We start from the raw sequence: 143,753 nt of genomic DNA on the forward strand, positions 1-143,753 counted from the left end.
AGTTGGTTTTAAAGGGAATTTTAGCGCTGATCGGCACACTTCAAAGTCAGCCTTTAAGTCTTGTCTTCAAAAGATCTTTTGACAGAGCCTGACACACATTATACTCCAGGGGGTTTACAGCTTATTGATAAAGAAGTCCAAATCCCCTGTTCCAGTGGCCCATCCCTGCTCTGCCCCGCAGCAGATAACCGGGGGATTTCTGCTGCACCTCTGCAGCTGCACAGACGAAGCCCCTGGGCTCTCTGCAGCCAGCAGGGATTAAGATAACAGTTTGTAATAATGCAGGAGAAATCCAGGCTGTCCCAGGGCTCCCAACCCAACCATCTCAGCAATGTGGGAGATTTTCAGCTGCAGCGCGACATAAACGAGGATTGCATGAGTAATTGTCATTACCCAGGAAAAAAGGGACCATTTACTGTGGAAACAGCAGAGATGCACAGAGCAGGGGGAGGGACTTCATGGGATTTAAACAGGCCAGGGGTGCCCCAAGCCCAGTTCTGTTCCTTTGTAACACAAAAAGTCAGGATTAAATATTGACAGCACTGGGGCATTTCTGGGGGAAGATAAACACTCTTAAGAGCAAGGATGTGAGCCAAAGATACTACTGACGAGCAGCAGGGTGTAATAAAAACGTTGGCATCGATGCAGGTATGCTGAAAGAAAGCTTCCTTTTCCAGAGAGCTCTGCCTAGAGAGGGTCACCTCTAACCCCAGAAATTCACATTTCTATCAACACTGCACTGGGAAGGACAGCCTGGGACAGGGATCAAGTGTTGAGGCCACCAGGGACCATTTTACAGGCTGGGGATCTGCCCTGACACCCCTGCACCGAGCCCAGTAATTGGTGTTTACTGAGAGCCTGTTTAGCAACACCAGGGTAAGGAAAACTCACTGCTTCACAAAACACTCCTCTATTAACCTTCATAAACAAGGGCATTTAAAGCCAAATTCAAGCTAAATATAGCTCCATCTTCCAAGAGTCCAGAAATTGCAACAGTCTGCCTGTTCCCTGCCCAGAGACGCTGCAGCATGAATAGAAATTACATTATAAAACTCAGCTTGCACTGCCCAAGGGTTGGAATGATCTTGCTAATCAATCCATTTTTCAACACTTAATCCTCAAACAGCCCAAAGAGATGATTTATTACTGGTCTCAACCTGAAACAAAAGCACCCAAAGGGTACATAATACGTCTTAGATGTGGGTTGAAGAGCTATAATTAAAGATTGATGCTTAAGTAGGCAAAAGAGAACAGAGCTTTTCAAGTTTGGCACTGCTGTACAAATAAAAGTGCCATTCCAACGACTGGCTGCAGTTAAGTAAATAAATAGACCTCAGATTATGTTTTCCAGTTGTGAAAAAGACCAGCCTTAGCACATGGCTGCAGTAATTGGTGACAGATGAACTATTTTTGTCAGATCAGAAGGGACATGCACCTTTTCCCAGAGCCTGAAGTAGCCCCAGGGTGTCACTGGAGCCAGGCTGAGTTTCAGATACAAGGGGAAACCGAGGGGCCTGAAGGAACACAGAGTGTCCAGCCACACCTGATCTGAAACACAGATGGCATGTAAACATGTTCACAAGCTTTACACCATTAGAAAGGTTCCTCTGTTGTGTCCAGATGGAAGTTACTGAAGAAAAACACCTCCAACCACAGTGTTCAGAGAGAAACCATGGAAAGATTTAATTACATTAAAATCTAACAGGGAAGTTAAAATTCTAAATTCCAGTGTAATTTTACAGAATGACAGAATGGGTCAGGCTGGATGAGACCATAGTGGGGTCATCTGGTCCAACATTCCCGCTCAAGCATCATCCCAGAGCACATTGCACAGGATTGTGTCCAGATGGTTCTGGAATATCTCCAGTGTGGGAGACTCCACACGCTCTCTGAACACTCAGTTCATTGCTCACTCACTGCACAGCAAAGTTCTTCCTCGAGTTCAGCTGGAATTTCCTGTGTACCAGTATCAATTTGATATTGATTGTGCCCTGTTTGAGAGAATGAAAATAAAAATAATCTGCTTTATAATACAGAATATGTTAGAAACTGTGCACTACATAATCATCATTGCCCTGCCTGCAGGGTACAAATGGGACATCTGACCTGGTAGGGGCAGGGAAAGGGAATTCTGGTGAGTTTAGAATTTTGACCCGATGGCATTCACAGATGTCTGTGCTAAAAATATATTCCCATCATGCTGCTGGCCTAAACAAAACCACTGAAATGAGCCAGAGAAGGAGGCAGTGCTCCCCAAGGGGCCCTTTCCGGGGAGCACATCCACCAGGGAGTTGAGGAGCATCCTCACTGTGGGGCAGGAGGTGAAATAGTGCTGCATGTCCCAAACTGTGCTTTCCCCCTGAAATGAGACTTAACTGTGGAAGGACACGGCCCTGCAGACCCTGTTTGTGTAGCCATGTGCTTGGAAAGCAGTGGGATGTGCAAGGGATTGTGACACCTTGGCAAGGAGGGCACCGGGGTTTGCAGGTCTCACCGCTTTGGCAGCCAGGGTGGAACAGCTCCAATCAAGCTCCTGCACATCGAGTTGTCCAACTGTCCCACACAACACTGACGTTATTAAGCTGTTGCTACACAGATAATTTGTGAAACTGGCAGAATTCCAGCTCTGGTGATTCCCTCTCCTCAGCTGCAATTACAGCTGGGCTGTCAGCCCATGGCATTCAGAGAAATACCAGTTTACAGTCCACGAAGGACAGCTACAGCTTTCACCCCTCAAATACATTTATTCATGAAATTCTCCTGCACAGTTTAAGTTTGGGATGTTAAAAATACAAGTTGAGTCCTCCTCCTCATCCTGGACCATGAAGTGGCTCTCTGTAAAGCTCTCCCACCCCTGCTATTTTTAAATACCTAAATGACCATAAAACACAGGGGAAAACACTGATATGTGCCAGGTGCCAAAAATAAGCACCATGCTTCAAACATCCTTTGTAAAACAGCAGATGAAACAGATTCCTTTCATGATGCTTTTGCTGGGGCAAGACTCCTGCTGAATTTCCTGGGATTCTGGAAGGGTTGTGTGTAACAAAGGAAGCCTGATCTGAGACCATCTATAAATTCCACTGTTTAACAGACTGGTTTAACATGCACACATGTGAGAGGAGGGTGAGAGCTGGGTTGTGGCAAGTTTTCTTAAATTTTCAGGTGCTATAAATATTCCAATCATTTCATTAATAAAATGACACCAAGAAGCAGACCTTGAGGCAATGGTCTTTTAAAATTTGTTAGAGCAGCACACAGACGCAGTTTGAATAAAGCTCTCCAAAGTGCAGATGGGCTGTGTGAAAGGAGCAGGGATGGACTCCTGTAACAAGACCAGAGTCTACAGGGAAAGAAGAGAGGAAGCAACAGAGTCCTGAGGACAAGAAATGCCCCATAACTCAGGCACAGCTCTGCCCTCCAAACCCTCCTCAGCTTCTCCCACCAGAACATCTGGCTGTGGGTTTTTCCATGCCAGGGCATTTTTCTCCTTCATCAGTAAAGGCTTGTTGATGACATTAAACTGAGCTATTTTACTTAAGTCTTCTATATTTCAAATGTACGTGAAGCCACATGGGTTTAAGTGATTTCTGACTTGAGGGCATTTATTTACATTTTTGGTAGAGAAGGATAAGTACCACTTGTTAGAAACAATGACAAAATTTCAACTTTATTTTCATTTGAAATTTCAATTTATCCTTACAAGAGTCATTAATGCTTCTATCAAACTCTTCATTAGAAAGGGTTTCTCAGAACAAGGACAGATTTTCTAATTAAACCAAATACCCAAACTCACATAGAGAAATAATCTCCTTTGTTAGGGCATTATGTCCATCCACTTGATTCAGCTCGGCTTGCTTTCCCACATCTAAAGTGGGAAACTGATTATTTGCAGCATCCTCTTTCTTGTTTATCTCTGTCATTGTCTTGCAGGACAGGGAAAAGAATGAAAATTCTGTCCTGACACATCAGAAAAGGGCTTTGTACAATTCCTCTGACACAAGAACTGAGATGGAGACAACAAATATTGGGAGGGAGAGAACAGCTGCAATGCAGAAACAGAGCTGTCCATCAGTCTGGGAGGACAAATGGAAATGATGAATACAGTAGCAACCAACAGAATCGGTTTTGTTCAAAAGACAGCCAAAATCAGCTATATAGTGCTCAACATTTGTACATCACATGAAAAATTAAATAATTTTGGAACAGCTCCATATACTGTACAGCTCCTTATCGCACTGCCAGAAAAAAAACAAGCAAAGAATAAAAGAAGAAAGAAATTGAAGCACTGAAATGGCAAACAAGGACAAACTCTCCTCACAGCAGTTTTCACAAAGGTGAGAAACAAGCTTTATGTTTCAGCATGTTTGTGTTTCAGCACTGGCTGCATGGCCAAGGGCTGCAGCAGCACTGATGGTTTCCTGCTCCTGACAGTAGGTTCAGGGCCTTTTCTCTTCTGGTTTTCATGATGCTTCCTGTGGTTGTGCCCCAGACAGTGCTGTCCATGCTCTGAGCTGGTCAGGCTCTTCAGCTCCCCTCAAACCAGCATCTCTCTGCAAGAAGTGCTCCTTTTCCTCTTGCTGGTCAGATCCACTGAAGACAACAGTCCACTGCTAGGACTAGGAGGGAAAACAATCAGGTCAGATTACAGGAATCATCTGTGGAGGTGGAGGGTCCATTTCAAACAGGAGGTGCCTCAGCATCCTGTGAGAACCATCACAAGCTCGTCACCTTAAAATGCGACCCACAGGAAAGGTTCCTGAAGGTCTGGGGAAACTCAGAGACCTGAAGCAAGAATCTGCATAACCCTTCCAGTGTTTGACATTGGCCATTAAACCCCCAGATACAGAGTTCCATGCTGGGCCCCTCAGGTCAGGGAGAGCATTGAGGGGCTGGAGGAGGTCAAGAGAAGGGAACGAAGCTGGGGAAGGCTCTGGAGCACAAGTCTGAGGAGGAGCAGCTGAGGGAGCTGGGAAAGGGGCTCATCCTGGAGAAAAGGAGGCTCAGGGGAAACCTTCTGGCTCTGCACAACTCCCTGACAGGAGGGGACAGCCAGATGGGGGTCAGGCTCTTTTCTCAAGTAACAAGAAACAGGACAAAAGGAAATGGTCTCAACTTGTGCCAGGGGAATTTAGATTGGATATTAGGAACAATTCCTTCACCAAAAGAGTTGTCAACCATTGGAACAGGCTGCCCAGGGCAGTGGTGGAGTCACCATCCCCGGAGGAAATCAAAAGTCACGTAGGTGTGACCCTTGGGGACATGGTTTAGTGGTGGGTTTGGCAGTGCTGGGTTCATGGTTGGACTCAACCTCAGCGGTCTTTTCCAGCCTAAACAATCCAATGATTCTGAAGCTCTCTGAAACAAGACTTTTTTTTTTTTTTTTTTTTCCTTTTTAGCAATCATCTCAGGTGTGGACCAACTTCTCCAGCTCTAATGAGTCAAACCCAAGTTTACAAAAGTGGATGACTCACATCTTTCCCCTCTGTTATGCCACAGTAAACACCTACACGTGGTTTCTTCCACCCAACTGAGTGACAACATCAACCCAAATTCCTAGGCACACACAGCCATGGTTTCCACATCAAGTTTTACCCAGTGAGATCACTCAATATTTTTATCAAATGTTGCTGAGTCATGGGGATTTGTGATATTTCCAAAGCTGTTGTTTCCAAACTATTATGCTGGTGGTATCTTGAGCAAATTTTAACTTTCAAATTTTCAATCCTGACCTAATGTGAAACATCTTTATTGGAACTTCCTGGATCTATAAAAGAATTGTAATCTCAAAGTTTCACAGTCTCTCCTGCCCCAAATGACCCCAATGCTGGTTTCAGAGAGGAGGAATAGTTGCCTTAACCCCTCTATTTTCCCCTCATAAACCACGTACATTTGAACACACAGTCACTGGAAGACCCTCTGCAGCTTTCTATACAAGGATCAGAACTGAGTAGTAGACTGGAAAAAAAGCAAAGAAATTATATTTCCCATGTCCAAACTGGGCTGACAGAGTTTCTTTTGACAGACAGAAAAACACTGCAGGTAGTTCTTGAGACACCTAAAGGGCACTCCCTTTTATAAATATTGTGTGAAACCGCTAAATCTTTGGTACCAAAAAGAAATCTAAAGACAACAACAAAAGGTTTCCAGCAGAGATAGGAAGTACCACCTCAGTGATGTCAACACTTAAATTCTGCCAAAGTCTTTGAAAAAAGTTTCTAAAACACAGTTTGTTTCCTTAAGGTTGAAACACTGCTTTTAATAAATTGTTCTGATATTTAAAAGAACCTCAAGCTCTCATGAGTGCACATCAATTAGCACCAAACACACTGGCTGGGCTCTGAGTGGTTTCCATCCCTCAGATAAAAGCAGAACAAACCTCTGACACCCCAAAGGAGCTCTGCTGGCATACAGATCCATATTTTTGTGAAGGCAGCGAACAGGTCATTTTACTGGGAATTCTGATTCCTAATTCTGTTCCTTCCTTTTTCAGCGACCTTAAAGTAAATTTAATTCACATATGGGGAAAAAAGGTTACTGGCACTGTTTACCGAAAGGGCTGTGACATCTGCAGGTGAAGAGATTAGATTAAAATACCACTTTTAAATTTGTAACCACAGCCGTAGTTTATGTAGCAGTCACAAAATATATTGATTGCCACTTCTGATATTTAGAAGCTTAATATCCTGGGCAGACTTTTGAGATACCTGTATGTCCTTCAGCAAGAATTTATATTTGAGCAATGTTACATGGTGTAAGATGTAGTGGATGGTTCCATTCTTCTGATATACAAATAAGGTTTGTACATTGGTAAATTAGCCATTAACGGGAAAATAATTAAATTTTACCTTTTCTAGACCCCACTTTCGCCTTGATGAAAGGCAGTTCATCCTTAAGGCTTCTCTTGTCTGCAGATTTAAATAAAAAACATTAAAGGGACCAGTTTCTCAAGGTATAGAAAATGTCCATATAATTCAGAAAAAGTACCTTTCTGTCCAGAAGTGTCCCAAACAACAGGATGAAGAATCCCTAAGAAATTGCAAAACCAGTTAACAAAACCAGCATAACCACATGATAATTCTTAAGTGTTTCTAGTTGTCTTTTCATTAAGGAGAGATCTCATCACCTGTGATTCAGGGAACAGCAATGCACAAAATGGGTTTATCCACCCAGGTCACGCGGGCTCTCTGGGAACATCAGGAATGGATATAACCTGTGTTAATCCTGACGATGAACTGGACTGATGGGTAACAAACCAGGACTTTCTCAGCCCACTCAGTGCAGCCTGAGCCAAGAAGAGCTAAGGCAGACTGGCTGTGCAGCAGTGCATCTCTGGGTGTTTATGATGATGAGTTAATCAAAACCATGGAAGTAGTTACGGAATGAAACAGTTTGGGTTGGAATTGACCTTAAAGGACATCCAGTTCCAACACCCTGCCATGGGCAGAGACACCTTCCACTATACCAGGCTGCCCAGAGCCCCATCCAGCCTGGTCTTGAACCTCCCCAGGGATGGGGCATCCACCTGTGCCAGCATCATCTTTACTGGAAGGGAGAATCTTTTATTGACAAGGATCAGACATCTTTGCAGTTATGGACATTAACTGTATATTTTACATATAACAGAAATTAATCATGGGATTGATTCTTCATTCCACTTCAAACCAGACCAGCTTGCTCCATTACCCATCTGCACCTAAAACAACAACCCTTGTAGGTGTACCGTGGGAAAGCACCATGTGGAAGGAAAAGGTGAGATCCTGCTTTTCACACACAACACCTGCTGCCAGCCCTCTTAGAGCAGATACCTTTATGCCAGGCTCAAGTTCTGAGCACACACACTACTCCCAGTGTCCCAGAGCTTACCTGGAAGCCATTCAGCAGTGCAAACATGATGTGGAAGGCCAGAGAGCGGCTGTCGATAATTGTCGCTAATCCAAACCCCCAGGTGAGGCCCAGCAGAGGTGTCAGAAGGGCAACGTTTTTGCTGACTCGGATCATGCTGCTCAAATCTTGGGACTTGCAGCCATCTCCAATGGAGGATCTCCCAGTCTTCACCACAACCACGAGCACCACAATGAGATTCATAACAATGATGCTCAGGGCAGGTACAACAAAGGCCAAAAGGGCTTTTGTCTCATACCAATTGAGCCAGCAGGCTCCACTCCTTAAATACCCATTTTTTGGTTCAGTAATAGCAACAGTGAGGATAGATATGACCAAGGGACATCCATATCCAATAGAGAATGCTGCAGCTAGGAAAACAGATCTTGTTATCTTAAAAAAAATAAATAATAATCCATAGAGAATCAAGAGGCCCAGGGTAAACATCCAAAAAAACAGGGCAAGATAGAAAAAGTGAAGGAAAAAAGTGGCTGCCACACACAGCTGGTAGTTTAGGGCTGTATTGTGCACAATGGCTGCCAGGATGAACAGGACATCAGCGACGAGAAGCGAGGCAGCGATGTTGACCAAGCAGAAGTGGCGCATGTAGGTTATTTCAGTTTTCGTGACGTGGTGCCAGACCACAGCCTCGACGACAAGGCAGAGGACCAGGCTGAAAATGGACAGGCCCAGGCCCACCCGCGTGATGTAATCCAGCGCCGCGCTCCGCGGCGCGGCCGGGGCCATCAGGATGGAGAAGGATCTGTAGGTGCGGCGCCGGTGGGCGCAGACGCAAACCACGGCGGTGACGTTGTGGGCGCGCACCTGGCACGCCCCGGGATCCCAGCGCCGCTCGGCCGAGTGCCACGCCACGCACTGAGCCCCCGCCTGCTCCAGCTTGTTCAGCTTCTCAAAGGTGAGCAAAACGTTCTGGAGCTCCTCCGGCAGTGACACCGACAGCACCATCCCGTTCACAAAAGCGGGGTCCAGCTGTTTGGTCTCTAGGACGGCTCCGAGCGTTGGAAGTGCAACGCTGATGGCTTTGGAAGCCTCGGGTAACCTCAGAAGCTCTTCTTCTGGAATCACCACATGCCCGGTGACATTGCCTGTGCTATTGAACTCCATGGAAAAGTCAAAGCTCTTTCCTGAAGTGTTTCTGTGTATGCTGTAGCCTTTGGTAGCGATGAAGGGCTCCTGGATACTTTCTGATCCATTTCTTAGAAGAAGTTTCCCAGCAAATAAATTCACCGAGTCCAGTAATATTGAACCAGCATTTCTGTCCTTCACAAAAGCCCAGTTGGAAATGACGGAGCTGTTCAGAATATGGTTTGCTATCCTGCTGTAGCTCTGAAACAAACAAGCAAAATAGAATTTGCTTGATGTTAGAAGAAACTAAATATTATTCTCCTGGCAGTGCCTCAGAAAAAGCTCATTTAATTCATGAGTGATTTCTATGAAAAGGTATAATCCTTTTAACAATGAATATGTTCCCATGATCCATCCCAGTCAAACCCAAACATCTCATTACTAGAATTGTCCTATCCTCTTCATATCCTACATCAAAAGGTGATCGGAGAAGTAAATTTAAAGCAAAAAGGACACCCTAATTCAATTCCAGATGCTGACCCACAATGCAGGTCTGATTTTTACCACCCTCTCTGTATTTCTTCCCCCACTCTCTGATTTCTGAGTTCATCAGGGAAAGATCTCAGCTGTTATTGTACAACACGTGACAATACTGCTGCATGTCAGCACCTCCAGGGCTGCCTTCCCTACAGTGTCATACTCTAGAAATTAATTGTTCCTTGTACTGTTATCACATGCCTATAACAGCAGTTCCTGAAAACCTTTGCTTTTAAAGAAATTTAATTCCACAGTCAACTTCCATCACACATGAATAAGTCAAAAAGCTCATCTCACAACAAAATATCCCACTCTGGAAACTCTTTTCAGGTGATCTATGTGTGACTTGCAGCCACCATTGGTCAGTGGTCATAAGGACAAAATACTTTTGGATGCTCTGTAAAGCTCAGAAGCACCTCCCAAAGCAAATAAAAGTAAATACCTGCATTTTTCCTCTAGTGACATTCTCTGATAGCAGCAGGGAAATTTTCTTTAGCAATTCCACTATATCAGCAATGTTTCCTGGGATGGCTGGTGAAGACAGGATATCTGGGATGATGCATGAAAAATCAGCTTGGCAGCTCTGATTCCCAGCACCAAAATGTTTTGCTCCATCTCCAGGCTTCCCATGCCCTAGCTTTCCTCCTCCTACAAAAGGAAGATGTGCTCCAGCACCATCACCGTGTCCTCCAGAGCAAGGGAGGAGTTCACTTCGGGAGATCCTCTGGAGGGAGGAAACAGATTTGAGACAATCAATGAAAATAATGAAAATGAAGCCACAGTGAGAACTAGGCAAGAGATGCAGAGCTGGGTGTGCAGAGAAGGTGCCAGATGGACTGAAACCCAGGACCAAAGCTCACCTGAGAATATCATGGTTGTACTACACACATGAAAGAAGGAGCAAGAACTAAATGCAGTGTTTTATTCTTGAAGTGATTTGATTAAGGATCTTGCAGCAGAGGAGAATTTGTCATAAATCATCAGATTATTACATGCATTGATGTTGTTCTTGCCTCAGTTTCATCCTACTGTGTTCTTATCTTGGTTTAGATCCATGTGAGGAACACCAGCCAAGTGAACAAAGCAACTTCATTTCTGAATTATGTTTCCACACAAGAATCTCCTAATTTCCTATCACCTCATTTAAGATTATTGTGAAAGAACCAGAGCAAAGTCTGATGAGGAGTGGTTGAGGGAACATTCAGCCTGAAAGAAAGGAGGCTCAAGGGGGGACCTTATCACTATTACATGAGGTAATAGTGAGGTGGGGGTCACAGTCTTCTCACAGGTAAGAAGTGACGGGACAAGAGGACATGGTCTCAAGACACATCAAGGGAGATTTAGATTGGAAATTAGGAAAAGTTTTTGAAAGAGTGGTCAGGCATTTGAACAGGCTGCCCAGGAAAGTGATGGAATCACAGCTTCTGGACATGCTCAAAACAGGTGCGGAGGTGGCACTTGAGGATGTGGTTCAGCAGTGGAATGGAGGTGCTGAGCTAATGGTTTCACTCAACGGTCTTAGAGGCCTTTTCACACCTAAACAATTGATTGCACAAAGTCAGAGCCTGTTATCAAAATATTCTGTGACTTAGGATCCCATCTCCCTTTGCTCAAGACTGAAAGCACATGGAAGGAGGGTCTGTTTTTGCAAGAAGTTACAAGCACAGGCCAAAGTAGGTGCACAACAGCATCCTCACCTGAAAAAGAGACTGAACATCCAGGCTTGCGCAGGCATCTGACAACATGCGCCACTTTCTGTCTTCACAGACAAAACTTGTCTCCCCATGGAAGGAGGGAGAGCAAGGCTGAATACAAATTGCTCCGTTATCTTGGCAGGGAATGAGATTTATACAGGCATCTGGAAAATAAACCAAGCAGACACTGTTACAAGGTGGAAGACAGCTTACCATGGTCTGTGATTGAGTATCAGGGGTGTAAAGCATTGATAAGTGATAACATCTCACAAAGCATTAACCAAGGCACTGTACCTTGCTCATCACCAGGCTTTGATTCATTACTGAGAACCTGAAAAATAAGAAGTGGAGCGTTGAGTGAATGCTTACATAAATAAGTAAAAGATGACTTCTTGGTACAAACCAGAAAGGGTTTCAAGAGGAAAATAGTCCTTTTGAGGTCCAGAATGCAGAGCTTGTGGCCCTTTGCTCATACAGACCAACTGAGAACTCTCAAAGTCTGCCTCTATATATGAAGCCTTCAGTTGGACCCTGATACTGAAGTGACACTCTGAGCTCGTGCACAGGATCTCAGATGAGGGAGTTGTTTATGATGAGGGTGGTGAGACACAGGCACAGGCTCTCCAGAGAGGCTGTGGCTGCCCCATCCCTGGAAGTGGTCACTTGATGGGGATTTGAGCAGCCTGGTCTAGTGAAACTTACCCTGGGAGTGGTGTGTGGCACAGCCAGGAAGAAGTGTGCAGCCCAAAGGAGCAGGCAGTGGATCACCCTCACATCCATCACCACTCATTTGCTGATTTCCTCCTGGAAGAAAGATGTTAAAGAAGTTTAGACATCTCTGCTTCCACTTTTTGAACACTGTCTGATTACTTACTAGTAAAATAGCAGCTAAACCTATGCCAGAGACTGTCCTTACTGGGCTTGCAAGGTGATTTTCAGGCATTGATAATTCATTACCTTTACTGAGAATGACAAAAAAAAAAAAAAACCAACAACGAAGTGTTCAACACTGTAAGTGACTGCATTAATAATTTACAGGCTGGAGAGCTTATTAAATCAGTTTAACCTGTGGGTCCCTTTTGAAGTGATTTAAGACAGTCTCATCTCCACTGGGTCCAATGCTCTGCTCTCCCTGGGCAGTTCCTGCCATGTGAGTAAGAAACATGGGCAGTCAGGGCCCAGAAATCAAAATATGATAAACAAGAGCCAGAGTGATTTCCTTCACAGAGAGAATGAGACCTCTACTCTCTCCATGATGTTTCCCACAGTCCTTAATAAAAGCTAAACATCCTGGGATGCAACTCGTTACAGGCATATTTGTTGGAGAAAAATAATCCAGCGAAGGGAATGAAGGACAAACAACGTGATACATGAAATCTGATTATTAGATGATAGACATATCCAAGGCAAAAGCAACAGCTGCTGTGGGTTCAGAAGAATTGAGACACTGATCTTCTATCACCACAAATATAAGTAGATTAATTTAATTAAAAAAAAAATCAAAAAATATTCATAAAAGTCAGTGAGCTAAACCACTAAAGCAAGAAGCAAATGCACAGTGGCAAAACAGGACGATCTCAAGAGAAGGCAACATGAAAAACCTCATCAAATTATCAAGCCTTGAGAGGAGCCCCTCAATTTTCCCCCTGAAACGTACTCATCAGCACAGATGATGCTGATTAGAAGCAGAAGGGGTCCTGCACTGGGAGAGCAGAGATGAGTTTTCCCATGCAGAGGCTCCAGGCTCTCCCATCTGACAGCATCAAAGGCCCAGGCACACAGCTGCCCCTTTCATCTGTGATGTTTGTCCACTGTGCTATGTTTTTAGACCTGTAGGTTTATTACTTAATAATGAAATTACCATAAAAGTAAGAGTTCAACTAATGCACTGAATTTCTAAGGTAGGTCTTAAGGAGAAACTCATGCTAGCCTCTGAATTCAGCTGTTAATATGAAAAGCATTTTCTGGGTTAAAAGCTAGCAGCTACTAGCTCTTCTAAGGAAATAAAATGGATCAGGAGAAGCGAAGCAAAGCAGAGTATTTGGATCAGTATCGCCAAAGAACAGGAGATGGCTGGGGAACACCTACAGGTTTGGGGTGAAAGGCTGTACCAAATTCTTTTCTGATTTCTGCAGTCATTAAATGCTTTTTGTGCGCTCGTAGCCCTAATTCTGTTCCACAGCTCGGAATCCTTGAGCTCATCGTGTCTCCCCATTAATTAATTCACATTAACTTTGTATTTAACCACGGGTGCAACTCCACCTAGGGCTGTTACCTCTGAGTGAGACAGAAATCTGGGACATCTCCAGGTATCTCAGGCTCACCGAGACACCGGCCCCTGCCAGCAGTGAAACACTGAGCTCGCTCAGCTGCATTGTTTGACTCATCCTGGAAACCACCCAGTCCCAGCACTGCAACAACCTGCCAAGGCAACCACTGTGCAGCTGGAGAAACTCAGGGCAAAACAAGCAAGCAGCAAGTCACTGTTGCTTTAGGAAAAACCATGGGTGTAGTGACACTGAGCCACGTGAAAGCATAAACAGAGAGAGGATGATTTATCTCTTATCATAAACTATCTACTGCCAATAATCCCTGCCTTTGTAAGAAGCTGTAAGCATGATACTCCTCTTTTCCAGAGGTTTCTGCTCCATCAGGACAGAGGTACATGAGCAGCTGAGGTGTAAATACCATTTCATGTGAAAAGGACTTTCTAGTAAAGGGACACATCCACACCCAGCTCAAGATATTGCCATCAGCTGATGATCCTCCTTCTCCAGTTCTTTTCAAAGCCCTCAACAGAGGGGAAAGAGCAAGGAGAGAGTGGATGGGCAGGGGTTACAAGAGAAGAAAGAGTCTCTTAAAACAGCAAAAAATTTAAAAAATTGATATTGAATTCTAAAAGTAATCCGTATGTTGGTTATTGTTCACAACCTTACATTCAAATCCCTTACTCTGTCTCTCCTCTTGGTGTAAAATGGAAGTATTTTGTAAAACTCTACAGAACTATCCTCCTTTCCTCCACCCCAAGCATATTCTTGATTTTAACTACTGGCAGGATGCACTGCATAGCAATTTGGCCCCTCATGGCACAGGAAACAGAGGGATCTGTCCAAACGATGACAACTATGGGAATTATACCCCCCTCCAATGCCGGACCCAAAGTCTCTGACCAAAGGGTCCTTCATGACCTGGAGTCACCTCTCTCCTCCCTCCACTACTCCAAGAAAAAAAACTACAGTTAAGTTCTTAGGGAAAAGTATCTTGCATTAAAAAAAATTACAAGCACAGCTTTTACATTTATACTGACCTTGCAGTAATTTGCTTGAGAAATATATTTCCCCAAACACTACAAACTCGCAACTTTAACATTTATTTGAAGTATTAAACCCATTATTACAGAACCTTATCTATTGGTTTTAGGGCTTGAATGGTCACATAGTTTACTTAAAACTCAATAAACCACCATAACATGATAACCTGCCATTGCTACCAAGCAAGTTAAGACTGCAGCAGGAGGCTTTAGTGTTATCCAAGGATAAAAAGTAAAGCTCTTAATTCTTCAGGACAGTGTTAGTTGTATTTTTAAAGGAATCATAGTTGGAAAGTGTAGCTTTAAGTGAAGCAAGTTCTAAGAGGAGAGTAATCCTTATATATAGCTGTAAGAAAACCTCAAATTTTCTTAAAATTGACAACACTGATTAGAGACCAATTACAAAACCACAAGGAAAAAAACAACCGAGGTTAATTAAAATATCTAATTATTTTCACAGATGTAAAGAGAATATAAAACTGAGGAAAGAAGTGCCGAGCAAAGACAGCCTTAGCAATTAAATGCTTTTTAGATTATAAATTAACCAATTTCACAGCACAATGATAATTCTCCAGAAGCTCTGGAATAATCATGTTATGCAGAAGTACTCACCGTTTTCAGAAGTCTGGGAAAAAATGTGAGCAAAGCAAAATTAACCCAGCCAGGGATCCCCAAGGTCTCAGACGTGACTGTCTAACCACTCATCTGCTGCCATCCTGCCCCAGGCTCACTCTCAGTCTTACCCAGCCCTGCCTGGGTGCTCCGATTCATTTGGAGTTTTCCCATGAAGAAATAATGTTGGGCAGCAGCTGCTTCTTGTCTTGTCTGACTGGATTAAGGCTGAGGAACCTGCAGATGAAGGTGTTACTGCAAAATGACAAAACACGTTACTAACACGCCCACAAATCTGCCAGATTGCCACCTCTGCCAGGAGTCCACAGGGCTGAGTCACACCTGTGGGGTTGGTGCCCCTCCTCCAGGTGCAGGCAGCAGCTTCTGCTCTCCTGTATTTCACAGAATTATGGAATGGTTTGGGTTGCAAGAGACCTTAAAGACCAACCAGTTCCAACTGCCTGCCATTGGCAGGGACACCTTCCATTGTCCCAGGTTCCTTTAAGCCCCTTCCAACCTGTTCTTGAACACTTCCAGGGATGGGGCATCCACAACTTCTCTGAACAGCAATCTCTTAAAGACCTCAAAACATTTAATGATCAAAATCTGGTCAAGTTAATGCATTATCCTTCATAAATGCAAGAGCAGACTACTGACAGCACCTTGTGCAGCTAAAAAGTTCAATGGGCAAATAATAACCTTTTCTTCAGGACTACCCCATCATAAAGGGTCACACGGTCACTGTTGGCTCTCTAAATATCACCTCACCTCCAAGAGCCAGATTTCCAATAGCCAGAAATTTACAGCAAGTTGTTTATCACGACAGAAGAGCAATTCTTAACACTCCTTCAGATAGTACTGATATGGAAGAGCTCAGGTCACTTTTTTATTTTTGTGTCCTATGTTCCTGCAGTGTGTTAGTCAGGAGCTTACAGGGTTTCCAGTCATTTTGTCTTTTCTAACACCTCCAGCCAGTCCTGTCACAGGCACATCTCCAGTTCTAACCTAAAGATAAGTACTATTTACTGTTCTGTTTGATACAGCCAGCCTCACATCAGCATCAAGTAGGAATTCAGCCAGGCACAATCAGGCACAGCAACACAACCCATGCAGGAAGGTTAAACTACGTGTACTTGATACAATAAGGTATCAAGATCAATTGATCTCAGGTAGAGATCAATTTTAAAAAATAATTTAAAGCAACGAAGGCTAAAAACTGTATCATGTCAAGGTATGGACAGGTTTCAAAAGGCTTCTTGCCCATGTCACCTGCACCTGTGCTTCTACTCATTCCCTGAACCTCTACTGTGATGGCAAAACTGAATGGCCCCTGATTCTCAACACCTTCTCAACATCAAGAGTTCTCTGAAGGACACAAAGTCCTGCAGCCCTCAGACACCCACAGGCTTCTCCCAGAAGGAAGCTGTGTGAATCTGGGCTCCCTGGGGGCTTGGAAAGAGATTGAAACCATGACTGCCAACAAAGGGCACTCCAAACCCTGACCCCAGCAGCATCAGTCTCGTGCTTTACAAGCTGGTTGGGGTTATTAGCATTCCTCAGGAACATACAGGGAGGGGTTTGTCTTCTCAGCACTTGCAAAATCCAATTACCCAAGATCTGCAACCAGCTGCTTCGACGCTGTGTTCACCACCTGCTTCTCAGAGATCAGAAACATCTCAGGTAACTTTTACAGAAGCCAAAAGGCAGCTGTGTAAACCTGGGTTTACCATTTCCTTTAGAAAGCATTAATAACAGACTTGTGCTAACTTAATGAATACAAGGTGTTTATTTAAAAGGTATCAACTGATACTTTGCTATACAATTCAAACCTTGCAATGATCACAGGTTTCCATCAGAAATTCACATCCGTGAATATTAATGAAAAAATTCATCTTTGTGGAAAAAGTTAAAAGTAGGCCTGTAATTTTGCCTTTTTTTTTAAACCATACCTTGTGTGCTACCAAAAGATTTTGAGAATCATAAGACTGAATTTAAAAATATAAAATGCACTCAGTAACATGGATAAATGCATGTGTGGCAATAGGGATCTTAAATAAAGCCTCTGAAGATGCACAGTAAGGTCAAGGAAAAAAAAAGGGGTTATGAATAGATCATGAGAAGTTAAAAATTCCCAGTTATGTTTGCAAAGAAAAACTGAGCTTTCCAATTAAGCTACCCTGATAGTCAGGAGCCAGAGCATGCCAGTGAGTAAATGGAAATATGAAAACTTTAAAAAGGGAAGTATTATAAATATTTTGCTTCCACCCCCCATACTCCTCCTTGCAAAGAATTTAATGGCATACAAAACACTCCTGAACAGAACTGAGTAGACACCTGAAGAGGCTTTTATACTCATTTTATTTGCTGAGTTTGGATAGCATGCATCATTTTACAGCACCGATAGACAAGTCAGTGAAGCACACTGTTCTTAGAGACTTGTACTGTGGAATGTCTCCAAAACCATCACCCTCTCCCCCTCCACTCCAGTACATAACACTAGCTGAAGACAAGACAGACACACATCAGGGCAACTTCCTTATGGCTACAAATACTCATAGCAGCGACTTTTAAAAGAGGGTTTATTAAATCAAGTCATTGCACTTGGGTCATTTATTGCTATAGCGAACAAAGGCCATTAAATAACAAACACCTTTCACTTGTGGCTTTTACTGATTGTCTTGTTCTTTTCATCCTCTGCAAGCTCACACACAGGTTGATTTCTGCAGAGCAACCCCTTCCAAGATTTGTTTCGTGCTCCAATCACAGTGAAGATCTTGTCTAACAAAATTGGGTCCCCAGTTAGGCTCAATTCTTGTTTTTCATCACCTGCTTTACAGGTATGAATTCCAGGCAAGAGTTTAGTGTCTGACAAGAAGCACATGGTTCCTCAATTCATTTGTGATGCACTTGGACAATTCAAGGTTAAAAGCATTAAGAGTGAATCAGCTTACCAGCAATTTGACTAGCAAATATTGCTCAATACCTGCATAGTATATTGATCAGATTTCAATGAGATTTCATGAACTATCTGAATCGGTAATGGACAAACATTCCCCAACTGACTTTTTGACGCTGGCATTTTATGACACATCAACTGTGGAAAAATCCCACAGTGGTATTACTCTCAAGAAGTAACACTTCCATGTCACTTGAACAAGTGACATACTGAATAATTACTATATTTATTACTACTCCTATGAAGAGAAGCTTAATTACTTTCTTTTATTGGTGAAGTTGCCAAACTATGCAGCATATTTTTGTCTCTTAAGTTATAGCATATCTAAAGGAGATGAGCTGATTAATAGAAATAATGAATTTGACTGGCTTTCTAAAGCTGTATGCTTTTTCATTCTTTAGTCACACAAAGACAGCAATAAATACCATTGTCTCCCATCACTTTGCAAGTTTTGAGCCCAGGGGTAAAGATAATGGTAATCCACAAGATCTTAACTTCTTTTCCATAAAGTAAAGACACCATGTTGGACATCAGGACAATGATGTCAAAGCAATTGCTCTAATCACTCATTAAAATACAAAGATGTTACTAAGTTTAGAGGTACACAATATACTGAAAAAGTTTATGGCATAAATATATAAATATTGAGAGCTTTTGAGAGTATCAAAGTTCCAAAGGGATTTATTTGGAGATATATTACAAACAAAACCTGACTACTGTAAAAACAGATCAGGATGCATACTTGAACCACTAGAAAGACTGATGACTTCAGAAACACAGAAGTACAGATGCTGTGACTTAAGGTTTACTCTTTCATGCTGTATACTGTAATATTTTAGGCACAACAGGTTAAGACTGGACTCTCGCTTTGTGTCTGTATTCCTTGCATTTTGTAGTTGAACCGTTAATTTTGTCATGATTTCACGATTCAGTCTTAAATCCCTTTTTAATCCAATAGTGCAAGTGACAAGCCGTTCTGCTGAACTACTCGGATTAGATCATTCAATCATGCTACAATGCATAGGAGTCTCACCTGCTTCATTGCACTAACAAATTCCTATCTCATTACTCAACTTATGAACAGCATAGTATTAATATTCTCACTGCAGACAGGCACAACAGCATAACCCTGGGCAAGACTGCCAAAATTATACAAATATCATATATTCCCTTTTGCATGTAGGGGGAAAGTGACTACAATTACGATACAGTTATTCCATCCCTTCCAACAGACTATTTTACAGATTAGTTGCAAAGACAGATCACCCTATTTATAGTATAGATCTCTTTAAAAATTAAGCTACAGGTATTCAATAAAAATCTATTACGAATTCCCTCTCCTTTCTATACAGATTCAGTAGTATTTTCAAGCAAACCAAAAAAATAAGGTCTGCAATTCCAGCACAGTAAGAAATAAGGCCTCTTTTATATTGGCAAAAAAAATTACACCATTATTCTTTTTTGTTTTCTTATCTCTCTGAATATAAGACTATATTCCTTTTTTTTACTATATTTTTTCTTTAAGACTGTAGAATACCAGCATCCATTATAACGAAGTAAAAGTCAGTTCTCCTTGTGTTCAGCTTTGAATTCCTGGTGAGTTAAAAACATTGAGTCCATAGCTGTCTCATGTAGACATCACTGCTTTCTTCAATTTTTCTATTTCAAGCTGAAAAAATTGAAAAGAAAGTCAGTATTAAAGTAGCTATAAAGTCTTCAGAGCTTTCACCAAAGTTATAACTTTTACATTTCAAAGACACCTAAGTATTGCATCATAAAAGCATTTGACAGCTCAGTATTTACAGTTGCTTTTGTATCACTATGTTGCTAAATAAACAGGAATTTTAAATAATTAAAATTTGACTACATTTCTGGTATAATCTTTTTAAAATTTAAAAAAATAAAACTCTGTTCTATAATCAGTTTACCTGGATAAACTGTCTCTGAAAAAAGAAGTCAAAGCTGGGTTATGGAATCACCTGACATGTCCCCATATAATGCTACACCATCACCTGAGAGTAACTTCCTAAAACAGCCTTTCATGCAAAACACTGCCTGGATTAATTTCTACTTCTTGAAACGGACTTGGAGGACACCTGGAGTTACACCCTCTTCATCTCTTCTGCATATGTACGGCTTCTTCACTGATTGCATTAGAGTCACATCAAAGAGAGACTCACCAGAAGTTTCTCTCGTGTCTCAAGTAGCTTTGTAGCCAGCAAGATGAACTTTTGCACAAATAAAATGCCCTTTTGTACCAGACTGAAATAATTTCCTACAACGAGCTCATCCTATTAACTACTTAATGGCATCATATTGCACTGCAGGTAGTGTTCTTCATCAGTAAATTGAGGAGCAGCGTTCATTCATAAGGAAATTTTTCAGATGCATTCTGTTCTTCTGGCAAATCATCCACACTTAATACTTAAACAATTCATCAAAAATTTAGAGAAGTTTACTTTTGCCCTGTTTTTCTTTTGATTACCTAAGTTAAATAAGTCTTTCAATCTTATAAATGCAAAGTATTAACTGTCTTTCTTGGAACTTGTCCAGTCGGACATATTTCTAGCAAAGAGCAGAATCCAGCAACACTAAACTGAACTCCCATCCCAACATCCACATTGTTTGTTACAAATAATATTCTAGAAAAAAAAAAGCTGAACTTGGATCCTCTCTATACATCCAAATGCCTCATGAGGCATTCATTCAACCACAAAAGAAAACAGCAACACAGAAAGAGACTGAACGGGTTTGTTAAGACTTTCCTGTGACATCAAATCCCAGAACAAAGCCTCCACAGCCCTACGCTCCCCATGCCCTCCCAAAGTGCCAACATTACCTCCAGATTGCTTCGCAACAGCTTCTCTTCTTCCAAATCCTTCTTCAGTTTTTCCAGTTCTCTCCTAATAGCATTTAAGACAGAAAGAGAAGTGAGAAGGGGGAAAAAGAAACATCACATTACTGAGGATGGGATGCACAGGCCTTGTTTAAATTTTTCCAAGTGGGATTCACAAAACAAGGCGCATGCCCACCACTGAATTGTTACTCACACCAGCTGGACCACAAGTTTTCACAATCTCTCAACACTTCTTACCTACAGCTATTCACCTGTCCCTAATTTTTAATCCCAGTTTTAAGGAGGCTACTTAAAAGTTTGTGCTGTTATTTAAAATTTAAAGTTGAATTCAAGCTAAAATAACATAAAATAACCTGGCTACTTCTACACAGGGAATAAATTACTTGGAATTTAAAGTTCCTACCAGTCATGTCAACACTGCAATTACTTGTGCCCAGTGTTACACAAGGCCTGCACATGAATTTATGTCATTACCACAAAAAATTAATTACTTTTCCTTACAATGAAAGCACAAACTGTTTAAGAAATACTTTCAAAAAGATGTAATGGATGCAGGAGTGCAAAGTGGGAAGGAAAAAATGCATACAAATTCCAAAAAGAGTCTGACATCAAATTTGTCCATATTTAGGGCATTTAGTAGGATCAATTTCAATAGAAAATATCTGAATACATCTATTTAAGTATTAATATGTTATTAACATAGAATAGCTTTCTTATTTTAAAGTCTGGCATTGAAGACATTTATAAGATGTCTATATAACCCTTTGCATATTGACAAAGGAAATATTTACCCGTGCTCTTTCTTCAGTGCGTCTACTAAACCCATTAAATCATTAATCTGAGTCCTGAGCTCTTCCACAGAAACTTTTTCATCATCTTTTTCTTCTTTAAGTTGGAGGTCTCCAGGTAAAAAGTCGAGTATGACAGAACTTGGTCTCTGAGATGAAGGTGGAATCAGTGGGCTGAATGCAGATGGCTAAAAAATCAAATTGGTAGAAAGGTAAGAAGTGAAATCTTTATGAACTGAACACTTACAGCAAACAGGTTGTACCAGGATGGGAGCTAAACATGCATAGGTTCCCTAAATTTTCTATCTAAGAGGTAAAAAACGATGTCCAGTTTGAATGGATTACTGGAGTATATGAAACAGCTACTTTATACAGCTCTTAATTAAGGATTTACCTGAGGTTCCTGTATTTAGTAAAAAAAAGTACTTACACTGCAGTCCTCTACACTTAAAAAAAAATAGGTGATCTAATGGATCCCACTGGATCATTATAAACAAACTTTTGTGCACTTTGCTAATCAGCTCAGTTGTTCTGTCAGGACACTGATGGCTGAGCAGATATGGAACTTACTTGGGAAATAACTCCTGATACAGCAGTTCTCATCAGAAATCATGCACTAAGTATAAATGAACTTCAATAATAAATTTCTTACTATGAACTTCATAGTAAATGACTCAGCTCTCTTGTACTTAAATACAAGCACTGGCATTCAGATGGCTGCATGAACTGGAAATGCAAACAGGATGACCACCAGACACCAAGCAGCCTGGTACTCCTCTGGCTCCTTGGTAGCATCATACCTTCTTTGTCTCAACTGGCTTTGGTTTGGCACTTTCTTCTTCTTTCTGCACCTTCAAAATTTTTTCAGGACCCACATTTTGACTTGCCTGGTAAACCATTCATAAGTAATGAAAAGGTTTTCAGTATTAGAAAAAAACAAACAAACAAAAAACCCAATAAAACTTAAAAGTCAATTAAAAAAACCTTCCACATGCTTCTAAAAATGCAATAGTAAAGGGGGAAACCAAGTGACTAAACTTAATTGCTACACTAGCAGGCTTTTCTGTCCCTGACAGTCAGAACTTTCCTTCCTTCAACTTTCAGCTGAACTTAAACACAGGAATATTGGGCAGGATTTCCAAGCATATTTAAAATACTTAAGTCTTGTGACACTTTTGGGAACCTATAGGCGTTTCCTCAAAACACAAATGGGCAGTAACTGTAGATGGTAACTGGCATGACTAGCTATGGAACATCCAGTGACAAAAACTGATTTCAATGACTCTGCACCACCTGCTTCTCATTGTCTGCCAACCTCACATTAGCGCTAAGATCACAAGCCCCAGGTTACAGCAGCATTACATTACAAATTTATAATGGCCAATTGTCAAAGCCACTAAAGACACTTTCAGACCTGTGTGTATGTACAACACCTATTTCACCACCAGTGAGGCCAGGAGGGCTGAGCATTTCCTGCAGCAACACCCCATGGAACAGAAACACTCCTTCAGCTGCAACACAGCTCCAGTTATTCCTCCTACATTCAGTACTCTGCTGGGAACGGATCTCCCTGCACACAAAACCTACAGGAACTGAACCCCTACAGCATTTTGCTCTCAGATAAATGGCTCACAAGACTGTTCCCCAGTGCAGTCCTGTTTCCTGGGAAGCCAGGTTTTAGTTCCCTGCTAGGAGAACACCCCCAAAATACTCACAGGACTACTGCTATTGAAACGGGAAGGCAGCCTCCTACCAGGCATCTTGGGCCGGTTGGCAGTCGGGTGTGACAGATTATCTGAGGTAGATATTACGTCATCAAAGCTTAACAGATCTACAAAAAGATGAAAACAGAGACCACCATCAAGACCAGAAGGTTTTGCTGTGTTCTTTTTATAATTTCTTTTTAGCTTGAGACACAAAAAAGGAATTATCAGAATTCTTATTGTTTTGAGGATTTTTAGCATATACAACACATGAGGTATCTGAAACAACTGCATGACTTTGACATATCTGGGAAACGGTATTTTCCGCCTTGGAAAAAAAAGTAAGAGTTAATTCAATTAGGACTTAAATTCAAGTTAATTTGTGTCAACAGAAGAAATACTCTAGCAACATGGCAGAATCTGCAGAAAATATATTCATTACTTTTTTTAAGAGTACTTTTTCTGCCATATTCAACTACATGAGAGCATATTTTCCTGTCATTGAACTTACATGAAAAGCTTGAAAACACAAGTTTAGCGACCAAGATAAAAATAAAAGCAAAATGATAAAGTAGATATTGGTGTACTCCACATGCTGGTGAAAGCTAACAAGACATTAACTACACCTATGTCTGTGCAGGGTAGTTTTTTCATGCTCAGTATCTAAAGACAATACACAACTTCATAAAGTCTTTAATAAAACACTTCAAAACTCCACTCTTGTACTTGACTCAATCACACAGGTCTCTTTGCTCATTAGTGCCTTTATGCTCACACCTCTAGGTAAACTCTCTCTCAGACCAGCACAAATGCTTTACATCCTCTGGGAACAGGCAACTTCAGGAAAGAAGTTGATAATAGGAAGAACTGACCAAAACTAGTCTTAGTAATGTAAGTATTTCACCTAAGTAACAACAGGACTTAGCCTTTTCTCCACAAAAATAAACATACTTACCTGGCAAGAGATGTCTAGTGAGACTGAGTGGTGTTTTGTATTTAAGCACTGACATAAGATTACAGTGATTATATATAATTTACAACCCAAATTCATCACTTATTCTATAGACTGTAACTAAAATGCAACACAGTATTGACTACAGGCACCAGCATTCAAGATTCTAGGTTTAATTTTTTTTCATGACCTCTGATTCTTACTTGACACTATGATTTAGGAAACAGAACCTACAATGTCTTTTTTCCTATGTCCCCATTAAAGGTCAGATAAGAAAAAGCCTTGGATACACTAAGCCAGACCATTCATACCCCATCATCAATGTCTGGATGTCTTAAATATCTGAGTAATGCAAGTTTTACTCACACTTTGTCAAACTAATACCTGTAGGTACTATGTTTTCTACAGAATGCTTTAATTGACTTTAATGTGTTCTCTGCATTAATATCCTTGGAGGCCTTAGAACATTCAGTTCCTCTGGACAGCCCTGATAAGCCCTACTTCATCACCCACTCCTTATAGCACTGTTACCAATCAGTTTTGCCGCTTTTTAGTTCTACTCGAGAGAATGTCAAGACAGTCTTTTGCAAACATGCAATCACACCTGCAATTAAACAAGCGGGGGAGAAAAAAAAAGAAGGAAGAAACAGAAGTGATGAATGGCAAGCAGCTGACGGAAAAGAGGATGAGGGAGAAATAAATGAGAAGGGATTTCTGTTCTAGTCTGTGCTAATAAAATACTTCATCTAATACACTGCAAGCAACAGTGACCACGGGGTCATCTACATGGTCTTCACTCAAGTATCAGTAACCCCAGAGCACGAAGCTGTCAGAGTCACAGAGTGGTTCGGGTTGGAAGGACCTTAAAGGTCACCCTGTTCAAGCCCCTGCCACGGGCAGGGACGCCTTCCACTAGACCAGGTTGCCAAAGGGAAAATTAGAATTTATGGTTAGTTAGGTATCATTAAAAAGGTAACAAAAAAACCCTTTTGTGTCTTTTTCCATCATCTCACTGATTTCTGACTTTAAATGATCCTTCTTTCACCATTCCAAAGAAATGACAAATCATTTTGCAAAAAATTTAAGTAAGAATTATACATTTAGCTGCTATTATGACTGCATTGTGAGTCCTGTCTGCATGAACAGTAAACATCAGGCATATTAAAAATATTAAGAAAAATGTAATGTTTGGACAAAAAAAAATATTCACAATATTTGACAAGGCCTGAAGACTACTACAGTCCTGAATTGTGTACTATTTAAATACAGATGGTGGGATGATACAAAAGACAGGGATTTTTTCCATATTTCTAAGAGCTTCTAAAGGAATTTGTTACACCTGAGAAACAAATTGCTCAACATTAAGATTTTGCCAGCATATTCCAGTCAGGGGGAATTCTGACTGTACTTGCATTTTTGTTTTTACTTTTCAAATTTATTGCCTTGGTATAGGGAAGAAATTAAAACACAGGTTGGTGGAGTTTGGGGTTTGGGTTTTTTGGTGGTGTTGGTAGGTTGATTGGTTATACTGCAGGCTTAGGGGGATTATTTGATTGCTTTTCTTTTTAAACAGCATTTTTAGTTATTTTAGAGAAAAAATAACCAATAAACCATTAAACCAATAGAGGTATTGATGAAATTAATTGAAAGTTCACAGTTTACACCCATTTTAATCAATAAAATAATTTATCGAACAAGATTCTTACAGACAGCCTGTGAGCAACTGTTAAAGGAAATCCCATCATAGTACCAAAAGAGGAATACCACATATCTGGAGATAATCTGGGTCAAAAAAAGGACTTTACGACTGAGCAAGAGCACTTTTCTAAGAAGATGAGCTAAGCCTAAAGTTACATATGATGGACTATTAGAAATGCCTCTTCTACAAGATTACCATAGATCCAACAGAGAGCTGTTAGGGGCTTCAACAGGTACAATTACTGAGAAGCTTTGTTAAGATTTGTGAATGCTTTAAGTGTATTCTTAGCAGCTTGTCTTAAAAAGCCTTCACAAAAAGAAGCAAAGCTGAAGGGTGGCTGAGGAAATTATGGTTCCACCATCTCATGTGGCTGGGGTTTAAATACCCATGATACAAGTGAAACATATCAAATATTTTAGAAGATAAGAACTCACATTAATCTGTGGAGTAAAAAGATGGCATCTTTTCTCCTATTACTCATCTTGCTGAGATTTTCCCCCCAAAATTCAAGGGACAGCTACAAGCTATAAAATGTTTAAGTGCCCAAAACTTCATGATTATTTTCTTTGTGTGTACAGAATGCTAAAGCCATTCAACCTACATACACCAGATGTGCTAAAGGTACTGAACATATTTCACTGCAAAGAAACACTAGGTTTGGCTTTTCAATAGCTCAACTATAATTTCTTCTTACTTTTAGTCCCCACCAGCTCCTAATGGAAAAGCCTACTTCAAGTAACTCCTTTAACAGCTAAGGAAAACAGGCATTCAAACAAACCAAAAGAAAAGTGCATTTAATAGAAACCCCAAAATTTTAGTACCAATAATTGCAACTGAAACCCACGCTCACGATGTTAAGAAGAGGATATGTGTATGGAATAAAGCATTTGGATTTCCTTAGAGATTGTTATCTTACCAAAATGGAGAAGGGTAGGGTAATTTCCTGACACGTAAGAAGGGAAACATGGCAAACAGGATAGGAAACAAAATCTGGAAAGAAAAGTCAAGGAGAGGAATGTCTAGAAAAAGATTCTGAACAAAAAAATTATTTTACAAAGCAGGAAAAAGAAACATTTGTAGAAGAAACAGAATTGCTTTACATGTTCAGCATGCCAGTATTACAGCTTTAGTCTTTTATAGTACTTCCTTCTAATTAAACAGAGAAACATTTTATGCAATTTTTCAAATAAAACTTCAAGAGGAGTTATTTTAAAAAAATTATCTACCTCAGGATCATAATCTGAAGAGGGAGGAAGAAATAAAAATAAAGACTATGGTAAAGCAGTTGCCAGCCCAGCCACCTGTTTCCCCTTAACTTTTATTAATACCTGTTCTAGTTATTGCAAAGTTAAACAGTCTTAAACTTTATATAAGGACCCAACATCTTTTTTTTTTTCTAGTTTTACATAGTCTTGGCTGCACAGGGCATTATGCCTTTAGCAGCACAGTATGCAGAGAATTAGAGCTTGAGATTCATTACATTTTACTGGCAGGAGTTTGGATCAGTCCCTTTTCACAAGAGCAGTAGGAGTGACTTATGCAGATTATTTTATGGAATGTCAGTTTGACAAAATAGAGGATTTCTGAAACTTTCCTTCAATTGTAGCTCCTTCCTCCTTCTCAGTGCTGCAGCCTCACATGAACTGCATGAATCTCTTTTGTTTGCTGTGCACCAAACAGAACTGAACAGATCTCGCCCATGAGCCCTGCCCCATCTAGGTATTAAAATCTTTAATTTCTCCATAAGCATGTAAAAACTTATGTTAGCAAAAAAAATTAATGGGTTTTTTTTTTCCTCAATCTGTGTAAAAGTATTCTTTTTCTGTCACAGAATATTCTGAGTTGTAGTATATACATGAACACCTGACAGCACAGGTACCATGTTGCCACCCTGGTTATTAAAGATGTCAAAGTAACTGAATATAAAGAAAAAAAAGATATATATATTCCAGCTGTTTTCACAGGGAGTTTTTCCTGAGGTTAAATGATACTATGCTATAAAGTAACACATCTAGCACAACCCTAGAGATAATCATAGAATTTATTATACTACCTAGAAAGCTGATAATCACAGAATGGCCTGGGCTGGAAAGGAACTTTAGGATCTTCACCTTCCACTATCCCAGGTTGCTCCAAGCCCTCTCCAACCTGGCTTTGAACACTTCCAGGGATGGGGCAGCCACAGCTTCTCTGGTTAACCTGTGCCTGGGCCTCACTACCCTCATATTAAAGAATTTTTTTTCTACTATTTAATCTGAGTAGTATAACTTCTGTATTAAAGACATACATGAATTAACCCTTCCTCATATAAAGCATTTACACTTATAAAGCATATTTTAACATGCTCAATGAAGCAAAAGTCTGAGTATTCTTCTCTATTCCTAAACTGCCTCTGTTCTTTTACTGCATTATTTTTATCTTCTAGATGAATTTACTATACTTTGGATCAACTATTCTACAACTAAAATATAATAATTTACCTTAACAAATAAATATATAGTATTTTTAAATTTATTATTACTAAAATATTGTCTGAGACAAAGAGTTGCATTTGAGATATGCAAGATGAGCACTGCAGGTATAATTTACTACAGCTTTTTCTGAAGTGGTTAATCATAAAATATAAATAATTTAGAGTTTAGAAAAATATATCCACAGCAGCTGATCTCTGCCGAAGTGACACACAGAGGTCAGTCAAAGGCTAATGGTATCAATACAGTAGTTCAGAGATTCTGATCCTTAAACGTGGGTGCTTTAACCACTATCAAGAGTTTTACTGGATATATTTAGAATTCAGGAGATGCCAGGTTTGGCTCAAGATGCTTTAAGCAAAGCCAGAAACGTGCTATTCAAATGTACAATGCTCCATGCTTTTATAAGGCCCCAATTCAAGGTATGATAAAGTCAAAATCAAGAATAGCTCTGAACTAAATCACAGGAGGCCAAAGGCAATGGCATTACTAAGAATTCTGATGTTTGATAGAAAAGCAAAATTATCTGAACTGCAAGAGCACAACAAACTGAAACAGCCATTAAGAAAACAACTTCATAAAAACTCAAGATGAAAGTGGCAGCAAAAAGAAAAAAAGCTTTCAAATTAGAAAAACAAACCATTATCTCTGCCTCCCTTCCTGCCCACTGTCACAAACCAGAGCTCAGCAGCTACCTGCAAATACCTTGCTGACATCTGCTCATCCCCTGCTGACTCTTACCTTCAGCTGCCTACAGCACTTCTAAAAAAATACACAGGCGTAAATGCACTCAGTGGCATTTTGAGTACATCACCCAAAAAGCTTATTCCAACCCTGTAAAACACAGCAATCCAAACAGAAAGGGCCAAAAGAACATTTCTTTTCTTACCTGATTCTTTAGAGCTCTTTACCACAAGTGAATCTACCTCTACTGATTTTGGTCTGAGTGGCAATGGTTCAGAGTCTAACTTTGGTTTTGCTACTGGCTCAACTTCAGATTTTGGTCGAAGAGTAACAACTTCTCCATTAGTTCTGTGGTAAGAAAAAAAAAGACAAAACATACCTAGTCAAGAGATGAAATAGTTTAAAAGGGAAACATACCAAGAATTAGAAGCAAACTGCAAAAATACGGTATATATTATCGCTTTCTAAAGCCTTGTTTTAAAATCAAGGCTTCTGCACATCAATTCTACTCCTATGAAAAACAATTCTTTTGCTCCAGCTCTTGCAGAATTGTCAGATGTGCACAAAACCCATGTGAAAATAATCCAGAACTTTTACTAAAGGATACACTTTGGCATTTCAGTCCAAAATATTACACTTAAACGACAGGTGAGCCAAATAACATTTTCATTAATACCCATTGAAATAATTCAGAAACTGGTTCCTTGACATTAAGAAATCTCCTGTACAGGAAAAAAGGCTTACAAGTATGAGTTATTTCCTGCTGGATATGGAAAAAGCTACCTTGTAGCTTTTGTTCTACCATGCACTCCTTCCATATCTGCTCACATCATTCACAGGTGAACAACAAGGAAAATAATCCAAAGTACTAAAACCCCCACCAAAATAAATTTTAAAAAACAGGCAACATTTTCCTTTGCAATTCTTGCCTGATCACTTGGTCAGCCTGTAAATGCCATGTGTAAACTGTGCCCCTTTCATTAATTCACCTCGCAAAGCCTGCAAGTTTTATTGCAGTAGAAAAAGACACTGCAGCCTGATCTTCTTAAAACAATGTTAAAAACTTCCAGATATTTAAATATCTCTAAGATTTAATGGTTTCAATTATTAAAGGCCCACAACTTACTACAGACCTCTATTTAACTGCACAGGTGTATCCCTTTATTTTCTAAGCTGGAAAAGAATATGACTTGTTGTTTTTAAAAAATAACCTTTACTTGGGAAAGTCTCCAAAATACCAAGTGAATATAACAGAATTCTATACTGAAAAGTTATTTAAGGTGCAAGCTCTCTGATGTAGCAGCTGCTTTATTTGCACAAGGCCAATTGCATCACAACCTCACTTTCTCATGGTTCTTTCAGGCCAACTGAACATCCCAAAGGGACAGTTACCAGTCAGCTGTTGGTTTACACTCCTGGGTAAGGGTGCAGCAACTACTTTGATGAAGACAGAAAGGAAAATTCTACCTGTGGGAGATTGTATGGATACAAAATTAGTTTTAGTGAAAGTTTCAAACTCATGAGGAAAAAAAAAATTAAGCATCTCTAGAAGAAGTATTTGTCCCTATTTATCCAGCAACTCAACTGAGAAGGCTCAATAGTAGAGAATCTGAATGTGGTTCTGTAGTAAGTGCTTTCATGGGTGAAATACCTTTAGCACAGGCACTACCCATCTTACCCTACACAAGTGCTCAAGACTTGAACACTGAGGCAGCTCAAATTTTCAGGGTTTTCTTCTACAGAATAGTATTTCTCAAGGGCCATGTCCACATCCATTTACTCCACCCTGCTACTGTAGCTGCAGCAGCCTCCAGATGAGCAATTTCATCTGCCCTGTGGTCAGTTATGCTCCAACACTGACTCTGAGATGGATTCAGCGTCTCAAAGGATTTGAAAGGCCTAAGTTCACATTGATAAAGACCTGGAGAACCAAGACAATGGTAGGTATAAAGCAAAACTTATTCCTGCATCCTTTTCACCCTTAAAGCACACATTTCTTCCCAACTCATGCAAGGAGGAAGATCAAACCACAAATCAAACTGAATATACTTTTCAGTTTCAGTCATACTGACTTGCATGCAGATGATGGCAGAGCAGGTTTGTCCGGACGTTTTGGGTGCAGGAGCCCAGCTCTCAGTAAGCTGTTGGTCTTGCTTGGAGGAATAGGCTTCTTGGGTGGTACCTGAGGAGCTTGTGGCTTCAAAGGCTTCTGATCCAAAGCTCCTTTTTCATCTGACAAAGGAAGTCATATTTTACAAACTCCACGTTGAGTTCTTACAGAATTCTTACACTGCTAATCAATTAGAAAGCACCTCCTGTCAGCAAAACCTTCTTTGAAGATCAAAATGAAAAATAGATAAGCAAGTGTCTGAAATGACACCTTATGAAAACTGTACACAAACTACTTTCCTGAGCTCAAAAAGATTTATCTTAGAGTTTGCTCTGCAAACGACAGCTAAGAACCAACAATCTTTGTACTGCTTTGTCTTTTCTACAAATTCATTTGATTTCCTTTTAAAGAGGTAGGGGTTTTTATTTTGTTGTAACTAGACTTTTTACACACACAAGCAGCATAATTTATCTATTAAGGGGAAGAAGAAGGGGGAGAAGGGTGAGAGAAAAATGAGGTTTTATCTGAATAACTTCATTTATTTTATCTGACGTCTATCTTCCTACAAAAAGATAGAAATTAAGTAGTAGTAGTAGTAGTAGCAGTAGTAGTAGTACTAATAATAGTACTAGTAGTAGTAATAATAATAATAATGTTGTATTTATTTGTTCAATGACTGCATGACCTAACCTAATCCTGTCCAGAGGAGATGACATACAACATATTGGACACTGAAAGATTCAAGCTTTTTACAAGCAATAGTTGAATAGGCTTCAACCCATGTATATTAACTCTATCCTGTTGGATAGCCAGAGCAAACCTTTTACTTTCCACTGTAAAAATATGCCACAGTTCAGCATACACAAAGTACTGAGTATTTTAAAAAATAATTGTTAGGTTACAGCAAGGGCTTACAGTTCTTTACAGTTACTGCCCTCATAGGGAAGTAAATCAGTAAACTGGGATGGAGAGAGTGACCTTCAGCTTTGATTCTCCCCATGCTCCCCTCCTGCAATTTGCTTTTAAGCCAAGTATTGATCTGGTGTAAAACGTTTACATATGCTATGGATCTGGGAGCAGGGCTGGGTATTTGCTTCAGCACCATGCCAGCAGCGTGCCTGAACTGCCAGGCCTAGGATTGATTTCCTTTGGACAAGTCCTGCAGCCACTGAGAATCCCTCCAACCCTAAAACTGGAAGAAGCCAATGTTCTTTCACAGGAATACTGGGAAGCAAACAAATCCTAGAGATACTTCTGTCCAAAGCATCGCTCAAGGGCAGAATTGTCTTCCTGCTTTGGAACACTCCAACAGGAGGAGATATGAGCCCAGAACAAACCGGCTGGCATCCCCTTGCAGCGTCTCAGCACGGAGCCAGAAAGGCAGGATGCTGAAGCAGTGGAAGGCTCTGCCACACGGTGGGGCTGCCTGCCCTGTGTGCGGCAGCACTTGGGCAGCACCAGCCTCTCCTGCCTCCCCACCCACCCCATACACAACATTTCCAGTTTTAAACACCCAACACCAGCCAGTACTAACTGCAGATCAATTGGCTTTATTGAAGCTATGCTGAGCACAAGCTGAGAATTACCCCTTTTGCTTTTAAAAATAAGTGAGTTCATAAACAGGGCAGAAAAAAATGCTGTCACTGAACCCTGTTCCTGAACTCTCATCTGTCAGTTCTCCCTTCTAATACTCCCAACTCAAAATCTGAATATAAAATATGTCTATAGCTAAGTGGAATAAGTTAATACCAAAGGCCAAAGTTCACCATGAGCACAGAAAACAGGCATTTCTGCTGGACAAAATGACACGTCTTTTTTGGATTTTGCTCCTCAATGAAAAAAGAGTGTTGGCTAAAAATGAACAGTTTAGTAATGGAAATAAAAGATACAAATCTGAAGACATTTACACTGGAAGAAAATTTCTACATGATACCAAGAAGTGTCCTTCACTACAAATAGAGATATACTCAAAGAAACTCTACTATCAATTTTTGATTGCAATTAAGGCAGATTTATTCGTCTCCCAATAGGCATAAAAAATGACATGGTTTGATAGCTTCTGATTAGAGATGCTCAATTAATACTTTTTCTGAGAACTAGTTACATAGAACAATTTCATACTTAATGGGTTTAATTACTAGTATTAACAGGGCTACTTTATTCACAAGTACAACTGCATTGATAAATGGGCATATGTTCCAGTAAAATGCTGGTGCTATCTAGAAAAGTAATTTTTATGACCTGATCTACAACTGAATACATAATAGATTTTTCCTCCCTGATTTCCTGTGGCTCAGTAAAGAAGAGTTCTCTACCTTATGTAATTCTGCAGATGATTTCACATTCCTATGTTTTTTGGATGGTGTCACTCATTATTTTTTTCCTATATTCCTCCATGAACTCAGTTGAACTCAGCTATGCAAAGATTAACACTTAAGTCCAAACAGAACCAGTTTAAAATTAAACTTGCTTCAGTTTAGAAGAATTTAAAAGGAGCCAGGTGATCAACATTTCTGAAATCATACAGCTGATCTCAATTCATACCTGAAGATACTGCTCCAACAGATAAAAATTACTTGTTTGCTCACATACAGAAAAAACAGAACTGACTTTAACAAGTGTTTTTCAACGTCAATACCTGACAAGGTGCCTTGTTAAAATGGGGGTAATAAAAACTGCCCAAGGAAGCCAAGAAATCCACCAGCAGTCTCACTGCTAGAACTGTTGGTCAGCCGCAGTTCACCGCTCACAGGACAGAGTGGTTTTGTAAGTGGGTTGAGCTGCAGGATCATCAAGATTTCTTCTGCAAGGCCCAACCAACACATTTGTTGAAGCCTCTCACTTTTGAACACAATCAAACATATTCACTTGGCAAGGTTTTCAAACATGGAAAGAAGCCTTTGAGAATCTGTCTGGGTGACAATAGTAGCTTTGCCTCTGGAAAAAAGCATCCTTTAAATTTTAAGAATAAAGCAGTAAATGTCTCCAAATTCAGTGGAACTTGAAAATATGGAATATAGCAAGAATTAACAGGACAAGAAATCTCTTGAGTATTTTGACTGTAACATCTGCCTAAGGAGTCTTGTACCTGTTCTTTGTAGCTCTTTCAAAATACTTTTGTCAGACTGATTTCTGCAGCAGTTAACCTTCCCCTTTCTAATAACTTACTACTGCTGCTCAAAACTGCAGCCACTGTCATGGAACTACTTCAGGAATTTAATAGTAACTATGTTACTGCATTGCAGTAACATAATCTTCAGAATGTAATGCAGTAACAAGAAATAAACATTTCAATGGAGTTTAGCAGTTCCTCTAACCACTCCAAAGAGATTTCTGTAACATCACAGACATGACAGCCTCAGTAGATGGTATCAAGGGAGTTTGTATGATGGCTCATACAGAACAGAGAGCTTATTGCCAGAGCAGCCAAGTTACCATGAAGAAAACTGTCCTTACCTTTCTCTTCAGGTCTCAAAGAAAAGAATTTCTTCTCTCCAGTTGGCAATTCAGGTCTTGCAGCTGAATGCAAAAGCAAACCATAGACATTTCTTACAGAGCTTTAATTACCTTGGTTACTAACTAAAAATAAGACTCAGGCCAAGTTGTGTCTTCTCTTTTGCAAAGGAGCATGATACTTTCTATAAACACTCAGCCCAGAAAATGGTGAGCCATTGTTAAAATGTTTCCAAAGTAGGCTCCATCATAATTTTAAAAATATACAGCAGCAGCTAAATATATAAAGTATGAAAAGTAACCTCAAAGTGTGACTATGGCTGCATTACTAGGAAATGAAAAGTAGCTTCTGAATTTTCTTTTGAAGTCATGCACTGCTTCTGAAATTTAGTATTTTCTCAGACCATGATTCACGTACTACATACCTGGACTTTTAACTGGAGGTGGAGGTTTCTTTGGCTTCTGCAAATGAAGAGGGGAAAAAACTAAAGTCAAACAAGCAAGCAGACAGATATTCTCTGTATCCAAGACAGCCTCATTTGTATTTGTTTTGCATACTGTAATGTGGAGCTTGTTTACTATCTGATTTCAAAGTATTTCACAAAGGAGGCAATCAATCAGACAGCAAACACAGAGACCTGGAACAATTCCTCTGATTTCTCCCAGACAACAGTTACAAAAATTCAGGAACAAAATTCAGGTCTGTTCAAATGAAACCAGTGTTTCATCAATGTGCATAAACAAAGGGAAAAAAAAACAACTAAAATCCAATAATTTAATCTTTTTTTAGTCCAAAGAATTGCTCTGATCACACTCATTTTAATTTCAATATGTAAACCTCAATCTCAGTACAAAAAGAGAAAAGCAGATAATTTTTTGTACCAAAAATGATCACTTTCACTAAAAAACAGATTTCTAAATTAAGTATCAGAGGAATGGCTTCAATTAATTGACTTTTAAATTACAAGTGTAAGAAAAAAACAAATAGATGCTGGCAGCATTCGTCTCAAAGATTGCAGTTACAAGAAGAACATTGATTTTAGCTCCTTTATCATTATATGATGAACAAAACTATGAAAGATGAACAAACTATGCCAGCCATTAAAAATGTACAAAGTATCACAATGCAACAGTTTGTTTATTGAAATTACTATTTTGAAAAAGTCATTCATCACTTTCTGACACTCTTGAAGTTTAATCTCTCTCCTCCTGAAAGGAGACTGGCACCTCTCAGGAGAATCTCAACCACCCATCCTCAGAATGTGATTCATTAAATTGCTTTAGAAGAGGGGCCTTTCTGGTTGCACTAAGGACAAGATTCCCTGATAAAAATATACAGAAGCCTACAAAACCACTTGCTCTTCACAAAGGTACTGCTGAAACCATACAGGCTCAGTCTAACACAACCCCTCCAAAAATGCCTCTCAGTGTTTGTTTTTAAACAGTTGCCATGGATGGATTTCACTTCTGTGCCCCTACAGCTATTGAATAAGGTCTTTTTAATGCAGCAAGATTTTATTCTAACATCTGAAAGGTAATTAAGCAAGCAGAAGAACCCATATTCAATTTCTTTCTCTGGTTTCAGAGGACACAAAAGTGAGTGTACCTAAGTAACAAGATCCTATTTTCTTTCTTCCCCAAAAACGTAATTACATTATCCAGCTGTGCAGCATTGCTGCCAGTACCAAAAGCAATTAAACAGAGTTCAGCAGCAACTTATACATTATACAGTTCTGCACTGTGTTTTTATGAAGTCAGTATCAAATAGCTGATTATGATCACCAGCCATCCTATGCTTTGAACCTCAAAGCTGCACAGTGCAAGGAGAATCCCTGTGCTGAGACACTGCACACAAAGCAGAATAAAGGATCAAAGCAGAGAAATGCTGCTTGGGGTAAAAGAATGGTTTTTTCCCCTTCTCTGTACGAAACAACTCTGTATTGTGCAACAGCAACCCTACCTACCCTCCCTTCTTGTATTTTATGGCATTTTTGCAGCCCTTGCACAGCTGAGAATCCATCTGAAAAGAAAATTCTGACTGAGGGTAGGTAGGTTTCTGTGCATGTGAGGCAACTCAGGACAAATGATAAATTAGTAACTCCTGATCTTGAGCTGAATCCATTCCACCTGGGGTTGATTTACATTCGGGATATTACCACAATGGATTGTGCTACTTGTACTTGTTACTTACAATGTATTGATGCATTTGAGAATTAACACAACCATCTTTGCTACACAAATGTGATAGAACCAAAACATCATACTAATCTCAACAACAACAACAACAAATTTGTAAAACGGGGACCAAAATTATAAGACCATTGAGTGCCACATGAAAGGATGAATTTCTACAAGTTAGTACACAAAATGGTAGAAAAATATTCCTAAATCCCACCCCAAAAATATCCTTCTTATACTGCAGCCTACTGCAAGTTTTGACATGGAAAAACCCCAGCCAGACCCAGAGGGGTCACTCAGCATTTTCTAATTACAGTTACTTAAGGGCTTGAGATGGAAAAAACCAACAGCTTATCTCCTTTCTAAACAGTAAGGGTTTAATTCAGTAATCAGCAACATGTGACACCATGCTATTAGAACTACACCCTTTTCTAAATGACCTGATCATCCTCATTAATTAGAGTTTATCTCAAAAACCACGCCTCACTTTAGTATTTATGGACAAGTTAAACACAAAGATTAACCTTTTCATCTTTCTTCTTTTATATAACTAGGTCAAGATAAAGTTAAAATTGCCACAACTATAATATTTTAAGCAGCATAATGTGCTGCCACCTCTTTTATTCTCGGCATTTTCATCAATAATTTTTTACTAAACAATAGGTGTAAGAACTTACAGGGAAGTCTTTATCAGACTCTTGTATTTGAACAGCAAAATTATCTGGGAAGACTCCTTCTTTACCATTGAGCTCTCCTCTCCACCAGCCTGGCTCTCCAGTGTCCTAAAATAAACAACAGGTCACTTCTTCCCCAGAACATATATAGTTACACAACAACTTTTTCCCTTTTACACACAACATAAAGTAATTGTTTGTCTGAAATCAGCCAACTTAACAAGAGGAAACAGCTACAGATCAGATCAGGTTTGGTCAGTTTTTGTTTGTTTTCTAAAATGCAGAATTAAATTATATTACATCATATAAGATAAAGGTATAAGGATAAGATCTGCAAAGGGAAGGAAAATACCTAAACCCAGTTAAGACCTAACAGATATTTGATCTTCTTACGTTCCTTGACCAGCAACTTATTCAGTAAATACTTTAAATGTTATTGGCATGACGCACAATTCTACTAAATAAAAGTGATTCTGATGTGATGGATCAGCTCCACTGGTCTGAAAAGGGTGAAGAAGCAAAGAATATACCTCACTGAGAGAAAAAATAACTATACTACAACAAAAGAAAATAAAATATTGGGTAATTATTCAGTGGCAGAGAAATCCATTACATGATGCTACTGGATCCACAACAGAGAGTATGATGTTACACTTTACCAGCATAAATAACAGCTTTCCTCTGTGCCTCAGATTCAAAAAAATCACAGAAACCTAACATGGTTTGGGTTGGGAGGGACCTGAAAGATCATCCTGTTGAAAACTCCAGCCATGGGCAGGAATGCCACACAGTCTGGATAACTCTTCTTAGCTCCACTTTGGACCAGTGTGTGCTTGGGGTAAATTGCTTTAAAAAGACAGAGGCAAGAGACTGAGGGAGATGGGGTGAGATTACTGCGTTTATAAAAGGGCCTTCCAGAACTACTCTTTTCCACCGTACTTCCACTGATCAATGATGCTCATAATATCAATTATTTAATTCCATAAAATTAAAATTTTAATGAAGAAAAATGTGTTAAGTTTTCTTCTGCAACTGAGTGAAAGTTCAAGATGAAACTTTCCACTTTTTTAGTAAAGTCATTATTCCTTAACATAGCAAGCATATAAACTAACAAAAGACTGCAGAATAGTGCAGAGAAATTAAGTATGGCTAGGCTTATCTCCTGTCTAGAACCATCTCTGCAACAAAATCATTTATCAAGAGGTGTTTTCAGAATTCAACACAAATAAGAATATTAAACTAAATAATCATGTTTCTCTTACAGACAGAAAGCATCACTAATTTCTGTCTGGTTATTCTGAATTACCAGGGAAAAAAAACTTTCTGAAGGTAAAGGGGCTGTTTGCAAAGCTTTTCCCATTTCCTCACTGAAAAGGCATTTGGTACTGAGTGTACAGTGACCCCACTGGCCTTTGAGGACTCCAGGATAACCTCCTACTCTGGAACGATCTTTGAAGTCATCTGTATCTCCATCAAGTGCAGAAGCAGAGCCGACTCTCACATGAGAGAAATCCATCTACAGGAGTATCTACTCCAACAGACCTTCCTCGTTCTCAATTCATACACAACCTCCCTGTATAAAATTCACCAAAGCCATACACATGGTCAGAGCAGCCCAAACGTTCTTACCTTACTGATTAGCTGAATGATCTCGCCTTCTTTAAAGCTGAGTTCATCATTTGAGCCATCATAGGAAAATATTGTCCTGCAATATTCCTTGGCTGGAACAGAGCAGCACAATTAATCTGGATACCATGGGTAGTAACACTCATAACAGCTCACTTATGCTGTCTGGGAGCTGAGAAATTCACACTATAATCACACCTCCCTTCTAGACCAGCCACCTGAGACTGCTTTCTGAATGTTCAAATCACAGGAAAGATAAGATTATATATTTATTGAGCAAAGGAAATAAACCTTTGAGAAGTTAGAAGCATAAGCCCCGAAAACATTGGGTTTTTTTTCCCACAACAGCAACTTAATTCAAGCCATCTGATTTTAGAAGGAGAAAAGAGGCGTTAAAAGTGTAACAGTGTAACATCTAACCCCCCCAATAGCATTTATATATTCAATTTTGAGCTACTTTACACAAAAATGGTTTCAAGCTTATCAGAGTTTATATGTATTTTCTCAAAATTGATCTAAATTTCAAATTTGCAATCCTAATTAAATACAGGCAGTTGTTTTCAAGTGACATCTTTTATTAACATGTACAGCTACAGAAATTTCAAGCAGCAGATTTCAGTAATTGTGCAGTGAAACCAAGTAACTTCAGCAAAGGCATTCCTCAGCTAAGCACCTGAAACCAGAGCTCATCTGAGCCATGAACTCGGCCACAGCCTCTTCTGCAAAAGCAGAAAGAGTAACTCTTTTCTTTCCATTTGGTACACTTCAAAACTAATCCATTTAGAATTGTGGCAACAACTGAAAAAGCAAGAGGATTTGTTTTCCCACACTGGCATAGAAACAACCATGAGAAAGGCCAAAAATACATAAACATAGACTTTTTAACCCCAGCACATTTAAAATAATCAGCAGATAAAAAGGTTGGATTTCTGGATCTGACACACTGAGGAAGCAAACAAAAAGGACTCTTTAGGTGCTGCCATAACCTATCAGGTGTTTGGCTCTGACACCACAATGAGCAGCTGCTTCACCCTCCGGTTAGAGTAGCACACCATCAAGTCACAGAATCACAGAATCATCTGCAACTCTTAACAGCAGCTTCTGCTGGGTGGTAAGAGAATATATCAGTTGCAGTCAAACCTTTTTGCAACTGTTGTTGTGTTTTGTTTAACCAAGATACACATCTTTTAGTTTAAAAATGCACAAATTGTATTCACAAATAAAAACCATTGATAACCGCTATGTTGAAATGCCAAAGTATGCCAAGCTTAAAGAGATAATATACAGAAATACATGTATGCACACAGATATGTAACCACATGAGCAGTCTTAGGTACAAGAACTTGTATTATTTTATCGAGTAATCAAAAATGTTCATCCATAGACTGATACATTGTGGTTCATGAAGAATTATAGAAACTTAAGAACCACATCAAAGAGATGAATGTTTAAATTGAAGCCCAAAGCCCCAAATTCATATTGACTCTGAAAAAAAAGATTCAACAGGTATGCTACAAATATCTATCAAATTTGAGGATTTTATCAGCAGACATGAGTTACTGTAATACATTCCGCTACATCCCGACTTGGTGAAAATACACACATTTCCTTACTGCCTGGGGAGCTGGCCAGTGTAACCCTGTACCTCTTCTCCTCCTCCAAGCACTTCTCCCCTCCTCACATAAACCAAATCCCAGAGCAGACAAAGCAGTGCCAGAAAGGGGATGCTTCACTCTGTGCCAGGCAGGCTGGAGACAGGGAGCCCTGCTCCCTGCCCAAGTCCCTGTGTGCCAGGCTGTGAACCCCAGCATCAGCACCACCAGGAAACACAGACACAGGAGTTTGTACAAGTTCCCCTTTAGCATCTGATTTTGTGAGCCTGGTATTCTGCCAGCAGTTAAGTTTAAGAAAGACTCTAGTTTAACTTTACAGCGTCAAAATTTCTGTAAATATTTTTAAAAGAACTTAGTTTAAAGTAAGTCTTTTCCAAAGTCTTAGACTAGCAATAGAATAGCAGGAATCACAGATATTGTATCCTAACATAACTGGGAGGAAGAGGGGTCAAATTGTGATTATTTTACTTTTTAAAGAAAATATTTTTACGTACTTGCACCAGGGGTCAAAACAAGCTTCCAAAACCAGAAGAACCTCAGTGCCAAATAAGCCAACCCAGCCTAAACATTTCAGAGATCTCTATTTATCTGCTAGCAGAGGTTTATTGGAAAAACCTGGTCCCTCAAAACTGAGGATGAAACACAAACTACCCTATGGTCTATATTTAAATAAAACACTAAGGAACAAAAACAAGCTTTCTTCCTAAGGTTTAAGATGTTCTTATCTGGTGTCTATAGGTATTACCTGCTGATGTTCTCCTACAGCTTCTATTAATGTCATATTTAGGTTCCTCTCTAATATATTTGTTTCTCTGGGAAAGAGACTCAGCATGGCTACAGGATTAGTCCAACTTCCATGCTTTTAGCATGAGATGCACCTGAAAATATGAAAGGAGCTAAATATTGAATGCTTTGGGTGTCCAGCATTGAATGTTGGGATTTTTTTCCAGGCAGAATTGAGTTAATTTTTATGCAAAGTTTTAGACAAGTCAAATTTCACAATTCTCAGGGCTGCACATTGTCTTGATGGCTCTTAGACCAATAGCACTGGAATGGTTTAAAAGCAAGATGTCACAAATTCCTTATTTCTGCAAATTATGCATTCCATAGAAAACAACACACCAAAATAAGGTATTTCCACATTAAAAAAAAAAAAACTTAAAATTACAATACAGAAGTTGGCAAAACATCTGCTCTGGAACTGAGGAAATGAACAGTCTACACATCACATAATCAAAGTTAATTTTTCATATGGGGTTGGCACTCCCACAAGATGTTTTGGGTTGGATTAAAAATATCTCTCTTGACAAAACTGTGTAATTTGGCAGCTAAATGAAGTCATAAATTCTTAAGAGATAATTAAAAATGTGAAAAGTGCATATTATATGGCTCTACATAAGATATTCACTATATGTATTACGTTGTATTGATTGTTAATGTTGTATTAATATTTTGATAGTATGGTAAATATAGTTTTGTAGTTAAAATGTAGCTTTTATGTACCAACCACAGGAAAACTTAAATCTTTCAGAGAAAAAAAGAATTTACTACTTCCTTATCAGAAGAGACAAACTCCTCCTGCCTCTCTCAGCCTTGAGGATGCCATAGAGATTAAAGGAAAAAAAAGTGATGCTAACCAGAGACAATTCTTTGTTTGAATGGAATTTATGCATCATGTATGAAATGTATGAATATTCAACAAGCTATTGCTTTTAAGAGATAATCCTTTGTTAACAAGCGTCCCTTCTCCGGAGCTTTGTGCTCAGGGAGGCACTCAGACATCTGTAACTTTGTTTTTATTGTCTCATATTGTCCTAACTCTAATTGTTCAATTTTGTACTCTAAATCTATTTTTATAACCATCTTATTTACTATTAAACTTTTAAAATTTTAAAAACAAGTGATTGGCATTTTTCACAAAAAAGAAAAAACAGTATAAACAGAACCACAGTGCAACTAGATTATCAAGGGAACAGACCTCAACACAACATAAACAGCAACTTTCTGATGCATGCTGCCACCTCCACAGAAAATCCTGAGCCTACACAGGAACTTGTGTAACTTGGGGACAGAAATTGTGCTGGGAGACTGTTCCATGGAAATCGGTCTCCACCATCCCATCAGAATAAAACCAGGAAGAACGTAAATCCCTTTCAACCTGTCAACAGAAAATTAATGCAAAAGGACTGCTGCAATAAAAGTTCCTTTTTTATTTTGTTCTGAAAGACAACCCTACAAATGTTTTTGATTCTTTTTCTACAGAAATGGAAGCAAAAATTTCTTTAGACTTATTTGCACTTGCCTAACTCCTCAAAGGTACAGGACATTACACAAAACTCCAGTACATGCAGACGTTTTAGATTTTAACACACACACCAAAAAAAAAAAGTTCATAAGAAATGAGTACCACGTAACAGATGTAAATATCCATCAGCCTTACCTTTTGGTTTACTTTCAGCTTCTGGTTTTATTACTTCAGGTGTGTTTTCAGTTTTTGTTATATTGGGAAAATGAATTAACTTTGTTCCAGGGGGATGGTTAGGTAATGGCTGTATGAAGGGAAAAGAACTTTGTCAACAAAAATTCTTTAGAGTTTTGTTTTTGATTAGGCTACAAAACAAACTGAATTTTTCATTAGCTGAAATTATGAAAATTACCATTTTCAAGAGATTTAATGAGTTTTCCCACTAAGCACTTAGCTTACTGTATTTACTTCATTACAGACACTGCAATTAGAGTTGTCTACTGATTAAAGACAGAGCACAGCTTTCAAACTGGAAGCTGATGTCAGGATATGGCCAAATACATTTTAGCAATTGTATTTCAGGTGCTACTCTCCCATTAGCTTGAATATTGCCTCCTCCAGCACAAAACAGAAGAAGTTATTTGACAGCTTTGCTCAGAGTAACTCACTGTCCATGCTTATTATGCACTGGAATAAGGCAGGGATATCCAGCAGCTATACACCACCTCAGACAAGCAGTTTTTAACTACTCAGACAAATGAAAGAGAACATGAAAATCCATCCCAGCTTCCCTTCACTCCCAGCAATTTGTACAGAACAGGTTAAGCGTCGCTAGAGATCTCTCCTAAATGAAAAAACAAAGAGGCATTGCCACAAGTTTCAGAGTTAACATCTAACCAAAATAAATTACAGAATATTTAATTTTTTGCCTCAGAAACTTACTGAGCTGCCAGGCAGATTCCAACAGCTTCAGCTGCATCCACTTCTTCACACCCAAAGAGCCACAAACACAGAATATGATCTTACAGTCACATTACCTGAGCAGCCCTAACAGCATTACGGATGTGAAAAATCCCACCACGTTTAGTTACTCTGCTCATTTTCATCTACAGTTCAACTTTGCAGATCTTCTACTGTCAGAGAAACTGGATTTACTCTCCTTAGAGCCAGACAATGTCTGTAGGCTGTTGCTTGGTGCCTCTGACATACCATAGAGGAAGCCAAGGTCATTTGAGATATTCCTGCAGTACCTATGCAATTTAACTCTCTCCAGAATGGTATATGAAGGAAGCACTAAAATAACCCTTCTCTGAGATTAAACACCTCCACCATGGAAATAGTTCTCTGCATTTCTCCCTTCCAAAATAAGATGCAATTAGGAGTAAGAGAGGAAGTTTAGGCAGACAGGGTATAAATAGCCTGAGCCCAGACGGGACGCTGGAAGAGCTGGAACGAGCCCCTGCAGCAGCATATACTCTTTTGGGCACTTTGGATCCATCAGTGCTCAGCCTTCCTGTGCTCAACAGTCTGAATTGTCCAAGGGAAAAGAGCCCTCTCTCCTCTATACAGCCTTTTTTTCTTACTTACTCTCTTAAAAGTGACAGTGCTCTCCCAGCATTTCATCAGCTAACCCCACAACTAGTCAAGCACAAATCCAAGGAAGCCATCTATTTTCACAAGAGCTTCATGAAGATTATCTGTCTTGGGCTCTCCATGCTGTTCTGTAGGTCTGTCCACCTTTGGGATGACTTTGGCAACAAGCTTAAGTGGGATATTAAGTGCTAAACTAAATTGTTTATTTCTCTGACATTAGGCTACGCAAAACTGTTTTCTCACTTCATTTCCTCTCTTGATGAGAAATGACCAACAAGACCTTTCCAGACAGGCCAACCAAAACTGCACAGCACCAGCATATTTTATTGCTTATACACAGTCAAACAGAACAATTCAGAAGGTCTGAGCAGACTTCATATTAATTGCACAAGTTTAGACAGGCTCTTGATATTCCCAAGTGACAAGGCAGACAGTAGGGAAGCACCCTTTTGAATGATCAATCTCATGACAAGAAAGCAAACTAGAAGCTAGATCCTGAAAGCCTACTCTAACAGCTTTCACATGAAGATGTAGTGATCACAGACTGCCACATCAAGGGACAAAGGAGAGGAATGAGGAGAATCCATGTGACTTCACAGAATCATAGAAAGGTTTGAGATGGACGGGACCTTCCGTGACCATCCAAGTCCAGCTCTCTGCCCTGAGCATGGACACTTCCCACAAAACCAGGCTGCTCCAAGCCCCATCCAGTCTGGCCTTGAACAATTCCAAAGATGCGGTAACCAGAACTTGTGTGGGCAACCTGTTCCAACACCCCACTTCCCCCACCATGAAGAACATCTTCCTCATTTCCCCACTTTTCTTCCTAAGTCTCCCCTCTTTCAGTTTAAGCCACTGCCCCCTGTCCTATCATTCCAGACTCCAGTAAAAAGTCTCTCTCCATCTATAAACTGAAAGGTTGCAGTAAGCTCAGCCACGGGCCCTCTTTTCTAAACACCTTCTTTAGGAGGCAACATTCCCGGAGCTTTAAACAGAAGGCAACGCACTTGCAAATTTTCCAAATCATCTGATGTTCTGACCAGACCAGAAACAAACACTACACACATCATGCCATTGCTCTGAGCATTGCTATTGTGGGAAAACACATCCAAGGAAGTCTCTGACCCTCCCTCCTCCCAGGAACTCACCTCACGTTTTTCCCTACACCATTACCATTATTACCATGGCAGAGGAAAACAAATCAGTCACCAAAACAACATTAATAACCATAACCCACAAGCAAAAATCAAAATGGACCAAGGCTTTGAAAGCTTTCTTGATCACTGAGTCAAAAATGAAACTCTGGACTATCTCAGCTGCCTTTAATTTATAAAAAGCTGAAAATCCATATATAAGCTCTTGAAATAAAAAGTTCAAGTTAAAGGACTGTGCCTCCTTCTGTGCTTCCAAGGGGTAAGAGCACTCTGAGTTCAGATCAAAACAAAATTCAAACAACAGAGAATAAAAGTGCTCCTTTTCCCACTCACTCCTAAAAAAATGGGGGAAAGAAAATGCAAAATCCCACAACTGCATTTTTCAGGCTTACACAGACAGTAATTTATGAAGCCAGATGCTTGGCAGCAGTCACTGAAGGTAATAGCAGTTGATACCTAGAACAGCAATCTCAACATCCACCGAAACTTGAGGAAAAAAAACCAAATAAACCAAAACACAAAGAAATGCCAAAATATTCCTTGTTTTAAAACACAAGTTTAACTTGCATAGGAAGACTTAATCTTCTCCCAGACTATATATAAAGTCTGTTACAAGGTGAATTGAGAGACCTCACGCTGTATTTGAGATGTCATTGTGTCTTTTACCACATGCCTCTGAAATGAAAATTTATTTATCAGCTTGGATTTCAGTCTCTAATGGTTTAAATACCAAGACATTTGAACAGACCTTTTGGAATCAATGTTAAATACAACCTACTGTGAAACAAATTAGAGGGGATTTGTTTTGTTTTATAGGCAAGAGCCCTATGAGAGGATAACGGTCAGATTCCACATCTCCTAAATGATTTTTAAAGGAAACCCCAAAAGAACAATAGGTACCACTACAAACCTTATCTTGTTTTTTATCTTCTGATTCATTACTGGATAATCTTGTTTTAAGTTTCACTGAGCCTTCCTTAAAGATATCTCCAAACCCAACACCTCGGATTTTCTTTGGCTGTGCTGGTCCCAATGCAGGTTCACTCCCGTTTCCTGGAGAGGTCACAGGTGAGGTAGGACTATTGAAAACAGGCTCTGAAGATAAAATAAGAAAGGGAGAGCTATTCTAAAAGCTGAAATTATTTATTTGCTCTTCTGGGAAAAAAATGGAAGCAGCACAGCTTTGTGCACTGGTCCTGATAAAGAGCTTTTCTAGGAGCACCACTGTAGCTCTAACAGCTCACATTTGTTCTCATTTTATATTTAAGACCAACTTGAATCACACCAGTTTTACCCTGATTATTCTGGCAACTAAGTCAACAGCTCACTAATATTCTTAGCACTCAGGCTCCATAGCCTGTTAACGTCAGTGTTTCCCATTAGTTTTATGAAACACTGCTTACACACTTTGTGAAAATGGCATTTTAGTCCAACATTTAAAAGCTTCTCATTTGACCAGCTACAGCCAGAGAAAGCAATAATCAATAAAGGTCCATAATGAATGCAAACATGTTTCAACTGCCACAGGAAAACACAGTGTATTTCAGTGGCAGAGTGAACCAAAGTGACATTTTCCTATTGCTCAAAATGCTCCAAGCATTCAGACCAGATACAGTTGTTGGAAATTAATCACTACTGGATAATTCAACTATTCACAGTTCTTGTAATCTTTCAGTTTTAAGGGACAGCGTTTATCCCCCCCTCAGGAATCTATTTCAGAGAATAACTTAATTTTGTTGCTAAGAGCATTGCAACTTTTTTTTTTTTTTAAGTTTTTAAATTATGGTTAGACCTATTAAAGCCTGCAAATTAGTATACATAGGCAAGTAATTTTTGCATGCTGAATTCCAGGAGACAGTAATGTGAAAACAGAAAGCTTTTATAAACCAAAGTCAGAATGGCCTTCACATCTTTTAGCCTTTGGGTCAAGTTCTTTTCAGCCCATGCAGGCCTGCGAACAGCAATAAAGATTAAAGCCTCTTCCTTCCATCATAAATTAAAGATATTTTGATGGTACCATGAAAGCTAAGTTGCTCTTGACTTCAGCTGCTCACCTTTTGTCTACCCAGATGTTCTTTATGTAGTTATGTCCCCCTCAGATATCTCATAAGACAGCCTAACATCCCATTGGTGGGCAAAGTCCAGGCTGCACCTTTGAATGACCACAGGTGAGTGAAAGAGGAAGTTACTGCTCCCCAAGAGTGAGGAGGGAACCAAAAGATACTCCAGACCCTGACTGCGAAAGTACTGAGCATTAAATATAACCCCTGGGGGATGAGGCTGAATACAGCAACTTGTTAGCTAACTACTGACAGAAAATACAATCACTTCAAATTACAGTGCAGTGTCACCAATCTCAGTATTCAGGAATTAAGAATACTTAATTCCTGATTTAAAGAACACATTCCCACTTGTGAATTCACTGCACCAGACCCCACTAAACTCAAGGAAATTGACCTCCAGTGAACAGCCACTGAACTATTTGGGACTGCTCAAGTCAAACTCTTGGTTTATGCTACTGTGATTTACACAATTTCCAAAAAAAAATCCAAGCCAGGCTCTTCCCTATGGCTGAGCAAGCCTTTTTTGAAGCGATCAGTACTGGACATCATGTAAATGAGGATACACATTACCACAAGGTTAAAAAAACCAACTAATCTCTTTTCCTTGAATGTTACACCACTTTCTTTTAAAAATCAATTAACTCCTGCTATGATGCTCCCAAAAAACATTCCTGTTCCAGCAATACCATATAAGAAGTCCTCTTCAAACTGATCTTCATAGACTGAAATGTTTCTAAAGTGCACTTTTGAGGGAACAGAGTAATTGCCTGTAAAGCACAGACCTGCCTGGCACCACTCAGCTGCTGTTCAGCCACAGAACATCTGCTTCTGCCTCAGTCATACAGTCATAGCCAGAAAAGGACAGCCAAATGTAAATTCTGCCTTAAAAAAAGTCTTATTTTTAGATTAAAACATAATCTAAGGTCTAAGATCCAGAGTTTCCTTCCCTGGACTCATTTTGAGATTCTCCACACCGTTTTGATTCTCAAATTTGGTTGAACACTTAAATTTTCTGTTTTGAAGAGCTCATGTCTGTGAGAATAAGACTAAAAAAAAGCTACTAAACAAAAGAATAATTTTTACCCAATTCTAAAAAAATATCAACTTTGAATATGATAAAATTCCTAGTAATAAAGTGTAGAACACACATTTGCAAGATTAAGACCTTGACTGCAAGCTTATTATGAGTGAAGTGGGAGCAGACAGCTATCTTCATACTCAGCATCAACACTTTCTAAGAAGAAACTGAAACACCATTCTCAGGAAGATTGAATTCTTTACAACTTTGTTGTACTTCAACCATAATTATACTAGAAATCAAAAATTACTTTGCTAAGAGTTTGCAACAAACAGAACACTACCTGTGTCATCCAGAGCATCCTGTGTTTCTCCATCATCTGTTGATTCCAATTCTTTTACAAAGTTTGAAGGAAACATCCCAGCCTTGCCATTCAGTATTCCACTCCACCATCCTTCTTCTACCTGTGTAAGAATATTTTGCATATTACCAGTGGAGTAAAAGGAAATTCCTATCAATTCCATATAAACTCTAAAACCAACTTTGGGGAAAGTTCAAATTATCATGATTTCTTTATAAAGAAACCTATGAAAGATATAGAAGCATTAGCCTAAAAGTAGAGCAAGAAGAAAAATTTAATGTTACTTGTATCACTATAGCAATGATCCTAGAACAGGAGATGAGCCCCATGCCAGTTAATCCTGAAAAGCAGCAAAATGTTCATCAACTTTCTCAAGACAGAACAAGAGGCATTGCACATTTCACACAGCGAGAAAGTATTAAACTGTTCGTGAAATACAGATGAAACTTTGAGTCTGTGTGTCCATGGAAATTTTTATGTGTTCTTGCCGTCATCTGTCTTTTCCTCTATCTTGTCCAGTTTCCACCAGTCCTGCTCCCACTGGCCTCATATCCACAGGGCAGCTTCACACAATTTTGATCAAAAGACAAGATTCAAAGACAAAATTTCTACAGATAATGTTGGGTAGAACAGAGAAAAGTCCTTAAAGACATCAGAGTAATGGAAAACTAAGCTGTCCACTCCTTCCAGCAAGAGGTTGAACAGCACAGCCTGGCCCTACATGTGCCACAGGGGTAGGGACCTGGCCATCAGAGCTGGCCAACGGTGCCAAGTCCGCCAGGACTCTGTAGTGGCACACAGCCGTCCAAAGGCTAAAAATATACTGGAAAGTTTATCAGGAATACCCCACATGGTCTAAAGCAGAACAAGAAAAGGCCAGGCAGGAAGAGGTAATGGGGTAAAATGATGCCAAAGGACTAAGAATTGCACTTCGATTTTTTGAACAGTTTTCAAGTGTCTTAAATGAACTTAGTCTGTTTAACTAATGAGTACTAGTTAAAAACTACAATTAAGGTAATTTTTCAGAATCTTTTATTTAGGTTGCCCTGTTTTGAGGGTGGAAAGCTGTTTTTAAGAAAGGAAAGCAAGAGGAAAAGGAAAAAAAGCAAACCAAGCAGCAGCTGTTTGCATTATCTTTTTGTAGCCTGGCTTTGTAGGTCACTACACCTGACACAGAGGCACAGTTTTTAAATGCCAGCCCACCTCCAGGCAAGCACAGCCCAAGCAGAACCTGGCAGCTGCAGACACAGGCAATGAAAAGAGCACTGCTGTTTTTAAAGGCATCCTGGTGCAAAATTACAGCTTTGCTGTGGATGGTTCAATCTCAGAGACTGGCCCCTGAAACAAATTTTAAGCACAGATTACTGGCAAGTGCTGCCCAGGCTCTGACACCTCAGGCTTTATGGAACACATCACAGAAAACTGAATACAAATGCTTTGACTCACCCACACCACTCACTCAGGAGCCATGAGAAAGGGACTTTTAATGGTTATGATACAGAAAGCGACTTGAGCATCCATTTATTCTTCTGCCAAGAGATGTGGTCAGCAAAGCACTTTACAGCAAAGCAAAGCCAACTCAGAGGCATGCAGGAAGAAACCAAAAATTTCTTGGGCACACTCACTTCAGCCTCCTCACCATACTGCCTTTATATAAACCCCTGACTATACACAAACCGTAGTGCCAAAAAAATGTTTCTTTCAACATTAAGACACAGGTTAAAGAAGTTCTCCATGCTTTGGTGGAGAACATCTGCACATCTGTTAGCAGCAGCAACACAGATGACAATTTCATAACCCTTCTCCTCCTTTCCAAAATATTATCATATGATCCAATTTCCACAAGAGGGAGGTACAGCTCTGGTACACACACCAGAACTTTTTTTCAGTGTGAATCCCATCAACTTATCTCTATGAAAAACTCAGACTTCTAAGGAAAAAATGGGGAAGAAGGCTGAAATAAGCAGCTTTACCAACCTGGTTTGTTTTTATTTTTTTACTAAAAGCTTCCCTAATGATGTTATATGAAATTTTATTTCTCTTGAAAAAGTAGTATGCAAATACTAAAAATATAATACCACAAAAATAAATTTGCTATTTAGTGCTGCTCCTGACAGGAGAGAGGGGAAGATAAAAAGGAGAAACAGAGGTTTTCATCAGTGCAGTCATCATGTGCACTCTGTTCATGTTCTTCATGTGTAAAACCCACGTGACGTTCTATAAACAAAAAGCCCTGTGGATTCAGCCAACACATAGAAGAATTTTCTTCCCAAAAAGTTACTTCTGCTCTCTTCAATATCAACCATTTAATTTCTGAACCCATTTGCCTCCACCTTTGATTTCATGATTAGTGGTGTCATTTATAATCAATTTACAAAAACCACTCAAGGGCTAAATACTGAACTATTCTCAAGTAACTGATAGTGATAGAGCCGATTCCCTCACTGAGCTGATTTTACCTTATTTTCCCCACAGAAAGAGGGGACTAAATGATCTTTCCTTGAAGTAACAGTTACAAGTCATCTGCATGTACAGAAACAGCACCTTTTATATACAAACAGAAGCAAACCATCTCATAGTGAGGACAAGTTATCCCAGCACACTGCAGAACCAATAGACAGTATTTTCAACCATTCTTTACATTTCTGGCCCCATTGGGACAGTATCATGAAGCAGACAGACACAGTCTACGCCTGTCAGGTTTATTCTACATCATGATGAAAACAGTGTGCAAACAGCTCTGTAATCATAGTCAATATCTTTCTACCAGGTAGCATTTCCCTAAAAGTTTGTTAACAGTTTTTCAAAGAAGTAGCAAAGACTGGGTACTATGAAAACATATTTTCAAATCATTAAAAAAGGAATAAGCAAGGCAACTAACAAAAAAACCTAAATAATGAAATACAATCCACACTTCCTTAAGAAACCAGATGAGGAAATGCTCTGATCTTTTTATTCTGTTTGGCTGCTTGGCCATCTCTGGTACATGACACTGCACACCCCTCTGAAAGTAATTCCAGATGCTGACACGTGCAACCAAAACAGCAGTGTCCACAACAGTTCCCTGCACGTGCTCTCTCATGAGTGCTTACACTGGACCAGCCAGTCACAACTGCCAGTGCAGGCACCATCCACAAATTAAACTGCTGAGGTTACCCTGGAACACTCCTCTAAAAACACCCACACACGAAAGTATTTATGAAACTGAGTACAGTGAGCAGGTTTTGCAAGTCACTTGCTCTGTTTACTTCCAGGTATTAAACTCTGGAAGTATTAGTGCAAATCCATCTAAGGGCATAGTTTTTTTCCTTGCTAGGAAAATGGGAGCATCCTTCCTGGCAACTGTCAGATTAGCACTCTCTTCAAAAGAGGGTCATGCACGTGAAAAACAGTCTCATAAAGCTACTAAAAAAGCACCACTAATAACACATGGCTAGAAAGAAAGCTTCACTCTCCTTCCTCAGCTTGCAGGAGGAAGAGATGGCACCAGTGAAGGTCAGAGCCTGCTGTGCAGAAGTTTTCCACCCAGTTCTAAAAAGGTTCCTTCCACAATCACTCTGATCTTTTCCACAACTTCCCTGACAGATTTCACATTTGGAAGAGACACTCCTCCAACACACACAAGCTTCCCACCACTGCTATTGAATGGAACAGATACAAACAGACACCAAGGAAGCACCTGGGTAAGAAAACATAAGAAACCACCACTACAACTCCATGAGTTTACAAGAGAGCTTGAAAGTGGCAAATCAAGTCAAATAATGTTTTTCACCTATACAAGTTTGGAGTATGTCAGCCTAAAGAAAGTGGTCCAATAATGTTACCACAAGCATCCTAAAGCCAAGGATCACACAGACAGGGGCAAAGAACTGCAAAAGCCCTTTCAAAAAATTAACCTGTGTAACAGATCACAATTTATTTACTGTGATGTTCAAACATTTCTTCTAAACATCTAGCATTCATTGTTTTAGTATTAGATCATGAGAGAAAAAGCTCCTAAACTATTAACTTTAGCTGCAAAAACACTGCTTCCCATGCTATTTTCCTGACATGCTTGCAATACCAGTAATCAGCCAAAGAGGTGGTTTGACACTGAGCACAGAAAGGCCAGCTCTGTAGAACAGCTTACCTCGTCGATGATGTCAATCACATCCCCCAGCTTGAGTTCAAGCTCATCCTCATTCTGCGGGATGTACTCGAAGAGCACTTTGCACTGCCGCTTCTTGGACCCTGGTTCAAGGGAAACACCAAAAGTGAGAACACTCATAAAGGAGAACTCTCTTTCCTACACTCTGCTCCTGAAGACCCAGAAACCATCCCAAAAAGCTTTGTAGCTTTTGATGTTGGTTTTGTGGTTTGCTTGGGACACCTTAGGCTAGAGAGTCATAGTTTTGACAAATGAACACTAAACCAATTACCAACCTGCCATAAAAAGCATGTTGACACAAGCAAGTCAGGTAAATCCCAACTACAGTGATTTCTCAAGCTATTTCCCAACCAAAATCTTCATGGGCAATCACTGCCAGTTAGCACCTACTTGAAAGAAAATGTGCAAGTTTGAGCCTCCACTTCTTAAGTAATCCTGAAAGCAGGAAGACCTTTTTTATGCACCACACAGGAGAGCTTACAGACCTTCTGGCCTCTAACAAGAACCTTGCTAACCATAGCTCTGAGGTAATACCAACATTTGTTGGGCTCATATTTCAAAATCTGAACTCATTTTTTTCTGTGAATTAAAAAAAAAAAAAAATCCCTCCCTCTTCTCAGTGCCAGTATGGCATCTAGTAATTCAAACTGTCAATTAGCAGTCTTTGACAAAGGCAAGATTAAAATCAAGTGCAGTCTTTAGCTATTTGCCCCATATCACTAAAGCTCTGCAGGCATTAAAAAGGCAAAATGACATCCTGAGAGGGGAGAGCATTGAAGTGGCTTCTGAGAACTCAAGCCCTGCAGCCACAGTGGTGTGAACCCACACTGCCTAATTACTCTGCACATATCCTGGAGTGCTGCTGCTGCTGAACCCAGACAGTTCATGCACTTCTCCTTCAAACAAGAGGCCATGCCTTCAGACCTTTTCCACAACAGAGCAGCCAGCATGCTTCTGAAGACAATTATCTTGAGTTATGACCCATGCATGCTCCCTATCCTCCTCAAAAACAATCTGCCACAGTTTAAATGAAAATATGAATCAAAAGCTTGAAGTGGTAAAGCCTAAGCTTACAGGAGCTGTGTGATTTCCATGCTCTCTCTTATACTTTGTACTCCTTCCACACTCAAGCTTCAGCAATTAAGATTAGCTCTGTAAAAACATTTCAAAACACAGATACTGCCTCCAAGCTTGATCCTTGTCTTTTTATAGTACTGTTCAAAGTCCAGAGCAAGGCATTTAGAAAAACCACACCCAGCATCCTCAGTACAAAACAGGCCAGGCATCAGAGCAATATTCAGCATCTAAAATTTCGGAGAGAGGGCTCACCAAATCAAGAATTTTCTACACGCTGGTATATGATCTATGCAAGAAACTAATAAACCAGAATTATGAAGCTTTATGGGTTATTTCTAATAACACATAATTGGCCACATAACATACCCTGCTTTTACCTCCACTGGAACTCATGCATGAGCCCAGAGGGATTGTTCAGTTAAGGGTAATTGCAATAAATGGTTCAATGGCCTTTACTGCCTCCTGCAGTGCTTTCAAGGCTTCTGCTTTGTAGGAGATTAACTGATAATAGAAAAAGGCAAATTGAAAATTCACTGCCATTTGGTATAAATCTAATCTCAGTGTTCCTTTTAATAGTGTAATTATATCTAAATGGGAGTGGGGGTGAAACCCATGGACACGTTTCACATCCAGAAACCTCCCTCTCTTCTGAGTCTGTTTCCAGTGACACAGCTTAGGAAGTACTGTCTCCCACTTTTGAAAACCCCTAGAATAACCCATGAAGGGAACCAATCCTCCTAGAGAGCTGCACTCCAGCTTCCCGTGCTGCAGGACTGCTGGGCAGGCAGCCTGAGGCAATTCTATCCCTTTCCCAAACAACTTGTCTGGCTTCAGGTTGTGTTTGTTTAGTATAAGGTAAACCAAATTTAGCTCTTTGTTGCCATCACTTAGCACACCTTCCGTATTTTCCTTCTGCTGAACAAAGGCAGACATCACAACTGATAGGAATTCTGCCTGCAGCTTACCACCCATCTGACACAAAAACACCTGAATTTGGGGAGAGCTGCATGAAAGAAACTTAACTCCGTTTTTAACTTTGTAAACCTCATTTCAGCAAGTGAAAAACCAGAAACACAAAGACAACTAAGCTCTGGAAAGTTAGTAATTGCCCAGGCACAGAGCAAACAGGATCTGCAGGAGCTGTTTAAACAGTCTTCCAGGAAAAAGGGAACAGTAGAGTGAAACGGAAATGCAGACTGTCACTGCACCAGGTAAACAGCTGTGTGCCTCAAGGGAACTGCTTGAAGGACTACTTCTCCAGAAGGATGAGAGTAGCCAGAGCCCTGCAGTTTGAGACCAAGCTGTACCTTCTACCCTGGCCACAGCCACCAGTATGAAAATGTGACATGGAAAATATGGGAGCATTCCAGGGTTAGGGTGACCAGAAACATAGCTGACAGCTAAATTGGTATCAGATCATGTTCACAGAATCCTACAGTATCTCCAGTTGGAAAGATCCATAAGGATCACCTTGATTCCCTTTTAGAGTTTGGCTGTATTTACCTAGGAACAGCATTAATCTTTCAGGTTGGATTTTTCCAAAGCCTGCTGTGTAAACATCTGACAGGCACCTACATGCTGTTGCCAACATGCATACACAGATCAGAGTCAGTAAAAAGTGATTTTGAATCCTTATTTTCCTGGAACAAAGTCTCAACAAATTTGTAAATGTGGTGATCCCATTTCTGGGCTTTAAAAGACAACTGGTTGCTTTTATTTTATAGGCAAAACCTCAAAGCATAAACATGCCAGAACCAGTAGGTTCTGAATTATTTTTTAAAAAGCAAGCTTAAATTATAAATTCCTTCAAAACCTTGTAAAGCAGAGGAAGCCAGAGTAATTTAAAGCAACATCTTATAAGAGACTGGTATGTCCAAACACAAATCACAAGCCCATTTGCTGGATGCAGGGAAAGGCAAGTTTTCTGCTCTAGGCTTTACTCACCTTGATATAAAATCTGGTGTTATAATATAGAAATCACAAATACAGCAGCACCAGCGCTACACTCCTGGCCATCCTGAGGGTTACTGTTACAACAAAAGGAAAACTACAACTTTTTGTTAACACCACCAACTTCACACCAGAAACCAAGTTTATCGGAAGGAATCTGATACACAGTGTTTCCTTGTCAAAGCCTTGAATTTGTAGCAAAACTTGATATTTTCGTGTTTCAACTTTTCTTTTAAAATGACAACAGGAAAATTTTTCATTATCATGACGGGGCCTGCAGCTCTCCATTCAGGTACCTGATTATACAAACAGAGTTCACATGAAGTTACAGAGCTCTCTGACATCTGGAAGGAGTCTAAATCCTGCTCAAAGGAAAACCTATCCCTATTATTGGTATAAAAAGCTACATTTAAGCTTTCTACCTATACATTCAGGAGCAAAATTTGTCTTTGAATACGTTTTTCCTCCTATGTTTCTAGTTTTCCACGTAACCTTAAAATTAAGTCATGCATTAAATAATTCATGTTTATTTTTAAAAAATTGCACATCGGCAGCACAAGCAATTGAAGGAATTGGGAAGACCACATACTCTTCTTGAAGCCTTTGGACGGGAGCTGAGGCTGAAATCCTCCTGCTGGAAGGCCATAGCTGCTCATGCGCTGCACAAGGCTGGCTACATTGCCAGATTTCTCCCTCCTGAGTGGCACAGCATCATCCTTGGGCTCTACGTCCTTCTTAACTTCCTGAAACAAGAGATTTAAAAGACTCAGAGGCCATTTAAATCACCTAACTAGGTCAGTGGTTTTAAACAGGGGCTCCATAGACTAACACATTTCAGGTACTTACCATCTGGAGTACAATGACATATTATACTCAAAAATCATGGCCTTCATCCTACAACTGAACATAGTCAAGGCTGTAATAAACTTTGCCTTTGCATACAACTGTGCTAATAAATAGGCAATGTGCTGAGAAAAATCAGAAACAGGGGCAGCATTTTAGCCATCTACTCTAAATCTCAGAAAAGGAGCTTGAGCCCAGAAGTCTCATATTACAACTTTTATGTAACAGCTCATATTTGAAAACTTTTTTAAAAATATAAATACTACTTCAATGACAGACCATAGGGTAGGGTACTAAAATATTTTTGTATATAAAACTGTATTAGGTGATTATCTCTGCCTCAGAAAGCTCCAAGGTACTTAGAGATGAGAGATGCAATTGCAATGCTGAAACATGTGAGTAGAAAAGAAAGTGAGCTCCAAGTAACAGGCTGGAGCAAGTGAGGGCAAAGACCTAAGAGGAAAATAACAGATACCATTTTTCTGGTTAATGTCTCCCACTCTCCTATCTTTCTAAATTAGAATGTTAGCATTGAAATTGATTGTGCCAAGCAAGATGGAGAAGCCAATAAACAAGAAAGCACCAGTTCTTGACAAAAAGGCCAAGCAGCAACAGTCACTACTGCATCAGCTCACTACATGGGAGTCCACTGGAGAACAGATATTCTGAAAGAAGAAAATCATCACTCTGCACAAGGACAAACCCATTAAATCAGATCAATGGCCCATCTATTGCAGAACACAGCTTTCAGCAGCGAAATCCCAGAAGCTCGTTAGAGCTCCTGCAGCTCAGATCTTCCTACATTCCCAGAACATCCATATGGATTCCATCAGGGAGATGGATCACCTCCTCTCCCTCCTGTGCTTGCAGCTGGAGCTGTCTAATCCCCTCCTGCACCCACGCTCCTGTCTGCCTCCCCAGCATCCTTGGGGATGGAAACACCCATAAGTACTCGCAGCTTTTTGTGATCCACTTGTATCCACCATCAGTAGCCATTGGTTAACAAGTCCATGAGTTATTGCAGCTGTAGCTGCAATAAAATATTTAATGCTTGAAAACAGAATTGGCAAGGCATATATATATACACTTACTCATGTCATCTGACCTCTTGAACAAGAGCTTCAAGACAACAAAGCCCATACATTGATAAAATGCCAAAAATATGAGAAACATTCCCCAGGACCTGTCTGTCTGGTGCTTTTCAGACCATTAAAGCTCAGCTTTCTTACTTGTAGCTGTCCAGCTGGAAAACTCAGCAGGTCTGAACACCCACTGATGCTTTCAAACATACTATGAACCCCAAGTTAAACAGACCAAAGCATCTTCCTATTTCTCAAAAGAAACAGAGCAAGACTACAGACAACAGGATTTTCCTCCCACTCATCTACATTACATAAAAAAGGCTTTTTAGAAAACAGTTGAGTAGTTCCTGCTGTTATTCTTCTTCCTCCAAAGTGACTTCTGCCCTGGAGATCTTAGCTCTGCTGAGATCCATCCAAGTTCAAAAAAAACTCAAAACAAACAAAAAACTAACCCCTCTTGAATAGAACAGCATCCTGACTAACTCCCATTTGAGTAGACATTTCACATTTCAAAGGTTTTGTCATTCTCAGGCTTACAGCTGGTTTTTGCCACGTTACTTAAAAGTATGATAAAACCATAAGCAATTAAATTTGGCTACAGCTGAAAAGTTTGTCCCCTCCAAAATGCCTTTCTAGATGCCTTGCTGACAAGGCCATTCTGCTCACCTTAAAAACATACTGGTACTTAAAAATCTGCCTAGTGCTTTGCCTGCCCCTGGATTTTTGAAATTATAATTTTTTTATTTTTTTCTCTACAATTTATGCAGGCCCTAAAATCTGCAAGCTGCTCCAGGAACCAGTACTTCCCCAGGTTTCTCAATTGTAACACATTCCAGCAAGGAGTTATCTCCAGGCTCCTTCCCAAGGTCTGCCCTTTGCACAAGACTTCAGAAGCAGCTGCTTCAATTGCTTTGTAAAAAGCACAGAGATGCAAATGGAACATGCAGTTTTGGTCAAAAACATGACTGTTTTTCGTTTTTTAAAAAAATATATTTCTTAGAAGAAAAAAGAACAAAAAACAACACATACACCACTTCCAAATGCTAGAAAATGGTGTGAGATAAGCACCACCTTAGTCATTAATTTGAATCAAACAGACAATATGCTTTTAAGTCCAGCATCCAGCAAAATAATAGACAGGTTATAAATAACACGAAATTACTTCATACAAAAGCAGTGCCCACTACAGAAGACCAAAGACCCAAAACCAAAAAGAGGAATGGCTGAGTGGCTTTCGTGCCAGGCAGAAAATACTGTGGGTTTAACACAAGACATGGCAAATTTTACCAGGAAGTACAGTGGAATTACATTAAAAAAATAGGCTCTAAAGTAATTCTGTGTATAATCAATACATGCAAGAAATCTTGCTGCCCAATTCAAAGGCTGAAGATTTACTGATGGAGAATTTCCTCAGCAGACATCAAAAAGATCAGACAGTGGGAGAGTGCAGTAGCACCAGGAAGGCATTCTCTGTCCCCTCCTACCACAGCCAGGACAGGAAAGCTGTGAACACTGCAACACACAGCTAAGAGAAATCATCCTAATCCAAGACACACAAAAGCAAAGAGGATGCAAGGAGAACTTCGGGGTGACTGTGATAAAAACAGGAGCAGAGAGACTGCATATCTGTCAGATTTACAACAGTGACATTTTACTTGGTGTGACAGAAAGCAGCACTGGAGCATCACATGGAACTGCTTTGCAGCAAGGAGAGAAAAAACAACCACATGAGAGAGTTCTGCCACAGCAGCCAAGCACAAATCTGGTTTTGACAAAGAACTACAGAAGGCATCAGTATGCAATGCCTAAACAGGCCAGCAACTGCTTTTTATTTATTTATTTTATTTAACCCTCTACCCTTTTAAACACTCATATAAAGCAAGAATTATTTTTTTGCTCTCGTTGTTAAAGAAGAACTGCAACATTAATTATCCTTCCTTGGAGCATTATAAACCACATTAAGATTGAACCAAACTGAAACATATTCAGGAATCCCTGGTCTCCACACCTGCATGTGGCCCACTACACCACAACCCTGTAGTTCACATCAGTCTTCTAACAGCAGGGAAGTGCTCCAAAATTCATTTTCAAAAGCACACACCAGGATCCTCTGACATACACACTCATCAGCCCTGCCAGCACGTTCATCCTTATGACTCGTGTCACAAAGGAAGTAATTTCTACACAAAGATAGCCTGGATCTCTCAAAACTGACCGTTATTGATGCAAACAGTAATTCATGCCTCATTAAAAACATTAATAAGAGTTTGCAATTCTTATATCTCTTCCAAACAGCTCGCTTGCACTTCAATGGTTGGAAAATGACACTGCCCACAGGTCTCACCTCTGAGGTACCACTATAACTAACCTGAACATGGCCAAGACTCCTGTCCATGGGTTTCACAAGGCAGTTTTCTTTCTTTGTTTTTGGTGGGTTTTAAGTCAGCCTCATATATCCAAATTATCAGACAGAATCGGTGTTGTGACAATACCAACAAAAAGCTCCAGGACACTTCATCTTGTTCCGAGGTGAGGCCACTGCCAGCCAGCAAAACCAAAATGAAAATCTGACATTAACTGCAGCTGGAAATTTTAATATTTTTATTCTGCTAGCCTATTGCATTTCAAGGCTTCTCAGTGCTTTCATGAGCAGCACAGATTTTATGAATTTATGACTTGGCAGTACGAGGTCAATACAGACTGTCTCTTGGCATAAAACACAGTCCACTGGGAAGCAAGCACCCACTTGCTCTGTTGGGAACTACAGCAGCAGTCATAAGGATTTAAAGCTTTCATAATCTCCACTAAATGCATATTTTGCAACACTTACAAACTCACTGCAGCCATAGGCAAAAAACAAGTATGTAAATTTAACTAGTCAAAACCAAAAAAAAGTGGGTTTTGCTTTAATTGCATCTGTTACATTTTAATAATCCCTCAAGGAAATGTGTATGTTTAAAAATAAAAATCTCAAAATTGTTTTAAGTGCAGCAATGTGTGATGCAGGAATTATTCTTTACATGCAGATAAAAATGCAACACATGTAAATGCATGCACAGCCTCATGATGCTGTTAAAATAAGCAGGTGCTCCTGACCTACTTCTGAGGCAAGCAGGAGCAGCCTCCCCTCCATCAGCTGCTTGCCCACCCATGGCTCCAGCAGGGACAGCTGGATCCTCCCCACTTGCCTCGCCAGGAGCCAAGAGCACTCAAATCAGCCAGGCAGTGGAGATGCAGAAAGCAGGTCAGATCGTCTGAAAGGCCAGGAGTTAAAAATACAAAGTCTATTCCTGAATTACAGGGCACAGAGAAGTTCATTATCCAGCAAATCTAAATCCTTAGCTAGATTCTTCAAATAAATATTAAGGCTTCAGCTGCCGTCTCCTCCTATATATGCCATTACACAAAGAACAATCATCATTAGGCTTCTTATATTAATTCCACTGTAACATCAGTTTATGCAAAAATGATGCGCATTAGTCTTAGTGGCTGAGTACATTTTAAAGCAAGATCTCAAGCAGCAGATAATGGTCTCAATCTCTAAGGAGGCTGAGATAAAGAATACACAAAGATAAATGTCTGAGCCTACACATACAATTATCTCGTCTCTTTCCTACCCCATCAGAACAGCAAAAAAGAACCCATGGACTGGCACATTATGTCCATGCCTCATATTTTACTGAGTAGAAAATAAGTAACTCAGAATTGAACCTGTCATTTTAGCGGAGAGGGAAGAATTGGAAGCAGGCAATAGTTCTGTTTATACAAGTTCACAGCCTGCAAAATCCTATTCCTGAAAAAAAACACACAAAAATGTTACTGTATATAAATATATATAACAATCTGTACAGCTGCCTACAGAGGAGGCATTGTCATCCATAACCTGTTCAAGAGCAAAGAAACCTCAGTTCCTGGAACACAAAAAACTTCACATAACTAATTATTTAGTCACAACATTTCCCATTTTAGTAACAGCAACAGACAGGCAGGCATATGGCAGCCTTAACAGTTCCAGTCACTTAAATCTTAGGTATCTTACATCCTTTCATTTTGCATCCTCGATGTAGGTGCCCAGAGGCAAAATATTTAACAAAGGCAAGAAAAGAAAGATCAGTAATGCACAGTTGTTCCTATCTGTCTCAATACTTTACATGAACTAAAGGGAAACATCAAGAAAATCCATGGACCAAAATGGCTGAGAAGCTGCTAAGCTCCTTCTCTGGAGCATTCAGGAGATCAGAGCAGGCTCCACCTCCCAAGAGAAGAGTTTGGCTGGGAGAGGTCGGAGGCTGCCCCTGACGCTCCAGAGGATTAAACATTATTCTTGAAAATAGAAACAAATCACCTAAAGATGAAATCAGGTACCATGTGAAGAACAGACAAGATGGACAACCTTTGTTTTGCAAGGCAGCTTACCTCCTGCAGAGTGTAACATGTGTCATGGGTTGATTTTGGGGGGCTTAATTTATGGTTGAAGTAGGGAATGTTTAACAGTGAATCACTGGGTTAAAGTGCTGACCCACGATCAGGCTGAATCAACACTGAGGCAGCATCACTCCCTCCTTTTGCCTGTTCATAGTCTGACTTGCTGCTTTCTATTAAACCACACCCACATCACATCACACGGTTTAACAAGTTACCAACATTTTTACATGTGTTATAATCTATGGTAAGCATAGATCTTTTAATCATACTGTCTCCTTGTGTGGGAGGAAAACAATCACCAATCAGGCAAGGTACCACTTCTTTCTCACAATGTGCAACATGGGGAATAAATGTGATCTCCTGGAAGCATAAAAAAATTAACTGAATTGCTGCTGATGTACAGACTAAAACCTGAGTCACTGAATAATTGTGATACTTGAAGGTCAAGAACAAAGATCAGAACTTTCCTACATAAGGAACACTCTACAGAGGTAATGTTGAAGCAGGCTTAACATTTCAGATTTTGATGCACATTATAAAAATACATGCATATAGTTTTTATATACACAAATAATTCCATTTTGTCATTGGAGAATTGGATATATATAAACTTTGCACCAAGCATGTGTCAAAACAGAATCTGAAATTAAGTCCTGTTAATATTGGCAAAACACAAGACACCTCAAACAGAAAATGAAAGCCCAGATACAGGAAAGCTCACAGCACAGCAAGGAATCCTAAATTAACAGGAGTAACTAGAGGAAGCACAGGTCTTTACATCAATGTTTCCCAACCATTTAATTAAGAAAAAAAGTTCATTTTAGAACACTTCTGAAAATAATACCTTAAGAATATTTTATGGTGTTGCCATGTTCATAGCCAGATAAAACCATTTTAAAATGCTGATTGCATTTCTTCTCTATTATATTTGCTAATACATATCTATGAAAATTTAATTGTATTTCTTGTAATTGTTTTATAGAATAACAGTTAATGTCCTGTCAACCACCAGCCACAAAATGGTGCTTCAGATCAATGAAAGCAAGAATCACATGTGGCAGAGGGCAAGACAGAGCTCCAGCTCCCACAGCACACGTGTTTTATCAGCTACCCCCACAGGGGAAGGCAGGAAGACATTTCTTCCCCTTCTCCCAGTTAAATGCCTCGACTGCTGGTCCAGAGAAATGTGGGACACAGTAACCACTATATGTTCACTTTGATGTTTAACTCCCTTGCTCCTTCTCGCCATCATCCTCTCTTTCTGCACCCACTGTCACACTCAGCTTTCTTCTTCCCTGCGTCCTTTTTCCAAGGCACCATCTCTTTGCACTCCCTGTAAAATCTTCAGCATTTCACTCATGGCCACAAGTTAAAACACCGACACATCCATATCCCTTCACAAGTCTTGCCTAGGACACAAAATGAAATGCTTAAGAGATTGTCAAGCAAGGGCTAAAAATATAAATCTGGAGTCTCAGCAGAGTTTAGAAAAGGTTTAAAATTAAGCATTACCAGAGATTCATACATTAACTTTTTAAACTGAAAATGCATCTTGCTTTCTGTTTTGAAAGCATCTATGTAACATGCTAATCACCATCAGTTTCTAAGAACTGAAAAGCTTATTACACCAAGTCCAAAGCTAATAAATTCACACACATACACCAAAAAATATTTTTACAAAGTGAAGAGCATTGAAAAAGCTTGTTAAAACTAGACAATATTTACCACAATAAACTTTCAGGTCAGCTCATAATTTGAAGTCAGCTCAAAATATTAAATAAAGCCAATGTTTAAGGAACACATACATTTCAAACTCAATGCTGAAAGTACTATAGTAGAGAAGAGCTAATTTCCCCCTCCAAAATGATGAGCCACCAAACAAAAAATTCACAATTGGTGCATAGGTTAAGAGATGACAGGACAGAGGTGAGCTACCCTTGTGCAGGTTTAAGCTTCTAGTTCACATTTGGGTTACTTCATTCCACCACATTAAAAAACAAAAGAACAGATTTAATATTAACTGTGTTGAGTGTACACACACATTGATTTACAAGACATATGGCAAAGGACTACAATTACATGGCTGGAATGTGCAGCCAGAGCCTCCTGGCATGTAACAAACGTTACAGCAAACAGCACCTGGATAAATGACCTCCTTGGTCTTATTACATATGCTAATTCCAGAGTGCATAATTATAGCTGCATTTTAGACTTCTGAACATAGGGTAAGTCTAAACTTAAAAGTCATTTTCCTGCACAAGCCCACTCCATCCCTGCTGCCTGAGACAGCAGCAATGCTTTTGTGCAGTTTACTCAGGGATGGTTGCAAACACCTTCTTAGGGAGCACACCCTGTTTGAAGCCTCCAGGCAGGGAATGGTTGCCTCGCTCCTGTGCTTGGAGAGGAAGCGATAAAATTACACATGAATCAAGTGTAACAACTAAATAAGGATGGACAAAGAAGCAGACTGCTTCATGTGATTACAGGAATAAGGACATGCATAAACCTGCTTGCTTCTTCCACACAAACCATTACACTCAGAGCAGCTCTGGGAGCATCCAGGAGTGTGCAGTTATCACAGAGCAACATCACAAGCTCATCCGGCATTTAGAAAAGCAAGAGGGACAGGTCTGATCAACAAACTTGGATAACTCAAATCAGAGGGAATAATTTGCACATTAAGCAGTATTCACACAGGTCATCAATCATGCTTTATCCTGCTGTCCACCAGAACAGCACCCTAAGTTCCCTAAAGTTCCATACCAGTGCTGCCACTGAGTCAAAATTTAGAAACTCTTTCCATTTCTCTCATGCTCTTGACAACTCAGTATCAACATATATATATTCCATCTTTGAAAAGATACTAAATATTACAAGAACTACCAGTGTTTTCCCCATTCTGTGTTCACACTCAGCCACTGAAGACTTCACAACACCACAGATTTTTACTCTTACAGTGAAACAATAGTTTGGGAATGCAAAGTGAAATCTTCTCAGGCGATTTTTTTCAACATCTTAAACCACAGGTGCTCACCTTGAACAGGGAAAGGGCCACATTTCAACAAATTTCCTGCAGTTAAAAAGTTCACTTTTGAGGAAAGTATCTGTGACATTTCAGATCTAACAGTACGTCAAGATAAATATTTCAAATCAACAACTCACTTGCATGCTCTTTCTTTCCAAACAAGACACTTACACTGCCTCAGAATATGAAATAATTCACACATCCCCAACCAACACCAACAAAGGAAATTCCTGTGTGGACATAGTGACAGCTGAAAAGACAACCTGACACACAGGTGCCCACAAATGGCTGTGTGGGCCCAGTGATGTCAGCAACAGCAGCTCTGCAGTGCTAAATAAAATACACCTCCAGACTTCCCCTCTTCATGCCAGATACAGTCACCTCACAGAAGGAATTCACAGGGTTAAGACCCAACTGGTCTGAACCCAAGCAGTCAATCCAGTGACTCAACTGGAAAAGTCACAGGAATAAGAATAAATCATGGTAAGCTCTGAAAGACAGTGACAATGCTGACATATCAGTGCCATTGGTTATATCTGTCAATGTTTTCAGTTGATTTCATTTTCTTTACTACTGTTTTTAGAAGCAATAGCTTCCCCATCATAAGCAAGGCCTACCCAAGCCAACTACCAACACTTCAGTTGGAAAAAATCGTTTCCTTGTTTATTCAGGCCAAACAGCTGGAGAGGAGAGATTTGTCTCTCACCCCACAAGCACAGGAATCATTATCACCATTCTCACAAGTCCCAGATGTGCCAACAGATGGGATTAGCAGGTGCAGCTCAGGCTGTACAAGGTACCCCCTGATACAGCACTCTCCTCCAGGGGCTCTATCTCCCCCAAAAGCCTGAATTCAAATCAGCAGGAGCACTGGGTGGCACCACAGTATTGGCAATAAGTCTTAAAGCACCAGCCTGAGTGCTCAGCTTCTCTCCCAACCTGAAGACAAAGAGCCCAGCACGTCTCTCATATACTCAGCACTGAAACCTAAATTACTTAATATGGCTTCAATCTTGCATGTAATCTTTGTTTCTGAGAAACAAGAACTGCCAGCTTCGAAGCAAACATCACCTTCCTACCAGCAGGGCTGCCTACTCTGCCTGGGAAGCAGTGATGCTCCCGGCACTCAGTGTCACCTCCCTGCACAACACACTGCTAGTGGTGAGAGTTCCTTCAAAGCAATAATAAAGCAAAGGAAAAGGCTGAATAAACTGAAATATAATTTGACCAACAGGACTAATAAATTGCTGTATATTGTCTTCTCCAAGTCTTAACTGGATGCAAAGATTTTGGACAGAATACTTTCAGAAGCAGATGTCAACATCTTGGAAATAGGTATTTTATTCTATTCATTAAATACATGCTACTTATTTCAAACTAAATGCATATGGCTTAACCTATACACATTGCTTAAAAGTTTATTTATTAATCTGCTTTTTTAACTAATGTTGCAACACTTTTTAATTATGCCCAGATTAGAACTAACCTAGAAGAGTCTGTCTTGTCTGCAATCCCTCCCAACTCCATGATTCCTGTTTAAAGTTCTGGATGAGGTCAATTTACTATTTTTGAAAAGGAATTTAGGAAGATGCTATGCTTGAAGCAACTTTCAGTCAAAACTTCTCTCACTGGCTCACAGCACGCTTGTGTTTAACAGCATCCCTCCAGTGAGAACACAGGACAGAGACAGCAAAGACAGGCTTAAGAAGGTAGGTCAGCTGTGCTAATACTCTAAAGTGCCCATCTAGGGGTGATGAAAAGGGAAGAAAAGAGGTTTGGGCTGTGTCTTTTTTCCACAAACACACAGACCAGGAAGCTGAACAAAGAATCACCTAAAAAAAAATCATCCATTTAAAAAGGAACTATTCCTGCAAGCACAGTGTCTGCAATCTCTAAGCATCTCCCTATAGTACAGAAGAAGACATGAGCTAAACCAATCCCAAGTAATTTTATTACACAAACAATTCTACGACCAAGAATTTACATCAGATACTAAATGAACTCTCAAAATCATATTGCAAGAGTAACTTTTAAATTCATGCTGTTTCCACTAACTACCTCGAAACAAAAAATCTGTTTACAACATCGGACGTTGAGAACATACGGAAAATAAAACAAGCTTACCACTTCCAAGGACATATTTGCTCGAACACGCCCAGTGTTGCAGGGTTTTTTTTATTTAGGGGGAGGAAGAAAAATGTCACAGTGAGCAAAGTTCACGTGTTAACCTGGAGAGGATCCAGGCTCGGCACTAGAGCGGCAGCAGCTGCTCACACCTGTGCAGGCAGGAAGCTGCCCCAGCTCCAAGGCTGAGGGGCTGCATGTCCCAAACGCGCTCGGAGAAGTGTCCAGCTCGCTCACCAGAATGTCCCCAGAGCCTGCTGGCAAACTTCTCTGCCTTAACTGATGAAAGCTACTGATTAATCTATCCACTGCTCCTCCCTCATCCGAGTTACTGCCTTGAGCTTATGATCAAACTGGTTTTACTACCATGTGAAGCCTGTTACTCACAATACAGCTATTTAAAAAACTAAGATAGCAATAAGTGAAATAAAACAAGGAACTTCGGTTCTTAAAAAACACCTCTCAGCTATGTAGGGACAAAGATCTTAAGAAAATAAGCAGAAAGATGAACACCAAATCATCACTTTCAGTTATCAACACAACAAGTGTCTGGAGAGTGAATGGAATTACTCAAAACAAATAAATCAACAGAAATTAATCTTAGTCCATCTTGTCAAAGTAAATCCAAAAAAAGGAGTTAAGATTCGTTGGGCCACAGAAAGAAGGAGGTCTGGGGGATTTCCTAAAGGAGGGGAGGCCTGGACTCTTAATCTTTATATAATATACAGGAACAGTTCTCTGAAAGTAAAGTCTAAGAGCAAACAGAAATAAAACCCAACCCCAAACCAAAAGTCTTCCACATTCCACACACCTTAATCTCTCCAAAAACCTGACAGCATTACTACACTTCTCTAAATCACACTGGAAACGAATGTGTGCACACTTTTCACCATGATGGATTTTAGAAAGGAAAAGCTGCTCTCAAAGAAAACAATAGAAGTCTGCTAGGTTCCATTGCTAATTCCTTTCAGAAATTTATGAAGTTGTTTATTTTAAATTGCCCATACAGGAAGAAGCAGAAAAATGGCAATAACAATGTCAGAAACAAGAACGCTAATTCAACCCCACTCGAAGAGGATATGCACACAGTTTAAACAGGAATTTCACAGCAGGTTTTGCTAAATAACACTGGAAACATGCACTCCAAGATCCAGTTCTGCAATACAGGCAGAACATCTTTAAGAAGCTGCATCACTGCAAAGTGTATTCAAGGAAATGAGCTTCACAAGTAGGCAGTGTAATTGCTTGCATTTTTTTTTTTTACCTACTTGTGTAAAATTGTACATTTACCATCATCTTCTGGTTTTAGGACTGCTTTGGACATCCCACACACTGAGTTCCCACCCAGCCTTTACAACACCTCCCACTCCCCACCCCAGGCAGTGGCACTGCACAGCAGCATCTGAGGATGTTTCAGAGGCTTTATGGGGTTCCCCTCAGCTGAGTCTACCTGTTCTCTTCCTTTTAAAGCAAAATGATGCAAGCAGAAGTCAGCACCAAGAACTGCACCTTTTGGGACAGACCACCTCAGACTGCTTGTTAAACCAGCAAGTGATGGGCTCACAGAAAACAACCTGGTCCCAGCGGGCACCAGGAACCAGACATCACCGAGCTCTGATCATTCTCCAGGATCTCCCCAACAATATGCAAAAGGCCTGGGGAGAAGCCAATAAAACCCAACCACAAAGTTACCAGATAATATTATAAGGTACCAAGCATCAGCATTCACAGGAAGCTTCCATGAATTCCCTTCTCCATAGGAGTGTTTCAAAGGCACGTAGTGCTTAGCTCACCCACACTGTACAACAAATTAACCCAATTAAAAACAGCATCAGCTTCCTCTGCTGCACTTCTGACAATAAAGACCCAACTGCAACCATGACATGAAACAAACCTACTACCACAATTAAAAATTATTTTACAATGTTTAGAAGACTTGAGAAATAAAAGGAAGACATAATCAATCATAATATTTCTTGCTTTAACAACCCAAAATGAAGCTTACAGCACTTAGTCATACTTCAAACAGAAAAGATGCATTTGTCAAAGCAGGAGAAGTGGCATAAAATGTCAGTAAATCCATTGTATGGGCAGAGCCCAGAAGGAGGGAACAGAAGGGGACTGATCTGCTTTACAGAGAGGATACAGTCTGAATCTGGGGCATCCAACATATTCAGGCAGCATGCAGCAATAATCCTCCTGTCCAAATTCTGCTTGTCCTTCAAAACGGCAAGAAGCAGCCTTGTGCTGCACAACAGCCAAGGACAGTATGCAGCTGGTACCAACAAACTCTTTTCCTGCCCTCACATAGGATGAAGAGACAAACTAACAAAATTAGCAAAAACAAACTAGCTGGAATTAGAACCTTCCTCCAAATTCCTTCAGCTGATGAAAATCAAAGGCTTTTATTTCTTTTTTAAAAAATAATTTATCTTCTCTAATAACATCTAACATTTGAAAAAGAAAACATTTTTATTTTCACATGGTTTAATCTGTCATATTTATTATGTTTTTAAATTTTACACATGAAGGCAAATTAGTGGATAACACATGCACTTTCAGCTTCAAATTTTAATCTTTTCCAGATCAGCATAAATTATAATTTACCATTCATAGTCTGCATGGAGAAGCTCTATCCTGGCTTCAGCTCAATTCTTAACAATCTACTGTATATATATGTCACCAAAAAGCCACCACAAATTTAACCACAGAATGCATTCAGGCCAGATGCTCATTTAATGCATGAAATTATACTCAGAACAGTAAGATGATCCTTTCAGGAAGTAATAAATATTTAAGTACAGCCCCAGAATTTTGTAATCAAACATGTAAAACTTGGTGCAACTCTTAGTACTGCATACAGCAATTTGTGCTCTCTGGTCACATTTCTCTCCACTTTCAGACTTTTGTGCTCCTTCCCTTTCATGTGGGTCATGAAAAGTCAGCAATACTCATCTCTTGTCAGCATCCTCACTGTTCTTACACTCCCAATGGTGGTGGTTGCTCTTGGCAAACAAATAAATCCATTACTCAAGGGACTTTCCTCATTCACAGGGCCAAAGTCCAGCCCTGCTTGAGCTCATTTCCACCTCCCTCCAGCAGTCACCCACACCTTGCAGGTGCTAACTGCACACCAGGCCAAGAAGGGGAATTTGAGCTTAGTTGCTGAGGCTTGGTATTTGCAGCAGTCTGGTCAGAGTAGCATCTCATCATACCTGCAGCCTGATTTAACAGTTTGGGAGAAGGCACAAAAAAAAAAAAAAAAAAAAACCACCCACCACACCCCACACTAAAACACTTTTCTGCAACAGCTTCCCCAGAAATAGTCTCTCAAACTATCAGTACCTGTAAATTAACTTTTACTAAGAAACTATAATTGACCATGAAGAAAACACACAACTTTTGCCTCCCTAACAATTAATGCTTTCCCATAATCTCACCACTGCACAACAGCCTTCCAGTCTAAATCTTGAAGAAAAATTCCCAAGATCAGCCTCATCTTCAGGATGATTGCATTCAGCTTCAGCACCAAAGCAAGTTATCCCTGTTGTCATGAAACAAAAGTGATCATTTTTTTCTACACAACTTCCCTTCTACTTCTCCAAACCCCTCAGCCTCCTAGAAAACTGTCACCTGTAATTCAGGACATCCAACCATGCCATGCACATATGAACAGCTGGAAAGTTAAAAATACCTGCAGCTGAGATGCCAGGATGGAAATAATTTTAAACAAAGTTTATAAAAGTCACAGCTGCAGAAGGGCAAGAAAATAGCCATCACGTACGGTAATTAATACAGAAACATGTCTGAGGATCTTTGCTCTTCAGCAGGACAAATTGATGACACACAAACCAGCAAAGAGCTGAGTCTGATGCTTTCTTCTGACACAGCACTTGAGAACTAATTAAGAATATCAGCACACAAAACAAACATCAAAACAACACTTGAGGTCAAATTACTAATTATACAGGAATCAACACCCCAAAATGACTTCAGATTAAACTACCAAAAACTTGAAAATGTTTGACAAGTGAAAAGCATTCATACAAACTTTCCCTTGGCAGGAGACCTTCTCTGAGAACAACTGGATTGTTCCTATCAGTTTTAAAAGGAAAATCCTAAAACTCCTCACAGTAAATCAGAAAAGAATAATTTTGCCTTTTCAATTTTTCAGAAAAAAATGTCTAATTTAAAATAAAGAAGCGTAAAGAAGTGTTTATAGCACTGGACCAATGTCCCCTTAGGTTTTACAACATTAAAGTATCAGTAAGATACACTGGATAGTACTGGTTTGCAAAGAATTAATTTCACTTCAAAAGAAATGTCAGTGTAAAAACAGGCAGCACAAGTTAAATTAAAAAAAATCTTCAAAAGCATATTGAAAAAAAAAGTCAGCACCTTGAATGTGTTCCCATTTAAAAAAAAAATCATCCTGTTACAAATAACAACTGTTGTGTATTCCAACCATTTCAGTAACAATGACCCAGCCACACCATCACAGCAAAATCAAGGCAGTGCAGAAAACTCACCTTCACAAAATTGTCAGGGAACATGCCCCTTCTGCCATTTAACTCCCCTTCCAACCATCCTTCTTCTTCCAGTTTTTTCACATTCCTGATGATTTCTCCAACTCGGATTGTTAACTCATCATCATGCACTGCATCATAGTCATATTCCACAATATAGTCCACTAAAAAGGGAAAAAAAAAAAAAAAAGCACAATGAATACAACCCAGACTAGGAAATGCAACTTGAAAGCCAGGCATGTTCAAAAGGCAAACCTAACAATGACTGCTAACAACAGGCATTTCCCTCACAGCAACGCTCACCTGTGAACTGTGACACTCCCATGTATTTTTCACAGGGAGAAACAATTGGATAGTCGCCTATTAGAATAAAGTAAATTTAGGAATATGACACGAGGTCATATTTTAGTGGTGGTGGGTAGGTTTTTGCTCATGTCTGGTGGAAGGAATGGCTGGCAATGTTTTCTTTTCTTCCCCCCACTAAGTTCCAGCTGAAGATTTACCAATTATGAATCACTGCCCACAGGGCAAGTGCTTCTTACTCAGTGCCCATTTAGGGCCAAGGATCAGACACTGTGTGTAGGGCACATTCTTGCAATGCTTTGCTAATTCTCATACTTGAGCCTGCTACTGTGTTTGCAAAAAACTAATTGATGCATACAGAATTTCTGCAGGTTTGATCCAAGAAATGCAACACAACTAGAAGATGTGTGATTGACAATATCATACAACTTAAATTGCAAATATGTAAAAAGCATTTTCCTTCAGAGTCATTTGGTGGGTATGAAGTAGAATAAGCAAACGAGCTTTACTTTTGATACAACTGAGTTTACTCAGAGCAGCACAGCAGTGTATTCACAAACTTGTCCATCTGTTGCACAAGATCCATGAGAGTCACTCACTGACAGCTTAAGGCTTATTTGGCAATAAAAATGCATTTGTTCATCAAGAAATTCTGTTCATGGCTGAAATTTCCACAAACCTGCAGCAATCAAAAAATCTTCCCTCTCACTCAAATTCAGTCAAATATCCAGGCACTGCCAAATGTTAAAACACTGTCCTCACTGAAACCTCCCTCGCCTCTGAAGATCTCAATGCACAAAAGCACAACAAGGTTAAAAGACAGAAATCCTGAATCATTGTAGTAATTTTTCCCAGGTTAATCTATTTTATCAGCGCATAATACTACCCAACAATTAATTTTAAAAAAATGAAGGAATCAGATGGGAAGCAGCATTATTTCCTTGTTATTGAACTTAAAGCTTCGTTAAACCAATGTGTAATTCTGATCTGTGGCCAGTTTTAATCACAAGCACAGCTGCAGTGATTGTAATTGAGCTTTTATCCCCCTGCTGCCTATGGATGAAGCCAGAAAACCCTTAGTAAAAAACCAGAACTACATGATGGTGCCATGAATGCAAGAGATGCTTGAATGATATGTCTGGCAAACTATTTTCTGAATGTACCCATTAACAAAGGAACCAGTAGACATAAACGTGAAAACTTAGTTTTGCTCTCTTCCTTTAACAAAAAAAAAAAAATTTTCTTCCTTATGAACAGAAGTCATCACCAGACTTACCTGCCTACAATACACCTGGAATTTCTTGCACACGCTTTTTGTACTGGAGACATTTATTTTTGCCAAATGTAGTCTCTAAGCTTGTTTCAAAGCATCACATTCCCCCATTACTGCCTGCAGCAAGCAGAGCAGCTCTGTCTTGCTTCTGCACAGAATTGTCTCCTGATAGTGGCTGACATAAAATATTGCCAAAGATGCAGGAAATTCTGGCAGTCACAAATCATAAAGACAACAGACATTCATCACCTAAGAGTATGGAAATGAAAGCATCAACTCCAACCAACTTAACTCAGCCATTCTGGAAACCTGTAAATATAGAAAAATGTAAGAAATATCCATGTCCCATATTTCTCTCATGATACACTGTTTTGAAGCATATTAGCAGATAGCATATTTCAATATACACACTATAGGACAGCTTTATAAAGCTAAACATGGAAAATGGATCACAACAGAGTGTCAGTCATTGCAAATGCTCACAGCAGTGACTTGAGCTGCCCAACACCTGGTCCTTTTTCCACAGCAGCAGTAGATAATCACACCCACACTGTGTCAACATGAACCAATTCTATTGAAAGCTTATTTATTCCTTTGGGAGAATGTTTCTGTATTTGTGTTTGAAATACACAGCACATTCACTTAGTCACCTTTTCAGACTGAAAAACGTCAGCTCGGTCATGCCAACAACAAATACAGAACCTGAAGAACCCTCCAGTCATCATCTACATGTCTTTATGTTCTAAAGACAAATAGCAGTAAACAGACATCGGCTTCTTACACTGAAATTTATGTGCTGAATTTTCTCATGCATTTGTCAGTGATATCCAAAGCCACCCTCACTCCCATGGATACACAGACAAACCAGATGTGAATTCTGTTGCCTCATCTGTTAAAGTGGTAGGGACCATGGGGAATGTTAAAATAGTTTCATCCCATAGATTTTTTTCATATGCTGGCAGGGAACAGCAAGTCCCAAGTCTTGCTACTATGTGGTCCTCAAGAAGAACACTTAGAAGTTTTGCTTTCCAATATTAGCAAGTAGCACTAGTTGAATCATCCAGGTGATGGGCAAGAAACCTCTGTACTGCCGAAACAGTCCAGATTAAATAAATCTCTGAAGCATCCTAAAGTGTAATATTTACCCTTGTAAAAACAGAGTCCAGCAATGACAGAAAATGTTTTTAAGTAATCATGACTCCTTATGATAACAATAAATAGAAATTACATTAGTTTACTGATTATAGTTCTTAATGCTTGTACAAGTTTTGAATGCTTCAGGTTCTTACTTGAAAGCTTTACTGAAGAACAGATACACCGCCATCAGTCAGCAGGAAGGTGGACTCCAATAACACAAGCTGGTCAAAACTTCTTGAAAAAATTCTCAGCTGGTAAAAGGTGCAACAGAACTCTGCAGCAACACAAGCTATCTTATCTCCCCTCTGCTTTTTACACTGCCTTCTCCATTTCAAACCCCACTCAAATCAATTATCTGTAGCTTTAAGTCTGTAATGATCAAGTCTCAAATGAAAAATAGTCTTAGGCTTAAGCAGAACACTGTGAGGTTTACTGTGCTTTTCTAGCACATCCAGAGACACCAAAGTTCACCTGAGAGGGGTAGACAACTTTCTCCTGAGTTTTCACAGATCTGCATAAAGGAAAGGCTGAAAGAGCTGGGAAAAGGCTCAGGGGTATCTCAACAATCAGGGTGCAGAAATGACCAAGTAGTACCCAATGAAAACATAAGAGGCAGTGGCACAAAAGGAAACCAAACAAATGCCACTTAAACATATATAAACACACTCTTGTCATCCAGCCATGACACCATTCCAACATATGCAGGGAACCTTCCAGACAGTGTTTTTTGAAGGTTCTGACACATTTTCAGAGGCAACTAGCTGATTAAAATCAATAGAGCCACCCAAAAAAAAAAAAAAAAAAAAAAAAAAAAAAAAAAAAAAAAAAAAAAAAAAAAAAAAATTGACTGGACATCTTTGGAGGAAGATGGCTCTGTGGGAAAGGTCTGCTCAGCTCTTGCTTTTCAGTAAGGTGACAACTTCACTAAAAAACCAAGAATGAAACATTTAGGTTGGCCATTAGGAAGAAATTCTTCACAAAAGGGAGATCAGATATTGGAATGGACAGTCCAGGGAGGTGTTTAAGGGAAGACTGGATATGGCACTTAGTGCCGTGGTCTGGTTGACATGATGGTGTTTGGTCACAGGTTGAATTTGATGATCTCAGAGGTCTTTCCCAAACTGACTGATTCTGTGATAAAGCAGACTAAACAGTCAAAGCCAGTCAGCAGCTACAAAGTTACTCCCCACAGCACAAAGTGTCCTACCTAATACCTCTGACAAAACAGCTCCCAGCGTCAGCCAAGACAGCAACACTGCCTGCACCAGGCATGCAGCCACTGCTGGGACAGCTGGACTCCCCACTTCCCCCAACCTCACACAACCAACTCTTCTGCCAACCACATCCCAGTGCCACGGCAGAGGCCAACTCTCCCAACAAGCACGGCCACATTATACCTCTCTTCTCTGACTGTAAACAAAGGAGGCCTTCAGCTACCCAAACTCTTTCTGAAGTTACCTATTAGAGGTAACTAAGGCCCTCTGGTAGCCCTAAAACAGAAATCAAAACATAAATCAAGGAAGAGAGGAAAATATATCAAAATTCTAGGATGCCTGTGTCTTCAGTAGAAATTGACACCCATCCAGCAAAGAGCACAATTTCACATTCTTGGTACTTTGTTTAGGGTGTTACAATATTGTCAGAACCCAGTGACCTTTCTGTAGCAGCCAAAAAAAGACAAACCAGATTTAAAATAAATCCCATGAAAAGCACACTTTAGTAGCTTCTACTTTTTTTTAAAAAAGAGGGGAGAGAGATTCAGATTTAGATAACTGAAATCCTTGCATATACTGGGAAGCCTTCCTGAAACTTGCTGCAGGCCTAGAGGGACAGAGTCCAACGTGAAGCAGCAAGAATTGGTCTCTTCAGGCAGGTTTCAGGCCAGCTTAAAGTCATTTATTGGAACAACAACCCTGGAAAGTTGTGTGACCTCCAGAAGTACCTTGCCAGAAGAACTGCAGTTACATTAGAAACTGAGCTTTTGCTTTTCCAGTTTATCACAACAGACAGTTGCTAGATGTCTAAAACAGACTTCATTAGTACTGTTATTTCCACTTGTACATTTATCACGTAAAACCTCCAAAGTTTAGTCTCCTATAAAACAAAGCCTAACAATTTTGTTATTATGTATGAATAGAGTTTCAAAGGTATTTCATTTTATAGCTGACCAAGCTTACACTAGAGACAAAAGACCACAGAGAACACAATCTTACCCTTTTAACTACCATAGTTTTCTTCAAAGCTATTTCAAAATCAGGTGATGAACTTAAGGAGATTGATCCTTCCAACTGTTTTCCCACAAAAATATCTCTATCATTTATGAGCTAAAGGAATTCCAGCTGGTTTAATACTAATAATACATATACAGTATGTGTTCAGCCACTTAAGACAGACCTTAACACTGAAAAAGCTCAGGTGTTTAAATGCTGAACAATGAAACCACCTCTCTAAGTGCTAAACCTAAGTAGTGGTTATAAGAATGTTTTCTTTCCACTTCAATACCATATAATTTCCTGTCATCCTGACCTGAGTCACTGATGACAACCTAGATGCTTAAATAGAAAAAGCCTGACAGACTTCCAAATGCCCTTAAAATTCTAGTTCCTGCTCCCAAACCTGTGAGTTTTGTCTACAAAGCTCTCCTGTAAAGACACGCACAAGGTGAGCACAGGGTTTGGGAACCAGAGAAATCCCACCTGGCCAAGGGCTCCCACTGCTCTGCAGCCAGGCTTCCCCAGGCTCTACATCTGCTTCACACTCCTGTTTACAAATAATCACTGACCAGTTCCCCAAAGATCCAATTATTCCTTTTGGGTACAGATGTAGGTTTGTTCTTCTTCAATCTGAGTGGAGGAGCACCTCACAATTCCCACTATCAGGGAAACCACTCTGAGCACTGGTCCTGTGCAAAAGTCCTTCCCTTCCTTTTACACCCCAATAACCATCCAACAGAGAAGCAGCCAAGGGACTGAACCTTGAAGAGACAGAAACATTCAGTATTTCCTACTTCCTTCTCATAGTGCCCAACAAAGCCACATCAGCAACAGAGTGGGAAACCCAAAAGCTCTATGTCCAAGACATCTTAACCTAGGATGCTGAGATCCCATGCTTTCTTCTGTATGCATTCACCGGTCCTTCCCCCCCGCTCTCTGCTTAAATTAGCAGTTATTTATAGTACTGAGGAATTAGATAAAGGAAACAGCCCAAGAGAAAGCTTATAGTGACAACTTTCTGCAAGTTTACCTCCTTCAGATGCAGGGTCAGACACAGGACTGTTTCAAACCCACTTTAGATCAACCTCTACATCCCTCTTACAGCCCAGATCAGGAGCACATTGCCCAGTGAAGCTCCAAACCACCCTCATTTGTGGTGGTTCTATTCAGTGTGGAACAGTCTCACAAAGCAATCTGGAATTTTCACCAAAATTAAACTTAGGAACACACTTAATACACATTAATCTTTAACAGGCATTATGTCCATGAGACAAGACTAAAACTACAATGATAAAAAAATGTCCAAAACTTAAAACCTGAATGTGGTCTCTCGCACAAGCAATTTCCCCCTACAGATCCACTCATCTTGCCCCTCACTACTTGCTGCTTTGCTCAAAGCCAATATGTGCCATGAAACCACATCCTAACATAACACATTATTGATACAAGGCCACTGGATTCCTGCCAACTCTGATGGTAAGGATGCAGTCCCATGCTATTAAGAAACTGAACAAGTGTAATTAGCTAATGGAGACCATGCAGTCCACACATACTTAACAGCACAGTCACTAGTTTTGAGCCACACCACACAGAAGAGCAGACATTTCACTGAGCTGAGCCATCCAGAGCCATCACATTCACGTTCCACGCTGAGGACTTGCAAACAGTTGCACCACAAGGGCTACTGCAAGCATTAAACATCACCAATGAGATGTTTTACCTTCACAGTAGCTCAGAAGGAGGTCGGGTGTCTCCTGTACAGTCCCTGGAGTAGCAGTGACACATGGCAGAGCCATCTCTACCTGTGTCCCCTCCCAAGGGAGCCACACCAGTCGTGCCAGCTCCAGTCCAGCCAAACAGCTCTGTACCAAAGCAGTCACACCTCCTCCTGCTCCAGAAGCTTTGATCCCATGTGCCAGCCAAGCCAACTCTGCTGCCACAGGGAAGGGATGTGGCAGAGGAGGTTCTCTGCAGTTACAATGCTGATCTCATTTATTCAAATATTGACTTATGGTCTTATTTTAAGCAAAATGCCCAGAGCCATGAGAATTCTTTCATTAGTTTATAATAATACAAGATAATGCCAATGAAATAGAAAGATTTTCATGCCATTCTGTGTACATTTTCTTTTAAGCATACGCAATTAATTCCAAATTTGCTGTAAGCTGATTATTCCAGTCAAGGGTTATTTCAAAGAAAGGGAATCTAAATCGTACCATTTATTAGTGCAGGTTGCTGGGCAAACAAACAATCCTTTCAAGCACTAAAGATACCTCCAATACATATAAACACACAGTGTTGGACCCAAGCTGATTCTACATAAAACCAGCTCAGCTATGTCGACGCAGTCTCTGGAAGCACCACAAACGCCCTGCTGTCACCCAGTGGGGACTCGGTTTGGATGCCAACAGGATTTGCTCTGTTTAATGCAACTTCACGTTGAAGTGAGTATGAGTCTTCACTCTCTCTCCAACACACCCCGTCTCAGAAGCCTCAGCAGGTTCAAAGCCACATTAGATGAGTGTAGGCAATCAGACACTGCTGGAGTCAGGCTAAATTCCCAACAAGCCCTTTTCCACTTTCTCAGCACTTGGGCTGACCAGTCAGAGCACCATCCCCCAATCGAGCCAACATCAAATTAATCACAGAATATGCCGAGTTGGAAGGGACCCACAAGGATCACTGAGTCCCACTCCTGGCCCTGCACAGGACCATCCCCAGTAGTCACACCCTGTGCCCCAGAGCGATGTCCAAATGCTTCTTGAACTCTGTCAGGCTGGTGCTGTGACCACTTCCTTGGGCAGCCTGTTCCAGCGCCCAGCCACCCTCTGAGTGAAGAAACTTTTTCTAATGTCCAGCCTTAACCTCCTCTGACACTACTTCAGGCCATCCCGATCCCACAGAGCAGAGATCCATGTCTGCCCCCCTCTTCACCTCATGAGGAAGCTGCAACCACAATGAGGTCTCTCCTCTTCTTTCTCCAGGCTGAACAGGCCAGATGACCTCATATGGATTTCCTCTCCACAGCTTTCACCATCTTGGTTGCCCTTCTTTAGATACTCTCCAACAGTTCAGCATGTTTTTTTACACTGTGGTGCCCACAACTTCACAATATTCAAGGTGAGGCCACCCCTGCACAGCACAGAGCAGAACAATCCCCTCCCTCGGCTGGCTGGCAATGCTGTGCCTGATGCACCCAGAACAAAGCCCTGTGCCCAGGCAACTCAGTTTTTCAGCTGCAGCTCCCATTCCTCCATCAGATGTTGAAAAAATTTGGGAATTTAAACACCAGAGTCTTCTCAATCAAAAAAATCATTGCACTGTTATCAAGAAAATATATCATTCTTCTGGAATAATTTCTCTTAACTATCCCAAGTCACTACCAAAAAGCTGTTGGGATATGTGATGGTTCACAAGATCTGTTAAAAACTTAGTAAGTACTCTCCAGTGCTTACACTGAGGATATTTTAAACTGCTATGAAGATAGCTTTCAGGAAAAAAAGAATGCAGTTAGAATACACACACCATGGAGAAAACCAGCAACAACAAGCAAACAAAAAAATGGCAACAAAGCAACTTTGAAACTCTCAGAATATCTAGTATATCCTTTGCTAAGTAAGCCTTTGCTTCCCCACACTTGAGTGCCAATAGCCCAGCTGCTGTCACCTTCCCATGCTGATTCAGTACTGTGAGCTTAAAGGGAAAAAACACTGCAAGAGAGGAACAAGCTGGCACAAAGGCAGTTCTGTTATTTTCCTGAAGTATGGGGGTTTCACCACATTTTTTACTTTCTGATGATAACAGGTACCTTATTGTATCCTTTCAGTAAATACTTCTTCCCAAGATCTGTAGAGACAGGACAAGGGGCACTGGTTTAAACTCACAGAGGGGAAATTTAGATTAGACCTCAGGGAGGAACTCCTGCTGCTGGGGGTGGTTAGACAGCACCTGGAGATGCCTGGGGATTGTAGTGTCTGAGAGTTTGTGATTCAGATCTCAGCGGCATGGCAGTGAGAAGGTAATTTTGGGAGAAGTATTTAGTGGCTGAAATTAATTTCAGTTTGGCCAACTTCTGCAGAATTTCCTGTCAGCTGTAAAGGTAAAATCAAAAGTATAAGTAAGAAACTTCAGTGAGGGATATGAGAGATCTCGTGGATTATAAGAAATCTGTGAAAGTTACAGGATGTCTCTGAAAAGAACACACTAATGATAGGGATTTGTTCATTTATTTGTACGGTCTATAACCAAAAATATCATAAAAGGTATTTGTGCCTGAATCACAGGATAGCTTGGGTTGGAAGGGACCTTTAAAGACAACCCATAGGTAGGGACACCTTCCAGTAGACCTGGTTGCTCCAAGCTCCATCCAGCCTGGCCTTGAACACTTCCAGGGATGAAACATCTGCAGCTTCTCTGAGCAGCCTGTGCCAGTGTCTCAAGTCAACTTAAATAACCAAGGCAACTTGAACAACATCTCATTTTCCTTTTTTTTCTGTCCACCCTGCAGTATCTGCTATTATTCCTTACTTCTTTTGTAACTTGATCTGCACTGCATCACCCAGTTCTAGCACAAATATTTTCTCCTTAAAGCAACAATTCCGCTACAGCCATATTTTGCCTAAAAAAAAAAAAAAAAAAAAAAAAAACCACCACAAAAATTACAGTCTTGAGACAGTCTAAAACCAGGAGACTTGGTTCTGTCAGCACAGAACTCGTCCATCTGGAAGCTGCCCTGGATCTGCCTGGCATTTTAGATTGGGTAAGGCAATGGTGCATTCTCCAAGATATGACTCACCAAGCATTTTTAATAAAAGTTTGTGTTGAATTTTACAGCCCAGTAAGAATGCCTGAAATAATTAGGAAAATGAACAGTTGAAAACAGTTAAAAATGTAGGCTTTTCCTCCCAAATTATTTCAACTAATGAGAAACTCGTTGCATTCTAACAGCAACCACCGCAAACATCAATTTCTTGTGCTGGCTCAGGTGCAATTAGCAAGAGACTTTGAGATGGAAACCCAACAGTATAGCAGAAACCCTGCCCAGCAGCCTGCCCGGAAAGACACAAACCACATACACCTCATTTTCCTGCTCCAGGCTCCTGTAATTTTCTGGAGTGCATTACAGTGCTTAACACTGTATAAGATAAAACACAATTGAAAACTGAATGTTTGTCCATTTTCACTTACCTAAAGAAAATTGTCTTCACACACACCCTCATAATTTTACAACTGTATGCTGGGGATGATAAGTCACCATTGCAAATCAGATGAGAAGAAAAATGTTTTAGGGAAACCTCACTGCAGATTTATCAACTCTAGAAGAAGTACCCCGTCATGTCTCCTCCAACATTATCAGAAATACTTGTCTTAAGCTCAGTTGTAAATTTAATATATGTTACAATTGTGGATTTAATTTACCCCCTAACTTCTATGAGCAGAATTGCTGGGCTCTTCCATTTACAGCAGAAGACATGAAATGGGAAGTATTAGAATAAAACTTCATGCATATCCAGGTATTCAATACCTCATAAGGACAGAGGAGGTCAAAACACTTGCCTGGCAAGTGACCCAGAGCAGAAAGTGATGGTTTGGGCTACTTGCTATTTCCCCTAAGTCTGAGCAGCCCAGAAATGAGAGGTGACACCTGCAGGAAAGGCAGCAAATCTCTCCATGAACACAACTGAAAAAATGCCACTAATTCACATTGCAGAGAAAACCAGGGATCTTTTAGGGCACAGGGGAACTATTAAAAAAAAAAAAAATCTCATGCCATGACTCAGACATTGTTCCATATATAGATTTATACCTCTTCCTCTGTTCCTTCCCCTAAGTTAATTTTATAACATCTATTTGGCAAAACATTCAAGGTGAGTCACGAAACACCAAATTACAAATCCTGCTAAAACAAAGCCATGCTAAAAAGCACTGAAGAACAAAAGAATCATACCTCATTTATATTTAGTTCAAATCCAAAGCACCAAATAAGCAGTGAAAGTACCTTGAGGTCAACACCATATTTTAGGTATTCCCTTAAAGCTTTGACTAGATAGTTAGCTCACAAAAATAAGTTTGAAGCTGAAGACTCTGTTACTTATCTGAGAACTCTTTTTACAAAGTCATTCCTCTGGAAAATAAATTGTATTTGAAGTTTCCTTTCTTCTATCAGGACTCCACACTACTATAAAAGCTTCAGCTCCTCCTGCAGATTTTTTTTCAGGATTCTCCTAGCCAAAAAGGACACCATGATCATAGCCCCAGGTTATGAATTCAAGAGTTATGAAAACAAGAAAATCTCTGAAAGCTTTTTGAGTTTAAATGAAAACTCCTTTTACGTACCGAAGAAATGCTGAAATGCTTTGATAGACAGCCTACAATTTGGCACATCTCTAATTCCGAATGACAATTAGTACTTGAGCAAACATGGCAAGAATCTGACTTTGAAATAAATTTACAGGAACTTAAAAGCATTATTCAGAGCATACACAAAGTGTTCCCTTCATCTGTAAAAACAGACATGATGCAAGAGTCTGAATGGTCCCAGATTGGAACGTTGCAAAAACCACAAAACATGCTTAGCATTACAACAGGAACAAGTGTTTGTGTCTGACTCCATGCTGTTAGGGCATATTAATTGTGACATAAAGTTCATTTACTTTTTAGTGTGAGCATTTTAGTCAAGACAATAACCTGAATTTCTGGTGGAAAAGCACAGAAAGAAATCCTTATGAACTGGATTTTTACAAAAAACAGTCAAAACAGCAAACACTCAAGGGCACCCTTCAATCTCAATCAGACAGTTTTAAAGAAGGCAAAATTGTTTCATCAGGGCAATCATGTTCTAAAAGTTCAGAGACCAACTATTTCAAATATCTATTTCTACATGTATTTAGAAGGACTAAAGTAATTCTTATTAAGATCATGATTTCAACTTGCATAGCTTGCATGCTTCCAATCACAGGAAAATACGGTTTGAAAGGACCTCTGGAGGTTTGTCATTCCAAACTGGTCAGAGCAAGGCTAATCTCAAAGCCAAATCAGGTTGCTCAAGGCTTTGTCCATCTAAATTTTAGACTTGAAAGGATGGAGATAAAAATGCCACCCCAAGCACCTTTTGTAATACTGAATTCTCATAATAGTTTTTCCACATTATATTCAGGAGGAATTGCCACTTTGCTAACTTGCAGGCATTGGTTCACAGTGCCTCCAAGGAGAATATGTTGTTCTCTCCAGGCTACACCTACTCCTTGCACATCATATACACCAGCCTCCCAACCACCCTCAATTCTCCAGTTCAGGGGCATTCCTGCTGCATTTGAGGGGAGGGAGGAGCAAAACTGGACACAGTACTTTAGAGACAGTCCTGTGAGTGCCAAGGAGTAGGGAACAACCACTACCCATCACCTGCTGGCTAATACCCTGCTTGTGTCCCCAGTAGACAGTTAGGCAGTTCATCACTACTGTAGCACATCAAACATCCCCCACCCCATTCACTGTAGAGTTTTTTTAGGTATCTGGTCATAATCTTGAGTATTTGAAGAAATCAATATTACATGAGCATCCCTACCCGCTTTCCTCCTGCTTCATTCCCAATAATTCTTCCCCTGTACACCCATTTGGGTGAAACATGTCACAAGAGCAGCATCTCTAAAATAAGAACTCCACATTTTTTATTTTTATGGTTTTTTGCAGGGTCGGCACTGAAGCACTCAAATCTCAGTCCTTCCTTGAGGAAAAGATTTCAGGACTGCCCTAACACTTGCCCTTCTAACCTGATGGCTGGCTGATCACCAAATCTGATGCTTGGAAGCAGCTACAGCATGTGCTGTGTCTTGCAGAGCTAATTGATACTAACACCACGATCGGTATTTGAAGAATTTGAGAAGGGATCAGAAGCCTTACAGGAGTTTATGAAAAGCAGTCTGGGGCAAAGGATAGCAGCTGCTGCCATCCGGAGACAAAGCACCCGAAGCAAGTTCACAGAAAGCCAACCCTCAGCTCCACTCTTCTCAACAGAGTCACTTGAAGGAGTAGTTTGGATTTCAGAAATACAAAGGAAATACTCTTGATTGTTCCCACATATTCACAGCTACAGGCATAATCCTGGGGACCCAGCTACACACACAAAAAATTAAAAAAGGGAAATCAAGAGAGAAGAGTCAGCAATACAACCTCAGCTTTTTCAAACACTAAAGTCAGGATTTACCACTTCAGTCACCGCTCAGAACTGAAAAACCAGGATACAGCACTGAACAGCAGGATCCAGCAACTCAGTGTTGACAGGAAATCAGAACAGTCTCCTTGCTGCATGGAGATGGCAGGCTGTGTCTTATTCTACTGACAGCACATCTCCAGTTTCATAAACAGCTTTATTTCATCTGCTGTTCATCCAGCCTGAGGCTTTCTGTTACTGGTTATCTGCCAGGGCAGGTTTTCTCCTACAACCTACATATTAGAAGCTATTTACATTACAATCCACACATGTGCCTCATAGTTCTCTCTCAGTAAGGATGAAGCACTAAGACTGAAAAAGCAAACTCTTCCCACAAAATAAGCATCTAGTAAGGTGATGAGCATATGAAAAAAAGAGGAAGCCATTTTGTACACTCTTAATTGTTCTTTTACTTGACAACCCTGCACTGTTAATTTATATATATAGCCCTACAACACACAATGATTTAAGAAATGCCTTCAAGCTCTCCTTGAGCCACAAAGGGTGTCAACTGAGATGGTTTCCAATTCCCCTACCTCCTTGCACCATATCCCTATTCAGATACTGGAAGGCTGTAAAAGCAAACCCTGTTATACTTAGGCTTCTTATAATGGGATGTGTCAGTGTAATGGTTTTTAGTATAATCTTCCACTTCACAGACACTCTCCTTCCCTGTGCTGAAGGATGAGGTGTATTTTCAGTAACCTGCAGGTCAGGCAAAGGAAGCCCTGTATTTGATTTTCAAGAGCAAAACAGCACAGTTCATGATAATTTATCCTTTATTAAAAGGCTATATGCTGCTGTTTTCAGTTTTCAAGAAATCTGCTGCCTCCTTATCTACCATACCCACAAGTGCATGGGATTAACATATTTGCTTTTATCCTCATGGCTTCAAAAGCCTTGCTCACCTCAGCACTTCCACTGCCTCACTTGCAGCACAGCATCTCATTCCACCTGGCTTCAGAACAGCACCAACTCAGCTGAACACAGCAAGAAGTGTTGTTTGGGACACTGAGGTTTCAAACAAACAGCCCATGGCCCACCCTGCAGAAAGACACTCATGCACCTTGTAAATCCTGCTAATTTTGTCAAGTCTTGTACCAAAATCTCTTAACAAGAGTATTCTTCACTTAACCTCTTTGGAAAGGGAAACAGATGGGCTCTGCTTTTCAGGTACAACTGCTTTAGTCACTTACAGAGAGCAGGATTTTACAGCTACTCCAACAATTTGAGGCTAAAGGAATGACCCTGCATGGCCTCTCCCTACTCATTCTCATCTCACCACCTCTTCCCCTGTTCTGTCTCACATTTGTGCTGCTCCAGGGTGTGTCAGTCTAGTTTGCTGCGAAATCAGCCGGCTGGTTCTCTTCCAGCTGGATTCAACCCTGGCCAGTGTCTTTAACTAGATCATTGCGTGGACACATGATCACTGAACTTGCCAAAAGGGGAGATTAAAGAACACATTGATATCTGCATTATCCAGGGATTGACTATACCAAGAAATGATGGATCTAGCATTCTCCTGGCAGTTTGTTCTAGCAATTAATAACTTCCCTGACAGAAACATTTAGATGTTAAAATGAGTGCAAATAGCAATGTGATTTACCTCAATTTTAGGCCAGCTTGTTCTACTTAATCTTGCATTTACTGGTTTGTGATAGTGCTTAATAAGCCAAACTCCATAAAAACATTTAAGTGATGGGAACATTGCAAGTCCAGCCCAACTGCAGAAAATCAGGATACAGAAGAACAGATGCATATTTTTACATATTGTGCTCAGTCCTCTCCTCAAGACATACATCTTATTGAGAACAACCAAAGCCAACACCTACAGAAATACAAAAGGCATCTCAGTAACAGGTTCTGGCTGTTTAGAGACTATTTTCTCTTTAAAGTTATCATTAAATCAATTTAAAAATTGCAAATTAGAGGTACAGTTTAAAAGGAACATTTGGCTGGCTTAAAATGGATTGGGAGGGATAAAAGAACTCTTTTAAAGATACAGAAAAAGAAGGCTGTGAAATAACCAGTTTGGTGGATCATGAACACTTAAGGAGAACAATTAATATAGACATTCAGAAGAAATTTATGAACTTTTAGCATGGATCTAGTGCCAAGTAACTGCAGGTTAAAATGGAAAAGGAGAAACACTCTACATTCTCTGACTCCTGAAATTCAGTCCCATGCACTCTCTTGCCCAGGAGGTAAGGACCACAGCCAGAGTGAGGCCATCCAGCTTGCTGATGTGATGGCAAAGCTGGCACAGGAGCTTCTCCCCAAAAGCCAGCTCATCTGCTCCCAGCAGGGCTGACAGCCACTAGAGCCAGGGCAAGGCAGACACAGGCACTGCTTGGCTCAGGCCCCTTGCAGCAGCATTCTGGAGTTATCTCTACAGCACAGCCTGGAACTGCACCCACAGCGTGACTTCAGGACAAGGGAGATTATAAAGGCAAAGCAGCCTTAAAACAAATCTGTTCATAGCTCAAGGTACAAGTTCAGAGTTAACTGATGAGATTCTCCTCCACTTTATGAAATTAGTGGTTTTATTTCTTCACGCAGCAAAGATGGAGACTTTTCTCCCTGAGTGCCAAAGCTGCATTGAAAAGAAAAAACTTGAAACATTCTGCTTGCTTTTGTATTTTTCCTGAAAAATGAAGAAACAGTGCAACTTGGGGAAATAAAAACACACTATGAGGAATTATGGTATACTGGCATGTCACCAACAAAGCCACAATTGAACTGAAGATCCAAAACTGGAAGACAAAAAATTTCTATCAGGGTCAAGCTGACAACTGGTGAAAGTGTGCAGCAGCTGCTGTCAGTGCCAGTAGCATCCTCCTCCTCCTCCTGCAGCCATGAGCTCAGTCTCATAGACAGCCAGCCTGGCTGAAAGCTGACTCAGGAAGAGAGAGAAGTTCAGATTGTTTGCTTCATACAAGCAAGGGAACAGGACAATGCTTATTAGTCAGAGGTAAGCAAAGGCTCAGATTGAACTTCAGTGACAGCTTAAAAAGATCAAACTATATCCACAGTCAAAAACATTTGACAAAGGCTGACCTCTTAGTAATTTTATCAAAGAGGCAGAAACTGATGACTTAAAAGTCTTCTTTAAATAGAAAGTCAGGCAAGTTACCAGGAACTCTAGCAAAACTGCCTTATTTAAAATTAAAGTAAAAATCATTAATAACTCCCATCCACAAAAATCTATTCACAGCTGCTGCAGAAGCAGAAATAATGAGATTGCCTAGCACTGCTTAATTCCAAAACCATTTGCCTCTAATGACAAAAAGTATGTTTACAGTGATTTACTTACTGTTAAGAAACAGTGTAATCTTAATCCATTTAAATAATTTAAAACAACACTTTATCTATGTAAAACAGTGAATGCAATAATATTCATTTAGAGTTTCTTTAATAACAATGTAAAATTTAAACCAAATTTGCAATCACAAAGCTCTTCAGCACTAAGTGGAGAGCAACTGCAGCCCTCACCTGTGACATCAGAGGTCAGCACCGTGCAAACTGCTGAAATTAAAAAAAAATGCTTCATTTTTTACATTATTCAAAGTATTATATTCTCATTTATTCTGCTGAAAGCAATCCTGGCCCAATACAGATTTCACAAGATGTTTTGAGTTGGAAGGGATCCACAGCCATCACTGAGTCCAACTCTTAAATAAATGGCCCAAACAGGGAATAAACTCATGCCCTTAGTGTTTTTAGCACCAGGCTCTGATGAGCTGAGCCTATCTCAGGTCATGAGCATAGTATAGGCAATAAATATTCCTTTAAGAAAAGTGAACTTAGTATTCTATATAACCTAAATTATACTCTCTACAGTGTACATCACCCTGAAAGATTCAACTCATTTGGCAGACAGACATACTGTGATTTTTCCTTCAGTCTGATTTAGGACTCTGGCAGTGGCAAGACTTAAATTTCTGTTCAAAAATATCTACAGTGCATTATTTTCTTTGTTCAAGATTTCTGAAAAAGTATTTCATACTGATTGTATATGAAGAAAGTCAATTCTGCATAGAAGTAGTGAAATAAAACACAATCCCACCCAAAAACTCATGTTGGCATTAGTTAGAGAAAGGAAATAGCAGTCCTGGTGAAATGAAGTTTATGCTGGGAAACAGGGAATAATTTAGGGAAAAAGGACATTTATCAACATAGCAAGAGTTCACACCAGAAAAGAGGCAACTGGAAAGGCAGTTTTACTGCTTCAGTCCTGCTGTCACCAGTGCACCAGGACAGCCATGGATGATGCTCAGGCAGGGTTGTGCTTCCACCCCCACAGCACTGGGGAAATCTGTTCCTCACCATCCCACATCCAAAGTAAGGGACAGCAAAGGCTCAGGCATCACCTCCACTGAACACTGGGCACATTTTAATCATTAGCACATTACAATTCAGAATAGAAACAAAAAGCAACATTATGGAAAAGTGTCAGGAAAGAAAAAGCTGAATGCAATTTAGCTATCTTACAAAATAAAGGATGCCACTTAGAAAAAAAAAAAAAATTACCCACTTTAAAAGGAGCAGAAGAAAAAGGTTAAACCCCAGCCAAGGACCAGAGACACATTTTAAGCCCCGAGGAAGCAATCACAGCTGATGGAAATTGCTACACCCCAGACACACTAGCAACAAATTTCACCTGATTGACTCACCGCTTCTGTCAAGATGATTTTAGTCTCTTTCAGCATTTTCATTGCTGCTCTTTCCTAACAAATCATTTTTATGAAGCCAGGTTAGGGAACTACCAGACCAGCAGTCATATGTGACTCCAGAGAAGCACAATGAATGGAAGATCAGAGCTGTGACAGCCAGAGCAGGACAGACCAAGCAGCCACCTCACATAGCCCCACACAACCCAACCACACATTTCCTGTGTTTATGCAACAAAAACCCACAAAGGGGAAAAAAATAACAAGCACAGGCAGACAATGGAGAAAGCCAGTGAAGGTGAGGATAATTCAAGGGCAAGGTCCGACCTAGCTGAAACTAAAGCTCTTAAGAACTGTCAGAAAAAAGAAACCACAAAAAGAAACCGAGACAGCAAATATAACTGCACCCCTACATGAAGTTAGCTCTTAAATTACATGAAAAACTCTTTTCAACAAGATGAAAACATGATCAATACTAAAATAACTATCCAGTAAAGCTGACCAGCACCTGGAATGGCTGGCACATGACATAAGTGGATGTAGAGAGACTTCTCAGTATGAAGGCACCAAACAATTACTCACCGTTTTTCAAAAATACAAAGGAGTCTGGCAGAACAAGGAGCAGTTTTAGGGCAAAAAACCCCTCACACTGGAAGGATGAGGGTTAGGGGTTAGGGTCCCCCATGCATTCTCATGTATGTTAAACCAGGACTCCCACTGTCACTGACAGTGGTGGTTGGCAAAAACCACCGGGGTTTTTTGAGCCCCTTAGGGACGGACAACCACAGACTTGAACTATCTATAAAAAATTATCTGGTGAAACCACAAACACCTCTGAGAAAGTTCATAAATCACTAACTGCCAGACTAAGGGTTTTTATAAAAAGAAAGACGGGGGCAAAAAACCAGAGGAGCAAAAAAAATCCACTACAAACCTGCTTTCCATATTCTTTTCCTCCCTACCTGTCTCCACAGTCAGGACTCTCAGCACAGCAGTTCTTATATTCTCGAGGGAAAAAAAGGAGAAAGAAAAGAGAAAAAAAAAAAAAAAAAGCAAGAGCTGAGCTGACAGAATCTTTAGCACCCTCTGACGTGATTTCTGCTCTGTCTTGACCCAAAGTCAGGATACATCAACTTTTCCAAGTTACTGTAATTTGGTTTCCCAGCAGCTTAGGCACATAACTTCCAGAGTCAATTTTACATCACTCTCCCTTCTGGTTTTGTCTACGATAAAGAAAATGGCACTAAGAAACCACTTTGCTGACCACCACAAGTACAGCTGGTCAACATCAGGTTCATCAAGTACCTGAGTACAGAAGGGTTTAACAACTTGAACTTCTGATTGTCATACAATAAAGTCTGACTGAAGCTCAAGTGCAGATCCCCTTACATATTTCTTGGAAAAAATACCAGCAGCAGGACTCTTCATCTATCTTATCCCATTTGCTTGGGGATATATGGAGTAGATTTTTGGTTTTGTTTTGGTTTTTTTCTGGGGGGGTGTTATTCTGTGAGGGGTTTTTGAATTGAAGAACAAATCCTGAAGCAATGCTCTAACAGATTCTTGGAATACTACTGGTGAATACTGAAAGTGCCACTGTCTCCAGGACAATATGTTAAAAGTATTAAGTCAGCTTACAAAAACCTTCCAGATTGTTTTTTGTTGCCAACATGAAGTTAGCAAAAGGCTTCAACGAAGTTTAATGTTCAATGAACTTACTCTGTAGATCAAATAGATTTATACTTATTCTGTTGGCAAAGAAGAAGTGTACCTGGCTTCTTAAAGTATTCCAAAATCACAAATTTTTCTGAAGATCACATGTAGCAAATTCAAATATACTAACCATGGGAACCATAAATCAAAATCTGCACAGATTTTTGGAAATAAAAAAGATGGAGAGGATGCATATAGCTAAGATACTGACAGAGAGTCAGTAGACTGCAGAATTCTACTGTGGAAATTTATCAGCTGCTGCTGGAATATTTCCTTCTTAGTTATAAAGCCGCATCTCTCCAAGTTAATATCAACCAAAGACAGCAGAAGACAATTCAATCAAAGTCTTTTCCACCTAGAACATCTGAATACATTTTTTTCCCTTTAATCTGTTTATCAAGCTGCTTCTAGAGTCATACACACAGGATAAATCTAGTGCAGAAGGCAGAGAATTATAATGACAGGACTCAAGGGTGTCACTGTCACTTTATCAATAACTTTATATGGTCTCGTGTGCACCGCCTCTGACCACATCCCCCCCCCCCATCCTTCAGACATCTGAATGACATGTGCTCCTAAAACATTAACTTCCAGCTACCAGAGGAACATGAAAGAACTTGTTTCTATCAGAGGAACATGAAAGAACTTGTTTCCAAGGCATTCTGTACTTCTGCCCTTCTCCTTTTGGTTCCTCCAGAGTCATATTGGCCGGTTCTTACTTCTCCACAAACCTCAGAAATCCTTGAGTTCATCAAAGATACCTCAACACTCCACTCTAAGCCACCTCTTATATATAAAATCCCTTCTGCAAGCTGATATAAAAGACAATCTCTTATCAAGGAGCCAGCTCTACCATGATGCCAGAAATAAAATAATCAACTAATGACTTCTCAAGGTAAACTGTGAGGCAACTAGTGAGCGCAGAGCAAGCTACAGTTACTTCCTTTTCCACTCTTAGTTTTAGTGATGTTTTATTGTACATTCCTCCCCCTTTTTGATCACAAGAAAGAAATACTTGGAAATCTGAATAAAGGACAACACCTCCAGAGAAAACCTGTTTAAAAGGCTCTGGGATTGTTATACAATCCTCTCTAGAGCTTGGCCACCAACCTGGCAGGAACTGCTCTGTAACTGCACATACACACAAATTGTTATGGCAAAAAATAACCCACACAACAGCAACAGTCAACGCAGTATGTGAACCCACTCAGTTCAGTCATATCTAGAATAGCGATAACATGCTCCTCACATGGTCATCAGAAGAGTATTTCCTTTAGAAAAAGAAACTTAAGCACAAAAATACATAAAACCATGTTGCAGAACATAAAACCATGTCACAGAACAATCATATACAATCATGAACCACACTCAGCCTTTATACAGTATTCCTAACTATACTAATGGAGTATACTAAGGATTTTAGTAACCCAAACCTACCATATGTCAATTCTGAGCTATTTCTCATTTCAGCATTACAGCCTGAGTTCAATATATTTAATTAGCACACTAAGCCTTTACGCTTTAGGAACTGCCATCACAGGCCCCTACAATGACCTGGGCAGACATTCCTCACTTGCAAATAAAACAATGAAGCCCGAAAAGAAATGAAGAGCAAGTCTTACCTATTCTGAATAATCACAAAAAAACATCAAAAAGTGACATGCTTGGTTTCTACCAGAATTTAAAACACTAATTTCATTTCATATTTTCATATTTCATTTTAACTGTGCTTTGACCTCATAAGACAACTTTTGCTGAGATAAACACACTGAAAGCAGATCTTGATAATCAGCAGAACACCAGTCAGGAGGAGACCGTCTCGCTTCACTAACTGCACGTTTGATCTGCACACCGTGCACTTCTTCATTTCTATGCACAACGGGGAGGCAGAAAAGCTATCCAAAACCCAGGTATCCTTCCACTTCAAAAGCTTTACTCCCGTTCTGATGGAGCATGTTTGCACACAGGGCACTGAAGCCACTGCCACCCGCGCCCCTGCACACACCCTCCACGAGCACACCGGTGTTACACAGCACAGCGGGGCAGTGAAGAGGTATCAGATACAAAGGGACCCGCGCGCCGTTATGGACTCCAGTGGAAGTCCAAAGTCTCTATAAAGGGGAAGTTGCTATAAGCAAAGAGGGCTCTAAAGAGTGGTGCTTAAGTTACTCGTTCATACTTCCCTATGCCGACGCTTACATTAAAAACCAGACCCATCACAACCGACTGTTTCCAGTGTGAACCTGAACTGGCACATCCTGAACACAGGAACACTCCCAGTGGTTCTACATTCGCTCCCTTTAAAATACAGCGAGTGCTTCTCGCCTTGGTGGGGAAATGGGGGAAGGCGCAGCTCAAATTGACACCGAGTGGGAAAAAAAAAAAAAAAAAAAAAAAAAAAAAAAAAAAAAAAGCGAAAGGGCTCGATTTAACCATAAAAACTTTTATGCTTCATCAAGCCACTCCCTCCAAGCAGCACCGGGCACTGCTGTACATCTCGCTTTCCCCACCGAAACCCACGGAACGCCCCGCGTCTCCTCCCAGCCCGGCCCCCCTCGCAGCCCCCGGGAGCGGGCGGGACAGAGCGGCCCCGGCCTCACCCAGGAGGGAGCGCTCACCGAACACCTGCCGCACTCGCCGGCCCGGCAGCTCCTCCAGCAGCCCCCGGATATCGGCACCGCTCCCGCCCCGCGAACCTCGCGGGCTGCCCCAGGCCCCGCGGGTCCGCGCCCTCCCGCAGACAAAGGGCGAAGAAGGCGCCCCCGAAGAAGCGGGAAGAGGGGGCCGGTCCCGCCGCACTCCCCGTCGCGCTCACCCATGCTGCGCCCGCCCGCCCAGGCTCGGCGGAGCGGCTCCGGGTCCCACCGACGCGTTCAAGCCGGGCACTGCGGCTCCATCCGTGGCGCTACGGGCGTGGAAGGGGCAGCTCCGAGCCGCGGGCGGCCCGGCGGAGAGGGACCGCTCGCCCGTCCCGTCCCGCCGCTCCCGCTGCCGCCTCCGCCGAGCTCCGGCACCGGCGGCTCCGCCCCGCCCACGGCGGGGGGCGCCAAGTCCCGCGAGAGCCGCGCGCCGCCACCGCCCCCACGCCGTTGCCAGGCGGGGGTGACGTCACCACCGCGGCCCCGCCCCGCGCGGGAAACCCGCCCCGCCCCCGGGACCGCCCCTCAGAGCAGGGACCACCCCCCCGGCACCGCCCTCTCGTCACACCCTCATCAGCCCCCCGGCGGGCCTCCGTCCCCGCCCTCATCAACCACCCTTCTCGTAACCCCCTCACAGCTCCCTCATCACTCCCCAGTCAGGCTCCTCACAGCTCTCCCATAACCTCCTCACAGCACTCTCATAACGCACTCAAAGCCGCTTCATCACTCCCCTCATCCCTCCCTTCACATGCCTCATAGTCTCCTTCACACAATCACAGAATAGGTCAGGTCGGAAGGCACCACAGTGGTTCTCTCCCTGCTCAGGCAGAATTACTCAGACCACATGGCATGGGATTGTGTCCAGACAGTTCTGGAATATCTCCACTGAGGGAGACTCCACACTGTCTCTGGGCAATCTGTTCAGTGCTTGGTCACTGCACAGTAAAGAAGTTCTTCCTCATGTTCTGGTGGAACTTGCTGGGCATCAGTTCCTGCCTGTTCCTCTTGTGATAAACATTAACTATTTTTTGTTCACTGAAGATCAAATAACTCAAGATAACAAGAAGTTACTATGTCACTATCTAAGCTGATAGGCAAACAGACCCTTGCTCATTCCTTCTCTACTTGCTTAATCAGCTTTAAGTTTCAGGAATTCCAGCTTACAACTACAGCCTTCATCTCTGCGACCACCGAGGGACAGAAAGAGACCCTCCCAGCAACACGTCACACATACATCATCGGAGGAAAGAAGCAAGATAAAAGCAAGACTGAAAAATCTACCAATTCACGGCAGTTGGTGGAGCGAGACTCCCCTGCCGTCCAGCGCTGTATTTGCCTTTGCTTTGCCTGCTGTAATGTAATAAATTCCTATTGGAACTTTTCTTCGTGTTCATAGTCTATTACAATTTGGTGCCGTGACTCGGATCCACCTGTGAGATAGGACTTTTGGTTCTGCCTGGGGGGCGCCCCGCCGATCAGTCGGCGGCCCAGGTAGACCCGATTCCTGTCTCGGTTGGACCGACGAACCTAAATTCAAAGCATTAGGCAAAGGAAGCCGGCAGACCCTATAAACTTTGTGCACAAAGGTCCGGACGAAGACGCAAGACGCGTGAGTATCTGTGTGGAAGATTCCGTTCGGTCTGGGTCGGGTATCCTGGAGTGCTGCGAGTGTGTGTGTGAGTGAGAGGAGAACCGGCAGCTCGGATTTTCCAAGTGATTGTGGACCCTCAGTAGTGCGGTTCTCATTGCCCGAGAGGGCGTGAGCCACGAACAAGGGGAAGCGAGTGATTTCCGCACCACGCTTGTGTGAGGGCACTCCAGAAGATGGGACAGGGGAAGAGCAGGCCCTCTACTCCCATAAAACAGATAGCCCACTGGGGTTCATATTAGACAATTAGAAACATTACCCTAACACAGGGGGTAAAGATAAAGCTAAAATGATCCATTATTGTGTAGTAGTATAGGGTGGAAAGGAGATTTCCTGGAATATTTTTTTGCCTATTTTTAGATCATCAGAAGATTGGGTGAGGCAAAAACTCAACTTGTGAGTAAACACTAAAATTCCTGTTAGTCAGGAAGAAAGTGAATATGCTAATGTATGGGTTACAAGACCTGGGGGTGAAGTGCTCCTGTTTCCCCTCAAAGAGGGAGGACGAAAGAAAGACAGGAGTAAAGAGGAAGAAGCCTTACTAATCCCACCTCCTTACATACCCCCTCAGAACCCCCAGATTCCGGATACACCTCCAATGGAGCCTCATGAAGCAGGGAGTAATCCCGAGCCCCCCGAGGAAGTGCAGGGACCCATAACCCGAGGTCGGGCTAGACAGCATAACCTATATCCCCTAAGAGAAATGCCTGTGGGGGGGGGCCAGGGACCTCACCCAGCGATAGGGTTTGTTTCAGTACCTTTGAGTTCTAGGGATGTTCAGGAATTTAAGAGGGAGATGGGGAGCCTCCTGGAAGATCCTTTGGGGGTGGCCGAGAGACTGGACCAATTTTTGGGACCCAGTATTTATACTTGGAGTGAGTTGCAAGCCATATTGAATATTCTCTTCACGGCCGAGGAAAGAAATATGATTAGACGAGCGGGGATGCGGCTATGGGATTCGCAACATGCACAAGGACCCTTAGCAGACACCAAGTGGCCTTTGCAGGATCCCAATTGGAATCATCATCAGCAGGATCACAGAATCAATATGCAGGATCTGAGGGGGATAATAGTACAGGGGATCCGGGAAGCGGTGCCTAGGGGGCAGAACATCAACAAAGCATTTAATGAGAGACAGAAAAAGGAAGAGACACCTACGGATTGGCTAGAACGCTTGAGAAAAAACCTGCAGATGTACTCGGGCTTAGATCCTGAGACACCGTTAGGGCAAGCACTACTAAAAACACAATTTGTGGCTAAATCGTGGGAAGATATCAGAAAGAAGTTAGAAAAACTAGATAATTGGCAAGATAGAGACCTAGATGAGCTATTAAAGGAAGCACAGAAGGTATGTGTGAGAAGAGATGAAGAGAGTCACAAGAGACAAGTAAGAATGATGGTGGCAGCAGTGAGAGAAACTAGGAGAATTGATGCCCCTCCCAAAACAAGTCAAGTGGCCCAGAGAAATGGGGGAGGGGTTCTCCGGGTAGAGGAAAAAAATGGAGGCGTATGTTTCTACTGTGGGAATGAAGGACACTTTCGGAGAAACTGCAAGAAGCAGCTGAGGGATGAGAGAGTCTTCAAAGAAGACTGAAGGAGTCAGGGGCTTCATTTGCTGGGGACACAGAAACATCAGGAGCCCTTGATAAAATTAAAAATAGGTCCTCAGCAGCAGGAATTTGAGTTTTTAGTAGATACTGGAGCTGGGCAATCGACAGTCCAGGTACTACCGAAGGGATGTAAGATATCAAAAGAAACTGCTCAAGTGGTAGGGGCGAAGGGGGAGCCCTTTGAAGTCCCTGTTATTAAGAATGTACTGGTGGAATCGAAGTCCAAAATAAGAATAGGAACCTTCTGCTAGTACCAGAAGCAGATTATAATTTGTTAGGGAGAGACTTAATTATAGAAATGGGTATTAATATAGAAGTAGTAAATGAGGAAATCAAAATAAAACTCTGTCCCTTGAGGGTAGAGGATGAGGAAAAAATTAACTCAGAAGTATGATACACTCCTGATAGTGTAGGAAGGTTGAATATACCCCCCTTCTCGGTAATCATTAAAGATCCAGAGACACCGATAAGGGTTAAACAGTACCCCATCTCCCCAGAGGGGGGTAGGTTGTTTGTAGATGGCTCATCGTGAGTAATTAATGGAAAAAGGGTCTCTAGCTATGCAATAGTTGGGAGAGAAGGACTTGCAGTTATCGAATCAGGCCCTCTAAGTGGATCTTGGTTGGCGCAGGCCTGTGAACTTTATGCTGTACTGCGGGCATTGCAGTTGTTGAAGGATAAATCAGGTACCATCTATACTGACTCAAAATATGCCTATGGGATTATACACACTTTTGGGAAAATATGGGAAGAACGGGGGTTGATAAACTCCCAGGGAAAAAAACCTAGTTCACCAGGATCTAATCAGGAAACTGCTGAAGGCCTTGAGGGGACCTAGGAAAATTGCTGTTGTTCACCTGAAAGGGCATCAAAAGGGATTGGATTTTAAAAGCAGGGGAAATAAAGCAGCAGATCAGGAAGCAAGAAGGGCTGCTTTGCAGACGTCACAATCTACCCCCCAGAAAGATCCGAAGGCTGAAAGAAAAGAGCGTGAGACTAGCAGAGGGAATTTGCAAAAGATATATAGTTTTACTATGCAGGAAAAAGAAAAGATGAAAAGAATGGGGTTGAGAGAAGACCCAGAAGGGGAATGGCGACTTCCAGAGGATAATAGAACTGTACTGCCTAAATCCATAACTATGGATATTATGAGGAGAATACATAGCAAAACATATTGGGGGGCACAAGCATTAGTAGATCAATTTGCCACCAAACATATGTGTATTGGGGCAGATAACTTAGCAAAGCAGGTAGTGAGGGGGTGCGTTACCTGCCTAAAAGTAAATAAAGCCAATTTAAGAAAAACCTTAATAGGGGGGGACGACCTACAGCATACCGGCCATTTGCTAACATCCAACTAGACTTTACTGAGTTACCAAAGACTGGGAGGTATAAATATCTATTAGTAATAGTGGATCACCTAACCCATTATGTAGAGGCATTCCCTACGGCAAGGGCAACGGCATAAACAGTGATCAAGACCCTATTAGAGCAGATTATTCCCAGATATGGGGTCACGGAAACCATTGACTCGAACAGAGGCCCCCACTTTACATCCAAAATAATTAAAGAAACCATGGCAATAATGGGAATACAATAGGATTATCACACCCCCTGGCACCCCCAAAGTTCAAGAAGAGTAAAAAGAATGAATGGAGAAATTAAAAAACAATTGACCAAACTTGTGATTGAGACCAAACTGTCATGGGTAAAATGCCTACCATTAGCATTGCTAATATCCGGACACAACCTAGATCGGATATGGGAATATCTCCATTTAAAATGTTGTATGGAATGCCCTACAATATAGAGGAACCGCAAGATCATCCAAAGTTGAGGGATCAAAATATAAATGTATACATTACCAGCCTAATAAAATATAAGGAAAATCTATAGAATAAGGGAAGGTTAGCTCAGAGACCCCCACTAGATTTGAAACTGCACCAGGTGCAACCAAGAGATTAAGTAATGATAAAGTCCTGGAAAGAAGCAACCTTAGCCCCACAATGGGAGGGCCCTTACCTTGTATTGCTTACTACAGATACTGCAGTCAGAACAGCAGAAAAGAAAGGGACCCATGCTAGCAGAATTAAAGGGCCAGTGAGCAAACTGACTCCTGAGTAGCAGGTAACAAGCAATCCTGGAGACCTGAAGTTACGGATCCAGAGGAGAGATCATCAATGAATGGACACCGTGTAGAATATGCACCAGAACCACACTACACGGAGGAAAAATTAATTTGTAACTCTGATGTTAAGATAAAGTGTAGAGACCCAGAGTGCAATTGTTATCCTTTTGTTTGTTATGTTATACTTGAGAGGGATTAATGCCCTAGACAATCTACCACACCAACCCTTTAAATGGTCACTATGGAGATGGGATGACAATGAGATTTTGCAAACTGTAACTACTGTAAGAGCACCCAGTTTCAGAGTAAGATTGTGTGATCTGACCAACATAAATCATTGTAAAAAAGTACTGAACCTAACGGAATTTTACATGTGCCCAAGCTCAAATCACAGTAAAGGATATTGTAATTATCCTGAAGAATATTTTTGTAGATATTAGGGCTGTGAAACAATCGCCTCTGACTAGACACCCAGGAGAGGGCATGATAAATATTTGCAAGCAGACTTTAGACCATGTATATTTAATAAACTGATTACTATAGTGAAAAGCCGGCTAGAAGCGGCACATCTTATGCTTCTTAGGACTAAGTATGATCAGATACCTGAAGAAGAAAATTTAAAAACTTTAGAGTTAGCTAGACAAGAACTGCAAAGATACAGTGAACAAAAATAAGTAAGAACAAGAAAAATGGGGGAATTGTGATAAACATTAACTATTTTTTGTTCACTGAAGATCAAATAACTCAAGATAACAAGAAGTTACTATGTCACTATCTAAGCTGATAGGCAAACAGACCCTTGCTCATTCCTTCTCTACTTGCTTAATCAGCTTTAAGTTTCAGGAATTCCAGCTTACAACTACAGCCTTCATCTCTGCGACCACCGAGGGACAGAAAGAGACCCTCCCAGCAACACGTCACACATACATCATCGGAGGAAAGAAGCAAGATAAAAGCAAGACTGAAAAATCTACCAATTCACGGCAGTTGGTGGAGCGAGACTCCCCTGCCGTCCAGCGCTGTATTTGCCTTTGCTTTGCCTGCTGTAATGTAATAAATTCCTATTGGAACTTTTCTTCGTGTTCATAGTCTATTACACTCTGATGCCATGGCTGAGCCCATGGAGCAGAGCCTGGGCGCCGCTCTGAACCCTCCCGCAGGGACACACACAGCGCTGAGGGCCCCTCCAAGTTTTCTCTTCTAGGGGCTGAACAGCCCCACCCCCCTCAGCCTTTCCTTGTAAGAAAGATGTTCCACTCCCTTCATCACCTCCATAGCCTTCACTGGACTCACTTCAGGAGCTCCATGTCTCTCACAGGGACCAGAATAAGACACAGCACTCCAGATACGCCTCAGCAGGGCTGAGGAGAGGTGCAGGATGCCCTCTCTGACATTCTGGCAATGCTCTTCTTAATGCACACTGGATTTCTTTCACCTTTTTGGCCTTGAGGGCTCATAAACAGCACCATCCCCCTCACCACTCCCTGCACTGATGGGGCCACCCCACATCCCTGCCCTGCTTCACGGTGCAAGGTCCTCTTCCTCTGGGTCTGGACACAAATCTTATGAGGAAAGGCTGAGGGGGGCTCAGGTTGGAGCCTTTCACAGAAAGCATGATTGCACATTGGAATGGGTAGCTCAGAGACAGTGGAGTCATCATCCCTGGAGGAATGTTCAGCAAAGAATGGACATGGCACTTAGTGCCAGGGTCCAGCTGACATGGTGCTATCTGGTCACAGGTTGGACTGGATGACTGAGAGGTCTTTTCCAACCAAACAATCCCCTTGGCCAATGTCATAACATCGTGCACATGTTTGTGGGCTTGTGCACTGCTTTTGAAGAGTTATTAGATTTGGGGTCTTTTTTGTTGGATGGAGGGGTTTTTATTTACTTCAAATGCATGTAGCAAAGTGCTCCAAGCTATATCAGGCTGCCACTGTTTAGGTTTTTGTGGGAAACTCAGGAATGAGTGAAACAACTACTTAGAACTGAAGCAATTTAAAGAAAAAACCCTGACCCTGAGGCCAAAAGGACAAGTAAACATGGTCTGGTTTTGATGAAAATCAGGGAATATAACACAGCAGAGCTCTCTGAAATGAAAATATTCCCTCTTCCTGTTGCAGACATCCTTTTGTGAGTGGTTCCAAATGAGCTGTTTCAGCCAAGCTCAGGACAAAATTAGCCTGAAAAGAATGTCAAGTATTTCCAGGAGTCAGCTTTTGCTTAGCATCTTTCTCATGGCACAGAAAGGGAAAATGAGTTAGATCATGAGCACTAAAGACAAAACATGAAGTCTGAGTGTATAAACAAGTATATATCACATTTTATTATGGCATTTTATCAGCTTCACCATACTTTGAGGCAGGTGCCTCCATTATTTTAACTGCAGAACTGGGAATGTACAAGTCGTAGTCAGAATTTCCTTGGAGCAGGTGCACTGTTTTGCTTTATAAATGCCCCATGATGCTACCCTTAAAAGGAGAATTTATTTTTTATAAAACTATGACCCTCCTGCACCCCCAGGTTTAAAGTACTTAACAAGAAGAGGAGGTTTGGGACAAAAAGGAAATATCAGCCTTAAAGGTTGAAGTTAATCCAAATAAAAATTCAGAAAATAATTTCCATGAGAATGAATTATCCTCATCTGTCTAATGTATTGCCTTTTTCCACTTCCTTTTAGAGCTATGTGCTCAAAAAAGAAGGCTAAAGGATAAGAGGAATTATAAATTTTATCTGATGTAGCAGTTTTTACTTTTTAAAGCCCTGCCACAAAGCTAAATGTGCATGAACAAGAGGTGAGAAATAAAATGTCCATAGTGTACATGTTTACAGAGCATTGAAGGAGCTTCATGTAGCCTTCTTTCCAGAAGCGTCTTTCTGGAAGCTGGCCAAATCTCATTCCAGTTCATATTCACTCATGCTGAGATAAAGCTGCCTTTGCCCCTCCTTTCAGCCTAGAACAGGCAGGAGATCAAAGCCCTGGTTCTTATGCTGTGGCCAGGTAAGATGCTATCTTTGTGAAATTCTGTTTTATTTCAATGTGCCTTGATAACTCTGGCCAGTTAACATCACCTGCAGCCTGAGCAGTTTTCTGTCTGAAGCTGGGCTGTGGCCCATGAGGTGCGTGGCCCTGGCAGCTGTGCCTGCCCCATGCTTCGTTGAGTTTGACAGGACTTCACGGCACTGAGGTTTTCAAAAGTGCGAGTCTGCTCATGTGTGACTCAGAGCAGCATGGGGACCCATATTTAGCATTCTCATATGAGTTGGCAATTGTAATACATGTAAAGAAAATACATCTGTGCCAGGCTATTGACTATTTTCACTCAAGTGTTAAATCACGTGGCTACTTAATTTCTTTTCTCTGTGCTCTATGTCCGGTGGCATGTGCTAAATGCTTATGTACCAAAAATTGCCTTCTAAATCACCTACAATGAGTTCCTTCCTCATTTTCCACTTCAGTAAGAGCTGAAAAATTTAACGAGCCATTTTCCCTTGGATATTAGTCAATAATTGGTATTTATGTAGTCCTTTGAAAATAGTTTTACTCATATTCAGACAGATATACTGGGAACACTGGCTCTTGCTTTTTATTCAGACTTTTCTTTCAGTTCAAGGTATAGAGAATTGATAGTCTGACTCTATGGAATTTTAAAAGTGCATATTTGTTTCAGAGCACTTTCAAATACAATTAGGTTCCCAAAAATAACACAGTTGTCTCACAAATTTGTTCAACAAAACCTTTTAAAATGGAAGATTAGCATTCTAAGTGTTTTATGGTTGAGCTAAATGGGGTATCTGAACTTCTACCTTGCTTTTGAGAGAGGAAGAATTGTGACATAGTTGAAGATCAAGATTATATCCACTGTTAACATCAGTAACTGCTATAATTTTATTTTACAAGAGAGATCATTGTATAGCTCCTGCTATGCAAGTTTATAACAGAAGATAAGAATGATACCATTTTCACCTCTGGAGCTGATTTATTTTCTCTGACAAAAAAATAGTAATAATGAGACTCTTTCCCTAGTACTGCTACAGTGAACATTTCACTTGACCTTTTTTTGCCACTGTGGTAATCTTAAAATTACTCCAATATTTCCAAATAAAGAAACCTAAACCAGGAACTTTCAAAGCTTCTCATGAGACTGCAAAAAATAAAGGAACTGACTTTTTTCAAAGAAAAAAAAAAAAGTGTGTGAGCTGTTACCACACAGTGGTTTCATGCACATTTGTGTGGCACATGCACTGTAATAATTTTACATTCCCCTTTAACCAAATAGTTTGTTCCCAAACATTCCAGCTGAGTTGATTTTTCACACTTTTAATTCTCTAATGCATTTTTCATTGCAGCAACTTCTTGCACAATGATATCCATAAAAATTGAGTAGAAGCAAGCAGCTTCTAGCACTAAGGAGTTAAACAGTCTGGATAGTAAAATTTCACCTTTTCTTTTCAACAGCAGCTCCTGCCAGCTAACAACAGTACTGAAAATTAGGATTGTGTTGAGAAGCTTAAAAATTATATGGATGAGCAAACTCCCTCTGCTGGTTTGAAACAGCAGTAGATATATTTCATTTAAAAACATACAACTTGGGAAAATATTCATTCAACACATACAGTACTTTTCCTTTCACTGCATAATCAGTAAAGAGTGAATCTGTTTATTCCACAGAAGGAGGCAGGACTCTTATTTAAAAAAAAAAAAAAAAAAAAAAAAAAAAAAAAAAAAAAAAAAAAAAGTGGCGGGGAGAAAATATATGGATGGTGGCACTCAGTGCTTTGGTTTCATTGACATGGTGGTGTTCAATCAAAGGTTAGACTCAATGATCTTGGCGGTCTTTACCAACGTTAAATATTCTCAGATTTTATCATTATTCAAAGAAGCAAAGCAAACTTGGTTTTTCCTGTTCTTCCTACCCACTGCAGACACTCCACTGGGGACATCTTAGCAGCTGCACAGAGTCACAGGCTGGAACCTTTGGGTACAGCACAACTTCCTCCAGCCAGGCCAAGAGCAAGTGGTCAGTCTGTCTTCCAGTTGATTGCTAAAGGAGGGTGAAAAACTAAGCAGCTGGACACAGACAGGATCACCAGAATACAGCCAGTGATACTAAGGAATTTGTGGGGCATTTTTTCAGACTGTTGAGAGAATCATGTCCTAGTGTCATATTTTTTAAACTATGGAATGTGAGTCAATGCTGATCTGTAAGAACTCTATAAGAATTGGTCTGCAAATAACTGCAAATGACTTTGTATTTTGCATATTTTGCATTCTCACTTATTAAGCAATCAACTAACTGAAATGAGGGAAATTATAGGGACGCTGGAGGTTTATCCTGATTTCATTTGTCTTTAACTGGAAAGTGTTGTGGCAACACCACAAACATGAATTGTTTTTTATTGGTTAAAATCTTAGTTGGAAAAGTGGAGGAACATCAGCCAGCGGAAACAAATTCCTCTGTCCTTTGTTTCAATCACTCTTGGTCTATTTCCTCCATTATTATTAACCTCCTCAGTCAATCACATTTTTTGCTATAATCAGTTCAGCCTTGACTACTGAATACTGTCCTTTTCCTCATGTCATTTCTTTGCCACATGCCAAAAGCTCCATTTTGCTGGGCTGAGAACAAGACAGGGAACCAGGGCAAGTTTCAATTCAGTGGCCTCATTGTGACATAAAAATACATCCTTCAAATAGCATCTGTGTTGATTTAAACATTGTTGTAGATGACAGCCTGTCCTGTACTAAATATTTTTAAAGTTCTGAATGAAGTATTAGAAATGTCACTCCTGCACAGGTATGAAAAAAGTATTTCTAACTGTTGAATCTTGAAAGAAAAGAGCTGGCGGACAGGGAGATGTTTGTGACATTCAGACTAAGTATGGCAATGATTAGTCATGTTTCTGCCATGAGGCCATTACAGCAGCAATCTGAAAAAGGAGTTGCCTACCTTGATGACAGCTATTATGGTTTTTCTTTGACCTCTCTTCTGAGGATGCAATTCATTTATACTGGGCTATTACTACTAATTAAAACAAAGCTGCAAACAGCGGGGAGTGTGTGGAGCAGCTCCATCCACATTATGCTGATAAAAACCAGTTCACATGGACATGCAGTTAACAGTACAACCATACGTGTAGCTGCGTGTTTCAAAAATATTCTTATTGATTTGAGTGCAAGAGAGTGTTCATCTCACAATTTGTACATCACACTGTACTGAAGGAGAAGGAGGAGAAAAAGCAAACTGTGCTTTTCACTGGCTTTTTTTTTTTTTTTTTTTTTTTTTTTCCTAATAAATAACCATCTATCTCCTTCCCTTCTAGGTACATTTGGCATTTTGCATTTGTATTATGTCCCTTTGGCAGCCTCTGTTTGGGATTTCCTTATATTAACATTTAGCACAAAGGAATCTCATCTTCAGGGTCCAATGGGCTAATGGTTTCCTTCGGCATCTGAATAAATCAACAGCTGTGGCCTTCAGCCATTTTGTCTTTCCAAAATAAAAGCAACAGTTTTCACACATGCTCTTTGAGCAGGATAAAAGACTTTTTTCTGCAGAGATGACTTCACACAAAACATACAGCATTAGCAATGTAGATTTCCCCTCTCTATATCAATAACAGCAATGTAGCCCAACTTGACGTGATCAGAAGATATGAAGTTTGCTCAAAAGTCAGTGAGTTTTATTAAAACATTCAATACATAAATACTCGTACCACAGTAAATGCACACATGCTATATATGTGCCTGCATTTCTTGCCACAGGCAGGATGATGGTATCAACTGAAAGTGCTTCTTTATTCAAACACAGTCGCTAGTACCTGTACAGGCCCTTTGTGCTGGAAGTGTGGTTGCCAACAGCAGCTGAGGCACTGATACAGCAACTGGAATGTGTCACTTTTTGACACTGAACTTCTCTTTCTGTCTCTCTCACTGCTGTGTTGGTTCTGGTGCTCCTCTGATGGTTGTGCTCAGTAAGTTCAGTTTCAACACCCCAGCAGGAAAATTGAAAGCAGGGAACTGTTAGTCTTTAGAGCAGTGTGGACTTGTAGTTGAACTGTGTTTGACTGGAATTTTTAAAATTCCAAATAAAACCAGTCTGTCACCAAAAGGCTGGATTAGGTGCAGAAACTGCACAAGGTACTTGCACTCAGGGAACTATTTTAGGTGTGATTGTTTTGGGGGGGGGCGTTTTGTGGGTTTGTTGTGGATTGCTTTTTAATGGAAGTACAGCAAAGACACACCCTGAAGGATTCCAGATACAAAGACACAGTTTTCTTTCCAGAGCATTTAGGAGAAAGGGATGTGAAGTTACCTGTAATTTTGCATTTTTCTATATTGATTTGCCTAAACTGACAGTGCCATGAGCAGGGTGCTCCCATCAATACCCCAGGCTTCCACAGAGGAGCCAAGACAAAGCAGTGCAAACACACTTCATGCCTTAAGCTCAGCACAAAGCCTCTTCTCTCTTCATCCTCCAACAATATCAGATTGTCATTAATTTTCTTGAAACTGGCAGCTTTTTTGTGATTGCTGTTCAGCCGCTTTTGAGTTTATAAATAGCGTTCCCAAAGGGCAGTCATTCTGTTCATCTGTGGAATTGCCAGAGTTCACCAAATACCCACTGTTAGAAAATTCTATAATAAAACACTATTTCCCCTGACAATAACACGCCATCACCTTCAGTTATACCAGCTGAACTCTATGAGCTTCTAGCGGCAGCAGATGCTTCAGTGAGGTGTGTAAGCACCTGCAAGTACCTGCAAGCTAATAAATTTTACAAAATAATGTTTCCTGCATCTTTGGTTCTGAAAGTTATTATGTAAATAACAACTGACAAAACCGTTAGGCATTACTACAAGGAAAAGACATTGCCCAGTGCTAGAAAGGACACACATTTCTCCCTGTTTGGCCCCATAAAAATAAAACCCTATAGATTATTTTTTTCTGTGGTCAAAAAAGTCAGAATTATGATTTGAGCTATTAAATATGAAATATTTTCAGTTGAAGTGTAAGCTCTCCTCTTAGTAAGGTACTTGTGACTATGAAGAAGGGCCCCTTGGCAGCACTTTGAAGGCTTTCACTGATTATTTTTTGTTGTTGTTATGCAGAGTAAGAACTTAGATGTTTATCTACATTCCTGCAGGCTTGTATATCCTCTCCCTTGGGGCACTGATGCCTGCTGCCAAGAATACACATCAGGTTTTCTAGAGAGGTAGTAAAGTGAGCCAAACAACAGACTGAGCGCTTCAGAAGCACCTGATTGCCTTACATTTTCCCTCCTAAGAAGTTAAACTATTGGGGATTATTCATTTTACCACAGTGTATTCCCACAAAAGCAGCAGAATAAGATTTTTCTGTTTCACTCATTGGCTACAAGTGTAAATTTTGACTCTGTATTCCCACTTTAACTGTTACCAAAATCTCAGCCTGAAGGAGGAAAAGCAGCTCCTGTTCTGCTTTCAGAGCCAATGAAGTTAGAGACGCAAACAGAAGATTTGATTTATGGCCTGACAAGTAAAATGTTTCTGAATTCCCATTCTAAGTGAGATGCTATTGTTACTTTTCCTGATAAATGTGCAAAGAACTGCAAGTTTTTTGTGTGTAGAGGAAAATACCACAAAGAAATTAATATGGAATGGTTTGTTGCATTTTTGGACTTGGATTTGCCCATGGGAAAGTGCAGAGGGGAATGTGTGACAGGGAAGGAGAATGTGCTCCAGCATGTCCCTAAGTTGCCAAAAGTGTATCATCAAAGGTATTTGCAAACCTGAGTGGTTTTTTCTAAGGAAGCAACAGTTAACTAACTCATCAGCTGATTTGTGAGTTGATTACCTGCAAATTTGGGCATGGGTAATACATACTTATCCTACCAAAAAGTTGAATCCTTTAGCTTGCGCTCTCCAAAAAACATCCACTCAGAGAACAGTCTGCAGTCATGATGTTTACTATTATTTTTCACCTCTCCATCTGTGTTATTTCCAGCCCAGACTGGAAAATCAGCATCTCTTCTTCTGTCTAATTTGTCCTTATGCCTTGGCCCTTCACATCAAATTCTTTCTTTTTCGGAAATTCATATTAATAGTTATTCCAGAGCTCCTGCTGTACTCAGGAACTCCCAGTCTCCATTCATTACCTTTTGTCACAAACAAGAGGGAGAACAATAGTTTTATTTAAACACATTGGTCTGCTAAAAGATCATATTTTTTTCAGAGTGAGCTCCTTGAAGATATTAGTCTGATATAAGAGCAGAGAGCAACACAGGAATGAAGGGAGGAAATTTCGTGTTTCAGCCATTTTTTCCACCATAGAATCAGAGCTCTTTCATGTGAAGTCAGAATTCCACAACTTATTCTTGGTTCAGTTTGTAATTAGAGCAATTTGTGCTATAAATATTCTAAAAGCCACTTGCTTCTGGGGAAAGAAAAATGGTTTAAACATTCCATGGTTTTTGTCTCATGACATGTTGATAAAGACCAGATTTAGGGAGTTTAGTTCTTTTATAATAGTTCTCTGACATCCCAGGTGACTTCTCTTTGATCCCTTTTCTTCTCAATGAGCGAAAAATCCAAGTGTCATCAACCGGAATATTCTTTTGGATTTTAAAATAAACAGTGAGGAGAGGCTCATTTAATCTGCTTTTAGGCGTGTGTTTCAGCTACTCTGCTGATGCAGATTCACTTGACAATCCGTGGAAAGGATGAAGCTGGCACTGATGGGAAACAGTTCATCAGATCATGAAATAAGTGTCTGAGTGATAAAAACCCTGGAGAGGTGCCAGCATCTTTCTGGTAGTTGTGGAGGGAAAACACACAACCACCTTAGACTTTGATGACTAAAATTGGATAAAGCAAATGCTATCATACAAATTTCTTTTGTAGTATCTCTGTGTTAGCTTTGCCTTTAGGTTCTGCTAAAGCTCTGTTTTCCTTGCAAACAAAAACAGTGCAGTTTGGACAATACAGAATTAGATTTAGTTCATGACTAAAACTTACAAGCAGCACTGCTCAGAATCTATAGACACAAAATGGTGGTGGATGTGGTTAGACTGGAAATTGGAAAAGAGATACTATGGCAGAGCACTGCCATGATACTCTGTTACAACACTCATATAGAAGTTTGGAGAGAAGTGACATTAATTGTTCTCAGGATGAAGCTTGCTGCTTTTATGTAGTGAATTATTATTCAGACTTACTTTAGTAGCAGAAAAAATTACTTGGTTACATTATTCCCTAAGTTCATGCATTAACATAGACACAAATAGAAAGTATGTTTGTATGTGTGCATGTGCTGTATGTATACAGCTATTTATTCATCTTTTAGAAGTCCTGGGCACAAGGGTCAAGTTTTCACCAGTCCATTGAAAACAAAGGGCACAGGCATCTGTGTACCTTTACAGGCTGATACAATGTACAGCATGGTTTTCACTATTCCCATTTTGCCTTTGACATCCAAACATCCAGGAGTAACTCCAACACAGCCCGCAGGTGCCAGAGCAAGCTTAGCAGTGCCAAATCTGAGTCCTGGTGACAGCAGTCATGGTAAAGATCTCAGTGAGCTGGGCAGTCTGCAGTCTGAGGTCATAGCCTGGAAGGATGGAATCGTTTAGATTGGAGAAGACCTCTGAGATCATCAAGTCCACCCCTTCACCCAGCACTGCCAAGTTCACACGACCACTAAACCATGTCCGCAAGGGTCCCACTCACTTATCTTTTAAATATCCCCAGGGATGGTGACATAACCCCTCCCCTGGGCAGCCTGTTGCAATGCTTGACAACATTTCTGGGAAGAATTTTTTTCATAATATCTAACCTAAACCTTCCCAGTGCAGCATGAGGCTATTTCCTTTTGTCCTGTTGCTTTTTACTAAAGAGGACAAAGCACCCCCCACCTGGCTACAACCTCCTGTCAGGGAGATGTAGAGAGCAAAAAGGTCCCCCCTGAGCCTCCCTCTTTGCAGGCTGAACACCCCAAGCTCCTTCAGCTGCTCCTCATCAGACTGGATTTATTAATGGGTTATCACAGTCCCACTTTCCCTCAGTTTCTTCTTCCCAGGAAGGACAGCCTTCAGATTGCCAGGGCATCCTTAGTAGGGCAGGTTAAAAAAAAAAAAAAAAAAAAAAAAAAGGCTGAAATCAAGAACTGAATTCCTCTCTCAGCTTTGGCTGTCATCCCACAACACTGAGTTACCACCCCAGCCCAGGAGTGCTGGAACAGTGCTGTTTGACAGCTGCTGATTAACCCCTGTGCTCGAGCAGCAGTGATAGGTGCCATACACAAGCCAGACACACAAATTGTCTCTGCTTGTGCAAGCTGTGGCTTAGAGTATCTGTTTCTGTAAGACTGCCAATCCAGCACCTGCCACAAGTGTCTAGCTCAGAGCAAGGGAACAAAGGGAAGTCCCAGTGACACATCTTCCAGCTAACCCCAAGGAAGTGGCACAGGAGGAAAATAGAATGCCTCTTCTGCAATGAATGAGCGGGTGTTATTACGAGACACAAAAAGTATGCACAGGGTTGAATTTCACCCCTAGCAGAGACAGGAAAGAGACACAAAATATGTCTCATTTTACTGCACTCTGGAGTTTAGCTCTACAAGGTCCTTGAAGAAAGTTGTAATGCAATGAGTGTCATGGCAGTATCTGGTAACAGCACTGCAATTTCCATTAGAAAATGTGATGCATGTGATGTAGTAATCACATTCTCCTAGGCTGCATTTGCAGGGAGGGAGGGAGAAAAAAACAAGATTATGTCATTTTTACATGGTGACTTCTTTTCTTAGAAAATGAGAAGATCTTTATTCCTTCTACTTACTTATTTTTGTCAGTAGTACAGCACTGCCCTATACAGTCCTCAGTCTCCTATTCCTCTGCTGTGTCACCTTTCATGTGTATTTGGGGTTTTTTCAATAGCTTAATCTCCATTTACCCATTCTATTTTTCTCCTTGTGCTCCTTACCTCCACATACACATACATTTCTTTTTGTTTAATTTCTTATCCATTTTTATTTCTTTCTATAAAACAATTTACAAAAGAGTTAGTATCTAATCCAGAGGTCTGTTCTACGTATCTTGCCATTTGTAGGAAATGCTGATAATTTTTGTAATAAGCTAACACAGGTTGGTACAATTTTGTTTTCTAGTTGTAGAAAAATGCGAGATATTTTTTCCCTGCCCTAACCGTGGAATGGTTTGGGGGGGGAGTACAAGGACCTATCAAAAAGCTGGCCGGGATATTGACAGCTAAGTTAACTAATAGAACATGTCGATGAGACTTTGGCGAGGATATTTAAAACTGCTGGAGATCAGTCACTCTCTTGCTTCGGGGATCTGCCATGAGGTGACATCGTGGTCGGGCCGGGCCGGGCCCTGCTGCCCCTCTGGGCCGGGCCTGCCCGGGGCTCTGAGGGCCGCTGCCCGGACACGAGCAGCCTGGGCCGGCTGAGCCCCTGTCCCCAGCTTGCAGGGACGAGGGGCAGCTGCAGCTCGGCAGTGCTGACCATGTGCTCAGACCCTGGCACTAAGGGCCAAAACATGGCCCAGCTTAATCACCGCTAGCTGCAAAGAAAGAAAGCCTGCAGCTCCATAACAACTCTGAGCTAAGCCACTCTAGGTAAGACCGAGGGGTGGAAAAAAGGACATCTACCAACTTCCTCCGTCAACACAGCTTTGCATTTTCTTCAGCTCCTGCAGCCTCTGTGCTTGTATGTAGCTTTTTGCAAGCCCGAGCGGGTTTAACCCTTTACTAGCAACATGAACCTTTTAAAGCACGATTCTTCCTTGAGAGAAAAAGAAAGAAAACAAAGAATACTAGAACAGACACTAAATTAAGTCAGTTAGATTAGAAGTGAAAGAACTAATAATATTGGAATAGGATTGAAGAAGTGGACATTTTTAACTGGACTTTTCTAAGGTAAATTACGGAGAAATTAACTGTTCTTTGCAGCATCTTAGTATTATTTAGGTAGAATGCTATTCTAATCAAAATTAAGGACTGATGTAATTGAGATTTATTTAGGCACTTTAAAGCCCCCACTCTTGGATTAAAAAGAGGTCTCAGCCTTTGACACAAAGATGATTTTAGACTAGAAGAAGTATTTGTAAATAGTACCCCAGATACACTGAGAAGCTTTGTTGATAGAATATCACAGTCTGCAAAAATTCTGGGCCGTAGCAGATGTGTGACATTGGGAGCACTGGACTGTTTTGTCTTGCGGCAAACATCTTCATAAATGATCTTAGAAAGACTCTTCTCCTAAAGTAATGAGTGGTTATGTCTAAATAGTGAAACTGACTGAAAATCCTAAGTTGTGTCTTTCTATGTTATTCAATAAGAAATAATAAATTAATAGTTTGTAAGAGGAAAGACGTGTGTTTTAAAGTGTCATTCTGTTTTAGTTTAAGGGGGTTTTTTTAATCAACTTTTTTTTTCTTTCATTCTTTTAATATATGTTAATCGAACTATTTTTGTTCATTTTTAAGCTTAAGCCTGCTTTGTTTTTTTTTTCCTCCTAATCTCTCCTCCCACAAAAAGAAAATTAATACTAAAACCCCTACATAAGCTTCAGGATGATACTTGTCTTTGACGCTCCAGCTATTTACCTGCTACCTTAAAAACCCTCTCAAGTAATTTCCCAAAGAGGTTATAACAGTCACAAATGTGTTATAACTGTCTGTATTTTTGACTAACTTTATAAGTCACCTGGTTTTCATAAAGTAACCTCTACCCTCAATTTCAGACAGTCTGCACATGGGAGCAAAGTTTCATCCAAGCAGCAGTGGAGCAATGACTGAGCAAGAGAACAGAAAGTCCATGGTCTGGAAAGGAAAAGGAGCTCCAGATACAGATGCAAACTAGAGGAGCTGAAAAGACAGGAGGTCAGAGGGAGGAAAAGGCTGATAAGGACTTCTAGCCCACACAGCAAACACAGACCAGGGAAACAAAGGCCTTCTCCAGGAAATGAGCACAAGTGTTGGAGAGGAAACTTACCTCACACAAAGGCTTTGTATCAGATAGATCTGAGCTGAGCCTTGGACACAAAAGCCTGAGGTCTAAATAAGGGAACTCCATTTAGAAAGCTCTAAAAGGATGGTGGCCTGGAAAAGAGGGAGCAAACTGCTGGAGTCTGGAAGCAGGGAAGGCACCTAGGGAAACGGATTAATTTTTGTCTTTGAGGAAGCTATCTGGAAGATGTTGGATTTTCATTGAAGTTTTTAATATTTGGAGATTCTCTGTTAAAAAAAAAATAATAAAGTAAAAAGTCATGAGAAAGGGGAGGAAATTGCATAATTAGTATAACACAAGAAAAACCTGAGCCAATTCACCAAGCCAAAACAGGCCTGGAGTGACTGGTCTGATCTTTCACAGCTTGTAGCTTTAGGGCTTGAAAGTAAATATTAAACAAGAGAGAGAAGGAATCAGTAAGGAGGGTCTTAGGGGGAAGTTGGGTCTTGGGGTAGAAATGATTGAAGAAGAGGAATAATGGTCAAAAAGGGATTGCTTACTAGAGGAGCCAGAAGAGGGAAGGAGCTTGGGTTGGCTGAAGGGTTATCCAGAATTGACCCATCAGATTTTTTATCCTGGGAGGAGAGACAGGGCTCAGAGTCTGCCTGCTGGGGTGTTAGTATTGGAGACACAAACCCTGAAATTACAGGAGACTTCAAATAGTTTTATTTTGTTTATTGCTTAACTTTGGGAGAAGTGCTCCTGGTCACTAGATACTATTTTTTTTTAATCTTCTCCACCTTTAACAAGTGGTTGTCATTTTAAAAACTGATTCATTAGCATGATGGGGAAGGAAATTTTCTCAGGTGTCTGGGCTGGGGCTCAAACCAATTTTCACAACAGTCCTTCACAGATAATCAAAGCCAGCCCTTATGACTGGCATCCAGGGCTTTCCAGAAATATTATAGAAAAGCTGAGAGCACTTTTATGGTTTACTCGGCTGTTGGAAAAAGGCTTCAGCTGCATTAAGCACGGTGAAACACCTGTCCCCAAAAAACCTCCTCCCAAAAGTCCAAAATGTGGGAAATGTCACAGGCCACAATTCTGCCCAGGATCAAACTTTATTCCATGAAGTACAAGAGAAGAGTGGTAGTCCAGCCCAGGTAAAGAATCAGAAGGACTTAATGGAAGAAGAGGAATCCAGCAACAGGCAGGTTTTAGAAAAACAGTTTAGCCCAGTAGGATCTAAAGGCTGTAGATTACTTCTTCAGAATATAAACCAAAGCATCTGAGTATAGTTTTTGCAAAGCATAGTCAGCCTATGATAGCTTATTGTTTTTCTGAGAAAGCTTCTTTGTGTCCTTGTGGTTTTTTTCTACAACAGATATTTATAGAGATTGTAGTAATAAAGTTGCTAAAAGCACTTCCTGTAAATTACAGAAAAGTTTGTCTTCTTTCCAGTATCACAAGGACCTGTTCGCAAGCTTCCCGATACTTTTGAGACCTTTTTTTTACAGAATAGAAGAGCTCTCTGACTGTTACCATGCACTGTCCATGTGCTCAAGGAAAACACTTACCCATAGGAGACAGTCACTGGCAGAGAGTAGCTGGAGCAGTAACTGTGAATGATTCACATTGTCAGTGGTGGTTTTGTTGTTGGGATTTTCAGATCTTAAGAATGTTTTCTTGAGCTGCTTCTTCTTCTGGAGTTACTTATTCAGATTCACCAGCATACTCTATGTTGTTCATTTTCCTGGACAAAAGTGCCTGTAATTGTGGCCTCTCTTTAATATCCAACAAAATGTTGTATGCTTCCACCTCACCCAGTATTTTCACAGTAAAGTAGCTGTGCACCTTCTGTTTGGATCTGGGCTATGTTCACCTTTATGGATAAGAAGACCCTGGCATATTCCTGGCAAAATTAGACAGTTTGGAATACAGAACACCCTGAAATAAAACTAAAGTGCCTGAGTTAATTTTATAACCAACCAAGCATAAAATGGTTGATTGCAGTGTTCAAGAGGAAAACACGAGATTAAAGAATTGATTTAATCTGCACTGTAGTTTGTTAGAAAACATCATGTATTTTAGTGGACCTAAACATGCACGCTGCCTGGAGTTCAAAGGAAAATGAGATCCAAGCAAAAGGTTTAAAAATGTGGAGAGCTCAGTTGCATAGTAAACAATCCCATGAGCTCATGCTGTGCCCTTTCTTTGCCTGCCTTTGATGTTGGAGCTCCCATTTTAATTGTACAGACTTGGTCCTGCTGCTTGTGAATTTGGTGAGAAGACATCTCATCAACTTTGTTTGTGCAAAAAACCAACTTTCGATTCTTACGCAGCTTTCTGGGACAATGAGGCAGTTTTGTACTTTTACTGTGTGATGGAATCCTAAACTCCCCCATGCAGGAAGGAAACAGAACCAGGGCTGTGTGGCACTGGCTTTCTGCTCCCAGGGACAGGAGGAGCTGCACCCCTATTTTCCATTTGTTGTCCTTTTTCCTCTCTTCACCAATATGCCAAAAGGAGACAAGAAATGGAGCAAAAAGGATCAGTGGGGGTACAAGAGGAAGGAGCAAAGGAAGGATGGGGGTAGAGGGCTGTACTGAGTTGAAATAGCATCACAAAATCTTAGAGAGGTTTAGGTTGTAAGGGAGCTTTGAAGTCCATGTCCCCTGCGATGAGCAGGGACATCCTGAACTTCAGGTTATTGAAAGCCCCGTTCAACCTGACCTTGACCAGGGTGATGGCAGAGGTGGGGTGGCTCTGATGCCTCCCACACTGTGCTGGTGTTGTAGCAAAGTAATTTTGAGGGGAAATGGGATACCTCTTCCCAAAATTCAATGATACAATGTTGCCTCCTTCTTCTCAGAGGTGTGTTACTAGTTCTTATCAGAGAGCCATGAACACAAGATGTGTGATATACTGTCTACATTTCCTAATTGCTAGAGAAGGATTTTGACACCAAGCTTCTCCCCAGGAAAAGAAGGAAAAATAACACTGAAAAAACTGGAAATAACTTCACTTGTCCATCTTGCATCTTCCTCAGCTCCCTCATATTCAGAAAAGAACAACTTCCCCTGAATTTGACTCTGTCTGTGACTCAGATCCCTGTCAATGGTCACTTATAAGGCCGTCTCCACTAAATGAGTAATTCCTGACATGGCTATTATTAAGTGAGAGAAAAAACGTCTGAGGCTGCTCCCAAGAGCAGACTAATGGAGATTGGCCCTAATCTGTACAGATTGTTTTAGATTAAGGTTTACAGTGCTATAGAAAGGATTTAGAAAGTGCCAGTGGATGCCAACATGTCCCAGCCCTGCCCCTGGCTGCTGCCATAGTTTTCTCACAGGAGACAGAAGGAAATGGACCCAAGCAAGGAGCCCAGGGAAGTGTAAAATGTCTTGAGCGGGAGCTGCAGGCGCCAGGGAATGGAGAAGGACTCAGAGGGAGGGGAGCAGAGGGGCTGTGAGCATTACACAGCTCATTATGCCTTCCACGACATCTGGCAGTATCACACGCTTCTAATTGAATTTGGAATTGAGGTGATTTCCCAACACATTATTTTGCTCTTGAAACCTCTCCCTCAATTCCCCTTTTGCTAATTTATTAACAAATTAGGGTGTTTGCTGTAGCAGATGAAGTAACTTGCATTCACAACTGCACAACACTGGTTTAAAAATAGAAACAAGAAATGTAATAGCTGAAATACAGGGTGTCTACTTGGGGAGTAAACGCGTCCTCAGTGTTAGCTCAGCTTTTAAAACAAACTCAGTAATTGCTTCCAGAGGTAAAATATTTGCAAGCTGTTATTACAGCACACATTCATTAAAGAGCAGGAAACACAGTTGTCTCTTCGGAGCAGGCAGATGGGAGCAGAGAAAGCTGTGCTCCATAATTAATCTTCAAGCGCTGTCAGGTACCTGTACCTCTGACAACTCAACATTAAAACCTTATCAGTGGAGTATTCATCCGTGCTGCTGTTTCCCAAGCCAGCAAAAGAGGTTGTGAGTTTGTTAATTAATTTCTGGGAAACACCATGGGTCTGTCTCTGAAAGCAAATAGCCCAGGGAGATGTAAAATGTCTTGAGTAGAGGGTATAAACCTGCAAGTGAATACTGAGTATTCTTCAAAAGCAGTGGAAGGGGAGAGACTGTGCCAGCTAGCTCATGTCCTTACACAGAGACGTGTTTTTTCTCAAAGTGGCTGTTTCATATCAGAGCCTCGGATCCTGCAGCTGCTAAAATTGACAGCCAGCTTCTTTACAGCAGGCCAAGTTGGACTGGGGACTGTCAGGAGATAACAGAGGCAGCACTTTGCTTTCTACAGATTTCTTTAGGGTTATGCAATAGAACATATCGCTGGCCTTTGTTGTGCACAGAAACATCCCTCAGACAGCAGTGCTTCGGATCATGGTTTTAGTTCAACTTCTGTCCTTGACAAAATTTGGAACAATTTTGCACTAAAAATAACCAGGCAGGAAAAAATAACCAAAATAAAGAACTCAAGCAAAACATGAATCTACATTGTTTTCCTCTCAAGGGATAATAATAGGGTGATATGGCAGCAGGCCACCGCAATAATTGTCCCATATCTACACTGCACACATGCTGCATCAGAATGGAACATTTCTGTTCACAGGAGCACAACCTAAAATTAACTGTCAGGGGCTCCATACCACTGCAAGCTTGGTTAAAATTCTGATGCTTAAAAAATGAAGAGTCTCACTAGCACTGAGGACATCTGAAGCACACAGCCTGCTTTGGAGCTTCCAGCTTTTTCAGTGGAAACGTGGTACATGTGAATCCCAGGGCTGCTCACATGTTTTACAGTAAACACTGGTCTGGATTAAACCTCTCAGACTTAATTTTTGGCCAAGGGCTACTTAGAATTTAGAAACTGGGCAACCCTGGGCAGGCCTGATTCACTCCAGTTGTGTAACATACGCAGCCAGGGGCAATGCCTACCTTTTGTAGGAACCCCGCTGCACAGATCTCTTGCCCAGGAGGAAGATTTCATATGACAGCTGCAGTTTTTCCTGAAATGCTTTGAATCCCTACTGTACTGTACTCTAATTAACACGATTGTCTCAGCAAAGACTCCACCTCTGTTAAGGGAAGGCCCCTATGGTCCCATAAATATCTATGGCATGCAGCCCTTTTTCTGGCTGGGAGGGTGTTTATCTGGGGCTGGAGCCCCTTAGGGAATTGCCTGCTGGATTTTTTTATGTGAATCTGTGAAGCCAAAATTTGGCAAAAAGCAAAGAGAGACCTTCAGGAAGCTCCTACCTTTGCGAGCATCCTGCTGGTGGCCACCATCCTGACACTGGTCTGGAAACTTCCCCATTCAGCCCACAGAGAATTTGGGCTTTGTTAATTCTGCTCCTGAACTGTCTGTTGCTACCATCTGCCTTGCAGGTCTGTCTTAGGAACCTGCTGGGAAAAGGAAGCAAAGATCTTCCAATTTCCAGGCTACTGCCCTTGTTTCTGCCATCTTCTACTCACTTGTGCATACATTCAAAGAAAAAAGATTGTAGGAAGATATTCTTTGACCAGGAGCAGCACCATATAATTACCCTGGTTCTCTTGCACTCTTTATTATTCAGAAGGAGCCTCTGTACTCAAGAAGGAAATTTTATAATTATTGTCTGCAAGGATTTCCAACAATCAGAACTCATGATCCGCAGGGATTATTTGCTTGGTTGTAAAAGGTGTTTCATTTGTCCTGCTACAGAGGAAGCTCAGTGACTCACCGTTTGAGGTACAACAATAATTTTTGCCAGATCAACTTCCCACAAAGGAGAGCATTTAGTGTAAACAAATCACTTACTGTGGAGCAGGAATGGTTTGCAGTGCAAGAGAGGACAGAATTTACTGCAGCAAACACAAGCTGAAACAGTTCAGCCACTTGGGACTTCAAAACATACGTGCAAGTGTAATTTCTGTAATTTGATTATTCTATCTCCCTTTGCAGTGTACAAGGACAATTCTTTTCCTCTTTTCAGGAGTGTTTTTGTGTTCAAGGGTTGTTAAAATCTTTTCCAGCTACTTCTTTTCTAGAAATGTCTAGAAGTTTCTAGATATGGATTAATTTGCTATATATTTTCTGAAGTGTTTTTCCCAAACCAAGGACATGTATTCCATCTGCAGCCCTGTCAATGCTATCTAGACTGACAGGGATATTTCAGCATCTTACTGGTGGAACCAACTGTCTAAAAACCTGCCTTGACTTTTCTTAATTAGATGTTTCCTGCATCTTACAAACACTGTTCTGTTATTTTTTCAGAAAATGCAATCAAGTTGATTAGTGACAATTCCGATGCACCTCCCTTCCTTCTTTTCTGAAAACAGTCACCCTGACTGTTCTTCTCCAGTGCCCTGGAACCTCATCTGTCCTTACCACTTTCCCAGGGAAGATCACTAACATCTCATCCTGCTTACAACAGCTACTTAACCATTTTAAACAAACTTCCTTTTTTTAAGTGACTACTGAAGGAAAAAAGGCCTTAAACCTGTCACCCATTATTATTTCTCCTTTCCCATCACATGTTAAACTAACTTATCTTTCATATCTTTGGAGAATGTCCTCATGTTATTTTTCATTCCATTTCCCTGCTGTATCTTATTCTGCTCTTCGTTTTTGTTCCTGTGGTTATAGAAGCCATAGGAATTCATCATGCCCAAACCCATTTGATTCAGGACTTCCATCACATGGAGCAGTAGTTTAGCTTTTCTCTGACAGATAAAAGTCAGCAAATACATTTTAACTAAAATACATGTTTTTGCAATGATATCTCTTCATTTTTATAAATAGACATGAAAGAGAGGAACCATTTGACCACTGAAAGCACATTTTTTTCTGTTTGAATACCTGCACCCTGACTGTATGATTAAACAGCTGCTCTAGCAAAAGTTGGATAAACCCAAACTCAAATATTTTCTGAGTATTTTCTGAATGTTTCCCACACTAGCCAGGAAACAGCATTTTGACCATTCTGAAGTGTATCCATAATATTGATTTTTTCTCTGATATTTCTTATTTCTACTGTTTAATATATTTTTATTTAAAGAGAATTGAGGGTTTTGACAGTAATTTTTTGCAGCATTTCTCTAAGAATGATTCAAAGCACAAACTGAGCCTGTTCCAAATGGAATGAAAATGTAAAAGTCCACATGCTTGATTACCTTTGTGAGCTGAGGGCCAAGCTTGAGCCACCAGGTATTTACCAGTTTTATTGCTGTACATTTCCTCTTTAAAATCCTCTCCAGTCATAAACTGAGCTCTCACAACTCAGCAATGCAGGTAATGTTCTTTCTTCCTCCCTGGAAGAAGGAAAAAAAATGATAGAGTGAGTTGAAGAGGCACAGAGTCCCCATCAGTGCCTCCATTCATAACATGATTTAATTAATCTTTACATGATGGTAAAAATGGCTGCATCTTCCCTTTTAGTCAATGAGTCATCCATCTCTTTCACCTCAATATTGCACATCTTCATCCCCTTGCATTTTACAAAGAAATTTTACTTCTTTTTATTTTTCCATCTGCTTAGTCTCTACTTTTCCTGTGAAAGCTGTGCTGCAGGGAAAAAGATCCTGTGTCTTGCTCTGGGATGATCTCTGCATTTGTTGGCAGACAATCACGTAAAAAGCAAAGCAGAGAGATTTGGCACAAGACGAAGTCCGAGTGTTTGGTTGTTTGGATTTTTTTTTTAAATTGTTTCTAGGGGACTTTTTTTTTCCATATCTCTTCTTGGGAATGTTTCACTTAGGCTGCCCTTCTGTCCAAGGAGAGAATAGGAACCCATTATAAAGGCCTGAGGTTTGATGTTACAGCTATTCACAGGAAAATGGGACTTTCCTTTTATTGTTCACAACAAACATTTTCCTTCATGAGAAGCATAATAGAAAGGCAGGTCTGAAGTTAGGGGAAAAAAGTGTTTTGCCCAACTTTAATCAGATATGAATTGCTTGTGAAGTTTTACGAGACATATATTGTTTGAGCTAAAGAACACCATCTGATACTTCCTTTCCTTTTTGGATGCATCATTGCTAAATAAATATGGGAAAAGATAAAGTGTAAGTATTCTAGTGTTTCACAAAAACACCCAACCAAACAAAAAAGCCCTAAAATCAACAACAACAAAAAACCCCATTAAAGCATAACTAATAATTTGTGGTGCTGGTCTCTGCATATGGTCTGTCTCTGCCTGGGGGGCAATTGCTCTGTTCCTGGGTCTGTAGCACCTCTGCGTGGGCTGAGCCAAGAAAAGTGATTCCTGGTCTCTGCTTTCAGGATTCACTGCTAACACGGGGTCATTTCCCACCTGCTTGGCAGCTCCGTCATGAAACATTTCAGAGGTCCATGCTAACCCTTTAACTGCCTGTATTTCATCACCTGGCAGAAAGGAATCCTTGTGCTTTTCAGAATCAAACATGACCAAGAACATAAAAAATGTAGCATTTTCCAAACCTGGAGTTCTGTTAATCACAGGCAAAGCTTGATCCATTCCCACCATGCAGCCTGTCCTCGAATTCACCCCAGAGAGAAAGGAGTGTTTCCTCATGCTGATGCTGAGAACCTCCTCAGCCAGGGAAATGGTGCAGAAGGAGCAGGAAAGCTTTGGGCTCCCCATGCCCAGACTCCATTCCCCAGCTTTTTCTCCACTCATGCTCCAAGGTGTCTGATGAGAGTAGCTGAGTGGTGCTTTCCAGCTGCAGCCACTCCATAGGGTCAGGGTCACAAAGCCATCTCTGGGGCTGTCCCTCCTTGCTGGCAGATGCCATATCCCTACATGAGGCTCATCCAGGTGTGCAACACTCGGAGCTTACAGGATTGCTGAGCTTCAGCTTTAGCAGGAGCTCTGATCCCAGCAGTCTTTGAGTTCTGAACTATTTGATTGCCACTTCTGTAAAGCCGGTGTTCTCTGTTTTATACGAGGCGTCTGTGCTCTCTTTCTCTGCATGCCCTATGTCTGCATAAGATGTTCATGAAGCACAGAGTTGTCTTTTCAGCAGATCTTAGGCTTTGTCTTCATACCAGCTGGCTCTGAAATACGCTAAAGTTTTATATGTTCTGTATTAATTCAGGGAGAGGCCATGAATGGACATGTCTCTTTCAGAATAAACTGAGTTGTCAGCAAACAAAGGAAGTAGTCTGTATGGGAGAGTTGCTAGAGGGGAAGAATAAAGCTGATCTAATTTAGGCAGATAGAGAAAGTTGAAGTTTGGAGGTGTGAAGAGCCAAACTAGACCTATATTTCTGGAAAGCCACTCTCTGTACTGGAGAAAACTTCACGGGGAATTATACAATTACTGCATGACATGCTGAAGAAAGCAGCACTAATAAAAGATGAATTGATTCTGTGGGACCACAGGAAAAAAAAACGAGTCAGCGTTCACATTAAAGCAGCACTTCAGCCCCCTGTGTTCCAGCCGGAGATGTTGGCATGTGTGTATTTGCGTTCATTTCAGCAGCACACTTGAAATCATGAGTTTATTGTGTAATGTAAAAGGCGAGACAATTATTTCAAGAAAATATTTTTTTAAAAAATTATAAAACCTTGTCCTAGTTTTTCCTCAGTGAAATTTCACAAGACTCATTCTTCATATGAATTTTTTTACCAAATATCTCTTTTATCAAATATCTGCCATATTTTGCAAAAAGTCTGCATAGGTTGTTCTTCTGCCATTTATTGGATAGTCCTGTCATAGAGAATAAGACACTGGTAAAATTCTTGGTTAAGTGATTAGCTGATATTTTTAAAAAGCAGCTATTATTCATACCATCGATATATGCCAGTGGTGCAGAAGGACTTGGGCTACATCGACAGCTGGTGGTAAAGTTTGCGTCACACATAGAAATTCACTTTTACAAGAATATGGAATTTTGAAATCTTCTTTCTAACATATATGTTCTGGTACAACAGAGTCAAGTAAAGCTGGAAGCCAATGAACCTCAAAAGAACATCAAAAATATTAATTTTTTTTAATTTTAAAATACTTTTCCTAGTCACAATGAGTTAATAAAGTCATGCCAAAGATTAAATTGCACTAATTACATAATTTTTGAAATTAAACCTTTTTAAACTATAATCTAACAAAGTATAATTAATGCTGGCATGCACAACCCTTAATTAAACACAGAGATTTTACAGAACATGATGTTTTTAATGGGAAATTTCTTGTAGGAATATTAAAGTTCCTCTAATGTAGGAAAGACCCTGTGTTAAGTAAATGCATGAATAATTTGCCTTCCGGAATTGCTCTCTAGAGGGTTGTGTTTCTCTCTGTGCATCCTTTCCTAGGTGTAAATATTGGGAAAGCTCTCCAAGCAAAACTAAAGGCACAGAGTTAATCTTATGCCAAAAATTCTTTCCATGTGATCACAACTCCACTTAAGAGGACACTTGGCCATTTTTGCACATCCAGCAGGAGGGCTGGTCCACAAAGTTCATTCTGCTCATCGCCTAAGACAGCGTCACATTACTTCAAAAAACATATCCAAAACCAGGTGAAACTTAAAATCTCACAAGAAGTCCCCTGAGGAAGGGAGCATTTGGCAAAAAACCTCCATATTTTTCCTTGGTGTCGTGGTCATGACATTCATTCAAAAAAAACTTTAGATGGAGAAGCTGCTTGCAAAAAAATTATTTGAAAGATCAAAGGAGTTGTATTTATTACACTAAGGTTCACTGTAGCTCCTGAGCATGGAGGAGAGGTAGTCACAAGAAGCCTCCACCCTTTTCATCCTCCCTCAGCCTGTCAATACCATGAACCAAGCAGGAGACCATCCCCACAGCTGATTTCTGCTTGAGCTCTGCACACTGCCAGTCCCACAGCCAGGTGCCGAGCCTTTGTGGCTGGGTGAGCATTGTGCCTGCCCACGAACACTCAGGCCATGCAAGATACCCTCAGAAATAAGGAGAGACCATCTTTACCACCCCATGGTGCTCCTGCTGAAGCCACAGGCAGCAGGTTCGTCCCCCAACTTCCCACACTGACCACTGCTACCTTCATGTGATCTTGGTGCTCTCCACTTCATTCTGTCAGGGACAAAGGAGAGACAGGAGGCTGCAAATGTCACAGCAGCCTATGGTGACCCAACCTCCAATGCCCTCTGGGAATGTTTCAGAGATTTTTCCTGAGATGTTTTCCTGGCAGTGCAGGGAAACCTCAGCAGGGCTGGAGGGGAGCAGGTAGCCCTGCCAAGTGTTTGTCACCTGATGTCTTGGAATTACAGCAGTTCTGGGAAAGATGTCAAGTGAAAACAGAAAACAAGTCTGTATTCGCAATTCAGACTAAGCTGGTGCAAAGTAGATGAAGGTGACTGGCCCAGCTCAGAGAGGGAAGTGGTGGAGCCACCATTCCTGCAGGTATTTAAAGGATGTGTAGAACATGGCACCCAGGGACATGATTCAGTAGTGGGCCTGGTGTGTTAGGTCAATGTTTGGATTAGATCTCAAGGGTCCTTTCGAACTTAAACAGTTCTATGATCTGCAGTCTGATTTGCTCCAATACTTTTCTGATCCTGGTTTGTTACCTGCTCCATCTTCTCCTAAACCATTCATACTTTCCCAGAAAGGAATGAAGTTCTCATGATCCAGCAAGGAAGGGCATCTGTCCACCTGCAGCACCGTGTCCCTGGGGTGTCTCGCAGTGGCAGCAGGCTGAGAACAGCACTGCCACACTGTAGTTAGATGGCACTGGAGAATCTCGCTGACTTGCAAACGTTCTTTAATGTAACACCAAATAAGACAATAAACCCTTACAGAGAATGTAGTGCAAAAGACAGATGTGTCGCATCAGTCAGGCAAATAAAGCACTCCAGCGACAGCTGATTTAATGACAATACTCCAGAAATACCGTATTTCTGCCCAGGCTTGCTATGGGGTCATAAAAAAAATCCTTAAAATTAAACAAATAAAATGTTATAAGTAAGAACAAATACATAAAGGGCGTTTTTCACACTTTGGTCTTGAAATGCACTGATGACACACACAATGAAGGTGCATTTCAGTATAATGGGCAAAGTTAAAGCTCTTTTTTTGGAGTATGTAACGTGTTATTTCACACATGGTTGGTTTTTTTGGAGAGAATGAACATGTTTATTATTTATGCAATTGTCCTAGGGTAACTTTATTATGCTTGTATCCCCAATCATCTGTTCTGTTTGTGCTGTATATTGAGTCCTGTGCCTTTAAGACTGGTTCTAAGAGCAAGGAGAAGCTTGAGGTTTTTTTTTTACCGGACCGGTTGGAGGGAGGGGCCACTTGGGTTTGCTTCCTTAGAGGGATCCTCTACAGGGGTTTTCTCCCAAATTTGTCCCAAACCAGGACAGCAATACATAGCACCTGCCCATTCCTATCAGTATTCTGTGCACACACACAGAACTGAACTATTTGTTCAATGCCTATCAGCCCCTGTCCGAAGAAGTGTAGATATGCCAGCACGAGGGCCAGGCTCAGGGAAAAGAGGCCAGACATGTGCCATGGGGAGAGTCTTTGTGTCAGGAGTACCATGATCCAGTTTCACCTTTTCTGCATATTCTAATAAGCCAGCAGCAGTCTTCCACCCTGTACCACTCTGGGCAAGCCAAAAATAGCACAAAGACTCAGCTCCCTCACCTTTCTTTTAAAAGCTTTCTTCTTCCCCCCTTGTTTTTCCTAGGAGATTGGCTATCATGGCTTTCTGAGCCTAGTTACTATTTTTTTTTTTCATCTTTATTTCTGATTTCATTTCACCTCTGCCAAAGTATCACAAACTGAATCCCCAGGGGTCCTCCAAACTGCAAAAGTAAGCCCAGCTCCTGCTGGGAAAGGGCTCTTAGGTGCAGATAGATGCAGTGGATTGGTATCACAGACAGCTGGAACCACCAGTGTGAGGCAGGGTGGGAGCAGAGTGGAGATGAGCCACCCAGAGGTCCTCATCTGGCACAAGATGAGCACCAACTACAGCAGTCATGAGAGCAACAGTCACCCTAAGGTCAGCATGGATGAGACTTCAAACAACCTGATCTAGTGAAAAATTTCATGGCAGGGAGGTTGGAATAAAGTGATTTTTAAAGATTCCTTCCAACCCAACCCGTTCTATGATCCTCTCAAACTTCATCCTAATGTCCACATTTTGCTACAAAAGCAGCTCTTTCTAGCCTGCTGTAAGCTCTGCTTTCTGTGAAGCATCCACCCTGCCAGCCCAAGAATTGCAGCATATGTTTGTAGCTTTAAAAGAAAGGTGCATTTCTACCCCAAAGGCACAGAGCACTTTGCAAAGGAGAATCATGCTCCTTCTGAAGCCTGTTGTTTGCACACAAATAAAGAAGTGGGTATTGTCATGGAATAAACACACAATCTGTTTTGCAGACCCAGGTCAGGCAGAAGAGGTTTGTTTCGGCTGCTGTTGGAAAGGAGGCAGTGATCCATATGATCCGATGCAAAATAAAAGTGCTGGGGCTTGTGTACTTTTACAGCAGATAAAAATCTGCCCCGAGAAAAGGTATGGAAGGAAACTTTGTTAGAGCAGATGTGCCCCTGCCTCATTGGTAACTCAGGGACTGCAGCCCTGTGGCCTCAGCACGGCTCTGTTCAGCCTGTCCATCTCGCTCCAGGTGCTGCCATGCCCTCGAGCAGCTTCCAGGCCTGTGTCCACATGATGTATTATTTCACAGTGCTGTGGTTCCAAGCAGAGCTCCTGTCCTGTCTCCTGGCTTCCAAGGTGTCCTAGGGTGACTTTATGATGCTTGTATCCCCAGTCGTCTGCTCTGTTTGTGCTGTATATTGAGTTCTGTGCCTTTAAGACTGGTTCTAAGAGCAAGGAGAAGCACGGAGTTTGTTTTGAGAAAACTGCCTGACTCCTCCACATTCTTCTGCGGACTGCGGACGGGGTGTTCGGCGGAGGCTTGGAGAGACTGCAGGACAGAGGTCTTTTTTTCTTTTGCTTTCAGTTAGCTTCAGCTAGCTGGGGCAGAGAAGTTCCCTAGACTGTTTTTTTCCCTTTTTCTTGGAACTGTTTAAACCTGCTCTGGACTGAAAACGCAGGGGAGCACTGGGGGCTGAACCTGTGGCCCACCGGGGCCTGGACCTCGGCATTTTCCAGCAGCGCCGGAGGGACTGGGACTGAGGAGAGGCACTGAGAGAGAGAGCCGAGCTACACCCACGGCAAGGACTTTCTCAATTTGCCATCTCACTTCAGAAGGAGAGGTTTTATTGTTTCATATTATTCATTCTTTATACTTGTATACACTTTTTTTGTTAAGTAAAATCGTTTTTTCCACTTTTCTCCAAAGAAGTTTTTTACCGGACCGGTTGGAGGGAGGGGCCACCTGGGTTTGCTTCCCGGAGGGATCCTATTCAGGGGTTTTCTCCCAAATTTGTCCCTAAACCAGGACACAAGGATACTTCAAAAAATGTTTCATTTTTTCCTTCTTTGTCTTGCATGACAGATCCATAGCTAAAGATGGGGCAATGTTGGAACATTTCTTACAGAGAAGAGCAGGTATCAGGCTGGGAAAGTAAAACAATTCCTGTGCTGAGTTGTGTGCAGGAGCCAGACCGTCTGTGTAGAAATTGCTTCCTCCTGCTGCTGAGGACTCCAGGACGGTGTAGATAAATGTAGATGAGAGATCTCTGAAGTTAGGTTTTAGAAGATGAGGTTTATTGTAAGGGATGTGGGGGCCTTGCTCTGAGCTGCCAGACTGCAGCTCGTGGCAAGGCCTAGGAAGGTGGGGGAAGGGAGAGGTAGGGAGAGGAAATTCCAAGAGAGGGAAGTCCTCGGGGAAGGGTGCAAGCAAAGAGAGCGTCCAGCCCCCTTGGGACCCCTTATCAGGGGTCTTCAAGGTGGGCTGGAACAGGGCTTGTGCCAATGGGGTTACAGATACCTGATACTTCAGGGGAGGGGTACAGGTGTGGGATGAACCATACAGTGAGGGGTGAGACAGAACATCCCATTTGACCTCTGGGTCTGGCTGCAGGTAACCTTCAGCTGGTCACATAAACTGTTTTCCCAGACATCCAGTATCTAATACATCTCAAACATCAAAACTTACTTTCAATTCTATCTCACTTACAGGTTTCTCATTCTCAGAATATAGGCAATCATATTTATAGGGTCTTTTGGCTTCATCCTCCCCAACACGTCTGTACTGCCCATGAGGCTGTATTGCAAAAAAACCCCTCAACTGCATGAACAAAGTTGAAAAAAAACCTACAAGAGAGAGAGAGGGGGAAAAAAAAAAAAAAAAAAAAAAAAAAAAAATCCCTCTTGTGCTGCGTCCCTTGTGCTGTCAGTAGATGGCTCTGCAAGCCCGGGTGCTGCCGCGTTAACCACTGAGCTGTGGTTCGCCGGGGCTCATGATGGGCAGGAGGCTGTGGGCGCTGCTGCAGTTCCTGCTTTCTGCCTGGGGAAATTTTGAGGTCCCCCAAAACCTGCAAAAACCCACGTGTTTTGTCTAACCACTGGCATCTTTCCCAGCCTGACGTTATTCTTGTTTAACTGATGCCCATCCCATCCCGCCGGCTCCGGAGGTCCAGGCCCAGGACGAGCGGTGTCATTCCATCAGCGCCCATCTCAGCTTCGCCCCCGCGTCCTGAGCTGAGCGCTGATGGCACTCGCTGGGTGGGTGCCGCGGCACAGCGGCTCCGGCAGCCCTGCCCTCCTGCCTGCAGCATCCCGGGCACCTGGGCTGCATTTCCACACGCGGCATCGCATCCCCGAGAGCGCTGGAAGCACCGCGGCCGGCCACGGGGCGCTCGGGCACTGAGCAGGTTAAAGCAGCAGCTGTCACCCGCCACACGGCAGAAAATGCAGCTCGGAACAGGGGCTCCTATCAGCTCTTCCCGTGCCTAATGCTGGAAGGTCCAATCTGCTTGACTTTTTTTCCTCTCTGGCAACTCAATTTACTGGTGTTTGTCTCCCGTGACCGTGCAGTCAAAAATTGTATTTCACTCTGAGAACACATTTAGGTTGGGGATGCAAGCCAAAAGCGCTCTTATGGAACAGCATAGGCTTGGAACAGTCGGGGAAAAGTGCATCCTTTCCAGCTAGAGCAGATTGCTATGGAGATATCAGGAAGATTTGTCAAGGCTGGCAAATGCCTGGGTAGTTTAAATCATGTAAATATATTTTTACCTACACAGTAGCATCCAGGCTGGCAAAAGGGGCTGCAGCTTTACCTGTTAAATTTAAAAAAAAAAAAAAAAAAAAAAAAAAAAAAAAAAAAAAAAAAAAGGCGCCAGTTTTTCAGGTTTTTTTCTTGAGCTTGTTCTCTAAAATTTGAATCATAGAATCATTTAGGTTGGAAAAAACCCTTAAGGTCTTCAAGTCCAGCCTTTAACCCAGCACTGCCAAGCCCAGCACTAAACCATGTCTCCAAGCACCACACCTACACATCTTCTAAATACCTCCAGGGGTAATGATCCCATCCAGCCCCACAGACGCGTCTTTGTCTAAGTGATGTAGCAGGTCACTGACCATTTCCTCTTGGATTTGAGGGGCTTTATTCTGCTACTCATCTCTGTTTTCCAGCTCACTGGGCCTGGCTATCTGGAGAACAACTGGTCTTAAAAGACTTAAAGACTGAAGTAAAGAAGGCATTAAATACCTCAGCCTTTGTCACTACATGTCCCCTGCATCCAATAAAGGACAGAGATTCTCCTTAGCCCTCTTTTTGTTGTGAATATATTTATAGAAACATTTCATACTTTCTATTACAGCAGCAGTCAGATTAATTTCTAATTGGGCTTTGGCCCTTGTAACTTCCTCCCTGCATAACCCCACAATGTCCTTGTAGTCCTCCTGAGTTGCCTGCCCCTTCTTCCAATGCTGGTAAACTCTTTTTTTCTCCCCTGAGTTCCAGCCAAAGCTATCTTTCCAGCCAGGCTACTCTTCTCCACGACCCCCTTTTGCCATCACATGGGAACAGCATGCTCCTGCGCTTAGGATTTCCTCCTGAAGAGTGACCAACCTTCCTTGACCCCTTTGCCCTTCAGGAATCTGGTACTACAGTGTAACAGTGGTTTTTGTTCTCTCTCCCACCACACAGGGTATGATTTAAAAAGGTCTCTAAAGTTGCTTAGGCAGGGGATGGCACCATTTCTACACTGAAAAGACACAGAAAAACTTTTCTCAGGGAATTGAAGCTGACTCGAAGGAGGTTGCCTGTGAATGGGGGACTTGGTCATGTTGGATCTGGGCTGAAAAGAACCCCCCTTTATCCATGCTGAGCCCTTCAAAGCCCTTCCATCCCCAAGGGACACACATTGTTTTGCTGTGCAGAGCATTTCTCAGCTGGAACCTCACTTTAAACTGGTACTACAACCCTGTTATCAATGTTTTGTTGTTTCTTTTTAAACCCTGCTGCCTTTCCTCCCACTACCTCCACTCTTCCATTTATTTCCTCTGTGTCTGAGTGTTTTCATTTATGAAGATAAAAGCCATGGAGAAGTGAAAGCGAGAAACTTTCCCACTTGAATTTCCACAAAGGCAAATCCTTGATCCTGAGCTGCCAGAGAAGCTCCTTGCATGGTGGCAGCATGCCTGGTCCCAAAGAGGGGCATTCTGTGTGAATGCAATGTACAAGCACTGGTGCCCAGTTGTCTGCACGCTCATCTTGGTGGGACAGCCCTAGACACAAACTTGGCCACAGCTCTGCCCAAGCAATTCCTGGGGTGGATTCAGGACTTAACCCAACACAGGATCCGTCCCCAGCACACATGCTGGGGATGCACACATTCCTTTAAAAGGTAAAAGTGTAACAGTATGGATGCAGCCTTATCATACCATGCAACCTCAAGGTCAGGGGAAAGGAAAAGAAGAGTTTTATAAGACAAAACTGAAAGTGATGATGTTTCAAAATGGAAATAAAAATGTTCTCTCTCAGCAATGCTGAGCTTTGGCTCCCTTGACAAATTCCAGACAAATCAAGGCAAGACCATGCTCATTTGGATGGACAGTGGCTGAAAGCCATTCCTTTAGGGAAGCTGGCACAGCCCAGCACACAGAACAAACCATGCTGTGCCTATTCCCACCTGCCCACCAGAGCCCTGCGTTCAGCACGGTCAGCTCCTCCGGGGGATGTCCCCTGGGCACTGCAGGGCACCATTTGGAAGGGAAATGTAAAGAGCTCCAGCTCACATGCACTATAAAAATAGCTACATCCATCTACAGAGCCACTGCCCTGCTTTTCAACTCAGTCCCACATCCTCCCTGGAGCTACAGCTCCCCAACAGTTCTGACTGTGCAGAACCTGTGTCCACACCATGCCTGGGCAGGACTGTGGTTCAGGCATCTTAGTGCAGACCACTTCATGGACCAGTTTGGTGGAAATGTGGAGCTGTGAAGGCACCAGGTGCCTTCCCTCCTGTCCCAGATGGTCCCAGCAAGGTGGCACAGGAGCAGTGCCAGGCACCACGGCTGGATTGAGCAGCTGGTGTGCCACAAGAGCCCAGACTCCAGGATGAACTTGAGGGGAATGAAGATTTGTCTTTACAAACAAGCCCTGGGTCTACTGGTAGATAAAACTAGCACTGAGAGATAAGAGAAACAATGGGAAAGGATTCTACTGATTGATGAGTGGAAAAGAAGATATTTGTCTTTACAAACTGTAGGTTTGTTTGTAAATGAAATTGAATATTGAAATATGAAAGTAACAATGGGGAAAACCCATAAATCCCATAAGAATTAAAAATTAGGGGGGTTATACATTAAAAGGGGAATCTTAGGTCTTAGGCATTTGGGGAAGTTTGTACCTCTCAAATATCTCAGTCAATGGGGAAAGCGAGAGGGAAATGCGGCTGGGAAATTTAGATAAAAAGGAGGCTGCGTCCTCTGAAAATTTGAGAGACCACAGGGGAAGTGCCCCATGGCCTCTTCCTTTATTCAAATAAAGTAAAAGGACTCCTCTGTCTCCTTTTTGGACATAAACCTCTGGTGTTCATGGATTAATTTTCCTAACAAATCCCAGGAATTCCATCCCCTGAATGCAGTTGTCATTTAGGTAGGCCTCCCACGGCAGCCATCCCCAGGGGACTTCAGTGACTGCTCACATTTCTGCTCATGAAGTTTGCAAAAGGCCCCAAGATCTCTGGAGCAGCCCCATAGTTCCAAAAGGGCTGCCCAAGCCATGAGCAATCTGTGCTGCTGGGGTTGCCTGGGCTGTTGCTCCCCGAGATCCTCAGCCTTCCCATGCCTCACTTCTTCACCACTGAGCACAGGGAAGGAGACTCCTCCTGCCATTGGATCAAGCTGTGTAGGAGGAATAAGGGCTCAGCAATCTCATAACTCAAACCAGAACAGCCGTGCATAGCGTGAGGGCAGTGCTTCAGTGGCCAGTAGCCTTAGGAATGAACAGCAGTGCCCCTCTCCCCTTTCATCTCCATGTGCCCTCCAGCCACTCCTCTCCCCTGTTTCTGGTGCCCATCTCCTTCCCACTGAGCTGAGCTGCAAACCACTGCTCTGCCTTTGCCTTGGCAGGCTCCAGATTGACACCGTGGTCACAACTTGTGCTGAGCCCTTCTACCCAGGCTCAGTCCTGTTGAAAATCCCAGCAAACAGGGGCTGTCCTCCATGCTGGTTTTATTATTACTCATCCAGCTTGGGCAGGATAGGACAGGGTAGACATTGCACAAGGAAGATGCTTGATACCTTGTAAAGGGCCAGCCTGAAGAGCACTAAAATCTTTGGAGGATCTATTGTCTAAGGATGCCTTCATGACTCAGAGCAATGAAAAGGAGCCTTGCTCTCTGTACTGGGCCCTGGGCTGGCATACAAAGGCATCTCAAAAGCATCCTGGGCTGGGCCGACTGGTAAATGGCAAAGTTCTCAGGTGTTTATGAGTGAAAGGTGTGTTTGATGACTAGGCTTTAACGTGTTAATGCCTGCTGTGCTCTGATGTGCAATGTATTCAGTATTTTAGAGTTAGCCCCCAAGATTTGTTTCAAATCTGCCCTGAAGGGTAATAGCCTACATCTAAAAACCTCCATGTGTCGATTTGTTTCAGGACCCTCACCGTGTTATCATTCAAGGACTGAAATCTGTAATCAAAAGCTCTGCTGAGCCTCCACTTTCCTTAAAACATTTCCCTCCTTGAGTATAATCTTCACATCCACAGCGGGGAATGCATCAGCTCCTTCATTGCTGAGCAGCACCAGCAGCACAGCTGTGTATGGCTGTGATTTTAAGTTCTGATATGAGAAGTTGCTGTGGAGCTGCTTTCTCAGCAGTAGAACTCCTGTCCCTGCTTAACCAGTCACATTTACTCCTGGCAGCAGCCCCCAGCCTCAAATCAGGATTGGGATACCCTGGGTTGTGCACAGCGAGGGCCCATGGGGTGGAGGAGCAGAAGGAGGGGTAGCAGATTTTGGGGTTGTGCTCACAGCAGCTCCTGTTGTGTTGGATGATTGGAACCTGACATGTCTCAGAGACCCTCAGCAGCAAGGGGAGAGAAGTGGGAGTATTTCTGTGATGCAGGCTGGCTGCCCATGAGTGCAGGAACGAAAGGGAAAAAACACATTGGGACAAAATGTTTGTTCATCAATACCAGTCTCATTCCCAGCCTTGTCTGCACCTATGTGCTCTGCTGGCATCATGATAACTTCAGGTGGGCCTGGATAAATGCACTGAAGGGTATGAAGTTGGTTGTTCTCTTCCCTACTAGTCCTCCTTCCTCTCCCAAAACCTCCACCACTGGCCTTCAAAATCTCATGCCAGATTCTGAGGATCTCTATAATAAAACAACAAACCCAGAAATCAATAAAAAGTCTCCATGTACCTGTTGTACTGAACAGAGGCATCTGCCATGGTCTGTCCTGGCAGCTGCCCATCCCCTGAGCAGCCCTGAGACCCCTGGGAATTCTCTTATTTTGATCCAAAAGCTGCCAGGTATCTTGGAAGCCAGATTTGATTTCAAAAAAAATTCCATGTTTCCAAAACAAAACTGCAGGATTTTTGTTTCTTTAATGATGTTTGAGGCTCCCTTCTGATACCACATGAAAATAACTCTGCAAATCCCAGCATAATTTCAAGGAAATGGGGCTTCCCAGTCAGCTCTGACATTGTCAGCCCTCTCTTACCTCCTCTCTGTTGTGCCTCCAGCAGCTGAGACTTGGAGACACCCCTGTGCTGGTTTTAGGGAACACTGTGCCAGTGTTCCAGGAGAGCAAGAAACAAGAGGACAAAGTCTTAAACTAAGCCAAAGTCCAGGACTTTCCATTTCCTTCTATGTCATCACTTCCAGCAGCTTCCTCCCCTTCTTCTGTTAAAGATGGGCTCTTCTTGAGGCCTTCGTATGGAGGGGCTGCTGTAGGGCAGTAGCCCATGTGTCACAGCCTTACAGGGCATAGGATGATCCAGATCTACTGAAAGGAATAACCAGTGCAACACCCAGTTAGCCTGAAATGGTGCAGATGGCTCCAGGCAAAATAAAATTCTGTTTCCTTAACTGGAAACCGGAGAAAGAGCTGCTAATTCCAGTACCAGTCAACTCTGCCACTAGGCTGAGGGAAAAAAAAAAATAATATAATTGCTGTTAAGAGCTGGGGATTGCAGAAATTCTGGTGGGATAATCAGTAATCAGTGACAGAGCAGCTGTACCATGGCGTGTCTCTCTTCCAGCAACGTAGGATGAATGCTGCTCCATGCAGTGGCATGTACAGGACAACAAGAAGCACAGTGCCTAGAGAATGGGGACTCACTGTGTCTAGAAGAGGATTTGAAGGATTTAGAGGGATCATCTGTACCAGCTCTCAGTATGATGTTGCAGCAAAAAGGACTGAGACTGAAGAACAGATGGGAAATCTGTGCTTTAGTCAAACACAAGCTGTTGGACTCAACAGGAGGAGGTGGTTACATCTTATAATTCTGTGTCAAACAAGAAAGCAAATGAGATTATCCAATGGAGTGTAAGTTTTTGATTTGCCAAGGGTCACATGTGATATTTATCATAAAAAAGAAATTTGAAGACATCTGTGAAGCCCTGTGGCCAACATCCATCTTCTGACTCTTTCTTTCTCTTGAATGAGAAATAACTGTCTTCCTTGCTTTTCCTTTCCTTCCCCATTTAGATTGGAGTGGGCTGGCTGGGAAAGCTATGGTTGTGAAAGGCTGCACCCAGCACTGGTATTGGGAAAGCTGCTTTTGAGCAGAAATTCTGATTACAGCACAACCTTGTCCTGCTGCACTTTGTACTCGGTCCTGCCTGGATCCCACAGCGTGAACCTTCTGCAGATCCCACTCCTGAGAGCACCCACAGGACTGGGATGGGGAACATCAGTCTCGCTCCAAAGGTTCTTCTGGTCCCTGCTATAATTGTTCTGGTTCTCATATCATTTGCTCTGCCTCATTGCCCTGCAGCAGCAGTGGGTCACCAGTAGAATGGGCTCAGAGCTAGGACCTGGTTTGGAAAAACGTCCAGGAGGGGGAATGGAATGCTCCTGGCGTGCTGGCAGCACTTGTTAACTCAGTGTCAGAGCTGCTACGCCAGGGACGTGGGAAGTGACATGTGGTTCATCGGGGAAGCTTGGCAGCACTTTCCCTGCAAGCAGCTCAGCTGTGCTCCTCAGGGAGGGAGGAGGAAGTGTCCTCATTTCCCCGCGAGCACGAGGCACAGTGTACTTCCAGCATGTGTGCATGAGAGCTGTACCTTCACCTGGGGATGGGACCAAGGGACATTTCCTTCCCTCTTACAGAACCACATCACAAGGGAGATACTGTAGTAATACACAAGAGATCAAAGATGTTTTTCTGCTAGAGGGCTGGGAAGAGAAGGGTTATAAGGTCCTTTCCCATCAAAGCCTTTGGGAATTCTGCTGGCATTGCAGAGCCTCTGTTCCTGCCGGCCAAGAACTGAGCAGCCTGGGAGGAACAGGACAGGAGCTGCTCCAGGGAGCAAAGCCATGGACAGGGATGCTAGCAGGTTCCTCACCGTGTGAGATGGACCCTGGAGAGCATCAGGGAAACCACGTGAGTCAGCAAATTCACTTTCTCAGTCATTGCTATGTTCATGGTCTCAGCTCCTCCTTTCCGTGCCTTCTCACCTCCAGCTCTTCAGCACAAAACCTGAGCCAATACCACCACAAAAGTAAGGAAAGCCCAGAGACCTGTGGCTCATCTCCCTTTGGTGAGGTCTCCATGCTGACCTGGTCCTGCAATCAAGTAAATTGCAGCCTCCCGATCTAGACCAAGGATGACATTCAGTTCTAGGAGAAGAGGGAGGAGGAGTGAGTCTGGCTTCTCAGGGCTGCTCCCTGCAAGAGACCCGCTGAATGCTTGGTGGTTTTGTTACAGACCCTGTAAAAGCAGATCTGCTCAATGAACAGTTGTATTCCCATTTCAAGGTGGCCAGTGCCGTTGTGTGACTGTCATTCCTCAGTGTGGCCTTGGAGATGTAAAACTGGGCAGTGGTGGGAAGGAAAGCATGACAGAAGTTTGTTGGACCACACATTTCTCAGGGGAAGGGAGGTTGCGTGGTCTTCAGCCAGTTCTGAGGACTGGGATGAAGGGATGATGGAAAGACAATCTCCTGCTTGCTGCTCCCCAGGAGAGTGCTGAGTATTCCATTGCTCCATATGCCAGGACAAGATGGGGCAAACCACCTGGGCCACTGGTCCCTGAAGGACACTGTGCCACAGCCAGGGCTGCAGCTATGCCCTCTGCCTGAGCACCAGGAATTCTGTGGCTCTGTCTGGGCCAGCTCCCAGCTCCCTGAGCATTCTGTCCTCTGATATTGTCTTTCTCTCCCTCTATCACACACATTTTTGTCATTACTGATGCTCATTCATTTTTAACGCTGAATACACTTTTCCTGCCCAAAGCCTTCCCCAGACATCAGCTAATGAAGCCTCTGTGCTGCCCTTGGGGGCTGGCATTTGACACCATGATCCAGGAAAATACCAGGGATTTTCCCAAGAGCATGAACCAGGTCAGCTCCAGAGCTGGTCTTGAGCCTGGAACTGGAGAGCCCCAGGGCTGTGCTCAGGCCAGACAGGTACGTGTGGAGCATGCCACCCCTTCCCCTGGGAAGGATACACCAGTGGTGTGCAAGGTCTTCACCCAGGGTTAGGGGACAAAGGACTGATGGTCTGTATGGGCTAAGCTACACACCCAAACTGCCACAGCAGGTGTAAAACTATATTGGGTTACAAACTGAAAGAGGGGAAACTTAGGTTAGGTATAAGAAAGAAATTTTTCACTGTAAGGGTGGTGAGCCACTGAAACAGGTTCCCTAGGGAGATTGCAGATGCCCCAACCCTGGAAGCGCTCAGCCTGGAGGTAGGATGGGACTCGGAGCAACCTGGTGTAGTGGGAGGTCTCTCTGCCCATAGCAGGGATTTGGAATTAGATGATCTGTAAGATCCTTTCCAACCCAAAACACTCTGTGGCTCTGTGATATACAATACAGAGGATAAGAAGTGTGGTCCTGCCTGTCTGTACCAAACTTGTCAACTACAACTGCAGAGGTGTTTTGTTCCTGGCAGAGACCATCCATCACCCAAATTAAGGCTCCGAGCAGCAGTTCCTTGGTAAAGGATGGGTGCTATCAGCTCCAAAGCTCCTGTGTCCGAAAGGCAAAATAATTCACCAGTCTGTTGCTGTTGCCTTGGTGTGCCTGGCCCAGGGAGCATCCCATAACCAGGAGCTATCTGCATCCCAGCACTAACTGCCTTCGTCATCATCATCATTATTATTACTAATATTATTATTATTGTGATGGCCTCTTCTGTGCCTGCCTGCAGTTTTCTAGAAAGGTCAGGTCACTAAAGCAGTGGAGGAACAGCACACAGTGCAAGCACAGCTGGAGGAGCTGGGAGAGCACTTCTGTGCAAAAGTTATTCCTATTTTCCAGATGGAAGCTTTGCTTCCAGGTGGCAGCTGGATCACATAAGACCGAACCAAGGAGCAGGAGCTGCTTTGATCTGCTGCATGGAGCTGGAGCATGTCACCACTGCAACCCAGAGGTTCCAAGGATGGCTCAGCACAGAGGGATGCCTGTGCCTGCAGGCTGCTCTGCGTATTTCCAGCCAAGCCCACTGAAGGATATCTCACTCTTTATGCCAAGTTGTTCTTAATGTGTTTTCTTTCCTACGTGGCATTTCAGGAAATATATAAATGTCACCAGTGTGTTAAATGAAAGATGAAATACAGTGAAAGGCCAATAAAAATGAAATGTGAGTATGCCTCAGCATCCCCCTTTTCCACTCACATTTTTCATTCTTTTCATCTAAAGTGGAGCAGCTACAGTAGGAGCAAAACCAGCAGGAAGGAACTGAGAAGACAGCAGGAGGGAACTAGGCATGTCAAGAAATTTCCCTAAGCCCAGAAAGTCCGTGGGTTAAAGTGGTAAATTGTGTCAGTGCCAGCACAACCCTGGTAGAAGGGGTGTTTAACCAGAGCAGCAGACTCAAGCTGTCCTCTCCCCTCCAGGGCAGGGTGTGCAGGGGCTGGCCATTCCTGCAGCTCCTCATCCCAGCCCCACACACCTCCTGCTCTCCCTGGTATCCCAAGGGACTGCATCCCTGAGCTCCATGTGTAACAAGGGGTAGCAGGGATGTTCATGGTTATCCAGTAGCCATCACTCCCAGTGCTGTCCCACTGCTTTCCAGGTCAGTAGGAGCAAACCCACAAAGGACTGTGTGCCAGGGCTTGGGCTGCTTAAAATCCTTCAGAATGGGATGCTGTGGAGCTATATCAGCTCTAATACTGGTGCTTTTAATTATCCCACAAGTCCTTCCAGTGCCTTGATTCACGCCACCTCTTTGGAGTGTCAATGAGGGGAAATGTTCACAGGCACAGATTGCCCAAAGAAGCTGTGGATGCCCCACCCATGAAAGTGTTCAAGGCCAGGCTGGATGGGGCTTGGAGCAACCTGGGCTAGTGGGAGGTATCCCTGCTCATGGCAGGGAGTTGGAACTGGATGTTCTTTAAGGTCCCTTCCAACCCAACCCATTCTATGATTACATGAATAACACCATTGGGCTTTCCTGGCTGAGGCATATGTAGGCACTGCAGTACCTGGAGATGCTGTAACGAGGTCATGCAGATTCACGTGCTGGGTTGGCATGGCCAGGTTTTGGTCATGGGAGAGCTACAGGAAGCTGCCAGAAGCTTCCCCCATGTCCAGCAGAGACAATCCCTGGCAGCTCCAGGACTGACCTGCTGCTGGCAAGGCCAGGCCAATTAGAAACAGTGGTAACACCTCTGTGATAACAAATTTAAGAAGAAAACAAAGTTATTGGGCAGGTGTAATTGCAGCCAGAGAAGAGCAGAGTGAGAATATGTGAGAGGAACAGCTCTGAAGACACCAAGGTCAGTGGAGAAGGAGGAGCAGGAGCTGCTCCAGCTGGGATTCCCCTGCAGCCCATAGAGAGGACCAGGGAGAGGCAGCTGTGCTCCTGCTATCCGTGGAGATCCATGAGGGAGCAGAGATCCCCCTGCAGCCATGGAGGAGCCCACACTGAAGCAGGTGGATATCTGGGAGGAGGCTGTGACCCTGTGGGGAGCCTGTGTTGGAGCAGGGCCCTGGCAGGGACCTGTGGAGAGAGAAGACGGTGCTGGAACATGTTTCCTGGTAGGACTCATGACCCTGTGGGGTCCCATGCTGGAACAGCCTGTTCCTGAAGGACTGCACCCTGTGGAAGAGTGACCCACAGTGCAGCAGTTTGCAGAGAACTCTTGCCCAGGGGATGGACTCATGCTGGAGAAGTTTCTGGATAACTGTCTCCCATGGAAGCGACCCCAGGATGCAGCAGGGGAGAACTCCTGTCCCTGAGCAGTGGGAGAAGCCACAGGTGATGAACTGACCAGAAGCCCCATGCCCTGTCTCCCTGAGATGCTGGGGGAGGAGGCAGAGCTGGGAGAGGTTTTGCCCACGATGGTATATGGTGAGTGATCTTTCTCTGTCCTTAACTCCACCCAAGAACCCTTTGTTACATTTTCTCTCCACTGTCCAGCTGCAGAAGGGAAACATAGAGAGGCTTTGATGAGTGCCTGGCATCCAGCCAGCACTAACCCACTACACCCACAACCTTAGCCGGCTGTTATTTGAAAATTAAACCCACAAACAAAAAGGTGCAGCAGATATTTAGTGTTTAGGTGATGTGTAATGCAGAGCTGTGTGTGTGCCTGGGGATGTTAGAAGGGGGTCTGCAGCTTTGATTTCCTGGACCATATGTTACCCCAGATTTGCCAGGGAGGAGCAGCAGTGTGCAGAAATGGACACACTTAGAGGACAGTGTTTATTCCCTGAGACCTCATCTCACCCTGCAGGATTATGTCTGATAATCCCACAGTGATAATGGCAGTGATTTTTGCTTCATCACCTTCTTTGCTTCAGCCTTGCTGGCAGGGGAGTGGTTATATCACATCCTGACCTCAGCAAAGCAGGAACACTTCTGTTCCCACTCACAGCCATGGAAACAGTTTTCTAGGGGGGGGTTATTTATTTTGCTTTTGTCTCTTCAGCCTGAGGTGGCTCTTACTGCAACGAGTCACTGGGTGTATATGTAAGAGACAGTACTTGGCTAAATGCACAGAGGACCACAAGGAAGCACTAAAATGTACCAGAAATCAATATATTTACACTAGATTTATCAATATATTTACACTAGATTTCACTTCTGGTGATTTCAAGATGTTCATCAAGCCAAAGCTGGTTTTTTTCCACTTTGTGCATGCGCATTTATAAAATCACCATGTACAGCCTACAAGCAAATGTATGTGAGCATATTCTTGTGTCCCCACAATTTACTGCCTTCCTGGAATTACCCCTCTGTGAGTCCAGAACAGATGTCGACTCCATGCTGCTAATAAATCCACCAACCATCCAGCCTTGCATACAGACATGGTATAATTTTTTTTTTTGTTATTTAGATTGGACAGAATACAAACAGAGGAAAGAATTTGCAATCAAAAACCAAAAATGAGAGTGGGTTTTTTGTTTTTTTTTTTTCACACACGAGTGTGTGAAAATCCGGAAGGCAGAGAGGGGAATCTGGTGCCTCAGAAAGTCTATAAGCAGTTTTATGTGTCAGTCATATTTTACTGTCTTGTCCACTGTATCATGAATCTCTGTCTGTATCTGCATGTAAAATGCCAGAGCCTAATTATTAGCTATTAATTATATGCTGGATTCAAGTGAGAATTACCATAATGTGCCACAGCATCCATAAATACGAGATCCAAGAGGGGCAGAATGGCCTTTTGTTTCCCTCTGCAGAATTATATGCATGACCCAGTTTTTTTCTAATACTGCAGTGGCAGGAGAGACATAGCATTGTTTGTTCCACACAAAATGGGGAGGGGGGAAGGGCTCTATTTTGAAATGTACAGTAAAAAAAGTCAGGCATTGCAAAATAAGACCAGAGAAAGGATGCTCGAGTCTCTTGCTCCAGCCAGAAATGTTTGCAGAGACATCTCAGTGTTAATTATAATACTTCCCTGAACAGTCTGAGGCCAATCTCAGAATCCAATTTTCATTTTAAACACCCCTCTACTACATGCTGGGTCTCCTGTTTGCGATGCAGGTTGGCTTAACCTGCTGGTTTGGGTGGAGACTGTGAGCCCCAGCCCCTGCTGCCTGCGGGGTTTGGAGGGGCTTGGGGCTCCCTGGGTGGCAGTGGAAAAGAAAAGGGTCCAGTGCTTAGGCTTGGGTGCCTGTGGGACACCAAAGCTGGGAGGTGCATGATCCTTATCCCCAAACATCTTATTCTTCAAACTGTGTGGTCACTGGGATGAGCAATGAGAGAAAAAGCAGCCAATTCTGGCTGGGAATGAAGATTTTGGTGGCTGAATTTTCACAGCTGAGAACCCCCCACCTGGGCAGAGGTCCATAATTACAGGAGATGGGGAAGGATCCAGTTTTCTTGGAGAAATTACAGTGCTGGTCTAAGGGTGAGCCAACAAAGGGAAAAGGGCAATGTAGTGATTATCAACCTCCCCCAGGAGTCTAGGAGATAAATAAATACACCATGAATTCTTAAGACACAGTCACAGTGATGACATAATTCACAGAGAATGCACAGCACAGAAACCTATTTCTGTCCTTAAGGAGAAAATCTGGGAAGAGCAGAGGAGAGGAAGGCAGTCCTAGAAGGGCGAGCAGCAGGGCCTGGGGTGTGGCCATGGCAGGAGAGCTGAGGAGGAGGAGGTAGGAGAGGTTTCTCCAGTTATCAGCAACAGTGAAAGCGAGGGACGTTATTTTAATTACCCACAACTGGAAATGAGATGGAATCCCAGTCCAGTGAATCCCTAGGATGCTGGGGACAACATTTCAGCTCAGATGGTTGAACAGTACTTTCATCAGGCTCTGACCATGAGGAGCCAGCTGGGAACTGAAAGGACAGTGATTTTGGGGACAGCAATCACAAAGTGGCAGAATTAATCTTTCTCACAAACAGGGAGATGCAAGAGCAGGGGCAGAGGGGTGCTAGACCCAAGCCAGGTGATTTTGGGACACATGGGGAAGCTGTGGATACCTCCTGAGGGAGAAGGAGAGCCAGCACAGCAGGGAAAAGCCCTAAAGACACGGGGTGGTTTATCCTGCCAGGAGGAAGGCAGAAAACATGAACACAGCTCAACACCAGTGGCCCTGCTGCAGAGGTGGGAACTGTGGGAGCTCATTATGAATTTACATCAAAACCTGCCCCATTATGAAACCACACAGGAAGGCTTGAATGAGTTTCAGTGAACAAGGGTGGGACACCAACAGGAGGATCTGTAAACACATCAGGAGAAGAAAGAGGAAGGAGGGGAACCAAGGGATG

General features: G+C 41.6%; 2 protein-coding genes across 2 annotated transcripts; both read right to left on the reverse strand.

Moving 5' to 3' along the window:
• Positions 1-4,422: 4,422 nt before the first annotated feature.
• Positions 4,423-12,006, reverse strand: ADGRF4 (adhesion G protein-coupled receptor F4). Its single transcript, XM_040059355.2, has 8 exons — positions 11,904-12,006; positions 11,496-11,532; positions 11,205-11,365; positions 9,950-10,231; positions 7,867-9,231; positions 6,988-7,029; positions 6,849-6,908; positions 4,423-4,619 (listed from the first exon to the last, which is right to left on the reverse strand). Exons 1-8 carry the CDS (start codon positions 11,979-11,981, stop codon positions 4,614-4,616), a joined length of 2,031 nt encoding a protein of 676 aa, XP_039915289.1. The 5' UTR covers positions 11,982-12,006; the 3' UTR covers positions 4,423-4,613.
• A 5,464-nt stretch (positions 12,007-17,470) lies between these two features.
• Positions 17,471-94,983, reverse strand: CD2AP (CD2 associated protein). The gene is made up of 18 exons (XM_040059763.2): positions 94,854-94,983; positions 72,524-72,684; positions 57,085-57,238; positions 53,451-53,551; positions 49,304-49,424; positions 46,790-46,974; positions 43,328-43,436; positions 39,278-39,369; positions 37,652-37,756; positions 35,222-35,258; positions 34,800-34,862; positions 31,306-31,465; positions 29,439-29,581; positions 23,440-23,555; positions 22,525-22,611; positions 21,728-21,912; positions 20,919-20,982; positions 17,471-19,748 (listed from the first exon to the last, which is right to left on the reverse strand). Exons 1-18 carry the CDS (start codon positions 94,855-94,857, stop codon positions 19,707-19,709), a joined length of 1,929 nt encoding a protein of 642 aa, XP_039915697.1. The 5' UTR covers positions 94,858-94,983; the 3' UTR covers positions 17,471-19,706.
• Positions 94,984-143,753: the final 48,770 nt, after the last annotated feature.

The sequence above is a fragment of the Hirundo rustica genome, chromosome 3 (assembly GCF_015227805.2).
Source record: "Hirundo rustica isolate bHirRus1 chromosome 3, bHirRus1.pri.v3, whole genome shotgun sequence".
NCBI lineage: Eukaryota > Metazoa > Chordata > Aves > Passeriformes > Hirundinidae > Hirundo > Hirundo rustica.

Coding starts and splice junctions, on each gene's coding strand:
- ADGRF4 (XM_040059355.2), bottom strand. CDS start 11,981: ATGGATGTGAGGGTGATCCACTGCCTGCTCCTTTGGGCTGCACACTTC. Junction 11,366..11,495: donor AAAGCCTGGTGATGAGCAAG/GTACAGTGCCTT, acceptor TTTATTTTCCAG/ATGCCTGTATAAATCTCATT. Junction 9,232..9,949: donor TCACTAGAGGAAAAATGCAG/GTATTTACTTTT, acceptor TGTTTGTTTCAG/AGCTACAGCAGGATAGCAAA.
- CD2AP (XM_040059763.2), bottom strand. Junction 37,757..39,277: donor TCATTCAGCTAATCAGTAAG/GTAAGAACGTTT, acceptor TGTTTATTTTAG/GACACTGGAGAGCCAGGCTG. Junction 22,612..23,439: donor GTTTCAATAGCAGTAGTCCT/GTGAGTATTTTG, acceptor ATGGTTTACCAG/GCAAGTCAAAATGTGGGTCC.